This window comes from Sinohyriopsis cumingii, chromosome 16 (assembly GCF_028554795.1).
Source record: "Sinohyriopsis cumingii isolate HCF-2022 chromosome 16, ASM2855479v2, whole genome shotgun sequence".
Taxonomy (NCBI): Eukaryota; Metazoa; Mollusca; class Bivalvia; order Unionida; family Unionidae; genus Sinohyriopsis; species Sinohyriopsis cumingii.
Window position 1 is genome coordinate 32,546,827 of NC_142976.1, and position 144,179 is coordinate 32,691,005.

Genomic DNA, 144,179 nt, shown 5'->3' on the forward strand with positions numbered 1-144,179 from the left:
CCATATATCCAAGTAGCTAAATTCCATGTCTAGGAGTCAAAGTAAAACACTAGACCATGGATACCATATATCCAAGTAGCTAACTTCCATGTCTAGGAGTCAAAGTAAAACACTAGACCATGTATACCATATATCCAAGTAGCTAACTTCCATGTCTAGGAGTCAAAGTAAAACACTAGACCATGGATACCATATATCCAAGTAGCTAACTTCCATGTCTAGGAGTCAAAGTAAAACACTAGACCATGGATACCATATATCCAAGTAGCTAACTTCCATGTCTAGGAGTCAAAGTAAAACACTAGACCATGTATACCATATATCCAAGTAGCTAACTTCCATGTCTAGGAGTCAAAGTAAAACACTAGACCATGGATACCATATATCCAAGTAGCTAACTTCCATGTCTAGGAGTCAAAGTAAAACACTAGACCATGCATACCATATATCCAAGTAGCTAAATTCCATGTCTAGGAGTTAAAGTAAAACACTAGACCATGTATACCATATATCCAAGTAGCTGAATCCATGTCTGGGAGTCAAAGTAAAACACTAGACCATGTATACCATATATCCAAATAGCTGAATTCCATGTCTAGGAGTCAAAGTAAAACACTAGACCATGGATACCATATATCCAAGTAGCTAACTTCCATGTCTAGGAGTCAAAGTAAAACACCAAGGCCTGTATTAATGAAGCATCTAGAGTACAACACGTAGACCCACACTCAAAGTCTATATCAAGCAATCTAACTTGGCACTCCATTTTCTCCTTAACTTATGACCAAAAGACAACACCTATTACCTGGTGTTGATGATTGTACATTATTATAACAGATATCTAAGTAAGCGACTAGCTATGGAATATTCTCCAGATGTAAAAGAAATCTTCTGAGAGAATTCAGTTTGATATAAACTTTGTGATGATATAAATGCATACGATTTATGAGATGTGTAAAAATGTTTGGAAGATATTAATTGTCAGGAGTGCAATGTAGAGACAGATAACATTTTTATTTTAAAATGGGGAAAACTTTTAAAATGCTGACCAGACAGAGTTCATTCTCTTATGAGATGTCAGCTGAAAAGCATAATATTTTTATGAAGACATCTTTAACAGTTAAGGAGATATGAAATATACATACAATTGTAAAACACAGGGAGATAACTCTAACATTTCTTATCTGGACATGGAATATATAACATTTTGTCGTGAGACAAAAGGATATCAAGGCTTGTGATTATAAATGATAATAAGGAATATTAACTCTAAAAGAGAATGACAGATGAATTTATATCGAATACCCATTCTGTATAAGTAATAATGTTAGAAAGTACATGGAATATGGACTATGGAATACCCATTCTGTATAAGTAATAATGTTAGAAATTACAAGGAATATGGAATACCCATTTTGTTTAAGTAATAATCATAGAAAGTACATGGAATATGGACTATGGAATACCTATTCTGTATAAGTAATAATGTTAGAAATTACAAGGAATATGGAATACCCATTTTGTGTAAGTAATAATCATAGAAAGTACATGGAATATGGACTATGGAATACCCATTCTGTATAAGTAATAATCATAGAAAGTCCATGGAATATGGAATAAGAAATACCTATTCTGTATAAATAATAATCATAGAAAGTCCATTCTAACATCTAACATAAATTCTTGTATTGATAGAAATACATAATAATACTGAAAACTCTTAAACTGCCACTAAGGCAGATTCCATTTTGTACAAGACACAATGTCCAGTCAAGGTTGTTTTCTTCTTTTGTTTTTCTTCATTTTGTTGGCATATTTAATACATTATTGTCTCTACCATGCAGAGGAAATTGAAAACTTTGTGTTTTCCCAAAGGGCACACAGAGACAGACAACCTGGGCTGGCCTGGGCATGTATTGAACCAAGGACCTTTATTTACGAGTATAAACTGTGCCAACTGATATACCATAATACCCCATTAATCATGAGAGAAAAGGACCAAGTTTCGCAATGATACTTTGTATTGTATAATGTATACGGAGTACACATTTTAAAATATAGAAAAATAAGTCAGTCTTGTTATACCATTTCCTTTAATGACATCATTTTTATGCAACTTCTCTTCGACATGTTAAATGCAATAATGTAGGGGTGAGGGTTTCATGTAACTAGGCTTAAAATTAACTGGGCTCTAACACAGAGACACTGTAACCTTTCTGTTCCTAAAGAAGTGGAGGAAATACAAAGATAATTTAAAAACTTTTCATAGGTATTCAGATGACATATGACAAGTCTCCTTTATGGAACATTTTTGATTTCATGACTGCATATTAACCCTGATACATACTGACTATTCTATGCAAAAATTACAAATCAAAATACAAGAAAAATATTAAACAATCTACATTTCAGGAAGAAAGTTTAATATGTCTAGTGAAACTGGGACACAGATTTATAATCCAGAAAATCTGTTGAGCATCCTAACTGATGGTGAATTAGATAGTTTGTACAAATTAATATAGTCTGAACTCATGACATTGTGCTCCAAATTAGATCTGGTCACTGTCTGGAATGTTTCTGGAAGTTTTTCTATTTTTAATAATGGTGGCCACATTTTAATGTAGAATATGCCATCTGCACAAAGTCCTTTACACCAGGATGGTTTCCCCCACGTTTTCTAAAATTATGTTCAGTCCTTAATATTCAGAAAAGCCATTGTAAGGTTGTGCTGTCTCTCATGAATCTATAAATAGCCATTTGTTGTCAGACACATAATGGACAATGCTCAGTGGGAACAATGTCTTACCAGACCAGGTGACCTAATAACAAACCTGTACCCTGAGCTTCATTGTGTTCTTCTTTACGATGCCCATGTTGCCTCCTTTTTATCCAGCATGTCCTTTAAGAATGCTTGCTTGGCCATTACCAGACATGTTTTAAACTTCTCATATGTATCCTGATCTTTTTCCTGAATCTGTTTGATGAGCTCCCTTATTTTCTCAGATGTTGTTCTCTGCTCCTATATAATTATACAATGGAAACACTTTTACATTTTCCAATCCATAATTTTAGAAAGGAATATTACATAAATATTCAAATAACAGGTAAGAACATAACAAAATTGAATTTTTTTTTTTAAGTCAGGGGTTGTTGATCCACTTCATTATATGCTGTCATTTGGCATTGGTAATTTGCTGAAACTGTTTTGAAATGCAACCTCTTGCAGATGAGAGGATGTTTGCAGCAATCTGAATCAACTGACCAAATAGAAAAGTCAGTTGTACATGTTCAGTATTCAATGACACCTGCCTTGACTCTAAGGGGAAAAGTTTGTGTCAAAGCTGGAGAAATTGACAATTGCATGTCTTGTCCTTGTCTTCGGAGGATTATTGTTTCCAATAATCTTCTCGGAAAAGACTCACTGAATCAGTTTGTTTCTCCTGCATCCAATCAGACAGCAGCACTGAAAATACTGTTTCAGCTAGCTTAGACACATGCCAAAAGTCGATGTAGAACAAAGGTATAGACAGCCCTTGTACATACAGAACAGCCAAAACTTAAGTCATTCCTTAAACTTATGTCTTAAATCCAAGATTATGATTGACTGAAAAACATCGAACATAAATAAACCAATCTATCATGATGTAAACGTATGTCTCAAATCCAAGATTATGATTGACTGTAAAACATCGAACATAAATAAACCAATCTATCATGCATCTAAATGTATCTCTCAAATCCAAGATTTTGATTGGCTGTAGTACCTCTAAACCAATATGGCATGCATCTGTAACCATAAAATCATGTCAGATCAGAAGTACTACACAGCTCCAAATTTATTAAGGCAATTGCCTTTTTTATCTGGAACATTATAGCACACTCTGATCCATCACAAAATCAATAGAAAGATTCTCCATATATTTTCATCTAATACTTCATTATCATTATTCTTACCGAGATGTCACGCATTGTCACATCATCGAAGAGTTCATTCTGCTGAATATACATGGAGACTCTCTGAAAATCGAGATCCCTTACCAGGTCTGGCAGACACTGATTCAGAACACTTCGATGAAGTTTGCCTGAAACTGATAGAACACCAATCATGTGGAATGATATATCTCTCATTTATACTAATGTAATTACCTATGGCTAATGAGATGCAAGTACAGGTCTAATGTGAATAATTTCATCATGTTACATTGTTTGTCAACATGATGGAAATGTTCAAACAACCTTGACTAAAATATAGATGCTATACAGTTAATTTATACTGGAATATTAGCATCTCATAAAACACTACTTTTTATTTTGTACAGATTCTAAACATGGCATTAGTTCCTGCCATAGGTATGTACAAGTGTTATACTAGTTGCTGCATTTGAAAAGTTGTTTGGGAAAAATAACCTTGGGTGGGGCTTGAAGCAAAGCTTTGACAAATCTTTCATAAAAAGCATACTGGTGTTAATTGTGCATCTCCCATATTATTGAAATTGGCCACATATATGACAACAACATTCATTACTATACTGCTACAACTAAAGACCTTAATATATGAAAAGAAAGGAATTGAAACCAAGAATTTAATTAAAATTCGACAAATAATTCATTTTGTAGAATACAAAGTAAAAGTTCATATGACACCTAAATATTGTGAATTAAATTCCAAATTATCCTATATGTCCTATCACAATGTCCACGTAAATAGAATGTTTTGAAGGAATTAGATTCCACGTTATCTTATATGTCCTATCACAATGTCCTATATGTCCTATCACAAAGTCCTATATGTCCTATCACAAAGTCCTATATGTCCTATCACAATGTCCACATAAATAGAATGTTTTGAAGGAATTAGATTCCACGTTATCTTATATGTCCTATCACAATGTCCTATATGTCCTATCACAAAGTCCTATATGTCCTATATGTCCTATCACAACGTCCACATAAATAGAATGTTTTGAAGGCATTAGATTCCATGTTATCTTATATGTCCTATCACAATGTCCTATATGTCCTATCACAATGTCCTATATGTCCTATCACAAAGTCCTATATGTCCTATCACAATGTTCTATATGTCCTATCACAATGTCCTATATGTCCTATCACAATGTCCACATAAATAGAATGTCTTGAAGGAATTAGATTCCACGTTATCTTTTATGTCCTATCACAATGTCCTATATGTCCTATCACAAAGTCCTATATGTCCTATCACAATGTCCTTTATGTCCTATCACAATGTCCTATATGTCCTATCACAATGTCCTGTATGTCCTATCACAATGTCCTATATGTCCTATCACACTATCCTATATGTCCTATCACAAAGTCCTATATGTCCTATCACAATGTCCTATATGTCCTATCACAATGTCCTATATGTCCTATCACAATGTCCTATATGTCCTATCACAAAGTCCTTTATGTCCTATCACAATGTCCTATATGTCCTATCACAAAGTCCTATATGTCCTATCATAATGTCCTATATGTCCTATCACAATATTGTATATGTCCTATCACAATGTCCTATATGTCCTATCATAATGTCCTATATGTCCTATCACAATGTCCTATATGTCCTATCACAATGTCCACATAAATAGAATGTCTTGAAGGAATTAGATTCCACGTTATCTTATATGTCCTATCACAATGTCCTATATGTCCTATATGTCCTATCACAATGTCCTATATGTCCTATCACAATGTCCACATAAATAGAATGTCTTGAAGGAATTAGATTCCACGTTATCTTATATGTCCTATCACAATGTCCTATATGTCCTATATGTCCTATCACAATGTCCTATATGTCCTATCACAATGTCCACATAAATAGAATGTCTTGAAGGAATTAGATTCCACGTTATCTTATATGTCCTATCACAATGTCCTATATGTCCTATATGTCCTATCACAAAGTCCTATATGTCTTATCACAATGTCCTATATGTCCTATCACAATGTCCTATATGTCCTATCACAAAGTCCTTTATGTCCTATCACAATGTCATATATGTCCTATCACAATTTCCTATATGTCCTATCACAAAGTCCTATATGTCCTATCACAATATTGTATATGTCCTATCACAATGTCCTATATGTCCTATCATAATGTCCTATATGTCCTATCACAATCTCCTATATGTCCTATCACAATGTCCACATAAATAGAATGTCTTGAAGGAATTAGATTCCACGTTATCTTATATGTCCTATCACAATTTCCTATATGTCCTATATGTCCTATCACAAAGTCCTATATGTCTTATCACAATGTCCTATATGTCCTATCACAATGTTCTATATGTCCTATCACAAAGTCCTTTATGTCCTATCACAATGTCCTATATGTCCTATCACAATGTCCTATATGTCCTATCACAAAGTCCTTTATGTCCTATCACAATGTCCTATATGTCCTATCACAATGTCCTATATGTCCTATCATAATGTCCTATATGTCTTATCACAATATAGTATATGTCCTATCACAATGTCCTTTATGTCCTATCACAATGTCCATGAAAATAGAATGTTCTGAAGGAATAAAAAGTCTTGAATGTCATTAAATATCAATAATCTTGAATAGCCTGGTATACCAATGTTGTAATTCCAATGAATAATTTAGATAAATAATGCCACTCAAATAATTTCAGCAGCACAACTGTAAATGCAATAGATTCCAAAAGACTTAGAGACTGATCTGATTATTTCTTGTTTACCAAACTCACTAAATATGCACATCCTCACTAGACCATCAATGCAATAGATATTGTTTGGAAAATTCTAATTTTTCCAATGGAAAATTCCAAATACTCACAATGATAGCCAGACCTTGAATTCATATTCTAGTAAACAACTTATTTATAACTTAAATTATGCACAAAGTCGGGTAGGCAAAACCTCCATTTAAAACAAACAAGTATGAAAATAGTTAGGTAGGCAAAAACATTAACAACCCCCAATCTCGGACAAAGTCAGGCACACAATATAAATTAAATAAAGATAACAATACATGCAAAACAATATATGGTTTCTGCTCTTGTTCAAGACAGCCTGAACTAGAACTAAAGGCAACATACCTTGTGAAAGAGGTATATACGGACCAGTTAACTGTTGTTACAATAATCATGAAATTCAAAGAAAATGCCATTTTCTGTTAGTATGTGGACTTTTGCTATCAGCATTTTCACTTTTTTCAGTATTTAGTTCATGTTATGTATTTCAAACTACCCTGTTAAGAATTGTAGAAGAATGGTGTGAGGTTCTTAAAGAGAATAAAATCCATATCTGCAATCGCAATGGTTCTTAATAAAGCATTTGACAGGTTGCTACTGAAACTCAGAAAGTATGAATGAAAGTGATCTTGTAGAAAGTAATATGTTCAGACCGATATAACAGTCTGAACCCTTAGGGGGATATACAAAGGAGTTGTACAAGGATTGATACTCCATCTAGATTTCTTTATTATAACACTAACATATGGTGGTCATTATAATCATATGGCCAATATGTTGCTAAAAATGTGTTCACAACAATGACAGTATATATCACTTCCTGAATGAAACTAATCATCATGAAATGTAAAATGGGTGCTCAACTTCTACGAATAAGTCTTTTTCAACTCTGATTGATGATTCAAAAATCTAAATTGGGTAATATAGAGTCAAAACAACTCATACCTCTACAAAGAATAAGCAAGTACCTAAATATATTAGGAAAGCTAACAATTTACAACTCATTGGTTGTGTCCAACTTTAACTACTTTACCTTAGAAATGTCTGACATTTTTGTGGGAGACTAATTCATAAAATCTGATTTTGCTAGTAAAATAGGTTTCTTTGCAAATATTTACTCAATCGTAAAACCTTAGAAGAACTGTTACTACTCTGCAAATCCAGCCCTCCCTGATAACAGTTTTAGCTAAAAGAGTTTAAAGTTGTCTGACCACCTAGGTGGCTGTTGAGCAGAGTGATCTCCCCTTGATATAGATATTGGCAGCAAAACCAGTGAATATCTCAGTTACTACTGGAATGTAAGGCATGCTCTCTATATGGATGTAACTACAGGGAGGCTTGGATGGAGTATGTGTATTATGCTTGGATAATTATTTGTGAAGAAACATACTTTACTAGAAAAATTAGTTTGGTCTTTAAACACGTTACCCAATCTTAATACATAACAGGTACGAGGTGGAGGGAGGTACATCCCCTTACCTCAGAGATGCCATTTCCAGTCCCCTAATGTATGTGAGACAGTTTCTAGGTAATTCAACTGGGTGAGCAGCTTCTAAAAGGGAAAAGTTTCCCTCCCACAAATCCAACAAGTAATGAAGCCACATATTATGAAGCTGTTGAATGACCTGGAAATGTGGCCTGTTGTGCCATTGCTATAGGCACCACAAGACTGAGCTAAGCCCTTTGGAATAAAAGATCTCTGAGGTAGAAACCGGAGAATGTGGACTCAGATCTCCATGCCATGACATGGATAATATTAATTAGGAAACAGTTCCTGTTGAAGGTTATGCTTGTGGCAACTGCTCTAAACCTTGCGAGTCGACTGCATAACAAATTCATCAGAGCTAGAAACAGTTATAGATATGCAGACTGAATAACACACTTATGTTATGCATATTTAATTTTTTGTCAGTTATTTGTAAAAATTTTTACTACATGCTATTGTGATGTAACATATGTTGGACATGACCTTGTCCAAAATTGAGTTCATTTCTGCATGACCCAAGTTTACTTTTTTATTTTATTCATTGTAAACAAGTAATACATAGCAAAATCATTCTCTCTGTGTATGGGCTTAATATGGGGATCGTTATCAATAGAAGAAGTAAATATGTTTATTTAGGTCAAAGTTTTGGATTTTCTGAGTGTAATCCAGGTTATGGTTTTGATTTTGCAAACATCAGGATCATTCTAGAAGGTTATTTTCCATTAGGTAATGGTTTCTTTTTAGAAAATGTTAATCATGACCAGAGGTCAACCTGGAATTATATTACTGTGATTCAACAAAGACTGTTCACACATCAACATTCTATAAGCTATAAAAGACACATCATCGCCTTCAGTTTTGGATTTCTTCATTTGTAACACTAATTAGTTTACCCATGACACATGCAGACAGTGACATTATTAATAGTGAACCTGTCTTATAATAATTAGTCTATACATGTAACATGCAGATAACAGCATTATGTATATTTAATGTATATTGTGTGCTTATCCTTTGTCCATAATTGATGATAGTCTTCTGTTTATTTATTCGATATATGTTCGTATGTTATAAATAGGTTCTTTACATATATTAGAGTTGAATGTCTGGCCTTATTTAAGACCTTATGTGTTCAAATCCTGGTCTTTTTTCATTGTGTTTTAGGTTTTTATAAACTACTTCGATGTGCTTAGTGGTTAGAATGCCCACCTCGGAAACGGGAGGTCGCAGGATCAAACCCCAGCCAAGTCATACCAAAAAATTCTAAAAATGGTACTAACAGCTGCCACGCTTGGCTCTCAGAATTAAGAAGTTATTGTTATGACTGGTCGGCCTGGTGTCAGGGTAATGTGACTGGGGCATTATGTCCCAGTGCTAGACATCACTATAAACTGTCACAGTGCAGACATCGTAGCGACATGACTGAAATATTGTTAAAACTATGATACAAATCTAAAACACAGAGGTTTTATAAGGTTATGGTAAACAAAATTATTTATTCTGGTTTTATGATTGGTCTCTGGAATCATTTACAGTTGTTTGCAGATATGATTTAAGAATAATAATTATTTATTTTTTAATTATTAATTAGAATTACTAAAGTGCTCAGTGGCTTTGGATTAATATACTACTTTGAAATTATTTTGAATTCAATCAATGTCATTTTGGAGAGCATCAGTGGTATATAAATAGATTCAATATTCAGTATACCAATACATTCAGGTCCAGTGTGTTACATCTTGATATACAATACTACTTGAATTCATTTGAAACATTCTGTCTCATGAATACTGTGGTAGAACATTTAAGATTATTTAGGATTTAGTTCACAATACTGTAATTATCTTTAAAAATGTTTCTTTGTGTTCTAGGGAAACAAATTATTGAATTTTACAAAACATGCTGGTTTCACTTCTTTCTGTTACTAGTATAAGACCACAGAGATGTAAGAAAAGTATTACTACCATTGCAACTGTTTTATAACAATTAGTCTACCTTGACACATGCAAACAACAACTACAGCACTAGCTTACCTCTCTCATACCAATTAGTCTAACCATGACACTTGAAGACAATGGGAGTATAACCAACATTTCTAACCTTGTACCAACATGTCCACCGTGACACATGCAGTGAAACTGTCACCAGCATACTGGTCTCATTCCAATTAGTTTATCCATGGCATTATCACCATTGTACATGTCTTATAACAATCAGTCCACCCATGTAACATGTAGGTAGTTTACCTGTCTGACGCAAATTAATTAACCCATTGCCCATGCAGATGAAGGTGTTAGCATCAGTGCACCCATCTTAAAACAATTAGCTTACCCATGGAACATGCAAACAAAGGTGTTATCGCTAGCATATCTGTCTCGCTAGCATAGCTGCCTCACATCAATTAGTCTACCTTGGTACACGCAAACAATAGTTTGACACCAGTGCACCTGTCTTAGTGCAAACTGATTACCTGTGTAGCATACATATAATGGTGTTATTACTAGTGTACCTATCTCACACCAATTAGTAGTGTACCTGTCTCACACCAATTAGTAATACACCTGTCTCACACCAATTAGTAGTGTACCTGTCTCACACCAATTAGTAGTGTACCTGTCTCACACCAATTAGTAGTGTACCTGTCTCACACCAATTAGTAGTGTACCTGTCTCACATTAATTAGTAGTGTACCTGTCTCACACCAATGGCATATTGACAATGATATTATCATGCCACATGCAATGGGAAATCGCCAGTGTGCCTGTCCAATAATAGTCTACCCATGGCACATTCAATGGGAAATCCCCAGTATGCCTATCCAATAAAAGTCTACCAATGGCACATTCAGTGGTAAATCCCCAGTGTGCCTGTCCAAAACCAAATAGTGTACCCATGGCACATGCAATGGGAAATACCCAGTGTGCTGGTCTAATACCAGCTAGTCTACCCATGGCACATGCAATGGGAAATACACAGTGTGCTTGTCACATATCAGTTAGTCCATCCAATGCACATACTGACAAAGGTGCTATCAAGTGTATACCTGTCTTGTGCCTACTAGCCTACCTATGGCACATACAGACAATGGTATTATCAATGGGGTACCTGTCTAATACCAATGTGTCTACCAATGGCACATGCAGACAGTTCTGCTATCACCAGTGTTACTTGTCTTATACCAGTTAGTGTACCCATAATTTTGAGTGTGATGTTTTATACTGATTAGTATACCAATTACACATACAGACAATAGTGCTATCACCTGTGTAACCTGTCTAATACCAATTACGCATATAAACAATGGTGTTATCACCAGTGTGACCTGTCTTATACCAATTACACATACAGACAATGGTGTTATCACCAGTGTGACCTGTCTTATACAAATTACACAGACAATGGTGTTATCACCAGTGTGACCTGTCTTATACCAATTACACATACAGACAATGGTGTCATCACCAGTGTTACCTGTCTTATACTAATTACATATACTGACAATGGTGTTATCACCAGTGTGGCCTGTCTTATACCAATTACACATACAGACAATGGTGTTATCACCAGTGTGACCTGTCTTATACCAATTACACATACAGACAATGGTGTTATCACCAGTGTTACCTGTCTTATACTAATTGCACATACAGAACATGGTGTTATCACTAGTGTAACCTGTGTTATACCAAATTTTGTTGAAGTATGTTTCTTATGTTACTGCTAAATCAATACACCATCTTGACATACATTTCTTATCTGCAGAAGAACATGCCTGTTCCTTTGTCCTGGGATTTATTTGTTTCGAAGGCATCAGTAGTGACGGCTGGATGGCTGTAGTCCATTTCATATATGTGGAAGTGGCTGCCTGTATATTTGCCTTGGAGTTTATATGTTTGGAAGCTCGGACAGAGGTGAACCATGACTGTTTTGAAAGGATGGGCTCTGATTTGGTTGTTGATGGGCTCTTTTTTGTTTGGGGCATTTTTGACAGTTTTTGTCCTGCTCTTCTTCCAAACTCCATTTGTTTCTAACAAAAAAGGTAAACACATGTTACCAGAATGGTTGACAATTCAGCTTATAGTAATGTACATGTGCATGCAAATATCAAAGGAATATATTGAAAGTAAGCTCTGTACATGTCAAGTTTGGAGTAATGTAGAAGTACAATGGGTCTGGTGCGAAGGTTATGACTAATATAGATTTGTAATCTAGGTACTGCACAAAAAGTAAACATAAATAGTGCATATAGGTTATTTTTGGCAAAGGGGTCTTCTACGTAACTAACTGATTTTAAGATATTTTGTAATAAAATACTTCCATTTGCTGATTACTCAAAATCAAAACTTTACACCATAAACTAATAAATAAAACAGTAGTATGTGGAATTATGGTTTCTCTCGTTAAAATGTATTACTTTTACTCTTACAGGTTTGGTCACCACTGGACATTCTATTGTAATGTTAGTAACTATTAACAGTACTTGTAGTCTAGTTCCTTACTTGTCTTACCTTTGATGTGTGTTTAATTGAACTATGAATCCATTTTTTGTGTTTTTGATATAAATTTGGCCTTTGTACTTTGTTGTGTTTTTGATATAAATTTGGCCTTTATACTTTGTTGTGTTTTTGATATAAATTTGGCCTTTATACTTTGTTGTGTTTTTGATATAAATTTGGCCTTTATACTTTGTTGTGTTTTTGATATAAATTTGGCCTTTATACTTTGTTGTGTTTTTGATGAAAATTTGGTCTTCACACTTCATACTTTGTTGTGTTTTTTATATAAATTTGGTCTTCTTACTTGATACTATTTTTTGTTTTTTATATAGATCTGGTCTTCATACTTCATACTTTGTTGTGTTTTTGATGTAAATCTGGTCTTCATACTTCATACTTTGTTGTATTTTTGAAGCAAATTTGGTCTTCATACTTCATACTTCATACTTTGTTCTGCATCAGATACGTTCCTTAACTTCCTGTAGTTTTCTGACCTCAATCACTATACCTTAAATTCATGTTTTTTCAAAAAATAAAACATGTATATTATCTATGATTATTTCTCCAGCTTGACTGCTTAATCTATTATCCATGTGTTGCATGTAGGTATTCTATGTCTGTGCTATAATCCATGTAATACATATAGGTATAATTTACATATGCAATTACCCACATATTGCAAGTCTGAATTTTATGTCTATGCTGTATGTATTATCCATGTACTGTATGCAGTTATATTCTATGCAAATATTATCATTATATAGGCATTACAATAATGTTCTCATGTTTGTTTTAAATCTACATTTAATGTAACAGTGTAAGGTAATGCATCCATGTGTAATGTATGGATGTGTAATGTACCAATGTGTAATGTATTGATGTGTAATGTACCCATGTGTAATGTATGGATGTGTAATGTATCCATGTGTAATGTATTGATGTGTAATGTACCCATGTGAAATGTATCCATGTGTAATGTATGGATGTGTAATGTATCCATGTGTAATGTATTGATGTGTAATGTACCCATGTGTAATGCATTGTAAAGAAATCCTGTTGCTCTTCTCTTTCTGTATTTCTTTTTACCCGAGTGTTTGTTTGATTTTATCTGAACTAATGCTGTGTGCTGTCAAATCTGTCAATACATATAATTTCAGTTCTATTGTGCCTAATGTTGTTTAATCATGAAGTTTAATCAATACAATCACGTTTGTCAAACCATAGTTTAGGGACAAAAGTCCCCCACCTATATAGAATGCCCAAAGTATACTGGCTAGTTGTTTCCTTCTATTTTTAGCATAAATGTTTATGTTCACCAAACAGACATTAAGAATAAAATGAAATTTCTGTGTTAATCATTTTCTGTGGGAGAAAAACAAATATTTGGGTTTTATTCAACAAATGTTTAAAATTTAATGATAGGTGGTAATACTTGGCAATTAGTGATCTAAAGTGTATTCAGTACATTTTACTTCATGTAATTTTCTTTATGTCAGTATTTACTTCAAACATTGATATGTGATTCTTTGGTTTCATGGATTCTTTCCTTCTTGTCTCTCTTTATCATTCATATTACATGTCAGCACAATCCACATGGCATAAAATTTATTTATGGAAAAAGATATATCAATGTTAGCTGCGCTGTTGTCAACAGTTAGTGACCTTAAAACATTACAGAAAAACCACCACTTATTATGTGAACAAGGCAATTATTTTCCAAAGATATTAAAAATGGTTCTGATCGGTTAGCTTTAAGAAAATTCTTAAGATCAGTTTATCTCAAATACATTGCCATGACATAGGGTATTTCAGAGAACATGCTTACATTTAATTATCAGAGCACAAAATTATCTGCAACTTTAAGCATGATTTTCTGCATTTAAAAAAAAAACAATTTCCAAAGAAAATATTTGCTTTTTTACTCACCTCTTCCTGAAACCAGAACTTCAGCAAGTCACCAGATATAATCATGTGGCTGTTGTCTTGGCAATGGCAGGGGACATCTATATTGCCTTTAAGGTCAGCAACAGGGATTAGGCAGTTTACACTGTATCCATCAGATAGCGGGCACCGTATAAATAGATCAAATCGCAGACTCTGACCCAGGTCTCCAATGACATTAGTTAAAGTCATGGTGATGAATTCTCTAACTTCAATACACAATTTGGCAGATGGAATTTCTCCTGTGGTTCCCATTCTTGTGACTTTTGCAAATATGACATGTTCCCTGAAGAACACAGTCAATCTGTGATGAAGGTCAAGGTCAAAGACACAACAACCACAGTAGATAAGATTGTCTAAATTCTTGTTCTTGGCAATGGGCCAGTGAGCCACAGAGGCAGCAAGAAGGCGATGGAATATTGCTGATGGTAGAAAGTTTTCAACAAAGGCAAAACAAAGTACAGATGAGCTCTCCATGTATGGCTGTGGCACAGGGGAGATAACTGCCATTGGTGTTGCTTCACTGAGCATGCATGGAGCAAGAAAATAATTTTCCACCTAAAATAAAAGTAAAGATTAGATTTCTGATTATAATCTGTGAAGATATGATGGTGACTGGCAGAGCAAAATCTCTTGTGACTGTCTATTTATCTTTTAATGGGTTTTAAACATAATGCAAATGAATACTGTAATAAAGATTTGTTAAGGTGTCAGAATTTTATCTATACTTATTTTGGACACTAACATTAGTGGCATACTTATTTTAGATGCTAACATTTGTGGCACACTTAGACACTAACATTAGTGGCATACTTATTATAGATGCTAACATTTGTGGCACACTTAGACACTAACATTAGTGGCATACTTATTATAGATGCTAACATTTGTGGCACACTTAGACACTAACATTAGTGGCATACTTATTTTAGATGCTAACGTTTGTGGCACACTTATGGCATACTTATTTTAGATGCTAATGTTTGTGGCACACTTATTATAGACACTAACATTTGTGGCACACTTATTTTAGACACTAACATTTGTGGCACACTTATTTTAAACACTAACATTAGTGGCATACTTATTTTAGATGTTAACATTTGTGGCATACTTATTTTAGACACTAACATTAGTGACATACTTATTTTAGACACGGACATTTGTGGCATACTTATTTTAGACACGGACATTTGTGGCATACTTATTTTAGACACTAACATTAGTGGCATACTTATTTTAGACACGGACATTTGTGGCATACTTATTTTAGACACGGACATTTGTGGCATACTTATTTTAGACACTCACATTAGTGGCATATTTATTTTAGACACTAACATTAGTGGCATATTTATTTTAGACACTAACATTAGTGGCATACTTATTTTAGATGCTAACATTTGTGGAAAACATGCCATTCTATATATAACAGCCTTGTGTACCTATCATGTGATGCTGGCAATAGATGGATCGACCAAAGAAAGTAGCAACACATAAAGGCCAGAAACACCTGTAAAGGAAGCATACAATAATTTTTATACTCCTTCCCCCCCAACTATTACATATTTCCTAACCTAGCCATACCAATAGAAAGCAGTTTTAAATCCCTCTGCATCTATTGTGACATGGCATATCAAGAATCATGTGGCCTATATGATTGACAAACTAATGTTAAATGCAATGGATATGTAGTAAATGCCAAATACTAACAGAATGTCTCAGAGCAATCAGAACTTGCCTGTTACTGTAACAATCAGAACTTGCCTGTTACTGTAACAATCAGAACTTGCCTGTTACTGTAACAATCAGAACTTGCCTGTTACTGTAACAATCAGAACTTGCCTGTTACTGTAACAATCAGAACTTGCCTGTTACTGTAACAAATGTTCACCTCCTACAATATTTCTTGAGTGATATGCCAGCTGCCAAACAACTCATACTGTCCTTGGCAGATTCCCAAAATTTAGTGTTTCAAATTAATTTTTTCTCATCTATTTTATTGCATGAATGTCAATTCTAGATAGCTTCCACCCAAAACAATTGGAAATAAGAGTTCTTGCACTAAAATCTAAAACTGCATTTGTAACCTTAACTGAAACATAAATTAATGACACTGTCACTGTTAAAGTAATTAAAACCATTCCCTTATTAGAAATGATAGGAACAAAAATGGTTCTGATGTTTTTACATACATTAGAAATGACAAAGATTTTACTACCAGGCCAGAGATGTAATATGTGGCCCTTGAAGATGTTTGATTTGTTATTAACCAATTATAAACATACTGAAGAAAAATGGCCACATTTGATTCATAATTATTAGAGGTCTAAACAATGTGGGTAAGACAGAATGCGTACTATCTGCATCAACAAAACAAAGGAGAGAATTCAAAACAACTTGTAACAGTCACATAATCCATTTTTATTACCCTGCTCTGATACAATGTTGTTGTTGTTGTTGTTGTTGTTGGGTTTAATGCCATTTTTCATCACACGATAGGCTATACATGGCAGCCAGTATTAATGGTGGAGGAAGAACCCGGGAAATCCCCTGAAAGAACCACCGACCCTTGAGAAGCTACTGGCAAGCTTTCTCATATACCCACATTAGCTGAATCCGAGACTTGAACTTTGAACCCAGATCAAGAATCAACCACCATGACCTAGTGAGTGTGGGAATGCTACAAGTGGAGGTACAGTAACCCAGTTATGACTAAATCATATTTCTAACATTTTTAATACGAGATGTCCATTTTGTATAAGCCAGAGATTTTGCAAAAATCAGTAATCAGTACCATTTTGCCATAAGGAACAGGAAATTAATTTTGTTAAACTATGTCTTAGCAATAAAAACACAATAACATTATTTAATATTATCATACATGTACAAATGACTTATTACTAAGTTGTATCAAAATCATATCAAACACAGATCTTTTCAAACTGGCTACTAAGTCATATGTTTTGTAATGAAGCAAATCAAGGAAGCATATTTAATGATATTATTCTCTGCATAATTATTTTATAGATACTTTTTAATTCTAAAATCAACTTTTAAATTTAAACACATAATTCTAATTTCTTGGATTAGTTAAATATATAATTTTAATTTAGAAATAGTCCCTGACCCAAAATTTTGATCATTCAGTACCCATTGGAAATAAGTTTTGTAAACATTTATGAGTCATCATTGATGGATCACATTTGATGTTTCTTGTATGTATGTATGTATGTATGTATGTACGTATCAATGTATGTATGTAAGCATTAAAAAAGTTTATCATCTTTGGTCTAGCATACTGGGTCAATGTTGTTTCTTTGTTAAACATGCATGTATTAATTTATTCATACTTGTTATGTGCTGATCCTACCTTATTAATATTATTATTACTATTATTATCATCATCATCATTATTATCATTATAATTAGTATCATCATCATCATTATCATAATTATCATAATTATTATTATTATTATTATTTCAGTTATATAAGAGCAGCCCGATTATCAGATGGAGAAATCTACTCTTCTGAGAACTTATTATTGGATGGAGAAATCTACTCTTCTGAGAACTTATTATTGGATGGAGAAATCTACTCTTCTGAGAACTTATTATCGGATGGAGAAATCTACTCATCTGTGAACTTCATTACTGGATGGAGAAATCTACTCTTCTGAGAACTTATTATTGGATGGAGAAATCTACTCTTCTGAGAACTTATTATCGGATGGAGAAATCTACACATCTGTGAACTTCATTACTGGATGGAGAAATCTACTCTTCTGAGAACTTCATTACTGGATGGAGAAATCTACACATCTGGGAACTTCATTATCGGCTGGAGAAATCTACTCATCTGAGAACTTCATTATTGGATTGAGAAATCTACTCATCTGTTAACTTCATTACTGGATGGAGAAATGTACTCTTCTGAGAACTTATTATTGGATGGAGAAATCTACTCATCTGTGAACTTCATTACTGGATGGAGAAATCTACTCATCTGTGAACATCATTACTGGATGGAGAAATCTACACATCTGGGAACTTCATTATCAGATGGAGTAATCTACTCTTCTGAGAACTTATTATTGGATGGAGAAATCTACACATCTGTGAACTTCATTACTGGATGGAGAAATCTACTCTTCTGAGAACTTCATTACTGGATGGAGAAATCTACACATCTGGGAACTTCATTATCAGATGGAGTAATCTACTCTTCTGAGAACTTATTATTGGATGGATACATCTACTCATATGTGAACTTCATTACTCGGTGGAGAAATCTACTCATATGAGAACTTCATTACTCGCTGGAGAAATCTACTCATATGAGAAATCATTATTGGATGGAGAAATCTACTCATCTGTGAACTTCATTACTCGGTGGAGAAATCTACTCATATGAGAAATTCATTATTGGATGGAGAAATCTACTCATCTGTGAACTTCATTACTGGATGAAGAAATCTACTCATATGTGAACTTCATTACTCGGTGGAGAAATCTACTCATCTGAGAACTTCATTATCAGATGGAGAAATCTAATCATCTGAAAACATCATTATCACATGGAGAAATTTATTCATCTGAAAACATCATTATCAGATGGAGAAATCTACTCATCTGAGAAACTCATTATTGGATTGAGAAATCTACTCATCTGAGAATTTCATTATCAGGTTGAGAAATCTAATGTGAGAAATTCATTATTAGATGGAGAAATCTACTCATCCGGGAACTTCATTATCACATGGAGAAATCTAATCATCTGAGAAATTCATTATTGGATGGAGAAATCTATGCATCTGGGAACTTCATTATCAGATGGTGAAATCTAATCATGTGAGAAATTCATTATTGGATTGAGAAATCTACTCATATGAGAATTTCATTATCAGGTTGAGAAATCTAATCATGTGAGAAATTTATTATTGGATGGAGAAATCTACTCATCTGAGAATTTCATTATCTGGTTGCGAAATCTAATCATGTGAGAAAGTCATTATTGGATGGAGAAATCTACGCATCTGGGAACTTCATTATCAGACGGAGAAATCTAATCATCTGAGAAATTCATTCAATAAGTTTTAATTTATTAAATCATTGCAGTAGGGTAGTTAGTGTTGGATTGTGCTGGTGTTGCAGTACCATGATGGAGGGGTAAATATTTTGTATTTCACCATTATCACAATATGTGCTGTGCAACTGAAACATGGCAGTCTTGGGAGAGGCCAGAGTGATTGACAGTTGAGAAGCCAATGCATGCAGACCTCCCATAGACATATGGAGAGGTCATCAATTCAGAACTGGATAACAACTGAAAAATTGTGCTAAAGTCATTTTTAGCAAATTAAATTCATTTCAAATAAGTATTCAGTGTTCAATACATCTTTGTTTATACAAGGTCCATTGGCATATATGTTTGGTTAGGTTATTTAAATAAATTAACACTACACAAAAAAAACATGTATCTAACACTGCAGTTGCCTCTCACTAACATCAGAATATTGACTATAAAGTTTAATAAGTGTATGTACATGGTGAGCTGACATTTTTGAAACACCTGAATGTTTTCATATGAATGCCCCTGCCAAAAGGACAATACAATGTAACTGAAGAACAAAACAGCAAGTCAAATTGTCACCATAACTCCAATATGACAATATAATTTAACTGAAGGGCAAAATGCTAAGTAAAACAAGGACCAAAACACCAATGTAACAATACAATGCAACAGTGAAAGACAAGTAAAGCAGGGATGATACCTCCAATATAGCAATGTAATACAAATGAAAACCACAATGACAATGAAAACAGGGACCAGTACTCTAGTATAACAATACAATGAAGCTGAAAGACAAAATGCCAAGTGAAAAATGAACCATAAGTCAAATATGACAATACAATGCAACCTAAGTACAACATTTTAATTAAAACAGGATTCGTAACTCTGTTATGACAATAGAATGCAACTGCTTGCCAAAATACCAACTAAATTCCAAAATTAAATGTTACCCAGGCTGTCTTGATCTAACTTTGAATCAATACAGTTCTTAACTTGGTCATAAAACATCAAAAAAATAATTTTGGGCTTCATCTTCTTATTGTGAATTGAAATTTAATTTCAATCCAATGAAGGTTAATGTGCAGAAACAAAGTTAAATGGAAAATTCCTACTCTCTAGCTCTTGCTGAAGGCATACAAATGACATTACTAGAAACAAAGTTAAATGGAAAATTCCTACTCTCTAGCTCTTGCTGAAGGCATACAAATGACATTACTAGAAACAAAGTTAAATGGAAAATTCCTACTCTCTAGCTCTTGCTGAAGGCATACAAATGACATTACTAGAAACAAAGTTAAATGGAAAATTCCTACTCTCTAGCTCTTGCTGAAGGCATACAAATGACATTACTAGAAACAAAGTTAAATGGAAAATTCCTACTCTCTAGCTCTTGCTGAAGGCATACAAATGACATTACTAGAAACAAAGTTAAATGGAAAATTCCTACTCTCTAGCTCTTGCTGAAGGCATACAAATGACATTACTAGAAACAAAGTTAAATGGAAAATTCCTACTCTCTAGCTCTTGCTGAAGGCATACAAATGACATTACTAGAAACAAAGTTAAATGGAAAATTCCTACTCTCTAGCTCTTGCTGAAGGCATACAAATGACATTACTAGAAACAAAGTTAAATGGAAAATTCCTACTCTCTAGCTCTTGCTGAAGGCATACAAATGACATTACTAGAAACAAAGTTAAATGGAAAATTCCTACTCTCTAGCTCTTGCTGAAGGCATACAAATGACATTACTAGAAACAAAGTTAAATGGAAAATTCCTACTCTCTAGCTCTTGCTGAAGGCATACAAATGACATTACTAGAAACAAAGTTAAATGGAAAATTCCTACTCTCTAGCTCTTGCTGAAGGCATACAAATGACATTACTAGAAACAAAGTTAAATGGAAAATTCCTACTCTCTAGCTCTTGCTGAAGGCATACAAATGACATTACTAGAAACAAAGTTAAATGGAAAATTCCTACTCTCTAGCTCTTACTGAAGGCATACAAATGACATTACTAGAAACCAAGTTAAATGGAAAATTCCTACTCTCTAGCTCTTGCTGAAGGCATACAAATGACATTACTAGAAACAAAGTTAAATGGAAAATTCCTACTCTCTAGCTCTTGCTGAAGGCATACAAATGACATTACTAGAAACAAAGTTAAATGGAAAATTCCTACTCTCTAGCTCTTGCTGAAGGCATACAAATGACATTACTAGAAACAAAGTTAAATGGAAAATTCCTACTCTCTAGCTCTTACTGAAGGCATACAAATGACATTACTAGAAACCAAGTTAAATGGAAAATTCCTACTCTCTAGCTCTTGCTGAAGGCATACAAATGACATTACTAGAAACCAAGTTAAATGGAAAATTCCTACTCTCTAGCTCTTGCTGAAGGCATACAAATGACATTACTAGAAACCAAGTTAAATGGAAAATTCCTACTCTCTAGCTCTTACTGAAGGCATACAAATGACATTACTAGAAACAAAGTTAAATGGAAAATTCCTACTCTCTAGCTCTTACTGAAGGCATACAAATGACATTACTAGAAACAAAGTTAAATGGAAAATTCCTACTCTCTAGCTCTTACTGAAGGCATACAAATGACATTACTAGAAACAAAGTTAAATGGAAAATTCCTACTCTCTAGCTCTTACTGAAGGCATACAAATGACATTACTAGAAACCAAGTTAAATGGAAAATTCCTACTCTCTAGCTCTTACTGAAGGCATACAAATGACATTACTAGAAACCAAGTTAAATGGAAAATTCCTACTCTCTAGCTCTTACTGAAGGCATACAAATGACATTACTAGAAACCAAGTTAAATGGAAAATTCCTACTCTCTAGCTCTTGCTGAAGGCATACAAATGACATTACTAGAAACAAAGTTAAATGGAAAATTCCTACTCTCTAGCTCTTACTGAAGGCATACAAATGACATTACTAGAAACCAAGTTAAATGGAAAATTCCTACTCTCTAGCTCTTACTGAAGGCATACAAATGACATTACTAGAAACCAAGTTAAATGGAAAATTCCTACTCTCTAGCTCTTACTGAAGGCATACAAATGACATTACTAGAAACCAAGTTAAATGGAAAATTCCTACTCTCTAGCTCTTACTGAAGGCATACAAATGACATTACTAGAAACCAAGTTAAATGGAAAATTCCTACTCTCTAGCTCTTACTGAAGGCATACAAATGACATTACTAGAAACAAAGTTAAATGGAAAATTCCTACTCTCTAGCTCTTACTGAAGGCATACAAATGACATTACTAGAAACAAAGTTAAATGGAAAATTCCTACTCTCTAGCTCTTACTGAAGGCATACAAATGACATTACTAGAAACAAAGTTAAATGGAAAATTCCTACTCTCTAGCTCTTACTGAAGGCATACAAATGACATTACTAGAAACAAAGTTAAATGGAAAATTCCTACTCTCTAGCTCTTACTGAAGGCATACAAATGACATTACTAGAAACAAAGTTAAATGGAAAATTCCTACTCTCTAGCTCTTACTGAAGGCATACAAATGACATTACTAGAAACAAAGTTAAATGGAAAATTCCTACTCTCTAGCTCTTACTGAAGGCATACAAATGACATTACTAGAAACAAAGTTAAATGGAAAATTCCTACTCTCTAGCTCTTGCTGAAGGCATACAAATGACATTACTAGAAACAAAGTTAAATGGAAAATTCCTACTCTCTAGCTCTTACTGAAGGCATACAAATGACATTACTAGAAACAAAGTTAAATGGAAAATTCCTACTCTCTAGCTCTTACTGAAGGCATACAAATGACATTACTAGAAACAAAGTTAAATGGAAAATTCCTACTCTCTAGCTCTTACTGAAGGCATACAAATGACATTACTAGAAACCAAGTTAAATGGAAAATTCCTACTCTCTAGCTCTTACTGAAGGCATACAAATGACATTACTAGAAACCAAGTTAAATGGAAAATTCCTACTCTCTAGCTCTTACTGAAGGCATACAAATGACATTACTAGAAACCAAGTTAAATGGAAAATTCCTACTCTCTAGCTCTTGCTGAAGGCATACAAATGACATTACTAGAAACAAAGTTAAATGGAAAATTCCTACTCTCTAGCTCTTACTGAAGGCATACAAATGACATTACTAGAAACCAAGTTAAATGGAAAATTCCTACTCTCTAGCTCTTACTGAAGGCATACAAATGACATTACTAGAAACCAAGTTAAATGGAAAATTCCTACTCTCTAGCTCTTACTGAAGGCATACAAATGACATTACTAGAAACCAAGTTAAATGGAAAATTCCTACTCTCTAGCTCTTACTGAAGGCATACAAATGACATTACTAGAAACCAAGTTAAATGGAAAATTCCTACTCTCTAGCTCTTACTGAAGGCATACAAATGACATTACTAGAAACAAAGTTAAATGGAAAATTCCTACTCTCTAGCTCTTGCTGAAGGCATACAAATGACATTACTAGAAACAAAGTTAAATGGAAAATTCCTACTCTCTAGCTCTTGCTGAAGGCATACAAATGACATTACTAGAAACCAAGTTAAATGGAAAATTCCTACTCTCTAGCTCTTGCTGAAGGCATACAAATGACATTACTAGAAACAAAGTTAAATGGAAAATTCCTACTCTCTAGCTCTTGCTGAAGGCATACAAATGACATTACTAGAAACAAAGTTAAATGGAAAATTCCTACTCTCTAGCTCTTACTGAAGGCATACAAATGACATTACTAGAAACCAAGTTAAATGGAAAATTCCTACTCTCTAGCTCTTGCTGAAGGCATACAAATGACATTACTAGAAACAAAGTTAAATGGAAAATTCCTACTCTCTAGCTCTTGCTGAAGGCATACAAATGACATTACTAGAAACAAAGTTAAATGGAAAATTCCTACTCTCTAGCTCTTGCTGAAGGCATACAAATGACATTACTAGAAACAAAGTTAAATGGAAAATTCCTACTCTCTAGCTCTTACTGAAGGCATACAAATGACATTACTAGAAACCAAGTTAAATGGAAAATTCCTACTCTCTAGCTCTTGCTGAAGGCATACAAATGACATTACTAGAAACCAAGTTAAATGGAAAATTCCTACTCTCTAGCTCTTGCTGAAGGCATACAAATGACATTACTAGAAACCAAGTTAAATGGAAAATTCCTACTCTCTAGCTCTTACTGAAGGCATACAAATGACATTACTAGAAACAAAGTTAAATGGAAAATTCCTACTCTCTAGCTCTTACTGAAGGCATACAAATGACATTACTAGAAACAAAGTTAAATGGAAAATTCCTACTCTCTAGCTCTTACTGAAGGCATACAAATGACATTACTAGAAACAAAGTTAAATGGAAAATTCCTACTCTCTAGCTCTTACTGAAGGCATACAAATGACATTACTAGAAACAAAGTTAAATGGAAAATTCCTACTCTCTAGCTCTTGCTGAAGGCATACAAATGACATTACTAGAAACAAAGTTAAATGGAAAATTCCTACTCTCTAGCTCTTACTGAAGGCATACAAATGACATTACTAGAAACCAAGTTAAATGGAAAATTCCTACTCTCTAGCTCTTGCTGAAGGCATACAAATGACATTACTAGAAACCAAGTTAAATGGAAAATTCCTACTCTCTAGCTCTTACTGAAGGCATACAAATGACATTACTAGAAACCAAGTTAAATGGAAAATTCCTACTCTCTAGCTCTTGCTGAAGGCATACAAATGACATTACTAGAAACCAAGTTAAATGGAAAATTCCTACTCTCTAGCTCTTGCTGAAGGCATACAAATGACATTACTAGAAACCAAGTTAAATGGAAAATTCCTACTCTCTAGCTCTTACTGAAGGCATACAAATGACATTACTAGAAACAAAGTTAAATGGAAAATTCCTACTCTCTAGCTCTTACTGAAGGCATACAAATGACATTACTAGAACTTCAACCTTTCCATAAACAGACCTTGACTTCTTTTCCATCCTGACTGTATGACTTTGGCCTGGCAAGAATGTTCAGCTTTTCCATCAAAAGTAGTAGATAGTCCTTGTTATCATGGAATTCTGGACTCTTCTCCTTTGACCAGATGACATCTAAAACAATGGCATCGGACCATCAAAAAGTCAGTAATATCAATGTCAAGCACATATAGTATTGTTTATGTAAATTCTAGTTGATAACAAAACTGCAGCATATATTGGGTACAAATTTGATTATTATGATTTGCATCAAAACAATGAAAGTATAACATTACCAATTGATGCCTTGCTGAGAATTTCCTATATACAAAGTTCACTCAATATCTTTCTATGCTCATTGAGAAAAAGTTGTTTTAAGCTTATCAGATTTTAACAATATTTAAATGTAAAATATCTTTATGGCAGGATGGTTCTCATCAAATTTAACCAAATTCTTCTTCATGGTTGCTTTGAGGAAGCAATTTAAGTTTTGTATATTTTTAGTCATGGTGGCCATTTCTGATTACAGATCAGCACATTCGAACAAACTAATGATACGATAATATATAATAGTTTCTCTAAAATTAACAATGTTTGAGAAGGTATTAAATAATCTCAGCAAACTGAGTCAGTTTTGTTTGCAGTAATGATAGCTATATTTGATGTAAAAATGGCATGACTTGTATCAGTCTAGAAGGTCTTATTTCCAAAATATTGTTTGAATTTTGATTAAAATCTGTTGAGTGTTTTGGTTTTTATTCATGCACTTGTTCAATGATTTTTGTACTTGGAATTATTTAAATAATTGTTACCATATATGATGGCATATCAATATCATCCATAGACACTTGAAAGGCTGATGTTTATACACCAGGATGCTCCCTGCCATGACTGAGTGAAACTAGGGCAGTAGATTTTAAGAAGTTGAAAAGAACAAATTTTGGCCACAATGCATACCAGACGCAGGTGTAAACAATGCAATCATGTGATCCATTGGCCAGAGATGACCAGTATACAATATATTACACCAATTGAAAGGTACAAACCTAGCAACTCATGAGTAAGTTTTCCCTTGTCTCTGAATTCATACCACTTCCTAGCGACAAGAGGTTTCTGCCTGATGAAATCCTCAGCTGTGACGAGGGACTTCAGGGCATCAATAATCCACTGTGGGTCTAACATAATCTTCTCCCTCAATCCTTCCACGCTGAAAATGACTCAAAAATAAAATAACATAGCATAGAATTAACACTATTATTTCCTTTTTTCCACAGAATTAAAAAGTACCAGTAATGATAGGTGAAGTGAATAACTATAAATTTCTTGGACTTGTAATACACAGTTGTAATATAAATATGAAATATCCTTGATTTGTTAGAGGCTAATTTACCATGTGACAAAATTGGTTACCAGTGACTTACACACTTGTGGTATACCCCCACAATTTTTTTAACAAAGGCAGGTTTTCCATTTTCAAGACCATTAAAGAAGAGAATGTTTTGCTTTGAATCATGTCTATCAAAGAGTGCTTTAAAAGTAATATAGTGTAAAAAATAATTTAAATTAAAAGAAGTTTGCCAATTTGTGTAAATTTGAATGAGACATAACACTGAATGCATATTCTATCCAATACAGCAACAGAAGATTTCATTTAAATTATTGTTTATTGTTTAACAATGTGATAAAGTATTAGTACCCTCTGCACAAAATTACAAGGTCTTTACACCATGATTTTTTTTATCAAAAATGTCAAGGTCTTTACACCATGAAAATTTTTTATCAAAAATATCAAGGTCTTTACACCATGAAAATTTGTATAAAAAAATGTCAAGGTCTTTATGCCATGAAAAATTGTATAAAAAAATGTTAAGGTCTTTACACCATGAAAAATTTTGTAAAAAATGTCAAGGTCTTTACACCATGATAAATTTATCAAAAATGTCAAGGTCTTTACACCGTGATAAATTTTATCAAAAATGTCAATGTCTTTACACCATGAAACATTTTATCAAAAATGTCAATGTCTTTACACCATGAAAATTTTTATAAAAAATGTCAAGGTCTTTACACCATGAAATTTTTTATAAAAAAATGTCAAGGTCTTTACACCATTATAAATTTTATCATAAATGTCAAGGTCTTTATACCATGATAAATTTATTTTTGGTAACAGGAGCAATATTTGATGGAGGATCAGAATTATAAAATTCAAAGTCTTTTACACCTTGATGATTTGAGTTTGCTTGAAATTGGCCCAGAAATTGTTCTGCTGGAGAAAATAACAAATGCTGACAGTTTATTACAATACATGATGGAGGCCATGCCATGCTGTGAGTAAGAGGCCCCCTAGACCTGAAATCACTCCTATGGCAAAATACTACACTATGGATTCTAGATGCAACTCTGCCAATACTGCACTCACGTAAATACTAGGAATGCATTCAATATTATCATTAACACATGACTCCAGATAGAAATTATAAAATCATTTTGTTCCATTGTCACACACAAACATATATATATATATATATATATATATATATATATATATATATATATATATATATATATATATGTGTGTGTGTGTGTCAATGGAATATAGATATAAGACCTGCCATTGTATTCTACTATCTTTTACTATCACTGTCTACTTCAAAATGTGACAAAAATATCCATTATATGCATTGGTGTGGAAATACCACCTTTGGGATCAGAATTTGTGGGTAGTAAATTAAAACGGATTTATTTCTACCTACAAATTGTAAAGGTTGGTTGGAATTGACTTTTCAAAGATGATGAATTTTATTATCACCTTCCCAGACGTTCATGATTTTGTTTTCCTGTGTGACCTACATTAGAGTATACATATATCGTTTATTGCATGGCTGATGTGCATCATCAAATCATCTCCTACGCTGGGTATATTGCACACAAAGCATAAAGGAAACAGACTGCTTGGTGGTTAGCAAAAGAGTTTGAATACTGTTCTGGTGTCAGTCTGGTTAGATAGCGTAATGTGTCCCAAGGGTGGAATACTCTACTCAACTGCATCAGAAAACAATAAACTCATTTGTGCTTCTATGCAATGAAACATAAACCATAACAAACCAAATCAATGTGGCAAAACTCCCCATGACAATAACGAAGATCAACATTAACTACAATATATGTATGTACTACTACAATATATGTATGTACTACTACAATATATGTATGTACTACTACAATATATGTATGTACTACTACAATATATGTATGTACTACTACAATATATGTATGTACTACTACAATATATGTATGTACTACTACAAGTAGCAGTTGAAGTTAAGTGTGCCACAAAAATAACATTAAGGACCACCTGACCTAGCTACATTCATGGCTTCTTTAGTCCACTTAGGAGTCTAAAAAGCCACTGTTGTAATTTATATTTTTATTTTCTAGATCAAAGCTTAACAGAGGACTATATCATTACATTTTACCTGTCTCAATCAGTCTTATGGATAAGGGTGGATTTTAAATTGTTACCTGTTCACACCTGTATCAATACTGAAACCATATGCAATACAGTTTGGATGACGTGTATTGCCATTAAATAACTTTCTGATCCACGCTTGATTTGATGTTTCTGAAAGTCATTTAAAGATGACACTGTCTTTACACCATAAACTGTTACACTCCTATCTTAAAGTGAAAACATTTACATGGGTGTTTTGCTGTTTCACTGATACATCAGTATTCACAATATGCCATTTTGCTTTCAACTCTCTTTTTTGTTCAGGGATGTGAGAAAAATAATCCTTCATTATGATTATCTGTTTGGATGAAAACATTCCTCAGGGTCGGAATGTTGCATCAATCAAACACTCAATGAAGCATCATGTCGGATGCAAAATTCTGGCCCTCAGCTGGAATTTCCCTACCTGATACCAAATCATATGAATTATTCCATTGATCCCAACCCTCTATGAGGCATAATAAAATGTTAAGATTAATGAGAATTTAGATGAAATATCTTTTGAAATCACAAAATCTATTTGTATAGGGAACATGATAATTAGTTAAAATGACAATCATTTTGATAAAGAATGTTATGTCGAAGTTAAAGGCCATGTCATTCTTCACTCACTATAAGTAGATGGAAGAATAAAATTATGTACCATTTGCTTATCAAAGTACGTAGATACAGACATTTATAAGCCTACACAAAAGGAAACGTTTTAGTGAACTACAGAATACCTACCTGATCACATAAACATGTTAACAATAAAAACTGTAACTCTACTACACCTAAATCCCTCCCTCCCTGAAAGATGAAAAAAGAACCGAATATATGTGTGTGTGTGTGTGTGTGTGTGTGTGTGTGTGTGTGCAATGAAAGTAACTCTTGGAGATTATCTCCACTTTACACTGCTAGGCTTGCACCCATATTGCAGATGTTTCCCAGTATAAACTTGAGCGGATCTGATAACAGAGTGGATGTAGGTAATGCTAGTTATATGATCTAGTAAATATTTTTGTATGAACATAATTTTTTAAAAACTATTTGTAGTCCAATAAGTTACTCAGTCACATTACCTTGATGGGAACACGTAAAAGGGGGAATAACTACATGAGGAGAAACTTATTTCCCAGGAGCATTAAGACTGCTCAACTGATTGTGTGAACTTCTAAATAATTAAATTACCTTCATAATATGATATTCAAATAGAAATTCAGTTTTCCAACTTTCAGAGAGGACTGGATTCAGCATTAACAGAGTTATATGCTAGAGATAATGTGATCAACTGATATATTTGATAGAGAAACAAGAGTCAGTACTGTATATACTAAGGTCCACTTTCTTCTATACTTTGTATGATACAAACAATTTTAACATAAGGGAATAAGAGAGTAAAGAAACTTCCCTTTTACCTTGTTTATAAGATCTCTCTCTACCATGACAAAAAAAATAATTTGCTTATTTTCCCACACACTCTTTCTTTTTAGAGAGAGAGAGAGAGAATTAATTGTCTTTTTACGTCATTAATAAGGAATATCTTTCTTTCTTTCTATAGTCTGTATCAATATATATCAGATGGTTAATGGAATGGTTACTAGTTTGGTATAGGTATAGATGCATATGAATAAGACAGAGAAGCAGTCAAAAATTTTAAACACAGATCAATGGTTCTTTTGAAGATGGTCACTGTGTCAGCCATAGTGGATGTCAGATTTGTACTTAGTTCACTTAGCACCAAATTATAAAAAGTCTTTAGGTAAAGAAACTCATGCTGATACGACAACTCATGCTGAAATATGACCTTTTATTCAGGTCCAGTAGCTACAATAGAGGTTTCAATAGGGCCACCATGGCAAAATACCGGATGTGAGACTGGCATCATTTTCATTTTTTAACCAGCAAGACAAAATAAAATGTCTCTTAGTGTTTTGGCATGATGATTTATTTACGAGCAGTAATATTCCTGAGATGGTTGCTCTGGTGACAATGCTAGATGTCTGAGCAGAACCATTTTCATTTTGGCCAAATATACATCACAAGAAATCTTAGGAAAAAACTACTTGCCAATGGGACCCTCTTTTCAGAGAAATAGGGATAACAAGATTTTCCAGATGGTTGATATGACGGCCATATTAGGTACCCAACAGGCACCACTTCAGTTAGGACTTTTTAGATGTCAGAAGAAGACTTGCAGTGAAAACATGTCAATGTGACTTAACATTCATCAGAAGGAGCAACAACATGATTTTAAGATGACCACTGAGGCAGTCATACTGAAAGTCCAAGTGGCACAATTTTTATTTAAGAGAAGCCATCACAAACTTATGTTAACAGATGGTCTATTATTGGAAAATAACCAATCCCATAATGTTTTCTGCCCTATACCTAGTGGAGCTAAGAAAATGTCCTCATCTCACCTGAAATAGAGGACTGTGCCCATCTCATGCTGGAATCTAAGGAACAGATCCAATTCCTTGTTGCTGTCAATCCTAACAGATCCAGATCTGTTTATCTCCTGCACAAGACTAAGTGGTGCAACCTGAAAGGAAGGAACAGTACCATATTAAAATGTAACGACTAAGGTGATAGATTCCGGTAATATCAAAACCATTACAAAAGACGATTAACATTTTACATTTTGATACATTGTTTTTACTATTCTGCAAACTATCTGATAATTATACATTTTCACACTAGTCATCTTCTTATGTATTCTGTTCGATTTATTAGATTCAAGAAATGTATTTAAAAATTATGTGTGAGCTTTTTGAAAACATATTTTATGCTAACAGTACCTTGACACCAGAAGCTTTTAATGTCATGATTGCTTGTTCTAAGGGTATCCAACGGGCTGGTCTTTCTTCTCCCCAATGGCGCTGCTCCTTTGCCAGTTCTAAAATCCGTCTCTTCAGCTCCTCCAACCTGAGGTTTGGGTCACACTGGGTGTTATCAATAGCAATGTCGTCCACCAGGTGGAATATGGTTGGCTTATCTTTCAGCATGTAGCGGATTTTTCTAAAGTATTCATCAATTACCTGCTGTCGAGAATTCTGTAAGGAAGATAAAAGAGCAGTTAACCCATAGTACAATCATGAGCCAGTGGTAAAAAATGTGATATGCCGCATTTTAAATTACATACATCAAAAATACATCCATGCATTTGTCATTGGGATAATTCATTTTGGACAGTTTAATTATTTTTGGTGGACAATGTCAATGAACTGGCTATCGCCTCTGTGTCCCGAGCTTTATTCAACATCTAAGAATTTGATTAATTGGTACTGAATTAAAGAAAAGAAAAACCTTTAACATAATGGCTAGCTTTAACTGTTGAATGTACATACATGCACAGAGATGGAAACTGATAACTTTGTTGAGTGAATGTTAAGGCAGGTTTGGCAGAAACCACCTTTAACAAATCATGTACTCTAAACAACTACATGTCAACAAGAACATATTCTTGATGCACTACTGATTTTTGTATGCTTTCCATATATCTGAAAATACACCATTTAAATGAGACCTAAGCATCCTAAATAGTTGCACATCTAAGTATAACATTTTGAAATTAATAGCCAATTTCGTACAATTAATAAATGCTGACCAACAAAATAAATATCTTGTTTTTTTAAATTTATTTAATATAAAACACCTACTGAATACATTGCTGGTTTGATTAGACTATAATAAATATACCTGTAAGCCATCAGGCTGGGAAAAAACATTATGGGCTGAATGGAAGATAGAGATCGGTTCTGGATGTTCAAATGTAATTGAAGATGAAAACCCAGTACATAAATATTACTGTATGCCATAGCATGACCTGCCAGGGTACATAATTTGTTTATTGCAATTTATCAGTAAATCATTATATTGTTACAAAACTGATTTAGAAAGATGATATGTATTATTTTCATGTCCATGATAACCCAACAGTTTTCCATATACCTCTTTGGGGATTCCATCATGAAAGTTAAGGTAATAAATTTGTTTTACAGGCAGTAGCTCTGAAGCTGATTATGATACTGGAAGAAAAGATGTTTACCGACATATGATCAGAAAATTTGCTTGTTGTGGGGTTTAACACCATTTCTCAACACATGATAGGCTATACATCTGGCGGCCTATATTAATGGTGGAGGAAGAACCCAAGAAAACCCCAGAAAGAACCACTGACTTGCGAGAAGCTACAGGCAAGCTTTCTCACATACCCACATTGGCTGAATATGAGACTCAAACCCACGCAGACAGAGGTGAGATGTCAGTGATCCGTAATGGTGAGCACTTTAGACCACTTGGCCAATCGGAGCCCCCAGAATGTTTGCTGTATACAATATTCATGGTCATTGCTATATTCTGAGACACATTTTACTTTTACATAAAGTGATAGCTCCATGATTTATTGCATAATGCAATATATCTTCAAAACTGGTACTATTTTTTCTTCCAAATCTCCTAACTTGCCACCTGATTCACCAATTTCAATGAGTTGCATCAAGAAAAATAATCAAAACTTATTTCAGTATGTTATAATTCAAAGGTAAACACAAATTTGAAATACAATTTACAAACTGGACTAGTCTTGGGTATGAAAGCTGGAATAATCCAATGTTTATTTATGTGTGTAGAATATGTGAATGTGGGTGTAAACTGCAGAAATGGGACGGTAGTGGGAATACATAACATCACTTTGAAATACACATTGCAAACAAGTACCTTTTCAGCATCCAATAATAAATTATTTTTCATAATCTCATTTACAATATTAGTTTGCACTGTATTATGAACTGAATATATTCTATTGAAATCATAGAACATAATGGATTTTTAGATACTTAACAATTGGTTGACAAATAAAAAGATGTTTCAGTGAATGTTGTCATAATTTTGACTTGAGCATACTATCACTCCCTTTTCTGGAAAATAATTCGTTACGGTCTGCACGTATGGAACTATGTTATGACAATTTTCCCATATTGCAGTTTTCTTTCATCAATTTTGTGCGGTGTACATGATTAAAATGAGGTTCACAAACCAACATTGCAGTTGGGGTATATAACCTTCATTTACCAGCCGAAGTACAATGTTATGGGATTCTGATGAAAATGGTTTCACTGATGCCTGTGAGCTGAAACTTGTTTTCAAATTTGGTTGGGATTCTGCAGTCTAACATATTTTAAAGAAAGACTGTATTCATTACTTCGAGATTGAATTATGCTCATGGTTTTTATTTTATTTGATCAACATTTCCACATTGAGCAAGATATTTCAAATGTGGTGGTCATTCTATTAGCCATGTTATAAGGTTTTCGAATAATATCACCAATCATCATGTCAATGAAAACCTATGAAATATTTATAAGGCCAGAAAGTATTGGTATACATTTATCTATCAACAGCTCTATCAAACAGATCTATCAAACAGTGCAAACAAAAAGCTCTACCAAACAGCTCTATCAAACAGTGCAAACAAAAAGCTCTACCGAACAGCTCTATCAAACAGTGCAAACAAAAAGTTCTACCAATCAACTCTATCAAACTGTTGACTTGTACAGTATTACTATATGGAAACAATATCATGCCAAGAGGCACGATGTGCAGAAAGGTGGGGAGCGATTTTAAAATTCTATTTCTTTTAATTTAGCTGTTGCAATCCAAATAATTTGTTTAATTGTATTGACACCATACATACCTCTGGAATCTTATCAATGTGTGTTCCCACCAGAATCACAGCAGGAATGCCAGGAATCAGTGGAAGGTGTGCAGGAATGTATGGAATTGAGCCAAATTTCAATCATGTCTAAAACAGAACAGAAAACTTCTTTGATATATATATGTACACTGCTACTACAACTACCACTAAAACAACAACAACAACTGCTACTACTACTAATATTTCTACTAATACATTTTTGACCACCCCTATAACAATTAATACTACTACAAAAATATTGCTACTACTACTAATGCTACTACTACTACTACGACTACTACTACTACTACTAATCATTAGGAGGTATTTTGCTATGTTCTCTGCCCTGTTATCCTCATTCAATACACTCAGCAGCTCTCAAATGACTTATCTGACATCCAGTGTCTCACCATGTATGCCAACGACACTTAAATATACAAATCAAGCTGCCCCACTGTAGTAAAGGCTACCATCCAAGCCATATAGAGGTGCATTTCCGATATGAACTCATGAATAACATGGACCAAACTGAAGATGAATGATGATAAACTGCAACCATCCTGATCACCATGAAAAGACATTCTCATTCAGATCCTTTACCTCAAACTGCAAGTATCAGCAATATGGACATTTAATTTACAGTCAGTACAAAACCTAACCTTGATGTCACTCGCAACAATATGCTCTTATCACACCAACATATAATGAACATATTTGACAATGTGTTTTTGACGTTTTTACTACTACACAAACAACAGAGAAAGCTGGCCTGAAGCTTTCGTCCTCACACCAAGGACTTCATCAGCAGACTGATTTACTCTCTACTGACTGTTAACATCGCTCAGTGGAATGATGGGCGATGTTAACAGATTGTCCCAGATATGTGACAGGTTGTAACGGCCCCTGTCCCTGTTCAGGTTCAAAATGTGAATATTACTACACAGTTAAGCTTTCACCAAAGTATGCGGAGGAACTATGGATCGGGTATCCTAAAAAAATGAGCGGCAATAGGAAGGAATTGCTAGGAAATATTTTTTGAGCGGGGAGTTAAGGAATCGATCTACACCGTGCGCACAAACCAGTGCTGAACAAGGATGGGGGCCGTTACAACCTGTCGCATATCTGGGACAATCTAAGTATCTTTTGTATATATAGGGTAATTTTATTAGTATACTGATTACTAGCTTTGCCCTAAGTCAATAATATAACAAGTAGTACGCTTTACTCACATTAGAGCTAACATTGCATCTAAATACGTACATGCTTCAAGTTAAACTGTGTCATTCCGTAAGGTAAATTATCATGTCCCCATACTCTACTAAGCCTCTTTCACAGCTAAGAGCTGTACTTACCATGAACTTTACAAAACTTCATCCCCTCTATATCGAGGAAACACTCGTCATCTTTGATAAGATCTGTGACTTGTTGGCTAAAATCTATGACCAAGAGATATATCGCACGACTTGTCAGAAAGGTCTGGTGAGTCGTGTAGAACACATATTGTCCTGCAAAGTCCCATATTGCCAGTGCTGCATATTCCTCAATGTGTTTCTCTAGTTTGTCCGTATTCTTACTGACCAATTTAAGGATTTCTAGCACTGCATCCTTCGTCTCACTCCTATTGGACATTGCCTCATCTGATGGAGTGGAACTGTTGCTTGTCGTTGGGCCTGAATGTTCTACACGTCTCTTGTCCATCTTCGTAATGGATGATCGAGTCTTCTGGCTGGGTGGGAGAAGTTTTGATTTTTTTATCGAGGGCTTAATTTGCATAGGTCGTTTGTTTGTTTGAGAATTTCTGGTTTTATCATGATTTTTACTCCCATTTTCTTTACTGGCAGAATGGTCATCATTTCTGCCCTGGCTTTCCTGTTCACCACTTGCTTTCTGTTTTTGAACATGCTCATTTAGTAGCTTTACAAGGCGCTGAAGCCTAAAGTGTTGATCAGCATCTGAATGGAAGAGCATAACGATTATAAATATAAACAACATTTCAAAGAAAATTTGACAGGGACATTAATATCCGAGTAGATTTAATGAAGGATGTGTAAAAGGAATTGGGACAGAGGCAACTGGGAACATATGTAATAATGAATCCCAAGGTTATCCTTTAATCCTAGATTATCTAACTGAAAGTTAAATGAGAGCTTTTAAGATTGACCTGGATTATGTCAGGGCACTAACACATTGAATGTTCTAAGATTATGAAGCCGTTAAGAGCAGTAATGAATCAATCTCAGTATTTAAAATAATCATCCTCGTACACATTATGACGTAGCACCTAACGTTTGATATATGTAACGTCAACATCGTTTAGGACATCAAGACGGGTAAATAGTATAGTGGGATGATAGGGCAACAATGTTGTTGTTGTTGTTGTTGTTGTTGTGGGGTTTAACGCCATTTTTCAGCACACATTAGGCTATACATGGCAGCCAGTATTAATGGTGGAGGAAGAACCTGGGAAAACCCCGGAAAGAACCACCGACCCAAGAGAAGCTACAGGCAAGCTTTCTCACATACCCACATTGGCTGAATCTTAGACTCAAACTGCCGCAGACAGAGGTGAGATGGCAGTGATCCATAACGAAGAGCGCTTTAGACCACTCGGCCACTCGGGGCCCCTAGGGCGACAATGTGAATTAGCATTACAAACAACCCCGAGACGATATGACGACAAGAGTTATAGCGACAATGGGAATTACCATTACAAGGTCCATTCGGACGATATAGCGATAAGTACTTTGAAGTACAACCCGGGCCTGTATAGCATCAAGGGAAAATTAACATAGGAATATATCGTGGGCCTGCCTAGCATCAAGGGAAAATGAACATGGGAATATGTCGTGGATTACAAATACTGAAACCACATTTAAAAAATAAATTTGTTTTGAGGGTTAGGCATGAAAGTCACCTCTTTTCGAGGCAAATGAGGGGCCCTGAAAAGGGCCTTTGGGTTTATGTTAACATCATTTCGTTAACACAGAAGGCATGGCATTGGTCTCCTTCTTTTCCTAAAATACTTCTTTTCCAAATGCTTGTATATTTCCTCCTGACAATGATCCACTATGCTATGACATACATAAGTAAGTCCGTACGGAACAGCATTGACGATACGAGAATAGAGGATTCTAAGTCGGTCCACATGTTGGTGACGAGTAAAGGTGAAGGAATGCAGCGAACTGCGGTTATTTATAGGGGAAGGGAGGATCGAAACGAATTGAGTTGGTTGACCAATCCAAAGACAAGTTACGAAATTCAGTCACCCCACGTCCAATCCGAAGAGAGCAATCTGTGACATCACATCCCCTATATAGAGGCGCTAGCGTTTGTGTGCAGTCAGTCCATGCGACACCGTTTTCAATCATGAAGCAAACTCAGAAGACAATGAATGGGGGTGTACCAATCATGGAGACGAGAAGCGATGAAATAGCAGCCACTACCCAAGTGAACACGGACCTATTTTCAGAAGAGACTACTTTTAACTGGGATTTTGTGGATTTTCTTACCTCGCAAGAATTTGTTCCGGTACCAGTACCTTCTCCACTGGAGAAATTTATACATCAGCAAAAGGAAGCAGAGCAAGCTTTTCTTCTTCAACAACATTGAGAGGAAGAGGTAAGAAGGAAACAACAGGAAGAAGAAGCAGCGAAGAAACAAAGATGTGAAAGTCAAACGGTCACGGTACTTTTAGACATTTTAGGAGAGTTAAGAAGTCTGACACAAATGTATCAGACTTCTTTATTACGACCGAAGAGAATAAGAACTTCCCGAGCTAAACAACCCAACCCTGTGACTACACCTGCTGTACTACCCTTAGTGATTTCTACCAAAACATCATTGACAGGTGGCAAACCAGAAGTAGGCCTTGGCCGTGGCAAAGGCTTAAAGCAGTTAAAGTTGATTTAAACCAACAATTACCCAAGGCCCTATTCAGGGCCACCCACTTCTCTCGAAAAGAGATAGTTTTTCAATTGACAACATCAATTAAAACTAATAAAGCCCTTTTTTTTTACCCCTATGATATGTGTGTATGTGTGAATATAAGAGTGCGTGAGTGTAGGTTCTTATTCTAAAATAAAAAACTAGGAGCCACTTACGTTTTATGCCTGGTCTATTGTGATCCAATTTTTTACAATTCACATCACAAGTACATAAGCTTCTTCTGTGTTTTTCTTCACTCTCTCTGTTTTTTAAATTTCTTCACTGTCACAGTTTCCCCCCCCCCCCACCACCACCACCACCACTTCTTCCTCATTTACTCCATGTCTTTTCTTCTTCTTATGTTTCTCTTTCTGCACTTGTCTGGGTTCTTCCTTGGGGGAGGGTACCTCTTCTTCTTCCTGTCCATAACTCCTCTCTTCTTCTTTATTTTTTTTCTTCTTCGTCTTGCTTCAGTTGTTTCTTAGGGCTATCTGAAGACCAATGTCCTTTTTCTTGACAATGATAACAGGTATCTTGACTTTTGCCTCTTCTAGCCCCTGTTTTGCTTTTTTGACGGTAAAGACTCTCTGAAAACCAATGTCTATTCTTCTTACAGATATAGCAAGTATCTTGACTTTTATCTCGAAAGTAGGGTGAGTAGTCCGTTGGTTTGTCTGAAGAAAAAATTATAATGGCCTTTCGCAAAGCTCTGATCAAAAGTTCAATCTGGGTAGGCTCTTCCATCGTTCTGCCTTTTTTTGAGAGTGAAATGAATAGTGGAAGGGCAAGACACACACCCTTTATATACGCTGGTCTGTCATGGATATAAAGTGACCGACTTATAGACAATTCGGCCCAAGACAATTCGGCCCAACTTGGACCGTAAATAAGACAATTCGGCCCAACTTTGCGATTTTTCTTCAAACAGCAAGCAGATACTATGTAAGATATATATATATATATATATATATATATATATATATATATAGAGAGAGAGAGAGAGAGAGAGAGAGAGAGAGAGAGAGAGAACACAAACTAACATATATTGCGCTTTCTAATTAAAATGCTTAAATACATTTATTTTTTATGCTAAAAAATATATGCATCTGCACAACGACAATCTCAATTAAAGTCGTCTGGTCAAATTATCTATATCGATTTATCAAATAATAATACTTAACAGATGATATTCTACAGAATGCATTTACATTTCTCTAAGAGTAGCGACACCGTACATGAGATATTATAATAATATATTTGATTTTAGGCTTCAGATTGTAACACGTTATATTTTTGGAGTGACTAAAAAGGCATACACATTGTAAATTTTCGTGCTTATATTTTGAATCGGAAACTGTTATGATTAGAATGGCATTAATTTGACAACTTAAAATGTTTTTGGTGTTTTGAATATTCATTATTATCAATTTAAATGATAATTATCAATTTCGTAACTCATAATAGCAAAATGCAATAATGTTCTGAATTAAATTTATGTGAAATTATCGCAAAATACCTAGCTATGCAATTTTCAACCATTTTCCCGGTATCATTTTATTTGTAAATCATAACAAATACGTTCAAATACGAGAAGATCTCTTGTAACGTATGTATTTTGCTTGAGAATTAAGGTTTTGAGACCAAGTGGGCAAGTGCCTAACAAAATTGACCTTCTTCCACAGGAGATATGATGCATCTCATTATTGTCTACGTAACTCCCAAAGCATCACGTCCATCTCTACTATACTTCTTTTCAACAGACTTCTTTTCTCCACAGTAACATTTGTCTTCGGGACTGTTTTCCTAAAGATATCAGAAAGCTCCTAACCCTTATAACTTCGGAAAACATTTATCTAGTTCACCAAATGTTTCAAATTTTATTCTCAACCTATTCTATTTTACAAACTAATTAAAATGAGAATGAATAATTAAGTTACCTAATCCAAGGATTTTGAACTATACGGTAAAAACATAGTATATAAGAATAGTCAAAATATATGTTAAAAATAAATACTTGTTAAAACTATTGTCAGTTGTATTATACAACTGGGCCTAATTGTCTTTCGAGTTGGGCCGAATTGTCTTTTAAGTTGGGCCGAATTGTCTTATTTTCGGTCCAAGTTGGGCCGAATTGTCTTGGGCCGAATTGTCTTTGGGCCGAATTGTCCAATAGCCAAGAGACCCATAGTGTTTAACAAGTAGTCATTTGACGTTTGGCAGTCAAGATGAAATGATCGCATCCATTCGTGAAGAAACGTGATGTATCGCCTCGCACAATCGCTGAAAGTGACATGAGTGAACAAGATTTCAAGTCCGACGTACCGTTGGAGAAAGCAGAAGAGTTCATCACCGAGATGTGGGTTTCTTTGATAACCACACATAAGCGACAATGTCAAGCCAAAGAAGACGATCGCTCAAGACTTTCCATACATCACGACAGCTTGAAATCCCCTGTTTGGATCGAATTTCGCAGCCCAGCAGAACTGACACCTTCTAAAGTCATGGAGAAGATTCAACACATGCAACAATCTAATGACCAGTTTCACATCACCGATAGAAAAGCGACACTGCTTATGACCCATATCTCGCCTCCTCAAGGGACCGGACAACGCAGAAAAGTGTCATTGGTGAAGCAGAACTCCTGTTACAACAAGCCGGCCTGTCCAAAGACACACCCTGTGGCATTCCTGAAATGCAAAAATTGGAAGATGTTCTAGCTCCACGCTACACCTTGAAAGTACACCCTCAAGAAGTGCGTGGGCCTCTGTTGTTCCGAGGCCAAGATTTCAAAGATGGAAAATATATTAACGTCTATCATCACGATGACCATTTCGATACCATTACCAGTATCACCGGATTCGTGGGATACAGTTATTGCTGTGAGAAATGTGACTATGGCTATAACAATCAAGAGCAACATAAAGATTTTGGATCGAAATGCTCAGGATTTTTGGCCTCTCAACCCTATCTGGGCAAAGGACAAGAACGAGTGCATTGCCTTGCTTGTCTGCGCACTTTTGTCAGCCCTGCCTGGTACCAACCAGATCTAAAGACGCAAGGTTCACAGCAGTAAAGTGCATGTCAACTGCTAAGATTGTGCCCCACTTGTGGACAAGGCATACGTACCAATAATGCCAAGGCACACGTATGTTCAGGAAAGAAAAATGTCACATTTGTCACCAAATCGTGGACTTGGAACATCAATGCTACATTAAAAAATACCGACCCCAACAAGAGGAGGAAGATGACCACAAGAAGAAAGGGAATGTCATCTTTATTGATTTGGAATGCATGCAAGAGACGGGCATTCACATTCCAAATTTCTGTGTGACTCATTGAGTGTGCGAGAAGTGCATCCAAGAACCTATCCTTAGTCATTGCCCTCTCTGCAGCAAGATTCCTGGAGGACGTGAAAATAAATCTTTCGATGACCAAACACGCTGGCCGAATTCGCTCAATGGATCTTACATCCCATCGACAAGACGTGGAGCCAAGAGGACATCGAACGTTACGGATATTGTCATCGCCACGCCATAGTGATGGCCCACAATTTCTCGGGATACGATGGACAGTTTCTTCTCAGACACTATGCGGAACAAGGCACCGAACGTCCTAAAGTGACGTTGAACGGAGACAAAATCATTTCCATGCAAGTGGGACAAGTACAGTTTAAAGATTCGATGAGTTACTTGGCCATGCCTTTGAGTCGAATGCCTAAAACGTTTGGAATGACAGAAATGGTTAAAGGTTATTTTCCTCCCTTTTTCAATACTTCAGCCAGTCAACATGCGTTCCACCCCATTTGCCTGAGCTAAAGACTACGACCCCGACAACATGCGTACCAGACAACGAGAAGCTTTCTACGCTTGGTACCAAGCTCATGCTTCTGCCCTTTCGACTTTCAGGAAGAAATTTTAAAGTATTGTCGTTCCGACGTGGACATTTTTTTGGCGTTACTGTGGAAAATTTCGAGAACTGTTCATGGAACACGGAGGGGTTGATCCTTTGAAAGAAGCTTTCACCATTGCCAAAGCGTGTTCCTTAGTGTACCGCCAACGATTCATGCCTGAAAACAACCTCGTTGTCATCAGTCCTCAAACGACCAACTTTGTCAAACGTCAATAATCGGTCAAAGCTTGTGTGACAAGGAAGACAAATGGATTCAGCACGCCCACAACGGTGAAGTCGAAAATACCATCGGAACGTATTCGGTAGTTGGCTGAGACTTAGAAAACCCCAAGATCGTGTACGAGTTTAACGGTTGCTTATTTCACGGATGTCTCTTACCCTGAACGTGACACTAAAAATCAGTTTTTAAAACGAACCATGGAAGACTTGTACCAGGCCACTTGTCAGCGACGTTTGAAGTTAGAACAGAAAGTATACCATGTGGTAGAAATGTTGGAACACGAGTACGATCACCGTTTGAAAACCGATCCCGAGCTTAAACGCATCGTAGAAAGTTACAAGTTGATGGACCCCCTGAACCCGAGGGACAGTTTGTACGGAGGACGGACAAATGCCACCTGTTTACTGTACCAAGCCGACGAAGAGAAAGGAGAAAAAATACCATCGTTGGCAAGAGCAGCGGACCCCCGCGTTTGCCTCCCAATCCCAATTTGAGCGAGATGTCCCAGTTACAACACGAATTGCAGTCATTGATGGATCGCCACGATTTGTCCGAAACAGAAAAATCGTAAAAGTACGGTCAACTCTTGCAACGACTGCAACTCTATCAACAGAAAGCTTTAGACGAAACAGCTTTACCCACTCTAAAAGATTTCAAGACCTTGATGAAATGTCCATCCACCACATGACCACCAATACCATCCCAAGTGGTCATGAGAGACGCCACCCCACGAAGGCCCGAGAAAGAAGAGATAGAGAAGACTTTCAAACACCGTCAGCAGCTCCCGTTTCTAGTAAGATTTCAGCGTCCTTTTTGACCCCCTTCCCCCACATCCCAACGAGAAGAAATGAAAGCCTGGGTTAAAAAGATGATGTCCACTCCCCCTTCGACAGAAGTGAAAAAGAAAGAAGCGATACCAGAAGTGAAAAAAGAAAAGAAGACCAAAGCCATTCCCTTACCACCTGTACCACTAGCTTCGACTTCTACTCCCGTGGCCCATCGGACACGTAAATCCGTTTCCAGCCCACCCTTTCGCCCCGTCCAAAGTAGCATCAACGAAGAGTGGGTGACTTATTAACACACAAAAAATGGAGAAGGTATTAAACAGCATTTACTACAACCCATCCCATCCTGCAGATTACGGAGGAGTTCAGAAATTGCATCGTGCTGCCAAAACTGGACTGAAAAGCCTCCGTTTACCTCAAGTGCAACGATGGTTACAAGAACAAACTACCTACACTTTGCACAAACCCACTCTACGAAAGTGTTGCAGAAATCGCGCCCAAGTGGAAGGCATCGATCATCAAAGGCAAGCTGATTTAGCTGATGTCTCTCATTTGGCCAGCTACAATGGGGCTACAAATATTTGTTTTGTGTCATCGACTTCCAAATCGAGCAGCGAGTTAGTGCGAGCCCTGCAACGGATGTTGAAAAAGTGGCCGTCACCCTCTTCGATGGCAAACGGACAAAAGTACCGAATTTCTGAACCAAGCTTTCCAAAAAGAATTAAAGAAACTTAACATTCATTTTTCACCACCGAGAATCCCGAAACCAAAGCCAGCATCGTGGAAATTTTTCAACGCACTTTGAAAGAACGCATGTGGAAATATTTTACGCATCACCACACTCTCAAGTACATCGACATCTTGTCGTACCTGGTGCAAGCGTACAACCAATCTTACCATCGAGGCATCGGACGTGCCCCGCAAGAAGTGACTCCCGACAAAGAAGTGCTGGTTTCTGATCGCTTGTTTGGTAAGTCCCCGACGGTGGCTGTCCACAAGAAAGGTGATGTGTTGGCTGTGGGAGATTGAGTGAGCATTGGCAAAACCAAACGCAATTTCGACAAATGTTACTTACCTAACTGGACCACCGAATTGTTTCGTGCCACTGGACGAGTGCATGGTCGTCATCCTACCGTCTATAAATTGGAAAACATGAACGGAGGAACGGAGAAGTGTTAAAAGGAACGTTTTACTTGCCCGAGTTACAACGTGTCACCAAACAAGAAGACGACGTGTACGACATCAAAAGCATTCTCGAACGCAGAACCCGAAAAGTGGGCTAAAGACGTGTCAAAGAAGTCAAAGTACGTTGGAAAAGATATCCACCCAGTTCTGATTCTTGGATCGACCTTCGCAAGTCATCGACTATAACAAGAAGTGATCATCATGCCCTTTCACACAGACTCAGTAACCGCTACCACTGCAGCGACCACTCCTTCACCCAGTTCTTCTCTGCAAGATTTATAGAAACACCCCTTGTGGGTGTGGTGTGGAGAACGTGTGCCTAAAACGCATATCGTCTTTTTCTGCCAAATCTTTGTGGTGTATTGTATTATCGATGCAGCCATTACCAATCTGAGTTTGCAGCAAGGAGACAAACAATTGTGGACCATTTTAATAAGCAGTTGCATCGGTTACCTGCTTCCCAATCCATCCCTGAAATTCTCCTCGAACGGGAACAACGGGAATCGTGTGTCCAGTGCTGTCACCACTCCAACAACAAAAACAACCCCATTTTGGGCGGAGACACGCCTCTGACTTCCAGTAACCCCTAGGACAGCCACAAAACTCTGGAATGATGAACAATAGCAACCAATTTTACTTAACCATACCCAGCGACAGGACCATGGACGTGTTTCCCATCAACACTTTGTGCTGATGCACGGCCAAATTACCTCAGGTCATCCAATTAAACCACGAAGCCCATTGGGAAGTGGCTTTGGTAGAGATAATTCACCCGACACAAATCAAAAACATCACCGAAAAACAAAACACTTTCCAGGTGGAAATCCTGAATTCCCAATTGCAAAAGAAATAAATAAAATCGGGTTTTTTGGGGACACAAGACCAGTCAGCAATCCATCCTTCAGTACACATTGAAAATTACTTCAGGGTTTTATTTTAGTGGTGAATATTTGGTGGACACTATTGCGGACACGTTCGACTTAGCCTTTGGCAAAGCCCTGAACAGAGCCAAAAGAAGTGTGAAGATTGAGTACGATAAAGTGGCTCATCGCCTCATGATCAAATTTCAATGTACGGACACATTGTCCCTCAGGTTTAATGGTGGTTTGTTTGAAATTTTGGGCGGACATGCACAGATGGTAGCAAACAATTTGAGCCCCATGATCAACAGTAGTATGGATTTTTACAGGGCATTTGGAAACCCGGTAGAACTGAACGAACGACTGAATTTGATCTTTGTGTACTCCGATGTGGTGGAGTACAACGTGGTGGGACACACCTCCGTACCGTTATTGCGTGTCATTCCTTTCAAAGTGGATAGTACCACGGTCAATGACCAGGAAGGCGCAAACACCTATCACGTACACGGTGAATTTATACATCTTCACTATTTGCCTGTAAGTAAGTCGTATTTTGACATTGTCAACATTGCTATAAAACAAGATCTGGGACAAAATATTCCATTCTCCAAAGGGAAAGTCACGGTGAAACTCCATTTTCGAAAACGGTTCTCTAACGAATTGTAAGTCATGTACCCTGTGTACCGAGGTGTTGCTCGACAGCGAGGACACGGTTTAGGAGATATGTTAAAATCAGCCTTTCGTTTAGTGGCTTCAGTGTCGAAACCGATGGTGACACGCGGATTGCATGCCTTGAAAGATGCGGCATTGGCGCAAGGCAAAGAATTTCTCCAAAATATCAAAATTGACAAACAAAACCCAAAAGAAGCATTCTTGAGGGCAAGCAAAAATGTCCTGCTGCAAACAGTTATCCAGTGAGAAAGTCTGTCACCAGACGAGGCCACAATCTTAGACCCTAAAAGATTACCATCACTTCGTTCACATAAATAAAACCACAGCCGTTTCCAGGGCTACCCCATACTCTCGAAAAGAAATAATCATTTCATTGCCTATGCTATGTTAGTCAGTTAGAAAAAAAATAGAAGTGCGTCTATAAGCACATGATTTCTTTGTCTTGATTAGAAAGTGTGACTCTAAGTCCTTCGTTTCCTACGCTAGTCAAAAATGTTGAATAAGTAATTATTAGTAGAAAAAAGTGAGTGAGTGTTTCTTTTAGGTCCGCTCGTTTTTTGTTTGTTTTTGGTAATCATATAGGTAAGGTAAGATTTGGGTCTTAGGGGATGTTTTCCTTCACGTTCGTGCTTCAAGTATATATACGGAAACACTCGTCAGTCTGGCTACCCATTGTCGACGAGACATCAGTGAAGAATGAGTAGCAGAATAAGCAAACTGTTGGAACTCCAGATGCACCTGTAATATGCCAGGCGCCTCGTGAATGAGCTGGCAGCGGAGGCCATTGTAGAAGAAGGAAGAATGAAAGGAGGAGGAGGAGCAGAGAAGAAAGAAAGAGGAGGAAAGGAAGAGAGGGATCAGATCTCACCCTATGATGAGACCTAAGTGTGAGGTGAAACCTGAGGCGAGGACGCCTCCACAAACAACAGTAACAGTACCACAACGTCAACCACAGCCACAGTCTCTTCCACCAGTAGTACAATTACCTGTGGTTCGCCCAACTGAAACCTGGGAAGAAGAAATAAGGAGGCCACAACATCCTAGACTGCGACATAGAAGAAGAGAGATGGAAATTAATATTATCCCAGAGACAGAAGATTGGGGTGCTGAGGCTAATCATCAAACCTCTGCACTCCCATCTACTACAGTCAGCTGGGATAATGACTGGAGCAGAAGATGTGTTTGTGGGGCAAGATCTGAAATGTGCCATCACTAACAGGTGTATGTGGAGTTCCAAAAAACAGCCCTTTTCATGGATAACCAAAACTCTAGAAAAGAAACACTATTCAATTTGCCAATGTGAAAATGTGGAATTGTGTATATAAACACTCCCTCCTTTCCTGGTGTAATTGTGTGTGTGTGTGTGTGTGTGTGTGTGTTTATGTGTTTGTAAGCGCTCACGTACGTTTGTGTGGACGGTAGATTATTGGGATGTGTAAGCGCTGAAGTACGTTTGTGTAGATAATAGAGAGTATGGTTATTTAAACCTTCCCGTGTGTGGATATTATATTATGGTTATGTTTCTGCTTTTCCGTATGTGGATAGTAGATTGTGGTTATGTTTTTGCTTCTCCCGTGTGTGGATGGTATATTTTGGGATTTGATTTGGCATCTATGCGTGTGTGGATAATAAACGGTGGGTTTGTTTCTGCTTCTTAGCGTGTGTGGGTGGTATATTTTGGGGTTTGATTTGGCATCTCTGCGTGTGTATATAATGTGATTAGTTTTTTGTCTCATTACCTTTGTGTGAATAGTAGATAATATGAGAAGACAAAATTAGAGGATGTTTTCCTTTACGTCCGTGCTTTAGGTATACAGTAATAAAGGGTCCGCCATTCTACGGAATAAGCGAAAAGAAGACGGTAGCAGTATCTGATTTGTTTAACCAGTTGAAGGAGAGTTGGTATTGGATGATAGATGCGGAGTATGTAGTGGAAAGACTTGAAAGAGAATGGAAGTTCCCAGGCAGCTTGGACTAGCAGAAGAAATTATGAAAAGGGTCTTGGAAGAAGAAGTCAAGAACATTAAAGACACATGGGCAAAAGATAGGAAAGAACAAGAGAACAGAAAGAAAATTGAAGCATTTGAGAGACTGAACAAAACCTGGATGAATGTCCAGGAGAAATTTAGTGCGATAGGTCATCCAGACTGGATTCCTGAGTCGGAACACAAAAAGAAAGGAATATTGGGAAAATTTAGGAGATGGATAAAGAAATGGAAAAAGTAGAAGACGAAAAAGCAGAAGAACACAAAGGCCCTTTTCACGGCCCCTCTTTCGCCTCGAAAAGAAATGACTTTCATGCTTAACCCTCAACAAAAAAAATATTTTTTAAATGTGGTATCAGTGTTTATAATCCACGATATATTCCTATGTCAATTTTCCCTTGATGCTATACAGGCCCAGGTTGTACTTCAAAGTACTTGTCGCTATATCGTCCGAAGGGACCTTGTAATGTTAATTCCCACTGTCGCTATAAATCTTGTCGCCATATTGTCCCAGTGTGGTTTGTAATGTTAATTACCATTGTCGCCCTATCATCCCACTCTACTACTCTGGTAGTATTGCAGAAAAGGTGAAAGATGCTCTGCAATGATAACATACAATGTAGACTGTCTATTTACGTTAGAAAATAGAGCAGAGAAAAACAAAACTTTTGGAACCCGATTATTTTAGAACAATAATAATCTTGTATACTATAAAGAAGCGTCAAGGACACGAGAATGTTCAAAAAATATGACGTGACGACACCGTCAGCTCAGTTGACCATGCAGTCTTCATCTGACCTTTAGACCCTGATTGTCTACTGGTAGATGACCAGAGATGCACATGACTTTGTAATCCTAAGGGAAAAACTAATTTTCGGAACAGTGAGGCACTTTAGAGAGAGCATTCGTAATTATTCTTAGATGAAGGGTATTTAGAAATTATGGATATATGTGTAGGAGAAAGGGGGGGGGGGGGAGGGGGTCGTCTGAAAAAAAAGATGATTTACCTTTCTCTTGTTTTGTCCACTCTCCAGTTGCCAAGGAAACTTTACAACACTCGATATGAACATCTATCCCTTCAGTGCTCTTCTTGTCAAGTATATTAACATCTTTTCCCAAAAGGCGCTTGGTTAGCGTTGTTTTTCCCACCCCATACTGACCAACAACCATAACCCTGATGTTGTAGACTTTGTCCTTGCCAGCTCTAAGGGCCTCCTTATACATATGAAGAGATATTTTATCCATCTTCAGGACTGCTGCAGGGATGACTGGACCTTGTATCAAATGATGATAGTGGTGTACATGAAGGCATTGTATGAATGTTATACATGTAACGTCTCAGATCGGTCAAATCAATAGATTTGCAAAATGCGATCGGGTAAAATTATTTAGCATGCAAACAGTATTAAAACAGCAATGATCCAAAAATGTCAGCATATTTATAAATGAATAAGTTGTATGCAGCCATACCCAATCATATTTCAAGAGCATAGTAAAGTAATTAATATGTGCATGTGCACAGTAATGTATGCAACATCGTTACTTTCTACCTGGGACTTGGCATGTACATGTAATCTTGCTTCCAATTTGTACGTAAATATGTTAAAATCACATACGAAATGTGGTATCTTCCTTGTATAATTGAGCATTAAAGTTGTTTTACTCCTCTTCCTTACTTCCATATTTGATTTGGGACTTATTATAAAAAGCATCATTTGACAACGGGTTATAAACCTATGGACTAGACTGTTCAGCACCTGTGGCATGAGCGACGTATCATGAACCGATGCAAAGACGAAAATATATATACAGCATGTTGTCAAATAATAGGGATTTATTCCATGTGTCTAAGTGCTAACATTGTTACTGGTTATGAATTCAACCATATACCTATGATGTGCATTATTTAGATGAGCTTTTGTCTTGCTTAGACAAGTGGCTCCAATGGACTGGTTGCACGGCATTATATCAACAAATTCAAATACAAAATAGTGACTAATAATAGCCATTGACAAAATATGCAAACAGAACGATTCAAAAAAGATCAGCTGAAGCAAATGTATTTTAAAAACATCGCAGAACATTGCATCCGTAAATCAAAGTGATAACATTTATCCAGCTGAAATTATCAAAAGGCACTTTACTCTTTATACCCAGTCAGGAACAAAATCAAATACAATTTGTGACAATTTTTTAAAGTGTTTATAACATCAACTGTATATATATATTGTAGTAAATTTAGAGTATGTGCACTTGGTTGTAGTGCCCCGTTTTAAGCAATTCTTAGATTTGTGTGATTACTTGTTTGATTATTGGAATTCGGCGCCATGGAAATATTCCTGGCCGGAACTAATGAGGTAATTAATAGGAGCAAACGTCACGGAGTGAAGTGTTATTGTGTTTCCATGATGTCCTGGTTCACTAGTAGTGAATTCCGACCAAAACCGAATGAATGTCCCTGTCGTAAAATAGTACATATTAAAATCTAGTGGTATACATTGGTAGCGTGACTGCAAGGACAGTACTTACGGTATTAAACCGGTAAATTACACAAAGGCATAAATAAAAAGGGACTTGGCAGACACCGTTTATGTCGCCATGCGGGCGAATATGGTGCAGTTATATCGGCGAAATGTGCCTGGAAAGCATACATTGACTGGCCTAAGGTGGCGGAGTTAAAATAGTTCCCATTGTTAGGGAGTACTCATATATGTTCTAAGGCGTGAACGGTTGGTGGTACGGAAACATAATGAAGCCAAAACACGCAGATGTACGGTTGATAGATAGTTGGCAGTTTGGTTTATCTGTGGTCTTGCATTAATTAGAGGAAAATTTAGGTATAGAATGGACACGTCGGGCTTTCTGATTTACAACTGAGGTTGTATGGAAGTCTTTGGAAAGTCGGGGTAAACTTATGACTTCTAGCGAGAATCGCGCCAGGGTTTGACAACCGCTCGGTCAAGTAAATACCCGTGTGCGTGTAACAATATGATGTCTAATTACGAACACGGTAATAATGCGTCATAGCTGAAGAATAAATTCAGGATACTGTTTCAAACCTTTTTGTAAATAAAATAACATTACTTTCGTGTGACAGTTTAAGCCAATACAATAAGAACTATGGATTACCTTGATACTCGGGTCTGTAGCTAGTAATAACATTACTGAACCGGCTTGCGACATACAAGTGTCCCTGATGCTGATCCCAGAATATGGCTTCCACACTATGTGGTATCCCCTCTCTGTATATGGACACAAGTTCACATTTATCTGTAAGATGATGCATACTGGCAGGGTCTCCATAGTTACACACGAATACAAATCCCTTGCTATCAACTGCTATAGCTGCGGGACAGTACAGTTCCTCTTGTTTGTATATGTATGGATGTTTACTGTTACTCTGTATATCATATCCATATACACCATTCTCAGCGGAGGGAATACTACCACTATTACACGAGACATAAAGCATGCTGTCTTTTGTTGTCATATACATGTAGTCCCCTTTACATATTTGGTGAACTGTGTCGGCAACATGCCCATCAATAAGGGACACAGTACACCAGCATATCATGCACTCTTTCACACCGCATACAATAAGATTATCCTTGAAGTTCGATACTCCATGATAGAAATCCAATCCCTCTTGTACAAGTAAAGTCCTGTCTCGTCTTATGGTGTATGTGTCGTCTGTACACTGTATAGAGAGGATTACAATCTGACCGCCAGACAAAATCACATATATTTCCGTATCATTAATAGCACAGGTATCATGTGGCAGTGATTCTAGTTCGTGTGTTGCCAGTAATTTTCCGTCCTTACGTCTGTGTAGCTGGACGTTAGACGCGTCATAGTTCACCGTCATTATTACTTCTCCAGACACCACAATACCACAGTACCAGGTGTCATGGCCAGCTGTAGAAATAACGTGATACGAAAATCAATACACATGTAGACAAAATACAAACATGTATACTTATATTAGAATGATAAAAAACTTATATACATTTATACATGGCGAATTTAGCTGTATTTCTGTCCTTAACAATTACAACAGTTGTTACTCTAAACAACTCTCCATTACAACCATCTTAGTGGTGTCGTCGTCGTCATCATCATGATCATCTATTTTATTGCTCTTATTATTATTAATTCTACTACGATAGGGTTTTCAGCAGATATATAGTCTACTGTCATAACTTTAACAAACACCGCAACTATCGTATTCATCATTATAATCATTATTATTATTATAATTATTATTACCAGAAGGTACTTACAGAAGACATAACATGGAACCAGTAAAGATCAATGCATGTACACGTATATGAAAATCCAAAATAACATCCTTCCATTAACAATAGTCTACTACCATAACTTTAATCACCAATATCGTCGCCCTAACATCATAAAAATGTCATCTATAATTATTATTTTATAAACTAGGGTGTGGCAAGCTACACTATCTCCATTTTACAAGAACAATGCTAATACAATAGAGAAGCGATATATTTATGCAACATATTTTACAAAATTCAAATATAAAGAAATAAATAATTCGTCATTCAAGTTTTGCTCCCCTGCCATGCTCAACATTTCGTCGCAATCCGTAACCTGAGTGTTTAATTTAAAATCATTGTTTTTAAGCTTCTTAAATCTTCGCTTTATCGTCTGCTGCATGTTCCTCAAAATATGCTACCTCCCTTGCGTCATGATATCAGCACTTAAAAGAACGCTGGTGGTAACATGCCACATGGAGACTTATGTACTCTTCAATATCTACATCACATTCATCAAGATTATATTGATTTGCTGTGATGTTTTTTACAATGATTTTAGTGACGATTTGCCTAATACGTACGAGACAAAGGTAAGAATGTCTTTGCTTGCTATGCTGAATTATAAAGCTGATGATGTTACAAGGTATCACAAGACAAGCGACACAATACACTTACGATATCACGATGAAGTGCCTTTGAGTTCGATTCTTAAAACTAATTATGAATTTGAGTTTGAATCTCTTGAAAGAAGTTGGGACCAATGAAAGTGCCATTGTACAAATGCGCGAAGCCCACGTCCTATGGTTTAGATTACACAGTGATCCAAACAGATTATGGTAGCATTATATGTTTGCAGGTTATTGTTATCAGTTACGGTATGCCTGTCGGGTTAACATCTGTACAAGACAATATATCAAACAAACGAAATGAAAAACAGATTATATACAATGCTCTGTTTTTTTATTTGGTAAATGATGCTAATGCACAGCATGAAAGAAAACTACATCGTCAGCGTTGGAGGTCAAAACAAGCTTGGACTTTGGTTCTATTGGTGCATACTTTGTTTACACTTCCAAAAATTTATTTTTATGAATACTATCTCACACCAATGTGAAGGCCATATGATTGTGGAACATTTTAAGAAGTCATTACCATCATCATCTAATTATATATCAACAGCAGCAGTACCTACATCGTTGCCACCAAAATAGTTATCATCATCATCATCATCATCGTTGTCGTAAATGTTGCTATATACAAGCTCTAGGCCAACATCGTAAAAGCACATGTAATAACATCTCTCCGGACTAAGGATTTAAATACAGGATTTCAATGTGGGTATAGTAATCGAATTTCAGTATCTACACATCATTGTTTTGTACAATGAGTTTTTCTTCTTAGCACAAAAGGCAGAACAAAATATAAAAACACATTATATCCGCATCTTCTTTTGTTCATTATCAACATATCTTCCGTGTGAATATTTTTACAAGCTTGAAGTCACAAACTCTAGCTATAAAAATATGCGAGTGAAGTATGAAGTTTTATTTCTCTCTAAAGGAAAGTCTTCCACCATTTTGTAATGTCAGTCCATATAATCGAACATAGCATTGTCATTCATGTCATGATCAGTTTCGACGGATAAACAAGTGTAGAAAAGAACTTTACCAACACCTTGCAATGGTTTTAGTTTAAATGTTTCTAAAATAAATTGCCTTAGGAAATCTTGTGGACAAACACATTATCGTCAACAAGAATGATTGCCTGATCTGGCCATAGGTAAATGACCGGTACAGTCTACCATTATTCAAAATGGATCGTAAAAATCAGGAATAGGTTGCAGATGAGTATTTGGTATTTTCTATTTGGGTTTTGTACCATTTAACAATTATGACAAGATCTACAGTATTTAGATATATCAAGTTTATTTTTCTGCCAATTAAAATGATTAACGATCCTGTGATGAGTCTTATTAACTATTAAATGACCATGCAAGAGAGATTCAATGAATAAACTAAGAATATCTTTTAGTCATGACCTCAGAACGACCTATAGCTGACTGACCACTGGTCACCAACTAATACCTCAGGTGATCCACATTTTCTGATTATACCTAATTTTTCACAAAGCGCAGACTGGTACATGCGTGGTTTCAGTATCACTAATAACCTTCTAATTCAAGCATGATATCTCGGGATCTTCTTCCTGTTCGACAATGATTATATTTTGTTACCCTGTTGAAACCAACGAGAATTGCTATTAAAAAGAGGATCACTGTAATACATATCTATCATCTGAGTAGTAAAAGGGACTCCATCAAAACATTGATCAATAAATGTGTCAGCTATTAAGTAGAATATTGCACTGATCAGTACAATTCACAAGAGCTCTCCGTGTTACTACTCGAGTCAAGCAGCATACAAGTCAGCGATTTCAAAATCAATAGGATCCACTTTCTGATAAAAATAGGGCTTGTCAATTATAAGTGGATTAACCACAACAATATTTTCGGTTAAAGTGTTGCCTATTAAGATATAAATACCAGCTCTATTTAAAAATACACTGCTCCAACAGTCAAGGATCCCGAAATTACGTCTGACGGAAAATTGCCAATATGGGAGGAATAATTACAAAGCCGCACCCTGCTCCATGAATAAGAATACTTTCATCATCAGAAGACTTGACGTATCCGAAAAAGGCAATGTACCTGACAGCAAAAGACTTTGAAGCTCCTGTATCCCTTTATATTTTAATAGGGATAGGCTTGGCAGAATAAATAATTAATGCTGTAGAACCTTTCGGCATGAATGTTTTATTATTCTCTAGAATAAAATCAGACTGGGATTTAGTTTACCCAACAATTGTATTGCTTTCAATACAAGAGTGTTTGAACTCTTGGTAACACAAGCACTTGGAGTTCCTATATCTTTATCCTTTTGCCTATTTCTCAGCCGGTATCAATGCGAACTAATGGGTTCTTTCCTTTTACAATAAGTGCGTATATGAAGAGACAAAGGTTTCGGGTCCGTCTTATCAAAAGTTTGATTCCTAAAGGTTATGCCAGATTCAGATCTGGAAGTACTGTTGTGAGACTGATATGACTGGTTTTCTACCGAAACATCCTACTGAGATGAAAATATAATGACAAATGAAACTCTGTAAGACAAGGAATAATTATCATCTATTTCTTAAGATGAGTCTTGACATCAATTTGGATGACATTGTTTAACTCTTCAGCTAATTTAGACTGGACGCTGCTTATAAACGTGTTGTTCTTTTTCCTTTGCAAATTCGAGATGGACTTGTTCAGTGTCCGTTCGACAATCCCTTCGCCCTTGTCGAGAGGCCTCATGCACCAACTCAAAACCCTTCAGGATACATTTCCTTTACCAATTCGTACTCAGCACCTTGTTGTATCTCCACTATAGTGTAGACCCTCCGAGCTTTGCCAACAAGGCACTTTGTATTAATAAAGTCTGATGCTTTCAAGTTTTCAGCCCTTTTCCCAAAATATAGAAATTATTTATTTATCAACTTGCTTTTCCTGAAATTGGGGTACCAGCCTTATATTTCTGGTAACATCGAAACCTGAACTTGTGTGTAAAGGTCCGTGTGCTGCACATGCTAGTTCTACTTTTAATTTCATTTATATTTTGTCTTTCTTTTCTATCTCCCTCTTCCTCACATTTTCTTTTCATCTTCCGTTACTCTCCTTCACTCTGCATTTGCCTTCTCTCTCTTTTTTTCTCTCATATGTTTTACTCTCCTCTCTCCATCTAGGTTTTATAGCACTGTCTGAATTTGTACACTCTATCTCTGTCTTTACATATGTATTTCCCTCTCCATTTCGTCTCTGTGAAATTCCATCATTTCCATTTCAAGCAGAAGCTTTCTACATTTTGAATATATCTGGGGGTTTATATATAATTACATTAGTTCCGTATCGACACCAGATACAGATTTACGAATCAAACATAATTTTTTTTTTATCCAACATATTAGTTTCCACTAAATACTGAATCAAAATAGTCTTTATATTTTGCTATTTTGTAAACGATTTCGCTTTATAGAGATAATAATGTCTGGCAAACCCATGTAGCTCATCCCTTTTCATAGACTTTAACCCTTCCTGGGCAGGATTCAAGATGAAGTCCTCGGCTTTTGATAACATTGTGAATAATTTCTTATATCACCATAGAGCAAAGGTAATTTTACTTCCTTTGATACGTTTTAAAGACAATCCGAGCGCATAAAAGCCCCAAAGTTCTTTTATACTTTAGATCTTAAAATGTAACAGTGAGAAGTGAGAAAGCAATTCAAGTAAAAATTCAACACATATTGTATCTCCATAAAATATAACAATGTAAATTACCAAACCATTTAAAGTGTTTTTGTCAATTGAATCCTAAATATCCATATATGTCCTGCCACAACTTTCAAAACAAATAAAATATTCCGAATGAATTCCAACAGTTTTGAATGTCCTGATATGCCAGTAGACTCGAATGTACAGATATAAAAGTAGACTCGAATGTACAGATATAAAAGTAGACTCGAATGTACAGATATAAAAGTAGACTCGAATGTACAGATATAAAAGTAGACTCGAATGTGCAGATATAAAAATAGACTCGAATGTACAGATATAAAGTAGACTCGAATGTACAGATATAAAAGTAGACTCCAATGTACAGATATAAAAGTAGTCTTGCATATGATAATCTGCCAATGATGCAGTTTAAATCCTGAAGTGGTCTTGTACTTCAAAGGTCTATAGGCACCTTGCTATTCCGGTTAATAATAACTAACTCATCTCAAAATTGTATGTGAACACAACCAAAAGTTTAACACATTCTAAGAGACTTACCATAAGACAGTGGTAACAATATTTGTTTACCACTCAATATATATATTATGTACACCGTATTAGTGATATACCACGAGATGTTAAGATTTACTACAGGCAACTGTGCATTGACCGAGTGACTGAACTTTTCACATCCCCGAGTGTGTCCCATATAAAAGGTAGTTCTATGTCCTTTGTGGCTATTCACTATCGCCTTTGCATATTAATAAGTTGGTTGTTTTCTTTTTCTTGTCTATTTTTCTTCACATCGATTAAATCATTATAATACACACTTATGATTTAAACATGAAAGATGGTTTTAATGAAGAAAGTAGGGCACTAGCAACACTTGGCTAGCTACGCCGTTCAAATGAACGCTAAGCCATTCAAGCACCGGCCTATGGAAATGTATGTGGGATAGAACCTAAGCTAAATGACGAACCAACAAGAAGTAAGTAAAATAGTTTAATATATTTACCGTTGATCTAAGACATTTTTCTGCTTAAATAACAGTACTAACAATCATAACCCCCCTCCTCTCTCTCTCTCTCTCTCTCTCTCTCTCTCTCTCTTATCATTTGGTGACTTCCAAAATTGGTACTAACAGCTTCTTCTCTTGGCGTTCAGCATTAAGAGATTAGTGTTAGGGCTGGTCGGCCTGGTGTCAGGATAATGTGACTGGGTGGGACATCATGCTACATGTCAACGGCATGATGACCCAGTGCTAGGCATCACTATAAACTGTCACACTGCAGATATCGTAGCGATATGACTGAAAAAGTGTTAAAACTACGTTAAAAATCCAAATCTCACACACACTCTCACCCTTTGGTTAGTTTAACCTAACTTTTACCATTATTCATATGTCCAGAGAGAACTTGGGATGACACAAGCTAATATCCTCAACGCTATTCTTTTCAAAGATTTTCGCCCGTATCTTGCTACGGTGGTCCAGAGAGAGAGAGAGAGAGAGAGAGAGAGAGAGAGAGAGAGAGAGGTGGCCTTTGTACACTTGCATATATAAATACTTTTTAAGACATTATAATAGGTTTAAGAAACAACAACAACACAAATACATTAAATACATGACAGTATGTGTACCCTGTAACCGACAGATTTGCCCTTCAGTGTCAACAGGATTTGCAACTTTGCATCGTTGGTTATAGAAACACTGTAGATAAATCCCAAGGAAAGTGCACACATACAATTACGATGAACCATATTCTTGTAGGTTACTTGTTGTAAATTCACTTTCAAGGTTTTCGTCAAACCGAAAAACATTTTCTTACTACAGATTTCTGCGTAGTTTTCTTCCGTTATGCATGAGAGGGGAGGGGGGAACAGAAAGCAGAAAGGATTGCGATGAAATTGTGTACCATACTAAATTTATTTAGAAAACTGGGATTATTAACACTTGTTATCGTTATTTTCATATGTCACTAATGATTAATGTGTGGAAATTCATCATTGATCTAAAATCAGTAGCACACGGTTTTACTAACGCGAGAATGTTTATATATTCGTATCATTACGCAATCGGTGGATCACAACTTCATATGCCAGTAGTAAGTATTGGTATATCAATTTGTTATTTTTAATGTATGTACTATATATATATATATAATATTATATTCATTTGACATAAAACGCATTCCAGCGGGAATTCCACTTTTTCTTCAAAATAAGTTCGCTTCTACAGTATTCTAAGTTTGTAAACATGGCTATATCTTTAAGTAAACTTTTTATAAATACTTTGTTTACGTCTTCCAGGTCAAGTTGGCCACAACTCTCTATTAAGGACAAAAATCAAGCTCACTTTATAAATTAAATAGACACAGTTGTCTATTAAGATTCAAGTCAGTATGGCCACCGTTCATAAGTGCCAATGCCTATGTTGTGGTTATTAACATGCACTTCATATTATTGTGATTTAACAGCTTTTTGATATCCTCACACCATTGCTCAATTATCTTAAGATCATTGTTAGGTTATTTCTGATAATATTTAAGGATGGAACCGGTGCATGTAATGTAATTTAAATACTCATGGATAGATACACGTTAGGACTTTGTGGTTCCTCTTTCCAATTAGATACTGCCAAAATTACATCTCTCCAAAAACTGTTTTTAATGAACTTAATAAATTCTTCTAATTTCCTTCTCCCTAAATTCCAAATATCCTTTTAATTTCTGAGTATAGTTGTATTGACTAAGTTCTACCACGTTCCAGTTTCCTTTTCCAACAATCTTTTAACCCATCTTATCTTAATATACCTAATGAATGAAAATATGTGTATCATATTTAGTCATCCCTCATTTTCTTGGGAAACTAGTATATCACGTTTTATTCTCTCTACTTCTCCACCCCATACAAACTTAAATAATGTGCGATTTAGTTCTGCTTCCACTTTTGCTGATATGTTTGGAAGTGCTGAAAAAAGATATATGACTATAAGCGGAACAAGAGTTTTTACAACAGTTACTTTGCCAACATTTGACAGATGGCTTTGACTCCAGCTTGCCAGTATTCGTTTTGCCTTTGTTAGTTTCTTCATATAATATCCACCACGTGTTGTAAATCTGGAGAAAATTCTATGTCAAGAAGTGTAAAGTTAAAAAAGGACCAAATTAGGCCCATTTCCTGACATATTCTTTCATTAGAAAATATTCTGTTTCCAATCCAAATAGCTTTTGTTTTTGTTATGTTACATTTAAGTCCAGATAACAGAAAAACGTTGCAAGATATTCATAGTTGCTTCAAGAGAAAATTGAGATCCATGAAGAAGGATAAAAGCGTGATCGTAATGCTGACCCAGTTTATATTCACTGGCGCCAAAGATTAGTCCCCGTACATCCACACTTTGCTTTAAAGTTATAGCTAAACTCTCAACCCCAATGATAAATAAATAATGTGCAAGGGGATCTCCTTGACGACATCCTCTTTTAAGTCTAAAAAAGATGATATAAGCCCATTATCTATAACACAACTTTTAGAGTCATTACAAAACAGTTTAAACCACTTACCAACGGAATCCCCAAAATTAAAAGATTGTAAAACTTCTTCCACAAAGATCCAGTTAACTGAGTCAAAGGCTTTTTCAAAGTCTATTAACAATAAGAAGCCATATCTGTGTTTATTCTCAAGTTGGTCCACGATATCATATAATAGTCTGGTGTTTTCTCCAATGAATCTTCCTTTCATATATCCTTTTTGAGTATCACTGATTATTGATGGAAGAACCATTTTAATCCTAACTGCAATGGCTCCCGAAGCAATCTATAGTCAGTATTTAAAAGTGATATAGGTCTCCAGTTTTTAAAAGATCTTTTGTCTTTTTCTTAATTTGGTAGACATGTGATGACTCCTTGAGTCTGAAAATCTGAAATTTTTCCACAGGATATCCATAATTTATTGATTGATCTACATATAAATCCCCCAAGCGACTTCCAAAAGAATTTATAGAACTCTACAGTGAATCCATCCGAGCCTGGACTTTTTCCATTTTCCATCCGTTTTAGAGACATACCGAATTCATTGATTGTAAGCAGACCCCCACATGATTCTGTTTCCATTTGGCTAAGTTTAATATTGTGATTAAACAATCTATTTCGAGTTTCTTGAGTAACCTCATCATCAAGCTGAGCAATTCTACTGTTGTACAATTCCATATAAAACTGTTTTTGAGCTTCTAAATTATCTATCTGGTCAGATATATTTGTCCCATCATCTAAAATACTTTCCTTTAATGTCTTTTTGACATAATTTCACTTTTCAAGATTGAAAAAGCACTTTGTGATTTTTTCCCCAAATTCATACCATCTAGCTATAGATCTTAATATAACACCTTCTGTATATATTTTTCCCTAGATTCCTCTAATTCTGTTTTTGTTCTCTCGAAATTTTCCAGAATTTCCCCATCTAAATTATTCGACAGTCCCCCTTGAGATTCTATTATTTCCTGCTCAATTTTCTTTAATTATTTCCCGTTCCTCTTTTGTTTTCCTAACAGAATAACATATAGTTTCAGATCTTATTTTCATTTTCAAAATTTCAAAGAACATTTGTTCATTACATGAAAGAGAAACATGGAAAGAGTCAGATTTATTTCCCCCGCCCCCCCCCCCCATATTCATTTAAAGTATCAGATATACACTTTTTGACCAAATTCGGTATCCTCAATGTTCCTCAACAGTTGGGCATTAAATTTCCAATATCCTTTTCGCCACACTCAAAACAATAGATGAATGATCAGTTGTATACACTGGTAGGATACATGCATCAGCTGTGTTCATATGAATGTCATCCGATACAAGAAAGTAATCTAATCTACTTTGTTCAAGGGAGATTTTTGCCTCCAGTAATATATCTTTAAGTATTGATTGGAATTTCGCCAGGGATGAATTAATTCCAATTCGTTTTTCAGGTTTTGAATCGCTGCCCTAGAGTGTTGGTGTTTGTCATGTAAAATATTATAAGTATCCAAATCTAAGTCTTGAACAGTATTCCAGTCTCCGCACATTATAATTGATGAGTTCTCAAAAAATAAAATCTCATTTAACTTTCTAAAAAAGCTAGGATTATCATCATTATAACCATACAAATTCACGAGGGTTATTCTGTTGTCATTAATTGTAATATCTAAAATAATAAATCTCCCTTGACTATCACACCTTTCTCTATGAATTATAAATTCAAAAGTATTTCTAAAAAATATTGCAACCTCAGCATTATTACATGAGCAATGTCTAAATATACTTCTGTATCCGCATTCAGCTGCCTAATATATTTCATCGTTCTTTGCACTATTGTTTTCTTGCAAGCATACTATATATACATTCGTTTATTTTACCCAGTGGAAAATGTCCCTTCGTTTAAAGACTGAACATTGCAGGCCTCTAACATTAATATATATAATTTTTATGTTATTATCAATAAAAATAGCAGACATTTTACATATACATGTTCTTGTACAGGAATGTATGAAGTCATTATCACCTTGAGTTTATCATGTGCATGGCTTTCACACTCACACTCACACATAATACAAACATTCATAATACAATCACACATGGTATTACAGTACATGCTGTAGATTTGGCTGCATTTAATATTGATACAGTATACGATGGACAGCAAGTGAAGCAACTCCATTTGCGATAACTCGTATGCACCTCTGACAGACCTTTCCGGAGCTAAGACAGTTTTGTAAACCAAAAGGCACAGATTAAAAAGAATATAAATTGCAAATTAATGAACGAAAGAAGGGGTAAAAGAGAAGAAAAAGAAAGTATGAATGAACGCATACATGGAAGTGGTGGGTGATTGAATGAATGAGCAAGAATGGGAGATTGAAAAATTGAACGTGGAAGAGTAATGTTGAAAAAGGTGAGAAAACGACTGAGTAAATGTGTATATGACTGCATATGACTGAAAGGTGATTTATGAACTAGTGGGTGAATTGATATGGGAGAGATTTGACACAGTGGAAGAACGAATAAACAAATCTGTTAATTAAGGACAAAACTGCTAAGGGAAAGAAGTGTCTTTTAAAAAATATTAAAACAAATTAGAGTAGAAAAAGGAGTATCAAATCGAAAGTTCACCTATTTGGTCAATTTCATAAGTTGACAGAGTTGCATATTACACTTATATTCTAATTTGCTCATCAATTTCATCATAGATGTCATTTTTATCATTTTTCCTGATTTGGTTTTACCATACACAGATCCATTAAAGTACCATGCACTGTCAATTTCTTGATGCCTGGATAATTTATTGATAAGTTCAGTATTCATCCTGGTTACATCCTATACAAGACTAATTCATTTGTACTGTTTAAAATCCTTCCGCTTCTTGATAATTGGAAGTTTACAATCCAGACTCCAAAATTTGACAATCACTGGCATTACTTGTCCCTGTCGGGCTGGGATCCTACGCACAGCTGGTGACAGTAATGGCGGCTATAGGTGGAAGCTAGTAAAGTGGGCTCTGTAGAATTTGGCGGTTATAAGTTGTTATCTTTACAGTGAAATGGTTCATACTTGTTGGGATGATGTGTGAATATTCAAGGAATGCAGGGTACAGAACATTACTGGTAGATCATAATCAAATTTGAAAAAATTGTGTTTTCCCACTCAAACTTCGAACATGATGGAGTAGAGACGGAAGTTTAGGGTGCAGTTTTGAGATATTCCCTATCTGATTTGTTTGACTCATTTACTTATTTCAGTGTAGGTACCTGTCCATTTGTTGCCTTCAATTGTCAGAACTGTTTGGCACATGGTGAGTAGTACATATCACAGTCACAACTGAGTAGTGAGAAAAAATTAGTCCAAACAAGATTATCTACAAGCATGAGTGGAAAGAAAGATCAAGACAAGCAACAAATAAAAACCAGATTATAGAGTGGCGCCCTAATGGAGACATCTGACACAAGTATGAGGGAATCAAGCTTGAGTACAATTCGGCTGGACTTGGGTGAAATAAAGCAAAATCTCACAAGGAGCATTTCAAAAGCAGATTTCACATCTGCTATTGCTGACTTGGTGAAAAAAGATGACCTAACAGAAACTGTCTCAACTATTGTGAGGAAATTATTAGAGAATGTTAAGGAAGATCTGAGAAAGGAGATAGTTGTAGAAAATGAAAGGGTAGTATAGGAGGGGACGGGAAAGTTTATGGATAGGGTGGATTCACTGGAATTCGAAAACCACCAATTGCGAGAAAAATTAGAAGAGGCAATAAAGGAAAACGACAAAATGATGAGTGACGTGAAAGATTCTGACAAGAGATCGAAGCAAACAAGTGCGGCTTCAAACCAAATCGAAGAATATTTAAGGAAAGTAGTGAATGGGGATCTTATAGGGTCTATGGGACTTATCATTAAAAATACCCTTGGGAACATATAGGGTCTATGTAAATTTAACATGGAGAAAAATCGTGGGAACATATAGGGTTTATGGGAATTAACATGGCCAAAAACCCTGGGACAATATAGGGTCTATGGGAATTAACATGGCCAAAACCCCTGGGACAATATAGGGTCTATGTAAATTTAACATGGCCAAAAACCCTTGGGACTGTATAGGGTCTATGTAAAATTGAAACAGGGAGGGTCTCTATTTTTAAAAAAATAAAAACAAAATAAAAAAGGGGTAGGCAATGGAAAGGCTATCTCTTTTCGAGAAATATGGGGGCCCTGAAAAGGGCCTTTGGGTTTTCTTCTTCTTCTTCTAATTTCTTCTTTTTCTCCACCAAGTTCTTATTTTATCTCCTACACTCTTTTTCTTCTTTTTTTCTCCTCCTCTTCTTTCTTCTCTTCCTCTTATTTCTTCTCTTCCTCCACCTCTTCTTTCTTCCTCTTCTCATTTTCTTCTTCTTTTTCAATTTTTTCGTTCCATTTTGTGACGATCGTCGATAAATACCTATGTATCTATAATCAGCTGAAATTCCTATGAAATCCCACTATCTATTTATAGCTCCAACTTGTGGGTTTTTCCTTTGGAAAATCCCACTATCTTTTTATAGCCTCAGCTTGAGTGACGTTCCTGTTTATGAATTCTAGTATATATGTATAGCTACAAAATGTGGAAATCCCCAAGTCGATATTTATAGTCTCGAAATTTCCAGCGTCAGTGACGTCACTGTACTGAACACTAGGGATAAAATATCAACGGTGTTGCAAGTGGCTGACCTGAATACGCGCTACTGCAGGTAGGTAGGTAGAGTGTATCTGATAGGGATAAAGTGAGTTTTATACGGACAAACAGAGACCAATAGACACACACAACGTAAACGCGCAGACACACACACACACACACAAACACACACACACACACACAACGTACGCGCGCCGACATACTCACACACACACACACACATACTCACACACACACACACACACACACACACACACAGAAACACACAACGTACGCGCGCAGACATACTCACACACACACACATAAACACACACACACTATAAAATAGATAAAATTAGTAACTACTTACAATATCAACTTCTGTGACGATCGTCGATAAATACCTATGTATCTATAATCAGCTGAAATTCCTATGAAATCCCACTATCTATTTATAGCTCCAACTTGTGGGTTTTTCCTTTGGAAAATCCCACTATCTTTTTATAGCCTCAGCTTGAGTGACGTTCCTGTTTATGAATTCTAGTATATATGTAGAGCTACAAAATGTGGAAATCCCCAAGTCGATATTTATAGTCTCGAAATTTCCAGCGTCAGTGACGTCACTGTACTGAACACTAGGGATAAAATATCAACGGTGTTGCAAGTGGCTGACCTGAATACGCGCTACTGCAGGTAGGTAGGTAGAGTGTATCTGATAGGGATAAAGTGAGTTTTATACGGACAAACAGAGACCAATAGACACACACAACGTAAACGCGCAGACACACACACACACACAAACACACAAACACACACACACACACACAACGTACGCGCGCCGACATACTCACACACACACACACATACTCACACACACACACACACACACACACACACACAGAGAAACACACAACGTACGCGCGCAGACATACTCACACACACACACATAAACACACACACTATAAAATAGATAAAATTAGTAACTACTTACAATATCAACTTCTGTGACGATCGTCGATAAATACCTATGTATCTATAATCAGCTGAAATTCCTATGAAATCCCACTATCTATTTATAGCTCCAACTTGTGGGTTTTTCCTTTGGAAAATCCCACTATCTTTTTATAGCCTCAGCTTGAGTGACGTTCCTGTTTATGAATTCTAGTATATATGTATAGCTACAAAATGTGGAAATCCCCAAGTCGATATTTATAGTCTCGAAATTTCCAGTGTCAGTGACGTCACTGTACTGAACACTAGGGATAAATATCAACAGTGTTGCAAGTGGCTGACCTGAATGCACGCTACTGCAGGTAGGTAGGTAGAGTGTATCTGATAGGGATAAAGTGAGTTTTATACGGACAAACAGAGACCAATACACACACCCACACAACGTACGCGCGCACACACACACACACACACACACATACACACATACACACACACACACACACATACAGAGGGAAGAGGAAAAAACAAACCCCAAATATACTATCAACACAGAAGGGAGATGATACAAACCCCAAATAAACTATCCACACAAACGTACGCGAACGCATACAAACCCCAAATATACTATCAACACAGAAGGGAGATGATACAAACCCCAAATAAACTATCCACACAAACGTACGCGAACGCATACAAACCCCAAATATACTATCAACACAGAGTGAAGAAGTAAAAGTTTTTTGAAAGCACCTAAGCCCTCACCTGCAATGACCAACTCTGCCAAACACCTACACCCCACCCCACCCCACCCCCCACTTCTAACACTACAAAACCCATTTAACCCGTTATTTTATGGCATCAGTGTGTGATTTAGGAAACATCAAGACACAAAATAATGGAGGAATAGACTGACTATTGTTTACCGACTTGCATGCCTAAAGAGCGTGCGTGAAGGAAAACATCCTTCCATTTCAATTCTAACTAAAACATGATCCAGAGGGATAGAGATAGGTGAAAGGGCACAATTTCATAAAGTGTGAGTAGAAAACAAAACACGCCATCCTTATTATACAATGTCAAGACCAAGAGACACGTACGTGTTCTTTCTGGTCTATTCTCTTTTAGAAGGTAGTATGAAATTTCACATCAGGGCCAACGCATCGGCTCACATTGTCAATTTTTCCATTTCCATGTCTTTACTGGCACAAGTTCTTCATCATCTTCAATTTCTTCTTCTTCTGAATCCCTCTTCTCTGTTTCGTCTTGTTTTTGTTTCTTCTCTTTTCTCGTAGGGCACTCTGAATTCCAGTGTCCTTTCTCCTGACAACGATATTAGGTATCTTGACTTTTGTCTCTCTTTCTTAGACGAAGCAGGTATTCTGGAGACAAATACCCATTTACCTTTGCAGATATAGCAAACTTCATTAGCACTTACACACTTTCGTATGACTCTCATCAAATCAACGATCAAAAGAGTAAGTTTTGTTGCCACTTTCGCATGTGAATTATGCTTTCGTATGACTTTTAGCAAATATTTGACCAGCAGGTCGATCTGTGCTGACTCTTCCATCTTCTTGATCGTTTGAGAGCGGAATGAATACTCTGACGCTAAGACACTCTCCTTATATACAGGGACCTGCTGCGTATGAAACCTAGTCAAATGTAATTTTGCAATAAGATGAAACGATTTCATTGAGGAAGTAAAAAGCAATGATGTACCGTATCGCCTCACACAAAACCTGAAGTGTTAGTTCAAATCCGTGTCAGCGATTTCGAAGACGACATAACTGAGCTTTAATCAATGCTCTCCAATTATGCCACAAAACCACGAGTCCTGATTCACGCCAAAAGAAATTTCGTTCGGTCCATAAAAAATAGTATCATATCTGAGAAACGCAAAAAGGAACTTCCAGAAAACTGAGAAAGACGGCTTACACCTACAACGTAAATGTATGAGTTCAAGTAGTGCGTAAAACTTAGTTAAATTAAATTTTTATAGTCAAGACGAAACGATCTCTTTTCGAACAAGAAAGCAGACACCAAGCGACAATGGCAATCCGTGTCACACAACACTTTTCAAAATGTATATTATCAGAGGTTTGTTCTAGCGATCTGCACGGTTAAATTAAATGTTGATGTATTTTGCAATAAGACGGACACAATTTCCATGGGATCGCCCATGGTACGAATGTTCGTGCATTAGTTTAATTTTTAAAAATATTTTTTTTATATAAATCGCCTATAGGATAGACCCAGTAAAGCATGGCCATTCTCGTCACTGTCTGAATAGCTACTCAAGTCAATTCGAAGCGAACGCGGTAAGAAAATAAGTATAGCCAATGAAATGGCTTACAACGGGTGATGCATTGTTTTGTTCTAGGACTGTGTGGCATAATAATCCCTATGTTCTTGCGTTGTTACCATTACAGTGCAGACAGACTGAAATGTGAACTTACAAGCCCTCTTTGTGTGTGTTGTACCATTTCCTCTTACCACATCAAAATACTGAGCGTCACAGTATTGGTTCGCGTTTTCAAACTGACCATTTTTTTTATATCTCACTTAAACATTTCGACATAAACACTCACACTCACATCGGTAGAGTCAGAACAGACGTGTTACAGTATTGAGGGGCATGTTATCTTTTCGTTTTCAAACTAATAAATTTGGGGCTTGTATGAAGTAAAGAACCGAAAGTACAGTGAAACTCAAGGATGATGACCCAATCTGTCTGTCTATTGATGCGTGTATTTACTTAAGAAGAAATATGACCTCTAAAACACAAAGAGATACGGCAAGCATGATTAGATCAAACACAACGATGTTTTCCTTCACGCCCGTGTAATTTAGAGTTTCAATCGTCTTTGAAGACAAACTTGGTCTCCTTTTGTAGGGCTTGAAATAATAAAAGAAACTGAAAAATCTTAAGCACTTTGCTATAGATAATTTCATCAACAGACTAAACAACATAAATACCGTTACAACAATAGAAAGCCTTAAATCTTCTATCAAAAAGAAATGCATGAAAAAAATTAAAGATTAACGATAACTAACCAATGAAACCGAATTTAACAAAGGCAATGACATGTGAACAAATGCCTCTCACTTTGGAAAGGTAGGCGAATGTACTCTGTCATGCACCATCAACTTGAAAAAAATTATAAACAGAGAGAAACCTGAATTCAAAATTCAGTTGTTTCTTTTTCTTCAAAATTGTTTCGTTTCTTTTTTCTTTTTTTTTTTGGAACAAATCTAAGCACTAATATAGAGTGGAAAAGGGAAAATGCACATACAAGCTTTGATATTTCTGAAAAAATGAGGGGATATTCCTAACGTTCATAACCACCTATATATGCTTGGACTTGTCTGTGACTTATCCACAAAACAAGATGTACATATTTCTGGTCAAGCTGCAAGTGTGTGCGTGTTTTTGAAAATGGTAAAAATGGGATATACAATTTTCTCGTGACACTTATAAAGTGAAGAGTCTGTGCAAGTGTCAAAAGCCAAAGTCATATAAGTTTTGTATTTTGTACGGCTTGTAAAGATTTCCACTTTAGAAAATGTGAAGTATCACAAGTTATTATCACAAACAGAAGTGGAACATAGGGGCTTGCAAGAAAGAAAATAACCCAGACAGTTGGTGTCATCAAGAGTGCTAGAGACGGTACCCGAACTTGCTTGCTTGCTTACTTGAATTAAAGTGATTTTCGCTCTAATGGAGCATGTATCACTGGTTTAATAACGCACCGCGTGATTTTTAATTACTCCTGGGGAAGGAAAGAGAGCCTCATCCCCCAAGGCTTTTATGTACTCACAGACTACTTTTAAATTTAGCCAATCAGGTGTAGGACTAACTAGTCCTTAACAACCTGACTGAAAGGCTTTAAACATGAGTGGGAATTGTCTCACCACACACTCATTTTTCTGTCCGAGCGTGGTAAAGGAGGAAAAAGGTGCTCAGCAAGACAGCCATGGATGTTAAGTACTCACCAAAACGCTAGCCCGTACTTATTTCAAATCAAGTCGTGTCACCAAAAAAGACGACGTGTACGACATCAAAGGCATTGTCAAATGCAGAATACCTCAGTGCTAACTGGCTAGGTCTGCATTTCTTGCTCCCGCTGCTGTTGCGTATATTTCTTCCCTCCACACCGAGTTCTGGGCCTAATTCTTTAAATTTCGTTGTACCCGAACTTATATTATCCATATTATCACCAACAAAAAAAAAAAACAAAAAAAAAAAACGCACAGACCTAAAAGAAACACTCACTCACTTTTTACAGAACATTACTATTTTTAAAATTTTGATAAGCGACGGAAACGAACAACTTAGAGTCACACTTTCTAACCAAGATAAAGAAATCATGTGCTGATAGACTCACTTCTGTATTTTTTCTTCTAACTGACTAACATATCATAGGCAATGGAATGTTATTTCTTTTCGAGAGTACGGGGTAGCCCTAAAATTTTTTTGGGGAACTTGAAGCGATCGCCATAGCCATAGTTTCAAGTTCCCCCAAAAATTTTTAGGGCTACCCCATACTCTCGAAAAGAAATAACATTCCATTGCCTATGATATGTTAGTCAGTTAGAAGAAAAAATACAGAAGTGAGTCTATCAGCACATGATTTCTTTATCTTGGTTAGAAAGTGTGACTCTAAGTTGTTCGTTTCCGTCGCTTATCAAAATTTTAAAAATAGTAATGTTCTGTAAAAAGTGAGTGAGTGTTTCTTTTAGGTCTGTGCGTTTTTTTTTTTTTTGTTTTTTTTTTTTGTTGGTGATAATATGGATAATATAAGTTCGGGTACAACGAAATTTAAAGAATTAGGCCCAGAACTCGGTGTGGAGGGAAGAAATATACGCAACAGCAGCGGGAGCAAGAAATGCAGACCTAGCCAGTTAGCACTGAGGTATTCTGCGTTTGACAATGCCTTTGATGTCGTACACGTCGTCTTTTTTGGTGACACGACTTGATTTGAAATAAGTACGGGCTAGCGTTTTGGTGAGTACTTAACATCCATGGCTGTCTTGCTGAGCACCTTTTTCCTCCTTTACCACGCTCGGACAGAAAAATGAGTGTGTGGTGAGACAATTCCCACTCATGTTTAAAGCCTTTCAGTCAGGTTGTTAAGGACTAGTTAGTCCTACACCTGATTGGCTAAATTTAAAAGTAGTCTGTGAGTACATAAAAGCCTTGGGGGATGAGGCTCTCTTTCCTTCCCCAGGAGTAATTAAAAATCACGCGGTGCGTTATTAAACCAGTGATACATGCTCCATTAGAGCGAAAATCACTTTAATTCAAGTAAGCAAGCAAGCAAGTTCGGGTACCGTCTCTAGCACTCTTGATGACACCAACTGTCTGGGTTATTTTCTTTCTTGCAAGCCCCTATGTTCCACTTCTGTTTGTGATAATAACTTGTGATACTTCACATTTTCTAAAGTGGAAATCTTTACAAGCCGTACAAAATACAAAACTTATATGACTTTGGCTTTTGACACTTGCACAGACTCTTCACTTTATAAGTGTCACGAGAAAATTGTATATCCCATTTTTACCATTTTCAAAAACACGCACACACTTGCAGCTTGACCAGAAATATGTACATCTTGTTTTGTGGATAAGTCACAGACAAGTCCAAGCATATATAGGTGGTTATGAACGTTAGGAATATCCCCTCATTTTTTCAGAAATATCAAAGCTTGTATGTGCATTTTCCCTTTTCCACTCTATATTAGTGCTTAGATTTGTTCCAAAAAAAAAGAAAAAAGAAACGAAACAATTTTGAAGAAAAAGAAACAACTGAATTTTGAATTCAGGTTTCTCTCTGTTTATAATTTTTTTCAAGTTGATGGTGCATGACAGAGTACATTCGCCTACCTTTCCAAAGTGAGAGGCATTTGTTCACATGTCATTGCCTTTGTTAAATTCGGTTTCATTGGTTAGTTATCGTTAATCTTTAATTTTTTTCATGCATTTCTTTTTGATAGAAGATTTAAGGCTTTCTATTGTTGTAACGGTATTTATGTTGTTTAGTCTGTTGATGAAATTATCTATAGCAAAGTGCTTAAGATTTTTCAGTTTCTTTTATTATTTCAAGCCCTACAAAAGGAGACCAAGTTTGTCTTCAAAGACGATTGAAACTCTAAATTACACGGGCGTGAAGGAAAACATCGTTGTGTTTGATCTAATCATGCTTGCCGTATCTCTTTGTGTTTTAGAGGTCATATTTCTTCTTAAGTAAATACACGCATCAATAGACAGACAGATTGGGTCATCATCCTTGAGTTTCACTGTACTTTCGGTTCTTTACTTCATACAAGCCCCAAATTTATTAGTTTGAAAACGAAAAGATAACATGCCCCTCAATACTGTAACACGTCTGTTCTGACTCTACCGATGTGAGTGTGAGTGTTTATGTCGAAATGTTTAAGTGAGATATAAAAAAAATGGTCAGTTTGAAAACGCGAACCAATACTGTGACGCTCAGTATTTTGATGTGGTAAGAGGAAATGGTACAACACACACAAAGAGGGCTTGTAAGTTCACATTTCAGTCTGTCTGCACTGTAATGGTAACAACGCAAGAACATAGGGATTATTATGCCACACAGTCCTAGAACAAAACAATGCATCACCCGTTGTAAGCCATTTCATTGGCTATACTTATTTTCTTACCGCGTTCGCTTCGAATTGACTTGAGTAGCTATTCAGACAGTGACGAGAATGGCCATGCTTTACTGGGTCTATCCTATAGGCGATTTATATAAAAAAAATATTTTTAAAAATTAAACTAATGCACGAACATTCGTACCATGGGCGATCCCATGGAAATTGTGTCCGTCTTATTGCAAAATACATCAACATTTAATTTAACCGTGCAGATCGCTAGAACAAACCTCTGATAATATACATTTTGAAAAGTGTTGTGTGACACGGATTGCCATTGTCGCTTGGTGTCTGCTTTCTTGTTCGAAAAGAGATCGTTTCGTCTTGACTATAAAAATTTAATTTAACTAAGTTTTACGCACTACTTGAACTCATACATTTACGTTGTAGGTGTAAGCCGTCTTTCTCAGTTTTCTGGAAGTTCCTTTTTGCGTTTCTCAGATATGATACTATTTTTTATGGACCGAACGAAATTTCTTTTGGCGTGAATCAGGACTCGTGGTTTTGTGGCATAATTGGAGAGCATTGATTAAAGCTCAGTTATGTCGTCTTCGAAATCGCTGACACGGATTTGAACTAACACTTCAGGTTTTGTGTGAGGCGATACGGTACATCATTGCTTTTTACTTCCTCAATGAAATCGTTTCATCTTATTGCAAAATTACATTTGACTAGGTTTCATACGCAGCAGGTCCCTGTATATAAGGAGAGTGTCTTAGCGTCAGAGTATTCATTCCGCTCTCAAACGATCAAGAAGATGGAAGAGTCAGCACAGATCGACCTGCTGGTCAAATATTTGCTAAAAGTCATACGAAAGCATAATTCACATGCGAAAGTGGCAACAAAACTTACTCTTTTGATCGTTGATTTGATGAGAGTCATACGAAAGTGTGTAAGTGCTAATGAAGTTTGCTATATCTGCAAAGGTAAATGGGTATTTGTCTCCAGAATACCTGCTTCGTCTAAGAAAGAGAGACAAAAGTCAAGATACCTAATATCGTTGTCAGGAGAAAGGACACTGGAATTCAGAGTGCCCTACGAGAAAAGAGAAGAAACAAAAACAAGACGAAACAGAGAAGAGGGATTCAGAAGAAGAAGAAATTGAAGATGATGAAGAACTTGTGCCAGTAAAGACATGGAAATGGAAAAATTGACAATGTGAGCCGATGCGTTGGCCCTGATGTGAAATTTCATACTACCTTCTAAAAGAGAATAGACCAGAAAGAACACGTACGTGTCTCTTGGTCTTGACATTGTATAATAAGGATGGCGTGTTTTGTTTTCTACTCACACTTTATGAAATTGTGCCCTTTCACCTATCTCTATCCCTCTGGATCATGTTTTAGTTAGAATTGAAATGGAAGGATGTTTTCCTTCACGCACGCTCTTTAGGCATGCAAGTCGGTAAACAATAGTCAGTCTATTCCTCCATTATTTTGTGTCTTGATGTTTCCTAAATCACACACTGATGCCATAAAATAACGGGTTAAATGGGTTTTGTAGTGTTAGAAGTGGGGGGTGGGGTGGGGTGGGGTGTAGGTGTTTGGCAGAGTTGGTCATTGCAGGTGAGGGCTTAGGTGCTTTCAAAAAACTTTTACTTCTTCACTCTGTGTTGATAGTATATTTGGGGTTTGTATGCGTTCGCGTACGTTTGTGTGGATAGTTTATTTGGGGTTTGTATCATCTCCCTTCTGTGTTGATAGTATATTTGGGGTTTGTATGCGTTCGCGTACGTTTGTGTGGATAGTTTATTTGGGGTTTGTATCATCTCCCTTCTGTGTTGATAGTATATTTGGGGTTTGTTTTTTCCTCTTCCCTCTGTATGTGTGTGTGTGTGTGTGTATGTGTGTATGTGTGTGTGTGTGTGTGTGTGTGTGCGCGTACGTTGTGTGGGTGTGTGTATTGGTCTCTGTTTGTCCGTATAAAACTCACTTTATCCCTATCAGATACACTCTACCTACCTACCTGCAGTAGCGTGCATTCAGGTCAGCCACTTGCAACACTGTTGATATTTATCCCTAGTGTTCAGTACAGTGACGTCACTGACGCTGGAAATTTCGAGACTATAAATATCGACTTGGGGATTTCCACATTTTGTAGCTATACATATATACTAGAATTCATAAACAGGAACGTCACTCAAGCTGAGGCTATAAAAAGATAGTGGGATTTTCCAAAGGAAAAACCCACAAGTTGGAGCTATAAATAGATAGTGGGATTTCATAGGAATTTCAGCTGATTATAGATACATAGGTATTTATCGACGATCGTCACAGAAGTTGATATTGTAAGTAGTTACTAATTTTATCTATTTTATAGTGTGTGTGTTTATGTGTGTGTGTGTGAGTATGTCTGCGCGCGTACGTTGTGTGTTTCTGTGTGTGTGTGTGTGTGTGAGAGTATGTGTGTGTGTGTGAGTATGTCGGCGCGCGTACGTTGTGTGTGTGTGTGTGTGTTTGTGTGTGTGTGTGTGTGTGTGTGTCTGCGCGCGTACGTTGTGTGTGTCTATTGGTCTCTGTTTGTCCGTATAAAACTCACTTTATCCCTATCAGATACACTCTACCTACCTACCTGCAGTAGCGCGTATTCAGGTCAGCCACTTGCAACACCGTTGATATTTTATCCCTAGTGTTCAGTACAGTGACGTCACTGACGCTGGAAATTTCGAGACTATAAATATCGACTTGGGGATTTCCACATTTTGTAGCTATACATATATACTAGAATTCATAAACAGGAACGTCACTCAAGCTGAGGCTATAAAAAGATAGTGGGATTTTCCAAAGGAAAAACCCACAAGTTGGAGCTATAAATAGATAGTGGGATTTCATAGGAATTTCAGCTGATTATAGATACATAGGTATTTATCGACGATCGTCACAAAATGGAACGAAAAAATTGAAAAAGAAGAAGAAAATGAGAAGAGGAAGAAAGAAGAGGAGGAGGAAGAGAAGAAAGAAGAGGAAGAGAAGAAAGAAGAGGAAGAGAAGAAAGAAGAGGAGGAGAAAAAAAGAAGAAAAAGAGTGTAGGAGATAAAATAAGAACTTGGTGGAGAAAAAGAAGAAATTAGAAGAAGAAGAAGAAAACCCAAAGGCCCTTTTCAGGGCCCCCATATTTCTCGAAAAGAGATAGCCTTTCCATTGCCTACCCCTTTTTTATTTTGTTTTTATTTTTTTAAAAATAGAGACCCTCCCTGTTTCAATTTTACATAGACCCTATACAGTCCCAAGGGTTTTTGGCCATGTTAAATTTACATAGACCCTATATTGTCCCAGGGGTTTTGGCCATGTTAATTCCCATAGACCCTATATTGTCCCAGGGTTTTTGGCCATGTTAATTCCCATAGACCCTATATGTTCCCACGATTTTTCTCCATGTTAAATTTACATAGACCCTATATGTTCCCAAGGGTATTTTTAATGATAAGTCCCATAGACCCTATAAGATCCCCATTCACTACTAAGGAAGCTGCACGTTGAAGTTTTAGGGCTGGAGGAGGAGGAAAATGAAAGTGTGAGAGAGAGAGAATTCCGAAATTGGTGAAGAAAGTCACAAAGATTAATTTGGACAACATGGTCATCTACAAAAGTGCATGTATCAGAATTTCCTTTTCCTACACACGAAGTCATTGAAAAGTAACAAGGGACGCAGTACTAACCATCGCTGAGCAGAAATCGTAACAAGTACAGAAGAAGATTTACAGCAACGTGTTAAAATTATTATATCGCTGTATCGCTCAGTAAAATCGTATTTTTACTATTTAAATTTGCCCGTGTTGTTCATATGTATTGATGGTATGAGACGGTAAAGTTAATTACCGTTTTACATTGCTGTGCACATCAATTATTACTACATGATATCTAAAGGAGTGGCGGTATCATTATGCAAATGATCAGAATTTTCGTGATCTTGTGTGCGGGAATTATTGTGATTATTTCTTATGTCAACCCGATTTCATTTAGGTTTAGATGCTTATATCTTTATTGTCAAAGATGTGATCTTAAAGTCAACATCCATACCACTAAACAATTTATTTTATTGAAAGAGGAATGCATAGTATTTTGAATTTAAATAGGGGAATGTGTATTTGAAGATCGAAAAACAAATTTTAAGAATTTAGGCATATCTTCATATGTTGTTGACCTTTTATCGTAGCGCAACTGGTTAAAACAAAAAGTTATAGAAATTTTACTTTTTATAATGGATCAGTGCCAACATTGATTAAAGCCTCTACAAGATCAATGGACGTGAATGTCACTTCTTCCAAAGTAATCTAAGCAATTGCTTGATGACATATTATATTTTAAGAAAGTTGTAGCGTTAGGTTGTTCTGAAACTGAATTTCCCTTCATATATACAGTCATCTAGTCGAAACTACCACACACATGCATGAGGAAGATATATTTTTAAACCTGAGATTACGAAGTTCAAGGTTGCAGATGACATGCCCGCAATGACTAATACAGTTATATATTGACATCACATTGACATATCGGCTATGGAGTCTTCTTTTTATCTTGAGCTGTAGTAATAACTTTATTTTATTCATTTATTTCACTACGATGTTTCTTTTTTTGTACTTTCACAAAAGCAACTTTTCTGAAAATGGAAATGGATTATCCGAGTAGCAACGTATTCATTATGTTATTTCCGGAATGAAGGTAATCCGGTGAAAACCCCTACGATTAAAAACAATACTGGAAAGTTTTATTTTCTACGCACATGATTTATGTACATATAGTTGTTTCGGAAATGGGTGGTACTAGAAAAATATTAAATTGTTTTCAAGGTCTAATAATTCTAGGTTGGGGTTCGCACCAGTGCCGTCTTAAGGCATGGGCACATTGGGCAGTTGCCCAGGGCCTCACGCTTCTAGGGGCATCACGAAGCCAACATTGTTAATGAATATTGGCCAGTAGGGGACCCCAGTGCATTGCTTTGCCCAGAGCCTATTATGTTGTTACTACGGCCCTGGTTCGCACCGGGATATAGAAATTTTAGTCATGTGGTTACATTTAATTTCTGCGAGACACTATTGAGTGGAAGAAAAATAATATATTCCTTTGAAAGGGATTTCCTTATTTCAGCGCAAAATCCACGATATATTCGTTTTTTCACCCCATACCTTCCTTTCAAATTAAAACATTAATTTATTTTTGTAGTATAGTTTACCACCTTCAACACAGACAGTATTCATCAGGTACTAATATTTCATTTCCTATTTTAGAGTTCATTCGGTCCTAAAACAATTGGCAGTTTCATCTCAGTTCAATCGCACTGCATCTTCCATTCCTACAAAACAATAATGATTTAAATTTCTTTTAATGTTTTGCATGCATTGTACCAAAACAGTCACGAGCCACGTGCTATTGCTTGGTAAAAACAGCGTATTAATACGAAAACATTAATGAAAACAGTAGCATGGTCGGTGATTCGAAATACGCACGTTACACAAGTCAGAAAATCATAAGGAAAGGAACATTTAATTCATATAGTCAAAACAGTTGAAAGCTTTCCTCTTATCTTGGTGTTAAAAAGTTGAATGACTGCATTTACTCTCTCACTCTTTTGAACAAACGAACGAACAAACGAGCAAAAATGCACTTCACGATGTCTAAAGGTTTGTATAAAACGACGGTAACGCAAAACTTGGGCAGTAACGTATATTAAGGACTGGAGCCAAAACCCAGACATTAAGCGCAACCATTTTAAGGTATGATTAATTTTTGGGGCGTTTTGAATAATATCGGAAAAAGTGTAACTGCATACAGTTTTGAATTATATTTTTGGGAGGAAAAGACTTTTTCTTGTTGATACAGAATATGATTTGTTCTTCTCGTTTATTCTATTTTATTTATTACAATTCATTCTAGTTGAATATATTGTCAATACTTACTTATTTACTCTACATAAACCATTTGTATACCCTATAAAATATTTTGTTTATCAAACATATTCATCATTATTTATATTCAAGTAGGTAATGGTAGTATGTGGAATATTCAATGATGTTATGTTGTAACTAATTCGTATAAATCAGCTGAAATGTAAATATTTCATATTGTCATTGTTTTTTTATTCATACCATGTATAAACAGAGCACGAAGGAACTGTAAGTAAAATGTCTTTCGGCACACATACAACGAATTTTTATCCTTTGTAGTATGACTCAAAACTACTTTCGTTTTGTAGCCGCTTCCATCCCTGGAGAGCTAAGGTCGAGCTGAGAGACTGCTAAAGGGAGATTGTGCTACCCATGAAATCGTGCCACAACAGCGGTCAAAACCGGGACGTCTTAAGAACGTCGAGACATGGTATCCCTAGCCTCACAAAGTACCCTATAATTCACTATGCAGTGAAGATCGTTTTGGAGGGCGTAAATTTACAGTGAATAAGCCAACATAGGTCATATATTTACAGTGAGGAAGCAATTAGAGGGAAATCTAGAGTGCTGGAGCCATTTGAGAGAAAATAATTAAGTGCAAGATGTATCAGTGAACCATTCAATGCTTTTAAGAACGTAAAGAGCAGTTAATAACATTTTATAACAGTTAATAATATTTTATAACAGTTAATATCATTTTATAACAGTTAATAATATTTTATAACAGTTAATAATATTTTATAACAGTTTATAACAGTTAATAATATTTTATAGCAGTTTAACTGCTGAGTTTTTGTACTATTATGCAATAGTTGTTAATACATCACATTTGTTTAGTTAAATCATAATTTGTACAAGTGTTGTGTCCTTCTTGTTCATACGTAGCATTCCAACCATTCATGCGTCTATTTTGTGACAGACGATGCCAACGTGATAAATTAAGACTATTGGAAATTCAGCATATCCAAGGATATATTAGCGTGATAAATCAAGACTATTGGCAATTCAGCATATCCAATGATATGTTAGTGTGATAAATGAAGACTATTGACAATTCAGCATATCTAAGGATATATTAGCGTGATAAAGCAAGACTGTTGGCAGTTCAGCATATCCAAGGATATATTAGCGTGATAAATCAAGATTGTGGGCAATTCAGCATATCCAAGGATATATTAGCGTGATAAATCAAGACTGTTGGCAATTCAGCATATCCAAGGATATATTAGCATGATAAATCAAGACTGTCGGCAATTCAGCATATCCAAGGATATATTAGAACATTCGAAACCTTTTGAAGATTAGAAAACACGACATTTTAAACATAGTACAATGTACTGTTTATTCTTATGCTGAAATACACAATATATATGTTGTGGTTAACAACATTGATGTTATGGATACAATACTGGAACTTTTAAAGAGCCTTTGAAAGAAATTGCGTTATGATTCCTAATAAACCTATACATATGTGCTAATTGTATTTATGCCTTACTCTATAGCTTTGGTAGATTTTAGTGATTATTTGGAGTCGATATTTCTCAGTCAGGGTAATTAGGTAATTACGAGGAACGAGGTCATAGTGCACTGTATTCATGTACGGTATTCATGTACGGTATTCATGTACGGAATTCACAAAACTTAATCACAGTATGGATTAGTTTCGTAAACTGGACACTCGCTAATATACTAACCTCGGTAATTATCTGGATATTTTCAGGTATACGTGATTAGTAATTTAAAATGGAAATGATTCTTTGAATTGGGCGTTTGGGGTATGTTTTTTAAATGCATATTGGCTCGAAAAAGCTTACTTATAAGTCATTAGGTGACATTTGAAAAAATGCAAACCACATTGGTCAAGACTGTTCCGAATATTCAAATTTTATAGAGCAAGGGTATACACACTCCTTATCACTCTTACGGTTGAAACATTATTAGTAGGCAACACTATTTTAACTGTTGAAAACAACACACAAATATTTTAGTTGCGCAAAATTATATTAGGATGACTAAGAGATTTAATTAATTGACTGAACTCACAACCATTTGATCGCAATTAATTAGTTCTTATTCATCGTTATATTTTTTATGTAAGTGTAACCATATTTTCTGTAAAAACATTGGTACTGGCATCGAGATCTTTGATGTTAAATTGTCTTTCTAGTTACTATTGGGAAGGCTAATAAGCTTATGCTTTCTATTAAATCCCCCATATAATATTTTTGGAATTGCATTTGACAATGCTTCTCTAATTAATATGGTTTAAACTAATATAATAAATAAGTATCACACCTGTTTAACGCATTGTAAAAAGAATAGATATGTACATAAAAATACATATAAAATCAATGATCTCCTTGGGTGCAAAACAACCGAAAATCTTTCATCCTTTGTTTCCTGAATGCTAAATGATGAGCATGCGCACCATTGCATTTAGTGAGCCGAAGTGCTTCGTTCTCTGTGAAAGTAAAGTTATACCGGCCAACGGCAGCAGTATTGGTACTTATAGGTACTTTAATTTACTGGTAGCTTGTGTCCTCTATTGGTAATTTTATATTACCCAATTTATTTTTGTTTATTAGGTAAGTTAGGTCTTGGACATCAGGCAATGCATTGTTCCATCATATCACCTCTGGTGCAGCTAAGCCGGATCTGTCAAGTACACTGTTCCGTTAAGACATTTACTGCCGGTACGGTCCACCGGAAATATGAAGACGGCAGGGGGAGGGGGATGTAGGTGGGGAATCAGTACCATGCCATTTAAGAGTTAAACTCTTCTTGCAACACCGTATATTACTTAAAGTCTTTCCAAGGGAAATCCCTCGTAAGATGCCCCAAGACGTAGGTTTTCATGCGGCTGCAGAAAATTTGTATACACAGAAGGTCTGCGATTCTTTCACAAACATGGGTTGTGATGATGCAGCGTGAGTGATGTAACTGATAATAATGTTGTGAATATTTGACATAGTATAGTCAGAATAAAATTGTAAATTCCTGAATAGAAACACAGCAGGTGAGGTTTTCACATGCAGTAAATTTACTTAAATAGGAATGAGATGCGAAATTTATGTTACTTTCTCCAACATCGTGTCATTAGTAGACAAGAGAAATGAAAATGTTGATGAAAGTCCGACTCAATAGACAGAACATGCATAGTTATTGCGCAGTATTTCCGTTTAAAGAAGTTTAGTAGCTACAAATATTCCTTTTTATAATGATTTTCAATATAGACATCTCAAACAATAAAACAGAGCTGTTCTTGGCATTATACTGAATACAATTTTGACTTATCTCAAACTGAATAGTAGGTACACACAGTCGAACACCTGTTATGTACAGCCATTACTGTCAGCATACTCCTCTTCACCCGCCAGAATGTAGCAGGCCTAATGGAAATTCGATGACAGATTTTTTTATATATGCTAAGTAGTAAGACAAGTAGAACTATGCCATCTGGATTCCAACCTGTTGAAATTTTGACCTTTTAATATATCTTCCCCCTACTGCCTTTAGTACATTTTGAAACACCATGTAAATGTACAGGTGTGTTAGCGAAAAAGCAATTAGGTCAAACCATTACATACCTTCTAATTCCACGGTTCCATCTTTGACCAGATTGCAAACACCTTCTTGCATTCCTGCTGTGGCCATGTTGTTGTTTTAATTGACTGTACTGACTTCTGTACTGACTTTTTTAATTGACTGTACTGACTTTTAAGTGAAACGAGTTGTCGATCTCAGACTGCTGATGTCGGGACTGCACTGCAAAAGACAAGCAATCTTCCGTGTCACAATCCATGTCTACGTATATAACTGTTATTTAATGTATACACTGATGTACATATATTATCTTCTTTTTACAACAAAATGTCTTAAATGTCGCAAGTGAATATGTCCCTTTAAGAACTTATACAATAAGTATTGACTGTTTGCTGCTTGACTGTAAATACTGATTTGCATATAAACGGGGAAGAGTATTCAATTAGTATAAAGAATATAATAATCTTGCCTGCTAACTTCCGGTATAATTTATCCAGAATCAGTTACTGAGACGGATGAATGTGAAGATACGTATCATGAGGTAAATGCACTGTTTACAGCAAAAATAGCACAAATCATATGCTGGCAAAGGGGGCACTACGACGCACTAGCTCACGCCATAAATGTACATAGTAACGAGGATGACTCAACGAGAAATCCCTGTTGAATTTGTTTTAGTGACAATCGTTTTTCCGTGTTGAAACATTGATAAGCACAACGGCTAATTAATATTAGGATGCCACTTGGGGACAACGGAAATTTAACATGCTAACGGGGGGGGGGGGGCGAGATCCCTATACCATCCGATGAAAAAGGTATGAGTGTTGATATACGCTTTATACATATAAACATATACCACAATATTACGTAAGAGGAGAATGAGTGTAAAAGGAGAAATAAATACACACATATACTCACACAAACGTACAAACGTAAAATGAAAGTCTTGCCTATTATAGGAATATCCTGTTCTATCCGCTATTTTCCCGGTTAAGCTCCAAGAGCACACACACACGCACATACATACATACATACATACATACATACATACATACATACCTATATATACATGCATACATACATATATATATATATATATATATATATATATATATATATATATATATATATATATATATATATATATTCAAGCATATGAATAAATGAAGTATAAACGTATAATGTAAAGTACAATAAAGACAAACGTATATATATATAAATGAAGTATAAACGTATAATGTAAAGTACAATAAAGACAAACGTATATATATATAAATGAAGTATAAACGTATAATGTAAAGTACAATAAAGACAGGCACACATGTATAAAATGTGGTATAAACGTAGAATGTAACGTGCAATAAAGAGAGACACATATGTATAAATGAAGTATAAACGTAGAATGTAAAGTACAATAAAGACAAACGTATATATATAAATGATTGTTGTTGTTGTTGTTTTGGGGCTTAACGCCATTTTTCAGCAAACGATAGGCTATACATGGCGGCCAGTATTAATGGTGGAGGAAGAACCCGGGAAAACCCCGGAAAGAACCACCGACCCACGAGAAGCTACTGGCAAGCTTTCTCACATACCCACATTGGCTGAATCCTAGACTCGAACCGCCGCAGACAGAGGTGAGATGGCAGTGATTCGTAACGGAGAGCGCTTTAGACCACTCGGCCACTCGGGGCCCCTATATATAAATGAAGTATAAACGTAGAATGTAAAGTACAATAAAGACACACGTATATGTATAAACGAAGTATAAACGTATAATGTAAAGTACAATAAAGACAAACGTATATATATATATATATATATATATATATATATATATATATATATATATATATATATATATATATATATAAATGAAGTATAAACGTAGAATGTAAAGTACAATAAAGACAGGCACACATGTATAAAATGTGGTATAAACGTAGAATGTAACGTGCAATAAAGAGAGACACATATGAATAAATGAAATATAAACGTAGAATGTAAAGTGCAATAAAGACAGACACATATGTATAAATGAAGTATAAACGTAGAATGTAAAGTACAATAAAGACAGACATATGTATAAATGAAGTATTAACGTAGAAAGTAGAGTACAATAAAGACAGACACATATGTATAAATGAAGTATAAACGTAGAATGTAAAGCACAATAAAAACAGACACACATACAAATAAGGAAACACATAAGCACAATGGGTCAAATAGATCATATAAATATCAAAAACATGTATTTTCATTTACAACTTTATTTGTCCTTTTCATGTCAGATTTGTCAAAACCAAATATTCTTAAGGCTAGAATATTCCAAGTTATCTCCATTTGTGATGACATGTCATCTATTACTTGGACTGATCCTCTTATGTATTTGTGTCGTCCACCTCTTAGTCAAGGGAGGACCAAAATAAAAAGTTTTTATTTTTCCATTTTTCATCTGCGCTTTACGACATTACTCAGGCCTTCATTAAGCACATTAGTCCATATGTCCGTCCATGAACAGATCTGAAACCCTTCAACCTCTGTTTGGTTTCTATTTATCAAGCACTTTATGTTCTGAGCCCAAACGAAGAACTCGAAAGCAAACTGACCACATGTTTCCTATGGTTACGCCACATCCTAAGCATCAAACCGAAAGCAAACTGGCCATATATTGATCATGGTTATGTCACATTCTCAGCGTCAAATCAAATGCAAACTGTCCATATGTTTGCAACGGTTACTACACTTCATCAACATTAAATCGAAAGCAAACTGACAGTATGTTTGCAACGGTAACGGCATTTAATCAGCATCAAATCGAAAGCAAACTTGATATGCAAAGGCCTCCAAAATTCATTCATTCTTTATTGTTTGATTACACCAAAATCGATGTAAAGCTTTAACCAATCATACGTTTAGATGAATTCAATAATCAATCCTGTTTTTGCGAGTTATGACCTACGTCAAGAATATATGCTCTTCAAATAAGTAACAGAAATGAGTGAAAAGCAATAAGATTTGTCTAATTCAACCAATAATTTATTTTTCTAGAATACAAAATGAAAATGAAAACAATCTCACGGTATTGCGAATTAAATCCTAAAAAAAACTCTGGATTCTAGAGGTGGGCTTTCATGCGGCCCGCCAAGCGTTTTCATGCGGCCTAGGAACAAGTCATCATTCGCACTGACTCTGTTTATGTTACTCTGTTTATCAAATAAATGTGCTTCTGTTGAAGTTTAAGTTTAAGTTTTCAAATATTAACAACATATTAACAACTGAAAATTAATTAGATGTTATTTAGAAAAACCTTTCGTTTTTGCTATTTCAAATATTATTTATTTTACTTAATGAACTATGCGGCCCGCGACAAGGTGTAAATTTGTGTATGCGGCACTTGCACTGGAAAGTTTGCCCAAGTCCACAAGTCCTAATAATAAACGTTCTGAATAGGTTTAGCATAAGAAATCCAAATAAAATTCCGATATTCTTACAACATAACATTCAAATATCAAAGGCGTGATATTAATTAGAGTGCAGTTTTAAGTAATGGCTCATGATTGACCTATAATTAGCTTACTTATAAAATATTCCCGAATTTCCAAGTTGTATTTGATTTTATAACATTTATTATGAAGTCTTATTCTATACGATGTCAGATTAACGACCAATTGTTATCATTTTATACAAAGATATTGCTATTCGTCTATCTAAAATGCCTCAATGGCTTGCGAATACATTTTCAATAATACCAACCAAATTTAGTATGATTTTGCATGTTAAAAAGATCTTGGATGAATTGCAATATAACACACACTTTTTGACATAGTTTCCAGAGTTAATGGTCGTGATAATTTAAGTGTTGAAAGCACTTTACTATTAACCTAGGGGAGACAGGGACTATATAAATATATTCCTGAAATAAAGTGTGATTACAAAGCTAAATTGCATATGAGGATACAGATAATGTAATGTTAGTGGCGATTGCTATTGCACATGGAAATGCCGGTAAAGTAATGCTACTGGCAATTACTATTGCACATGGAAATACAGGTAAAGTAATACTACTGGCAATTGTTAATGCACACGGAAATACAGGTAAAGTAATACTACTGGCAATTGCTTTTGCACATGGAAATACAAGTAAAGTAATGCTACTGGCAATCACTATTGCACATGGAAATACAAGTAAAGTAATGCTACTGGCAATTGCTATTGCACATGGAAATACAGGTAAAGTAATGCTACTGGCAATTTCTATTGCACATGGAAATGCAGGCAAAGTAATGTAACTAGCAATTGCTATTGCACATGGAAATACAGGTAAAGTAATGCTACTGGCAATTGTTAATGCACACGGAAATACAGGTAAAGTAATGATACTGGCAGTTGATATTACTATTTTAACGTGCACATGGAAATTAGATAAAGTAATGCTGCCGGCCATTTCGTATTAATGATAGTCACGAATGCAGGCAATTGCGCAATACAGAGTAAAGCATAACATATCAAGGCACTTACTTTGAGAATTAGTTATTTATTTTGTTTGGCTGTGACATTGCATCCTAGCATGATCTAACTTTATTGTACTGTAATCTCTTTTTTTATTCGCATTTGTTTCCACTGATGAGAGGCTTTGGAATAAATCAAATTCGTTCGACCAATTTTCGCAGTTTTGATTTATGAGATTTTGTTTCGTACCCTCTAAAAATCACCTATCGACTTGAGAAATAATTATTTTGAAGAGGCCTTTATCTCCTGTTATAAAGTGTGCTGTATTTGTCTGGAGTTTGTCACACCAAGGAAAATAATGAGGGTTTCAGTTTTCTTTCCTGTTTGCACTTATTGTATTCAGCGATAAAGTCGGTATGATGCATTTGACAAATCACGGAAACACGAGGTCTGTACGCCAAGTACACCTGATACTGTCTACTGCGCTAAAGAGGCACGATGTCGACACAATAACCCTTATACGTTTGCATACATTCATATTTTACATTTCATGTGAAGCGAGTTTCCGTCTTCGTGTATAATTAATTGTTAAAATGAAAGCAAGTACATTTGTAAAACCAACATCAATTCACTATTTAAATTCATACTATTTAAATTCATACTATTTGAAATTATTTATTAGTGATTAGAGAAGACCCATAAGGACTATTAGAGATTTGCTTCATTAAAACTTGGGAATTTTCCCTTGTTTTCTTCTAGTAGACAGAGATTTTTTTATGAAACATGCTTTCAATGCAGTTTTTTTATATGAAAGTCGTCATTCTCGTTTATTTTCAAGAGTGTTGATAAACTTGTTCTGTTTGTTTATTTAGATTGAAGAGTATGCATGTTTAAAGATACTTCGTGATGTAATCTTCCCCTGTCTAATATAAAATGACTATGTGCAAAACGTAGTTTGCACATTCTGCATATGTATTGTGGAATATCATTGCCAATAATACTAAGCAAACAACGACACTATTCATTTAAGTACGCTCTTCATAAATCTCTTCTTTCTCAATGTGTCAAATCTCGAACATTAAGTAATCTCATGGAAAATTCCACTCTAGTTTTAAATAAGACTGGCCTTGAACTCAAATGTTAACTATCTTGTTTACAACGGAACATAATCTGAACTTAAAAAGTACATCCTACATTCTTTGACAAAGGTTAGCAATGTCGTCTTGCTACATTTGCAACTTACAATCATGGACAAAATATTAAGCACACGATATAAATTATATATACATAACAATTGACTCATCATTAATTGATTTATTGACTTATTAATTGTATGCGAGAACGATGGGAAATGTAATAGAGTGAAATAAATGTCACCAAATAACAAATAGTGTCCTGTATTTAGTTCGTCTTTATATTTTGCCTACCAGAAGATTGTTTTATTTGATTTATTCAATTTTGGAGGACATACTCGACAGGAAACATAGATTTATATTGAGTCATGTGTCCTTCGTACTTTATTTTTGAAAGAAATAATCAGATTGAAAAATGACTTAGCGTACCATGTATTTGGGTAATATCGATGTTCTACTTTCGTAAAATCTATTTAGAGTAATTAGTGACTGGAATGCTTTTCATATGGAATGATGATTTTTAGATATATATGTTGTACGTCTCTATATAAATGTGGCACTTATTAGTTTAGTAGATAGAGTATGCGGGATATTTATGTACCAGTTAAAGTCTTTATGCGGATCCTTCATTCAGAATCCAGTGACTGGTGGCTTTGACTGCTTTATCTCGCATCAACATTAGTATCTGTGTGACTGGAAAGCCAAAAGTACAGAATACTCTTGCCACATAGGATAAGCAGAGTATGAACTCTGGACGATCTGCAAACACTTTAGAAGTTTTCAAATTGTGCAGTGTTTGAAATATGACAGTAATTTCAGTAACGCAATGTTTTAAAATTAATTCAACCAGTTCTTTATCAATAAATCGCATAATGTAATATGATTTCGCTATATTTAATATCTGCCTCTCGGATGCATCTGTTATAATATATAAAGCACAGGTTTAATGAAGATATGTGTTTCTATTTCAAATTTCTTCTCTCTATGGAAATGGAAGACTTGGCAACTGGAGAGTGGACAAAGCAAGAGAAAATTAAGTCGTATTTCTGTCAGACAATCCACTCTCTCTTGCTGTCTGTCCCTCCCCATTCTGTAAATGCTATGTCTTCATGGCTATTTCCAATGTTCGGTCATATGCTATATTAATTGGAAAAATCTACACTACAGCCTCACTGACTCAAAATACCTGTTGGCCGTTGTTTTTACAACACTTTTATGATTTCCAGTTCGCAAATAAGACATGTTGCTGTTGGAAAGCTAAAGTCAGCAGAGTGGTTCTTCCTCGTATAAGCTTTGTTATAATGTATTGGTACGGTTTTACAGTTGTATCGTAATTCACTATTGATGCAGGGCCAGGATAACATCTTTATACACTATTGATACTGACCCAGTATAGCATCTTAATGCACTGTTGATACTGACCCAGTATAGCATCTTAATGCACTATTGATACTGACCCAGTATAGCATCTTAATGCACTGTTGATACTGACCCAGTATAGCATCTTAATGCACTGTTGATACTGACCCAGTATAGCATCTTAATGTACTGTTGATACTGACCCAGTATAGCATCTTAATGCACTGTTGATACTGACCCAGTATAGCATCTTAATGCACTGTTGATACTGACCCAGTATAGCATCTTAATGTACTGTTGATACTGACCCAGTATAGCATCTTTATGCACTATTGACACTGACCCAGTATAACATCTTAATGCACTATTGATGCAGACCTAGTATAACATCTTAATGCACTATTGATACTGACCCAGTATAACATCTTAATGCACTATTGATACTGACCCAGGATAACATCTTAATGCACTGTTGATACTGACCCAGGATAACATCTTAATGCACTGTTGATACTGACCCAGTATAATATCTTAATGCACTGTTGATGCTGACCCAGGATAACATCTTAATGCACTGTTGATACTGACCCAGGATAACATCTTAATGCACTGTTGATACTGACCCAGTATAGCATCTTAATGCACTGTTGATACTGACCCAGTATAGCATCTTAATGCACTGTTGATACTGACCCAGTATAGCATCTTAATGCACTGTTGATACTGACCCAGTATAGCATCTTTATGCACTATTGATACTGACCCAGTATAACATCTTAATGCACTATTGATGCAGACCTAGTATAACATCTTAATGCACTATTGATACTGACCCAGTATAACATCTTAATGCACTATTGATACTGACCCAGGATAACATCTTAATGCACTGTTGATACTGACCCAGGATAACATCTTAATGCACTGTTGATACTGACCCAGCATAATATCTTAATGCACTGTTGATGCTGACCCAGGATAACATCTTAATGCACTGTTGATACTGACCCAGGATAACATCTTAATGCACCGTTGATACTGACCCAGTATAATATCTTAATGCCCTGTTGATGCTGACCCAGGATAACATCTTAATGCACTGTTGATACTGACCCAGGATAACATCTTAATGCACTGTTGATACTGACCCAGTATAATATCTTAATGCACTGTTGATGCTGACCCAGGATAACATCTTAATGCACTGTTGATGCTGACCCAGGATAACATCTTAATGCACTGCTGATACTGACCCAGTATAATATCTTAATGCACTGTTGATGCTGACCCAGTATAACATCTTAAGACATTATTTATACTGACCCAGTATAAAATCTTGCATTATTTACGCAGACCCAGGATAACATCGTAATTCACTATTGATGCAGACCCAATATAACATCTTAATGTACTATTGATACTGACCCAGTACAGCATCTTAATGCACTATTGATGCAGGCCCGGTGTAATATCTTAAGACATTATCTGGTGCAGATCCAGTATAACATCTTAAGACACTATTGATGCAGACCCAGTATAATATTTTAATACACTATTGATGCTGACCCAGTATAACATGTTAAGACTATGTTGATGCTGACCCAGGATAACATCGTTATTCACTATTGATACTGACCCAGTATAACATCTTAATGCATTATTGATGTTGACCCATTATGTCATTAAAACACAAGCCATTATATTCATGATTCATTTTTATATTGATGAATCAATATATTTTTCATTTAATACACATGCACATGGAAGGTAATGATATAAACTGTTCCACACCCATTTATACTCAGAATCACTAAGTCAGTGAATTTCAGCACAGTGCAACGGTTGTATAAGGGCTGTAGTAGTCTTTGTATTATTCTGAATAACAAACGATACATTATTATCTGTGCAACTCCACTGGTAAACGAGCAAAGTTGATATAGTTCTACTCAACATCTAATAATGACAGAATGTACATGAAAATGAAGAAAAAATAGTGATAACATTTTCTTACAAGTTTGCAGAATGGCAGGAAACGGGCTGTTATATGATGTTTGTTTCCACATGATTTGCAACTGCAGTCGATGATGTTGTTGTATGATGTATAGATGAAGGGTGTTTATCTTAATTCGGTTTTATAGTACCAGATTCGTTTTAGCATTTCTACCCATTTTCGTTACGTGTATATGATTCATCTCAGCGGGACTTTCTTTCTTCTTTCTAAACATAAAATATTCTTAAACTGATAATTAAGCAGAACAACGAAATATGAAAATCATGTCTATAAGTGATATTCAGTTCATGAATTTAACGTACAACAGAGAGAGAGAGAGAGAGTTTTCAAACCCCATAGTGCAGTATATCGTTGTTCAATCTGCAGCTCCCATGTCATTGCTGTGAACGTTCAGTACCGATAAATTCTGCTTAGGATATCAATGGTTAAACTAGAAATCATGGTAAAAAGTGATGGAATCCAAACAAAGCGTAATTGTTACACCCTTATTTGAGTCATACTAGTCGGCAATAGCAATACTTAATATGCAAGTGAAATCCCGCAGAATGGAATAACGTCTTATTGGTTAAAAGTAAACGATGTCATGCATTTATTTGTAACTTATTTTCAGTTGGCCAATGAAAAGGCTGTATTCCATTCAACATGTTGTTCTTGCATATTAAGGGCGCGATCATGGCCATGTCGAGCAGCTGCGTGGGAAAGTGGTCTCGCGTCCCTGAAATATATGATACTAAGCCGAACTTCAGATACGCATACAAAGTAGAATGCCTGAGCTAAACATCGGTACCAAATTTGTTACGCTATGTGAAATGTAGCTTGAAATATCAGGGTTTATTCTTAAATAGGTTGCGCGAGAACGGACTGAAGTGTACTCCCTTGTAGATATTGTATAGTACATGTATTACAAGTAAATTGCAGACAACGATACGAGCCCCTGTACAGTCAACCACTAATCGCTGTAAATAATGAAATACAATCTTGTACTTTATTTACAGACTACTCCATCACAACGATCAGAAAGAAGAACGCTGTCAGATGACTTGTGCTTACAGCCCAAGTAAAATATAAATATATCCGTTTACATTTGGATAAAATATAGTCACATGCCATTCTTTGTACAAATTAGCGACGAAGATCAGGACTATATTCAAAATACAAGCACCAAAATCCTCTGACAGCAATCGTGAGACCCTCTCCATAATGATACTAATTAGATCGAAATGATAGTCATATGGTTTGCGGCATACGCAAAACGGGAAAAATGTTTATTGCTGTGCCTACGGAAGATACAAATCAGATTTTGCCTAAACAAGTAAGAATGGCCCCATGGGGTTTTTTTTGTTGTTGTCCACTATACAAAAAAGAAAGAAAAAAAAAGAACGGAAAGCACAGACAATTTTATAAAAATGCAGTTCTCTATCTCGTAGATAATATTGCATCGCAAGATTCAAAATAATAAGGGTTTATAGATTCAAAAGTGTTATGGGGTCAAAAGTGTTAGTAGTGAATGGGGCCACTTTAGCGACAATGGGAATTAGCATTAAAAACACCCCTGGGCCACTTTGGCGACAATGGGAAATTTAACATTACGAAAACCCTTGGGTCACTCTACGGACAATGGGAAATTAACATGGGGAATAGAGTTTGGGCCTGTTGAGCGACAAGGGAAATTTAACATGGGAGAAAAAAAAGCAATTCTAGGGACAAGGGGAATTTAACATGGGAATAGAGTTTGGGCCTGTATAGGGACTAGGGGAAATGGAACAGGGTCGGAACCCTATTTTAATACGGTCCCGACCTGATGGGTCTCTATTTTTTTTTTATTTTTTTAAAAATAAAAAAAATAAAAAAATGGGGTAGGCAATTGAAAGTCGATCTCTTTTCGAGAAATGTGGGTGGCCCTGAAAAGGGCCTTTGGTTTTCTTCTTCTTCTAACTCCTTAACTTCTTTATCCATCCCCTTATCTTTGCCAAAATTCCCTTCTTCTTTCTCTTTTCATTTTCCGGTATCCAGTCCGGGTGACCCATGGCTCGGAACTTGTTTTGGATTTTCATCCAATTGTTGTTAAGCCGCTCAATCTTCCTTTTTCTATTTGTTTTCTTTTTCTTTTCTTTCTACAGTCCAAATGTCTTTTATTATCTTGACTTGTTCTCTCATCACTTTCCTCATCATCTCCTCTGCTTTCATCATTTGGTTTAAACCCCATTTCACATAGGACCACTCAGTCCACTCCAAAATATCTGTTAAAAACACCTCACTTCAATAGCATAATCAAGGGCCTCTTTCAGTTTACCTACTTTCACATAGTCAAGTTGTATGAAGCCTCTTAACTTTTTAACCTCCTCTTCAATCATGTCCCCAATCAGATCCCTGGCAAGTTTTAGACCCGTCACTTGACTTTTGACAAAGTCCTTAGTAACTTCATGCATCCACTCCTTCTCTAGCCTTTCCACCACATAGGCTGCATCTGTCATCCAGTACCAACTATCCTTTAGCTCATGAAATAGTTCAATACTCATTTTCTTGGGTTCTTCCGTAGAATGGTGCGAACGACGAACCTTGTGGGTTCTTATAGTTAAAGTAAGGACGTGAAGGAAAACATCCCCACAAAGACACAAAAATTTATATTACCTAGATCATTACTTAAAACGCGCGGACGTGAAGGAAAACATCCACTACTTTTCTCATTTCATATGATCTACTATCCACATACGTGAAGCAGCAATAAACAAACCCCAAATCTACTATCCACACACGCAAAGCATTTAAATGAAGCCCTAATCTACTATCCGCACAAACCAACTTTAGCTCTTACATAACCCAATAATCTACTATCCACACAAACGTACGTGAGCGCTTACAAACACACACACACACACACACACACACACACACACTTTTAAAAAAAGAGTCAATGTTTATATTCACACTACTCTACATACACACACATTGGCAAATCGATTACTATTTCTTTTCTAAAGGTTTGGGTAGCCCTGAAAAGGGCTGTTTGTTTTTGAACCTGGTTAATGATGGCACCTTCCAGGCCTGGCACCACACACACATCTTCTTCCCCAGTCTCTTTTCACTCTTTTTTGGGGGAGAGCAGAGGCGGGATAAGTGGCTTTAGAACCCCAATCTTCTGCCTCTGGGATTCTGAAATTTCCTCTCTCCTTTTCTTCCTCTTCTTTGTTTCTTCTCTCCTCCTCTTTCATCCTTCCCTCTTCTACGATGGCCTCTGCAGCCAGCTCATTCACTATACGCCTGGCATATTCCAGGTGTACATGAAGTTCAAGCAGTTTAGCTAGTCTGGTGTTCATTCTGGTGGTGTTGATCAATCAACAAGGGTAGCTAGACTGCCGAACGATTTTTAATTTATACTGAAAGCGCGGACGTGATGGAAAACATCCCCTAAAACAAAATTGATCTTACCTAGATCATAACCAAACAAACGCGCGGACCTAAAAGAAACACTCACTCACTTTTTATACTACCCATCACTATTCTAAAAAATTTTATTAAACAAATAATATACTATCCACATACGCAAAGCAAACCCCAAATCTACTCTCCCCGCACGTCAAACAGCAAAAAAAAAAACAAAACAACAAATCATCATAATCTGCTATCCACACAAACGTACGTGAGCACTTACAAACACACAATCATATACACAAACACATACACTCACACTATAAAAAAAGAGTCAGTGTTTATATTCACACTACTCTACCTACACACATTGGCAAATGGATTACTATTTATTTTCTAGAGTATGGGTAGCCCTGAAAAGGGCTGTTCTTTTTGTTTGCTATGGCAATCTTTTAGTTTCTAAGAATGCGATGTCCTCTGACGATAGACTCTGACGATAGGTCTGCTTCTTCGGAAAGAGAAGAAGAACTCTTTGGTGTCGATACGACAGTCGACAAAGCCTCTGTCAGGTTCAGGTTGCTGCTACTGCTGTTGCTGCTCTCTCTGCTGTTTCTGAAGTCTGTACTTCTCTGTCCATTCTTCTTACTCCCTGTTCACATCTTCTCTGAAGAGCTCTTCTATCAGGTCTTCAGTGACTTTTAGCATTCTCACATTCTCTATCTCTTCTGGCTTCGGTATCAGACTGTGTCTGACCCTATGCAAATTCACATAGGCTTCGTTTAGCTTAGCTAGTTTGGAGCACATCTTCGTAGGAGGATGAGTCGACAATGGATGGTTAGACTGGAGGCTACCCCGGCTTTAAAGTCAAAGCGCGGACGTGAAGGAAAACATCCCTACATGGTTTTCGAGTCGGAACGTTCAATGAGTGCCATGAGAGGGATAGTAAGAAGTCAAAAAGCATGAATCAAGATTTCTATAGTCAAACAAACCACAAAGGCATTTCTTTCAAAACACAACATTTTTTATTCAAAATCACTTAACACTAACAAACAACTCTAACATTTTTAACAATAATCCAACAATATAACATCAAACATTTTGTTTCAAATGACAAACATTTTTTTCCATTAGGCCATTGATGGACACTACGTTTCCTAGCTTGAGACAAAAGATAAGCATAATGGTCACAAAACCATTGATCTACTTTCACATCGTTTCTAGAAGAAGAACGAGGATCAAAATGAGTCACTAAATGTTCTAAGGAATAACCCAGACTGAGATGATGCAGAAAATACACACAGTACTGTCCACACACCAAGTAATCTGTGCCTTGTAATTTCACATTATTGAATCGGGTGGTCTGAGCATTTCTTCTCATAAAGTCGATGATATCGACTTCTAAAGGGGGCAATCATTACGAATCAAAATATTCCATACATCCTTCTTGAAGAAAGTAGACGGCTACCCAGTGGGTTCCTGGGAGATGACTGTCATCCGTGTTGATGACATAAGCTAGATGGTCTCGAGGTTTGCGATGAGGGAGTTCATCTTTAGCACATACGACAGGATTCCAAGAAGCCGTGTACGAACTGTGGTTCAAAAGGTAATAAAGTTCCCAGGTATCCATGTTTTGTGTGTTTTTTTTTCTCTTCTTCTTCACAGGGAATAATAAGTCATCAATTCGATCCTGACTTTTTGCTTGAAAATGTCTGACAAATAACCGTTTCTTCGCTTCGTCTCCTCACTCTGATTCAGGAGAGCTTCGATACGATCGATCTTTTGAGTGGTTAATGGTGGACAAGAATGTTCACGCAAGTCTTTATACCACTGATGCAACACGACTTCGTCCGAGATGAGACTCCAAGCTTCGTCCAGATACTCGTTCAATTTTTCTTCTTGACTCAGCATTAGGCATTTATCGTGTTAAATTTGATTGGGATGATCGTTGTGACATCCATAGCAATCTTTCTTGATCAATTCCGTCATTTTTTCGACCAAGTGTTTGGCAAAACAGGAGACTAAATGGGCTTCTTGTTCTGGCCATCTTGACTTCATCATGATAACTTCTTCGTCTTTGTCTTGAGATTCTTCTTCCCCGGTCTCCTCACATTCCATCTTCAAAGTTTCTCCACTAGGTAAAGAGGGATAACAGTCTTCCATGGCTTCTAATAGTCTAGAATGACTTCTCTCAGACTGTTGATTTCTATGGTATTGTCAAATTCTGCATACAGGAGGACGTTCACTGTGTGATCTGAAGGTGGATTTGCAAACTGAAGTTCCACACGAATCTGACCCGATTTTATAGGGTGGAAATGTCCCTCGTCGCTGCCTTGGTCTGGAGTGAAATCAAAACCCCACAAAGCGTAGCCTCCTGCATAATCGTCGTACGAAATACCGTGACTGGTGTTGGTTCCTAACTGTCCCGTGGCTTCGTACATGGACAAGTACGATCTCAAATAATTCTTCGCGACACCAAAGTTGGGCTCAAAGGGTCGGGTACACAAGGTCTTGCCGTCGCGATTGACTTCGATCTTGGACACATTGTAATGTTGAAACTCAAAAGGATTTTGGTCGTGGGTTCCGTTGAAGGCTGAATTCCTGACGATACCAACAATCAAACGCTTGGGTAACTGTCCTTGGAACAGATGATCTTCGATCATAGATCGCTGTCCAGCGGGAATGGTGAACGTTTTCACTTCTACGCGTCGTATCGGATACTTGGCGGTCGTTCTGCTCAACGTCTGACTGACGTCGTTTCCCACTTTAGGTAACACTTACACACGACGCACGTAAAGTCGGGCTTCTTGAATGATAGTTTTGTATTCATTGGCATGGGCCATCAAATGGAAAGCGGCACTGCTACGATTCAGTCAAGGACGGATATCCACCCCGTTCAGCAAATACTTTTCTTGTAACCACATGTCCAAATGCAAACGATCCATCAGTTCTAAACTTCGCCCTTGCAGAATTTTCTTACGACGGTCGTTAAACCCCACATTGTGAGGATTTTCTTCTTCTGTTAGGACTGTGTCGTTAAACGTGCCTACACCTGCCGTGTCAGGTTTCCATACTACGCAAGCATCCAGATGAGTATTCTTGGCTTCTTTTCCGTACGTCAAGAGATTTTCCAGGTAGGCACGATATGGGTAAGTATCCATGATGCTGCTGACCAGTTTGTTATTCAAGTACACGTCCACTTCGCTGAACAAGGAATGCATGAAATTGTTCACAGGAGCTACTCTAGCATCGCCTCCTGGATTGGTGTTGTCCGTTTTGATCACTTTCACTTTCAAGTACAGGCAACTGCTATTCAGATCGATGTAATCTTCGGGCTGTCCTTTGATTTCAAACTCGATGGGAGCGGAATCCGTCAAAGAGGAGACAGGATGAAATTCAACCCACTGGGATTCTTGCATGGTCATCATGGTGGGGGGGGGGCATGGCAAACAGATCCAGTTCCGACTTGGAACAGGCGCAAGACTCTCGATGCATCATTTTTTTTGTCTCTTTCTCAATAATCGAAAATGTCCAAGTCTCTAACGGTTCTTCTTTTCTTTGTCTTTCTCGCTTTAGACGTGTGAAGGCTGGTGAAAGGGTGTTTTCTTCGTCGTCTCTTTCTGCCTTGTCCTTGCTGAATGCTTGACTCGGTAGCGTGCAGGGCATTTATAGGTGTGTCTCGTCGGTCTAAAAGGTCTTTGCCCGTTTGCAGCAAGACATTTGCTACCCTCATGAAGGCTTCTTTAGGATTTTGTTTGTCGATGATGACATTTGGAGAAATTCTTTGCCTTGTGTCAGAGCCGCATCTTTCAAGGCGTGCAATCCGCGTGTCACCATCGGTTTCAACACCGGGGCCACCGAACGAAAGGCCGATTTTAACATATCTCCTAAACCGTGTCCTCGCTGTCGAGCAACCCCTCGTTACAGTGGATACATGACTTACGAATCGTGAGAGAACCGTTTTCGAAAATGGAGTTTCACCGTGACTTTTCCTTTGGTGAATGGAATATTTTGTCCCAGATCTCCTTTATAGCAATGTTGACCGTGTCCAAATACGACTTGCTGACAGGCAAAAGTGAGGATGTACAAATTCGCGGTGAACGTGGTAAGTGTTTCCACCTTCCTCGTCAGTGACCGTGACAGAATCCACTTTGAAAGGAATGACACGCAGTAACGGCACGGAGGTGTGTCCCACCACGTTGTACTCCACCACATTGGAGTACACAAACATCAAATTCAGTCCTTGGTTTAGTTATACGGGGGTACGAAATAACTTGCTCAAAGACTCGTTGTCGTAAATGATTGGTAATTCGTTTTTCTTGAACATGGCCTTTCTCATGTCCATGTCTCCGTCCAACATGTCAAACAATTCAGGACAAAATAAAATGGACACGATTTTACCCCCGTCAAATTTCATCAAGAAGCGACGAGCTGCTTTGTGGTATTCCATGGTGACACTTTTTTTGACACTTTCCAAAGCCTTCAGAAACACGACATTAAACCTGGAGGTTATGGTGCTCACCAAATGTTGACCACTAAAATAATAGCCTGGGGGAATGAACAAGTGATAGGTGATGTACTTTTGATTTTTTTATGCCAGTGGTTTTCTTGTCATATTTGCCATAGGTATCCAAGTACTGTTGCAATTGTTTGTCATGAACTTCCACATCAAAAAAATTTTGATTGGGAAGGACATTGAGGACTTGAGTCGGGTGAATGATTTCTACTAAAGCCACTTCCCAATGGGCTTCGAGGTCTAATGGGATGGTCAGAGGTAATTTGGCCGTGTAACAGCACAATGTGTTCTTGGGAAACACCTCCATGGAACTGTCACTGGGTAAGGTTAAGTAAAATTGGTTTTGGTGACTCATAATTCCAGAGTTCTGTGGCTGTCCGAGGGGTTACTGGACGTCAGAGGCGTGTCTCCGCCCAAAATAGGGTTGTTGTCGTTGTTATTGGAGTGGTGACTGACACTGGCACTGGACACAAGGTTCCCGTGTTTCCCGTTGGAAGAGAATTTCAGGGAGGGATTGTGATGCAGGTAACCGATGCAGCTGCTCAATAAAATGGTCCACAATTGTTTGTCTCCTTGTTGCAAACTTAAATTGGCGATGGCTGCCCCGATGACACAATACACCACGAAGATTTGGCAGAAAAAGACGATTTGTGTTTTAGGCACACGTTCTCCACACCACACCCACAAGGGTTGTTTTTGCAAATCTTGCAGAGAAGAACTGGGTGAAGGAGTGGTAGCAATTGTAGCTGCGTCTGTGTGAAAGGGCATGATGGTCACTTCTTTTTATAGTCGATGACTTGCGAAGCGTCGATCCAAGAATCAAAACTGGGTGGATATCCTTTCCAACGTACCTTTACTTCTTTGACACGTCGTTTGCCTACTTTACGGGTTCTGCGTTCGAGAATGCTTTCGATGTCGTACACGTCGTCTTCTTTTTTGGTCACACGTTGTAACTCGGGTAAGTAAAACGTTCCTTTGAACACTTCTCCGTTCATGTCTTCCAATTTATAGACGGCAGGATGACGGCCATGCACTCGTCCAGTGACACGAAACAATTCGGTCGTCCAGTTAGGTAAGTAACCTTTGTCGAAAGTGCGTTTGGTTTTGCCAATGCGCACCCAATCTCCTACGGTCAACACTCCACTTTTCTTGGGTGCAGCCCTCGTCGGGGACGTACCAAACAGGCGCTCAAACACCAACACTTCGTTCTCGGGAGTCACTTCTTGCGGGGCACGTCCGATGCTTCGATGGTAAGATTGGTTGTACGCTTGCACCAGGTGCGGTAAGATGTCGATGTACTTCAGAGTGTGGTGATGCGTAAAATATTTCCACATGCGTTCTTTCAAAGTGCGTTGAAAACGTTACACGATGCTGGCTTTGGTTTCGGGATTCTCGGTTGTAAAAAAATGAATGTCACGTTTCTTTAATTCTTTTTGGAAAGCTTGGTTCAGAAATTCGGTGACTTTGTCCGTTTGCCATCGAAGAGGGTGACGACCGCTTTGTTTCAACACTCGTTGCAGGGCTCGCACTAACTCGCTGCTCGATTTGGAAGTCAAGGGTACGATAAAGGCAAATTTGGAAAAGACGTCGATGACACAAAACAAATATTTGTAGCCACGATTGTAGCTGGCCAAATGAGAGACATCGGCTAAATCGGCTTGCCATTGATGATCGATGCCTTCCACTTGAGTGCGACTTCTGGAAAACTTGCGTCGAATGGGTTTGTGTAAAGTGTAGGTAGCTTGTTCTTGTAAACATCGTTGCACTTGAGGTAAACGGAGACTTTTCAGTCGCGTTTTGGCAGCACGATACAATTTTTGAACTCCTGCGTAACCTGCAGGATGGGACGGATCGTAATAAATGCTGGCTAAGACTTTTTCCATTTGTTGGTTTGTGTGTTAATAAGACACCCACTCTTGGAGGATGCTACTCTTTTTCTCTTGGGGTACTTTCTTGGATTGCAATGCTTTGCGTGTGCGACCGGCAATAGGTGTCGCTGAGGAGGATGTCGGAACAGGGGATATCGGTTCTTGTTTCACTTCTGTCTTCACCTTTTTCTCTTGAGATGAAGAAGGGGTGGTCATCATCTTTTTAATCCATCCAATTCTGGAGGTAGGTGGTGTTGTTAACTTGCGTACTTTTTCTGGTGTAGTTTGAAACCCTTCTTCTTCTTCTTTTTCTGTCTTGGTCACTGGTAGTGGTGGTACTGGTGATGGTGCTGGACTTTTCATCAAGGTCTTAAAATCTTTCAGAGTGGGTAGAGCTGTTTCGTCTAAAGCTTTCTGGTGAAAGAGTTGCAGTCGTTGCAAGAGTTGACCGTACTTTTGCGATTTTTCTGTTTCGGACAAGTCTTGGCGATCCATCAAGGACTGCAATTCGTGTTGTAACTGGGACATCTCGCTCAAATGGGGATTGGGAGGTAAATGCGGGGTGCGTTGTTCTTGCCAACGATGGTATTCCATCCATCGTTTGTAAGGCACTAAAGCTAGTTTTCGTCCTTCCATGGGGTTGTCAAGGGTCGATTCTGAGATCTTGGGACTTCAGAGGGCCTTTGCTCCCACCAGTCCTCCCAACATGGTTCCCAAGACTCCTTTCAGCAATGCCTCCACGTTGGACCAACATCTTCTTCTTTTGACGAATGGGAATTTTCTTTTGAACCATTTGGCGAAGAACGTGACGATGTTTACCTAAGCATTGTTTCTGGTGTTTGGACAAAGGGATCGTACCTTTCAAGACGTTCAAACAACATTCGCACACGGTATCGATGACCTCTTTGGAAGCTGATTGAATGAGTTTTTTTCGTAAGGGTGGAGAAGCTTTGGACAGGACAGATAACATGTCCCCATGTTTGACTAAACGTGGTGGCAGTCCTTTCCTTTTCTTTCCTTGGGGTTGTTTAGAAGAGGGATGTTTTCTGGAGGGTGACATCTCCAGGAGCACCACAACACTGATACCCTACTTGGTCACACACCTTTTTTATACTGGAACGCGTCGCCACTGATTGTCTTTACGTCGTATCAACTTGAGGACAGGCATGACACGTCGTGCAGGGGTACGTAACGGACTAAATCGAGCCAGTTCTTGCTTAGACAAATCCAGTAAACTTTGTAACATGCCCGATCTTTCTTGGACTTTGATTTTGGGAGAAGGTACTTTGTGAGCAGCAGCCACTGCCACTAAATTGGAGGGTCCTGCCACTGGGGAAGTTCTTGGGGTCATCAACGGAGAAGTTCTTGGTGTGATCAACGTCTCCAAGTACTCTTCAGTTCTTGGTGTCATCAACGGAGAAGTGGATGAACTTGAGGCTGCCGGAGACGCAGTCACCGCCGTGGCAGGTCGTGGTTTGCGAGTGTAAGGTTGCGTCCTGGCCAAAGTGCCTCTCTTGCGACTAGTTTTCTTCTGTGGACTTTTCTTTTTCTGGGGGCTTTTTCTCTGTTTCTTTTTCTGGGGGCTTCTTTTCTTTTTCCGGGGTGGTGTCTGGTAAGAGGAGGGACCCGGCACTGGAGAAGTTCTTGGAGACAAGGGTCTCCTTGGGGACCTGGTCTTTTTCTTCTTGTTGGAGCTTCGTTTGACTTTTTTCTTGGGGAGAACTTTGGGGGCATTAGGATCCCATCTTAAGAGAGAGCGAATGATGACCCCTCCTAGAGTACCGCTCCCTCCAGGTTTCAAAATGATTTGTTTTTTGGTTTGAGTGTCAATACGGGGATCGGCCAGTTGGGTGAAAGCGACTTTGTTTCGATCAAAAAAGCGTTTGGTTTGATGAGGAATCTGAATGATCCCTTGTAGTAATTGACGTGCCGTCACCGTGAACCATCGTAAGACTTCTTTGAGACTAGCTTCTAAGACACGAGCTCGTGTTTGTGGATTTTTTTCTCGACTGATACCATAAAAGGCACGAATCAATTTGACGGGAAGATGCGACTGAAGGGACGTCATGTTCAAAATGTGTGTGAGACAGACGAAAAGGGTCTGAGGTTTTTATAGATTTTTTTTGTTTAATGAAGTTAAGTCGAGGACGGAGACGTGTACAGGACAGGCCCTCCGTCCTGGCGCCAGTGGTGAAACAAGTGGGTGCGAAATCGCAAATGATCGGGGGTCGTAGGTTTCAAATCAACAAGTAAATAGGCGTGTGGAGTTTGAGTGGCATCGTCGTACGCCTGAGTCATCCAAGGTGTCCCTAACTGTTTGGTTAAGACTTGCACTTGCGATTTATCTCGAGGGCTTTTAAACAAGACCACGTAATGCGCATTGAGAGACTGATGGTGCGATGGGCTTTACTTTGTTGAAACAAATTTTGAGTGATGTAAACGACACTGGCATTACGATGATACCCTTTGCGCGTGAACCACAGTTTAATTTCTTCTTCGTCTTCTCCTAACATGTCGTCAAAAATGACCAAATGGGTTTGACGGGAGTCAGAGACGATGCCGTCGTCTTCTTTAGGAATGAATTCCAAATACACGATGGAATCGCCTTGACTTTCTCGCAAGAGGCTGAACACCGATTGCCACTCTTTGTAACACCACACGATCCGTTGAGGTGGGCGATCGATCAAATGATGTTTATGTTCGATCAAACGTTTGACGAATTCGGTTTTGCCTGAACCACTAGGTCCAGCAATGAGCATGTTAAAGGGATGGCGAAGATACAAAGCCTCCCAACTGGCACGATCTAAGTGTTCGTCGATGACTTTGACAGTGGAGGAAGAGGGAGCAGAGACAGCAGAGGTAGCCATAGTGTGAGGAATGTCACTTGTGACACGAAAACAAACAAGACGAAAGTTTATATACTTTTTTCAGGACACGTTTATTGAATGTTTTAAACATGAATACGAAAGACAAAAATACATAAAAGCCAAAGGCTTAAGTACAAGGATAAAAGGCACATGATAACCATCAACGTGGAATAAAAACAAGCGTCTGTAAAACATGTTTTTGGTAATGTTCTGACCAGTTCTATGGGGGTAAGGTCACACAAGTGTCCTCCCGAAAGGGTCTTTCAGGGATGTCCACGACAGTCCTGTCCTGGGTGACGGGTTCTTCTGGTACTGTCACTAACACAGGTTGAAAAGTCGCAAGGCTCACAATCGCATTCCACTTCAGAAGCCCCACACTTGAATTGTGCCTTTCTAAACTTGTTTTGTGTTTCTCTGAAAGTATTCATCTTGTTCACTTGGTCTTGGTAGTCACAATGAACTATCGATCTTGCCTAGGGTTCCTTTTTATATACAGACCAATACCGGCGTGTCCATACGGCAAGGTGAAATGATTGGGAAGTCGCACTCGCTTCTGGTACACGATTTGATGGACTTTTTCCAAGGGTCGACTGACGATGCGGTGAGTGGGTAATCGTACAATCTTGTTGGGTTGACAGGTGGTCACTTTAAAGTGTTCATCCTCTCCAGATTGCAAGGCTTCTTTCAATACCCCAAAGTTGACCACACGACTGGTACGATAATTCAGAGTCAATCCTTTCACTTTACACTTCGTGTGCACTTCTCCTTGTGGGTCCTGGTATTCGTAGCCGTAATTTTTAGGACCACCACTGACGAAACTTAGAATCTTGTCGTCGGGATGCTCGTCTGTCCAGGCTCCTAAACGGTCTCCTTCGATGTCAGGGTGCTGTTGACTCGGGTGATGGATGTAAATGCAACTGTCCGTGTCAAAGTACAGGACGCGTTCCCCTAACAGTTCTAAAGCTTCGTACAATTTTAAGCGAGCATGAGCTGTCACGTAAGCCGCAATGATGACATTTCCAAAAGGGTCGTCTTGTACAAAGTCCAGATCTTCTTCGTAATTGACCAAGATCAAATCCTCGCGAACGACGTCCACGTGTTTCATGTATTTGGTTTTGTCGTGAATCATCCGAAAGTAGCGGGAAGGTTCTGTCAAATACTCCGTCTTAGGTAAACACGGACGTTGCGCCATATTACCCCACAAGCAATTTAACATCACTTTGGCAAACGATCGCCTGCCTTCGTTTTTCTCGATGTGATCTAAAGTAATGCCTTCTTGTGCCCAGTATTTCTCTTTGAATGTCTTTTGGTCTTCGGGAGTGTGACTCCAGGAAGGATAGCCACTGGCTTCTTGTTTCAGTTTCAAAAAGGCATCCACGTAGTCGGCGAAAATGCCTTTCTGCGTGGGGTCACCCTTGTGGTATTGTTCTGTCTTGGGAAAGTGACACATTTCGTACACTTCTAACAGTTGATATCCCATGTCCAGAGCTTTGAACAATTCTACGCTGACCCAGGTTCCCGTCAAAGCCCGTTCTTCCTGGGTGTGCTGACAAGGCTGATCTTGGTTGCACGTTTCGGCACAAGTACGGCACAAAGGAAACATCAGTTTGCCTTTGGAATGGTGAGGTAAGACGGGATGGTACAAGTCCTTGGGAGGCAAAACTTTGCACTTGATCAAGCCTTCGTATTGTCGAATGTTTTTCAGGTCGATGTGTTCCGTGAACAAATGTGGGTGCCCTACAGGAAAGCGACAATATTTGCATACGTAGGGATACAACGAACACACGTCCAAGTATTTGATTTCTTCTCCTTTCTCTTCGTCGGCTTGGTACAGCAAACATGTGGCATTGGTCCTTCCTCCGTACAAATTATCCCTTGGGTTCAGGGGGTCCATGAACTGGTAACTTTCCACGAGGCGTTTAAATTCGGGATCGGTTTTCAAACGGTGATCGTATTCGTGTTCCCACATTTCCACCACTTGGTATCCTTCCTGTTCTAACTTTAGGCGTCGCTGACAAGTGGCCTGGTACAAGTCTTCCATGGTTCGTTGTAAAAACTGATTTTTAGTGCCGCGGTCAGGGTAGCAGACGGGGCATCCGTGAAATAAGCAACCGTTAACCTCGTACACGATCTTGTGGTTTTCTAAGTCCCAGCCATCGACCGAATGCGTTCCGATGGTCTTTTCGCCCCCTCCGTTGCGGGCATGCTGAATCCATTTGTCTTCCTTGTCGCACACGTAATGTAACCAGTATAGGGCTTTGACCGAGTATTGACGTTGGACATAGTTGGTCGTTTGAGGACTGATGACAGCCACAGTGTTTTCAGGCATGAATCGTTGCCGGTACACTAAGGAACACGCTTTGGCAATGGTGCAAGCTTCTTTCAAAGGATCGACCCCTCCGTGTTCCATGAACAGTTCTCGAAATTTTCCACAGCAACGTCGTAAAATGTCCACGTCGGAACGACAATACTTTAACATTTCTTCCTGAAAGTCGAAAGGGTCCGAGGTGTGAACCTGGTACCAAGTGTAGAAAGCTTCTCGTTGTTCGGTACGCATGTTGCCAGGGTCGTAATAGTGAGCTTCAGGTAAATGGGGTAGAACGGCGTATTGATTGGCTTCCGTACTGAAAAAGTGTGGAAAGTACCCTTTAGCCATTTCTGTCATTCCAAATGTTTTAGGCATTCGGCTCAAAGGCATGGCCAAGTAACTCATCGAATCTTTAAACTGTACTTGTCCCACTTGCATGAAAATGATTTTGGCTCCGTTCAAGGTGACTTGAGGACGCTCGATGCCTTGTTCCTTATAGTATCTCAAAAGAAACTGTCCATCGTATCCGGAGCAATTGTGAGCCATCACCGTGGCATGACGATGACAATCACCGTAACGTTCGATGTCCTCTTGGCTCCATGTCTTGTCGATGGGGTCTAAGACCCACTGGGCAAAATCGGCTAGCGTGTTCGGTCCCGGAAAGATTTTTTCACGTCCTCCAGGAATCTTGCTGCAGTGAGGGCAATGACGGAAGATAGGTTCTTGAATGCGCTTCTCGCACGCTCGATGAGCCACGCAGAAATTAGGAATGTGAATGCCAGTCTCTTGCATGCATTCGAAATCGAAAAAGATGAAATTGCCTTTCTTCTTGTGACCATCCTCTCTCTCTGGTTGGGGTTGGTATTTTTGCACGTAGCATTGGTGTTCCAAGTCCACGATGTGGTGACAAATGTGACATTTTTTTCTTTCCTCGACATACGTGTGCCTTGGCACTGTTGGTACGTATGCCTTGTCCACACGTAGGGCACAATCTCAGGAGTTGACAAGCACATTTCTGCTGTGAACCTTGCGTCTTCAGATGTTGTTGGTAACAGGCAGGGCTGACAAACGTGCGCAGACAAGCTGGACAATGCACTCGTCCTTCGTTCAGACAGGGTGGAGAGGCCAAACATCCTGAGCATTTCGATCCGCAATGCTTGTGTTGCTCAGATTGTTATAGCCACAGTCACATTTCTCACAGTAATATCTTTATCCCAGGAATCCGGTGATACTGGTAATGGTATCGAAATTGTCATCGTGATAATATACATGAATGTATTTTCCATCCTTAAAGTCTTTCCCTCGAAACAACAGAGGCCCACGCATTTCTTGAGGGTGCACTTTCAAGGTGTAGCGTGGAGCTAGGATATCTTGCAATGTTTGCATTTCAGGAATGCCACAGGGTGTGTCTTTGGACAGGCCGGCTTGTTGCAACAGGAGTTCTGCTTCACTTCGTTGTTTGGCTCGGTCGGATCGTTGAATAGTTTTCCAGGCTCTTTTCCATTCTAACGTGTCATTCTTGTTAGCATAGGTTCGTCCCACCACGATAGCCCTGGCTAAACACATCTGGTCTTGAGGGTTGTGAATTCGGACGAGACTCTTTTTGGTGCTGCGAAGATCGTTCACCAATAAGACTTTTTTGCGGCCAGTCCCTTGAGGAGGAGGAGAGACGTGGGTCATGTCCAGTGTGGCTTTTCCATCGGTGATGTCAAACTGGTCATTGGATTGTTGTACGTGTTGAATCTTGTCCATGACTTTGGAAGCAGTCAATTATGCAGGGCTGCTAAACTCGATCCAAACAGGGGATTTCAAACCGTCGTGTTGTATGGAAAGTCTCAAGCGTACGTCTTCTTTGGGTTGACATTGTCGCTTGAGTGTGGTGAGCAAAGAATCCCACACCCCGGTGATGAACCCTTCAGCTTTCTCTAACGGTACTTCAGCCTTGAAATCTTTAAACTTCACCGTGTATTTGTAAGCCGTGGTTCTAAATTTTCTAGAGGAGCTCTTTTCCGTCTCTCGAATGGAATAGTATTTTTCAGGGTTGACTAAGGGTGGTGAACTTTGTTTAGAGGGTTCGGATTCTGGTTCACTCATGTCCTTTTCAAAATCACTGGCATGAATTTGTGCCAAGACTTCAGCCTTGGTACGAGGCGATAGATCACGTTTCTGCCTCTTACTTTCTTCGTCTTTCTTCTCAAATGAATTGGATCTTTTCATCTTGAGTGCAAAACGTCAAATAACTAAAGTTTAAACAGCATGGTCTAATTTATAGTCATGGCAGACCAGCGTATATAAAAGGGTGTGTGTCTTGTCCTTTCACTGTTCATTTCACTCTCAAACCAAGCACAACGATGGAAGAGACTAGCCAAATCGAACGTTTCATCAGAGCTGTACGAGGGGTCATCCGAAAATTTTCTTCAGACCAGCCTTCGGACTACTCTCCTTCTTTTTGAGATAAAAGTGAAGATACTTGCTATATCTGTCAGAAGAAAGGGCATTGGTCTTCAGAGTGTCCAGACCGTCAAAAAAGAAAAGTAGGGGTTAAAAGAGACAAAAGTCAAGATAACTGTTATTATTGTCAAGAAAAAGGACATTGGTCTCCAGATTGCCCAAAAAAGAAACAAGAGGAGTCAGAAGAAGAGAGGGATTCATCAGAGGAAGAAGAGGAGGAAGATAGCAGACAGGCGAAGAAAAAGAAACAGGAGAAGAAAAGAAGAAGGGAAGAAAGTGAGGAGGAAGAGGAGGAAAAGAATGTGACAGTGAAGAAATTTAAAAAACAGAGAGACTAAACAGTGAGACAGAAGAAGTGAATGTACTTTTTAAAGTGCTCTGTTGTGAATTGTGAATTGGATTGTAACTATTGATAAAAGAACAAATTAGGTATAAAAAGGTAAGTGTCTTTGAGTTTTGATTTTAAATAAGAAGCTACACTCACGCACTTATATACACGTACTATAGGGGTAAAATGTTTTTTTTTTTTTTGTTTTTTTAGAGTTATTGGCAATTGAAAGTCTATCTCTTTTCGAGAGAAGTGGGTGGCCCTGAAAAGGGCCTTTGGTTATTGGTGTAGGGGTGAGTTTAAGCAATCAACTTTAACTGCCTTAAGCCTTTGCCACGGCCAAGGCCTACTTCTGATGATGATGATTTGGTTGAAATCACTAAGGGTGGTACGGTAGGCTTAGTCACAGGGTTGGCGTGTTTAGCTCGGGAAGGTCGTATTCTCTTCGGTCGTGATAAAGAAGTCTGATACATTTGTTTCAGACTTCTTAACTCCGCTAAAATGTCTAACAGTACCGTGACCGTTTGATTTTCACCCTCTTGTTTCTTTGCTGCTGCTTCTTGTTGTTGTTGTTGTTGTTGTTTTCTTATCTCTTCTTGCTGTTGTTGCTGTAAAAGAAAAGCTTGTTCCGCTTCCTTTTGTCGTTGTATAAATTTCTCCAATTCTTCTTTCTGTCTCTGTCTAAAATTTTCCACGTGCGGTAATGAAGATGACGAAGGTTCCGGAACAAATTCTTGCGAGGTAAGAAAATCCACAAAATCCCAGTTTACCTCTTCTGAAAGTAAGTCCGGGTTCCCTTGTGTAGTCTCCACTGCTGGTGCACCCCAATGGATCGTTTTCTGAGTTTCCGTCATGTTGAATCACTGTCTCGCATCGATTGACTGCACACAGGCGGTAGCGAATCTATATAGACCACGTGACGTCACAGACTGTTCTCTTCGGATTGGATGCGAGCTGACTGAATTTTGTAACGCGTGTTTGGATTGGTCAATGAACTCAATCTGTTTCAATCCTTCCTCTACCTATAAATAAGCGCAGTTCACTGCATTGATTTACCTGTTCTCGTCACCTCAGCATCTGGACTGACGTTGAATCTTCCACCCTTGTGTCAACAATGATGTTCAGGACGGACACACCGATGTATGTCCGATCCGAATGGACCGTTATCCATAGGACGGCCAGCAACCTATGGATACGTAGGATTTACGTGGAGAGGCAAGGATGCCTCAAAAGAGTCCTGATTTACGGTCCTACAGTGAGACGAAGCCTAAGGACAAGAAGAAGTCACAGATGCCCGTCACGTTAATGGCATATATAAACCCAAAGGCCCTTTTCAGGGCCACCCACATTTCTAGAAAAGAGATCGACGTTCAATTGCCTACCCCATTCTTTTATTTTTTTTATTTTTAAAAAAAAATAAAATAAAACAGAAACCCATCAGGTCGGGACCATATTAAAATAGGGTCCCCACCCTGTTCCATTTCCCCTAGACCCTAGACAGGCCCAAACTCTATTCCCATGTTAAATTTCCCTTGTCCCTAGAATTTCTTTTTTTTCTCCCATGTTAAATTTCCCTTGTCGCTCAACAGGCCCACAATCTATTCCCCCCATGTTAATTTCCCATTGTCGCTCAACAGGCCCAAACTCTATTCCCCATGTTAATTTCCCATTGTCCGTAGAGTGACCCAGGGGTTTTCGTAATGTTAAATTTCCCATTGTCGCCAAAGTGGCCCAGGGGTGTTTTTAATGCTAATTCCCATTGTCGCTAAAGTGGCCCCATTCACTACTAGTGTTATAGGTTCAAAAGTGTTATGGGGTCAAAAGTGTTATAGGTTCAAAAGGGTTATGGGGTCGAAAGTGTTATAGGTTTAAAAGTGTTATGGGATCAAAAGTGTTACAGGTTCAAAAGTGTTATGGGGTCAAAAGTGTTATAGGGTCAAAAGTGTTAATAGGTTCAAAAGTGTTGATATGTTCAAAAAGCGTTTATAGGGTCAAAACTGTTTATAGGGTCAAAACTGTTTATAGGGTCAAAACGTGTTTATGAGGTCAAAATTGTCTATGAGGTCGAACGAGAAGGGTAATGTCAGTAGGACAAAGAAACACAAATACACCACTTAGACAATCCAACACCCGCATTTTGATTACTATCCAAGCACATCACATATACTATACAACATCTATGTTTTATTACTATCCAAGATGTATAGTAGTCTACAAGATAATTGTTACTGAAATTTAACACAGGGATAAAGAGTCAAAAGTGTATAGCTTCAAAGTGTCTAAACTTTATTAAGACCTACGAGAAATTAACATACAATACCTATCTACTATCTAACCCCATACACATTATCCAAGACTCCTTGCGTAGGGTCTACAAAACCCCACACCAACGATAGAGACAGGTGTTTTGTGTAAAAGACGATGACATCGCACAGATATACTATCCATCACACAACCTTTACCATTCAAGACTCCATGCGCACATTTCAAAATGCATTGTGTAGGGTCTAAAAACCCACACCCACTCTCTGAATATATGGTTATTGTTGAAAAGAAGATGACATCGCACAAATATACTATCCATCACATCACATCTACCATCCAATATCCCATACACACTATTCAAAAAGTCTAGTTTTTGATAAGAGTTTAAAATAAGATGAATTCCAACAAATGTACATTCCAACACATAACTTCTACCATCCAGCACCCCATACACATCATGCAAAACGTCTAGTTTTAGCGTTAAGCTTAAAAAATGGAAATAAAACCTCGCACAACATACTATCCAACAATCCATACACACTATCCGAAATTTTTTTCCGCATAATTAAGTGGTGCGTGTGTGAGTGCATGCTTTAGTCACTGAGTATAAAAAAGACAAGACAAAGCGACACGTGTTCGTTTTGATATATTCCATTTTTGAAATCACAATGGAAATTTCGCAACACATCACAAAAGTCCATTTTCTTTTTTAAGTGACTCTTTTTATTTTGATTTATTCAGCGGTAGAGGTTGTCCCTCTTCTTCACGTTCTTCTCGTAATCTGGATTTCTTGCATTTTCTGACGGTGATTGGCTCTTCACCTTTTGAAGACCTCTCCTTCCTCTTCCAGTTTTTCGTGTGCACTTTTTTTCTTAGAACACTCTAAGAACCAATGTACTTTCTCCTAGCAATGATAACAGGTATCTTGACTTTGTCTCACTTTTCTCCTGTCCTTTCTTTGCTTTGACGCTATGGGCATTCTGGGTTCCAATGTCATACTCCTGACAAATATATTAATTATCTTGACTTTTATCTCGATAGCAGAAGGAGTCCGCCGCTTTTCTCTCTCAGCGATCACTAATGACAAGATGATTTAGCCGGTGTCTCATTTGGCAACGTACAACCATGGTTACAAATATTTGCTTTGTGTCATCGACGCATTTTTCAAATGCGCTTAGTTCGTTATTTTAGCTTCCAAAACTAGCTCCGCGTTAATACGAGCGTTACAACTGGTTTCGAAACAAAACTGCCATCACCCACCCCGATGGCAAACGTACAAAGGCACCGAGTTTCTGAACCAGGCTTTCCAAAAAGAGTTTTAGAAGAAAATGGACAACCATTTTTCACCAACGAGAATCCCCTTAAAAAATGTATTTGCTTCAAGTTGGCTAAGACCTTTCTATTCGCCTAGAGATCCCTATAAATGCGCTTCACGCTTCTCCCAAGGCATTCCTTCTTATTTAATGCCACAGGAAGGAGAAAGCAGAAAGAGATGTCGAAACCCTTTTAGAGCTCATAAACACGTTCAGAGATAGAATAAGAAAAGAAAAGCAGTAACGTATTTGATTATTAAGAAAACGATGCCCCGAGATTGTTGCGAATGCTCTATGTCAGAACTCGTTCTGTGTGCCTTGCCACCTACCATGATGACGATGCAAAACTCCCAATCGATAAAATTTCATCCCGTTTTTGACACTCTCTGCCCGTATCGAATTTTAAATGAAAGGCCAGGCCAAAGATTACACCGATCTGAATAACAGTCACTTTTATCTTTAAGTAAAATTTAATGAACATCCCGTCAACAATTTCATTCATTCGTCATTCACCAAAGCGGATTTGTACTTGAATAACAAACTGGTCAGCAGCAGCATCATTTCGTACCTAACAAATCATGTGACGTACGGAGAGGAAGCCAAGAACACTCTCCTGGTATGGAAACTTGACAGTTCAGTGACACGGGTATACATACAGGTGACAATCCTCACAATGATGGATTTAACAACCATCGAAACAAAATCAAGCAGGGGCGCAGTTTAAAACTTATGGATCGTTTGCATTAGGACATGTTTTTGCGAGACAATTATCTACTGAACGGAATAGATGTTTGCCGGAGACTGAATCGAAGTAGTACCGGTTCCATTTGATGGGCAATGCTAACAGGTACAAAACCATCATCCAATAAGCCAGACTCCACTTTATCCTAACTGGGATCGAACACCATTCACACTTTGAGCAGAACGACAGCCAATTATCTGATACGAAGGGCGCAAGTTAAACCTTCATCATTGCCTCTTGCCTCCAATCCAAGATCAAAGACCATCTTGGCCAAGTACAGCTTAATCATCGGCATCGCAATGCAGCCCGGAACGGTGCCATCGATCAAATTTCTTGAGAGTTTTAGCACTTGAAGGTGTTCAATATAGAAGTTACTCAAGATGGCCAACCCTTGTGTACCAGGCTCTTCGAACGTAATTCTACCCAGAAAAAACATTTCTTCAGATCTTCCTTGGCCTTATATGAAGCTACCGAACACTTAGGCACCAATGTCAATCACATTTTTTTTTTGTATGACGGTTATATATATTGTTATGCTTTGTGGGCTTTTAATTTAACTCTTGACCAAGGCACCGACATGGGACATTTTCATCCTGTAAAATCCGACCTACTTCGTGTGGAACTTCAATTTGCGCTCGCCAACACGGTGAACATCATCTCATATGCATAATTTGAGAATGCTCTGGAAACCATCAGCTTGAGAGAAGTGATTCTACCCTATTAGAAGTATCTAACGCTAGCCATCACTGGAGATGGTCGACGAGGATGTTTTGAAGCCAGAAACCAAAACTACATTCAGAAAGGCAAGGAGATGTCCATGATGTCGAAATGACCAGAACAATGATGGATATTATGTTTATTGGATTTCATCTCCTTTATCTAACACTCCATTTCGTCTGATAGTATGTATGGGAATTTCAGGCCCTTCACTAGGCGTTTTTAGATGGTGAATTTAGAGTATCGGAAAATGGAGTTATTGTGATGATAGTATGTTTGTGCGATTTCATATTCTTCATTTACATCACACCCGTTTCTTCTGATCGTTGGTGCTCATTGATAGGCACTAGCAAAGGCTTGTTGAATTGTGCGTATGCATATTGGATGGTATAGATCATGTGCTGGATTATACTGTTTGTGAGACTTCATCTTCGTTTACACGATACCCTTTTATTATGATAGTATATGTGGGATTTAAGAGACAACGCAAGACGTTTCGGATAGTGTGTATGGAGTGTTAGATAGTAGATATCTATTCCATGTTAACTATTCGTAGACCCTAATGAATGTTCGACTCCCTGAAGCTAACACTTTCGACCCCCTTCTCCTGTGTTAAATTCGATAAACAATTCTTTTGTGTTAATTTCATGTTGACCCCTATAAATTGTGGTTAGCATTCAAAAAGTGAGTGCTTGATTGTGTTGTAGTTGGATAGGAATCAAAATGCGGTTCTTGGATTGTCTATGAAGCGTATTTGTGTTTGTTTGTCTGTCCTACTGACATTATCCTTCTCGTTTGACCCCATACACAGTTTTGACCTCATAAACACTTTTCGAACCTTTAAACACTTTTGATGCCCAAGTGCCCCCCACATATTAAGCCTAAGGACACATTTAACATAGTATTTCAGATACCAACACATAATGAAGTGAACTCGAACACGGAACCGTGTCAACCACTTGGAGACTAGTCACTGGTAACACTGTTACAATTTGACCCAATAAACACTTTTGACCCCCAAGTGCCTTCTGCATAGTAAACCTATGGACAAATTTATGCCCCCAAAAAGTGCCTATGTTGACCCCAAATCGTATCATATAATACTCACCGTGACTAAGTAACTCGTGAAATCTGAGTGCCATAGTGTCCGATCTGGAATGTAAACGTTTTGCCATAGTTCTGAAGCATTCTTAAGGCACTTCTTCGGATGATTTACCTATTAGTTTAATTACATTTTCCACGATTGCTGCTATAATAAAGTAGAATGGGGTGAAAATATTTTTGAAATATATTTTTCTGGGCAGGAAATTTATAAAATTTACATCCATCACCATAATCATCATTAATATTTCGACCGTTGGATCGTGAACAAGTCTTCTTCCTCTTCTTATTATTATTTGGAAATCTAGTCTTATTTCTGAACGTTTTCAACTATATACATAAGTTTAACATTTCTAATTGGTAATTGTCGGTTGTACAGAGAAAAAGAGAGAGAGAGAAATAGAGACAGACAGACAGAGATACACAGAGAAAGGAGCTATTAGTCTACGAATAAACTAATTTTAACTTAATTTTGAAGGACACGGCTGAAGGATAGTGTTTTAGCTTTTAATATGCAAAAGGTATCTAGACAATTCGGCCCGACTTGGACCGAAAATAAAACCATTCGGTCCATTTGAAAAGACAATTTGGCACGACTTGGACCGAAAATAAAACCATTCGGTCCAGTTGAAAAGACAATTTGGCACGACTTGGACCGAAAATAAAACCATTCGGTCCAGTTGAAAAGACAATTTGGCCCGACTTGGACCGAAAATAAAACCATTCGGTCCAGTTGAAAAGACAATTTGGCCCGACTTGGACCGAAAATAAAACCATTCGGTCCAGTTGAAAAGACAATTTGGCCCGACTTGGACCGAAAATAAAACCATTCGGTCCAGTTGAAAAGACAATTTGGCACGACTTGGACCGAAAATAAAACCATTCGGTCCAGTTGAAAAGACAATTTGGCACAACTTGGACCGAAAATAAGACCATTCGGTCCAGTTGAAAAGACAATTTGGCACGACTTGGACCGAAAATAAAACCATTCGGTCCAGTTGAAAAGACAATTTGGCACAACTTGGACCGAAAATAAGACCATTCGGTCCAGTTGAAAAGACAATTTGGCACAACTTGGACCGAAAATAAAACCATTCGGTCCAGTTGAAAAGACAATTTGGCCCGACTTGGACCGAAAATAAAACCATTCGGTCCAGTTGAAAAGACAATTTGGCCCTACTTGGACCGAAAATAAAACCATTCGGTCCAGTTGAAAAGAAAATTTGGCCCGACTTGGACCGAAAATAAAACCATTCGGTCCAGTTGAAAAGACAATTTGGCACGACTTGGACCGAAAATAAAACCATTCGGTCCAGTTGAAAAGACAATTTGGCACAACTTAAATTTATGTTTTTAAATGCTAATATTCCGTAATATAAATATATGTGTGAGATAAATAAAAAGACAAATTATTTGCATGGTAAATTTTGAATTGCCATTTTCGGAGAAAATAATTCACAATTATGATTTATTTGTGCTTTTGGATAGAATAAGTGTGATGAATAGAATAGTGGGAAATAAATATGTATGTATACACATGCTCTTGAAAATTCGAATTAAGAGTTTATTACAAATTTATTTTTAAGCATAAGACAATTGATTGTACATGGCTTCATAACGTACAGGAAAACAAGAGCAAAGAAATAATACTAAGAAGAGGAAACGATTAGCAACCCTCCAAGCCGTGAAGAAAGGAAGTGCACAGAACAAAGGAACTCTCAAACAAAGGAACGATAGTAACACGCAGTAAGATAGTAATATAGTAATGTAATTTAAGCCTGCGGGCAAATGCATTCTCTGTGCAGTATTTAAGTATTAGGAAAGAAACCTTACATTGTAGCCAACAACCCGGCCCCTCTGGGATTAATGAAAACAACCCAATAACTGACTCACAAAACCCAATACATAAAAACAATGAGTAAATCATAACAAACTTAAAAACCAAACCACATAACAACCCAGATACGCCTACCTACCTAGGCAAAGGAAAAGGACCTTAGAAAACTAAATCAACCCCACCCACCCCCACCACAAACATCCATAAAACAGGATCAATCAAGCAATGTAGGACCAAAACCAAACAAAAAAAAAAACACAAGTATAATTCAATTGACCACACAATCTATCTCAGCAGTAAGAATAAACAAATATTCAACCTTAATACATCTAACATCAAGTCAACTCTCACCAGAACACACCAGTGTCAATGCAGAATAATTAGACCCAAAACAAACTACATAGTAATCCAATGTAGCATTCTAGCACAAACACAAAAATATCTCGAAATTGAAAACATTGGACAACTCAAGGTTAAAATGGACCGACATTATCAAACCCTAAACAGGAACACAAACCCAACCCCACCAAAGGTAAAAACAATAAATATAAAAAGACACAATTAGGCCTAAGTGCAGGACAACTAATAACAAACTCAACTACAACATACAAAAAGTTTCAACACTCAAGGGACATAATAAATACTTCCCAAATGAAACCTTATTCCAACAATCCAGGAAAACAGCAACCTAATCATCAAAAACGTATAGAAGTAAAAACTATACAGGACAGGAAACAACCAAAGCTGTTATTGAATCAACGGAGCCACTGCCCACTTTAATCAAACTTGGCCGATGAGGAACTAGGCACCGTTTAGTACCCTTCAGAAACAATCCTCGTTTGTGCACGAAATGCCAACACTGGGGACACTTCGTCCTTAGATGTAGATTTGGACATAGATGCCACCGATGTGGTGGTAAACACCAGGGCAAGTGCCATGCACATAAACAAAAATGCCCAAATTGCAGGGAAGAACACCACCCAAGATCACCAGAATGCAGATATACCATCAAAGAACAACTAGCCATTGAGATCATGGACGCACAACACATACCCTATCAAGACGCAAAAACAATTGCAAATAAAACAAATCAACCACCCAAACAACCTAATGTAAATTTAACCAAAGAAAAGAGAAAAAAAGAAACCTACTTCCCCTTTTAAAATAAACACCTCAGTTAAGAAATCAATAGCCATACAAATAGAAGTCACATAAAGAAATATCATAAACCCTAAACCACCCGATAGGAAAGAAAAATCAAAGCATACAACTCAAGTAAATACCCAATTATTAAAAAACCCTTTAGAAGGAACAATAGCTACATGACATATACACTAAATGACATCATTAGGTCACTAAAAGGACAGTCTAACTCACTTAGAACAATGGAAAACTACTTTCCCTGAAAAATTTAACAACAACCGTGAATAATACAACTAAAGACAAACTAACCATCTGGCAATGGAACAGTAGAGGATTATTCAAACACCTACCGAATTACAACACAAAATCAACCGGGCAACCAATAAATCAGATATAATATCTATCCAGGAAACACACCTTACCAACAAACAAAATGAATTACCCAAAATAATAGGATACTCACCTGGAATCTTTAAACACCGACACAATTGACAAAAGGGAGGAGGTCTAGCAATCTTTACTTTCGACACAATAACATATGTCGAAACATTACCAACTCCAATTACCACAAACAATATAAACAGCACTGAACATCAAACAATAATGATTAGCACATGTAACACCGATATTCCAGATTATTAATCTATATGACCCAGGGGGCAATAATCCTACAATTAGCGCATATATCTACCATCAAATTACCAAATCCAAAACCAGCAACTTAATCATATGTGGGGACATTAATGCCCATAATGAACTATGGGGAGAGGATAACGATGATATAAGGGTAAAAAATATCGAAGGGTGGATAACCAATCACAATCTAGTCATCCTCAACGACAGATCCAAAACTAGACTAAATCCTGAGAATGGGTCCCTCTCAGCCATAGATCTTATAATAAGCACCCCCAAATTAGCGCAAATCACTGACTGGCGTGTAGATCAAGAAGATTCACTATGAAGCGATCACTTCCCGATCATTATCACTATTCAAACTAAAACCCAACACATACCCATTGAAACCCCTCCCAGACGGAAGTATAGTCAAGCTAACTGGAATCAATTCCAAATACTGCTTGAGCAAGAAGATATTGACAACCTAGAACATCCAAATATTGACAACCATCTTGACAATATAATAACTACCATTTTAAAAGCAGCTAATCAGAGTATCCCAAAAGTAACAAACAACAACCAACAAAAGCCGAAAGTACCATGGTGGGATGAACTATGCGCAATAGCGCATACGGCCAAAAAGAGAGCTCTAAATAAGTTCCAAAAAACTAAAACCACATTAGACTACATTAACTATAAAGAAAAAGAAAAGTTACTAAAGAATACAATCAAAACAGCAAAAAATAGCACATAGCATGCCTTCTGCTCTAAACTCAACCTAAATACTAATTCAAAGCAAGTCTGGGACAAAATTAAAGCAATTAGAGGAAAAACAACATATACAACTCACAAACTTAAAGGTTCTAATAGCAATAAAGACAAGGCAAACATACTAGTAAAACATTTCTCAGATATGAGTAGCAATATCAACTATTCCAAAAATTTCCAAGACCATAGACAAGAGATAGAGCTAACACATACTCATATATTCCATGACCTAGGAAATCCTGATTCGGACTTAAACTGTGAGATTACACTGAGTGAATGGAACAAGGCACTTGCTTCCAAAAAAAAACCATCCCAAGGTAAGGATCAAATAGGTTATATAATACACAAAAATTTAACCAATAATATTACCAAAGCAATCCTCAAATTATTAAATAGAATCTGGGACACAGGACAACTACCACAAAGTTGAAGCAAGCCATAGTAATACCCATCCCCAAACCAGGCAAAGACCCCAATGATATAAACTCATACTGACCAATTTCCCCCACAAACAATTTATGTAAACTAATGCAAACCATAATATCAAACATACTGAAACACCACCTCGAAAGCAACTCCTTACTAGCTGAAAACCAGTGTGGCTTTCGAAACAAACGCTCCACCATTGACCAATTATTCCGACTAGAAGCGGATATAAAAATAGCATTCAACTCAACGAAGAAAACGGAAAACAGATAGAAACCTTGTAGCAGTTTTCTTGACTTTGAAAAAGCCTTTGACATGATCTGGGCCAAAGGTCTGATTGCTAAACTTACCCGATTGGAAATAACGGCGCAACTTTTTAACTGGATAAATAACTTCCTAACAGGTCGCAAAATTATAGCAAGAATAGGAAACACTCCCTCAGACGAATTTGCCTTAGAAAACGGCACCCCTCAAAGGAGTGTCCTCAGCCCAAAACTCTTCAACATAATGATAAACGACCTAGACCATAGCCTGGCCTCCAACAAGGTCAATCTATCTTTAGCGGCATCTGGACAGCCGAATACCCCGCTTGTAAAGCATATGAGCCTAGACAACATAGGAAAATGGGCTGACAATTAGGTGTTCAAAATCTCGCATCAAAAAACAGTAGCAATAATATTCTCCCCAAAACGCAACTATAAACTAGTATACCCAAACTTATATATCCAGGGAAAATTAATTAAATATGTTAAAGTGCCCAAATTCCTAGTTATGTATTTTGATAATAACCTAACTTGGAAACAACACATAGAATACATCATTAAAAACTGTAATAATGATCTAAATGTATTACGAAACCTAAAAGGAACATCTTGGGGAACAAACCATGACACTCTACTCAAGAGTCATTAATTAGATCAAAGCTGGACTATGGCTACCAAGTCTATAACTCTGCTAAACTAACATGGTTAAAAAAGCTAGACGCACTACAACCTAAAGCACTACTCGTGCGTACTAGACCACTCCCGTCAACTTCCCTTGACGTGCTCCAGATCCTAACCGGGCAATTACCATTATACCTGAGAAGGTAAGAAATGACACTCAGGTACACCATTATGATAAATAACCACCCCAACACTCATCCTACCAAAATCGCAATTAATAAATGTAACATCACATTTTAAAACAAACTAGTACCAAATATACCAGGCTGAAACCTGGCCCTGGAGCTCAGAGAGAAATTACCTATCCTTAAGCAACAAGAAGAATACGTAAAACCACCCAACCTAACCATCTGGATGCAAACTGCCACGAGGGTTAACACCAAGGCAACTGAATATGGGAACAAACACGAACAAGAAAACAAACCTAAAACAATAACAGCAAATGACATCCGACAGTCATATGAAGGATTCACTAAAGTCTATACAGACGGATCCAAAACAGCTGAACCACCAAGAACGGCGGCTGCAATAGTTATCCCAGAATATAACATTCAAATGGGATCCCGATTGCCAGATTATTGCTCAATCTTCACCACTGAATTCTGGGCAATCGCTGAAACGCTGAAATGGATAAAAGATAATAACATACCAAATACGGCCATAATAAGCGATTCTCTTAGTGTAATCACATCAATTAAAATTTGCCATACTAGGACCAGAGAACATTTCTTTGACAGGGCCTTCTGTATGCTCAAAGAACTATCCACAAGAAATCAGATAGTTGACTTCATGTGGATACCATCGCATATAGGTATCCCTGGAAACGAACAAGCCGACAAAATCTCAAAAACCAAATTAGGAGACCCCAACCCTATTCCATTAAAATATAGCACAACCGAAGCACAGAGCTTCACTGTAAACTACATAAACCAAAAATGGCAGGAGCATTGGAATACCTCCACCAAAGGTAGGAAACTATACACTCTCCTATCAGAAGTTGACCGATCCATCAGACTACCTAAGGGCTCCAGTGTAGACCAAAAACTCATTAACAGAATTATGACAGGAAAAACTAGGTTAGCAGGAAGCTTTGGCAGATTTATCGGACCCAACCCAGCTAACATAAACTGATCTATCTGTCACACTGTAGAAAACCTAAACCATATTTTCAATGATTGCACAAAATACAGGAAAGCAAGGAACAACTTCCAGAAAGCTCAAAAGGAAATCAGATCACTTTATAAATACCCAGACTTCCTATATACATCTAATCCAAATAAGCACTTAACTACTCTAAATATATTAAGATTTCTAGGAATGACAGGACTCAAAAATAAGATATAGTCAATAATTAACAGCTTAATTAAACAATCATTCAAACCCCATATCAAACTCAGGTAAATAATTATGACGGCCGACTAGGTCTCGTGGGTTCACAGACCAACACAGCCGTTCACATCACACGGACACTGCTCTTCACATGGGTTCACTGAAGAGCACTCCACTTCATATGGGTTCATTGAAATCGCCCACTCAAAACAATCTAGTAAAAAAAAGACAGAGATAAAATTCAAATTTAGGAAGAAAAAAATAAATAAATAAATAAACAAATAAATAAATAAATAAATAAAATAAATAAATAACAATAAATAAACAACAATTTTTAAAATAATAATAATACAAAATTCTCTAATTCAAACTCTCTTAACCGGATTATGTATCTCTTCTAATTATTAATTGAAAAAGCACAGGATATTATCCTTTCCATCTCTGGCAACAATAATTATCTAAATTCAAAATTCGACGCAGTCCTCAACCTGGATCCAGTGGACACCGCCAAGAACAGCAGATGATAGCCTCCTTGAGCTTTTCCTTCCTTGCCAGGTCCGGACACCAAAAATTAATTTCCGATATATTAACATAAAACTGAGTGAGTGCAGGTAAATTCCCACTCAACCAAACAGGTAAGCATAAATATTTTAGTAGTATCATGAGTGCGTGGGTCCATTCCCTCTCATGAATCAGCCCTCCGGTCAGACCGTAATGGGTCAAAAAAAAAAAGGTGCCGCGGCTGAAGGCTAAAATTATCAGTGCACCGTGTGCACATAAACGCCTGGGGGATGAGGCTCTCATTCCTTCTCACAGGAACGATTATCAGGTCACCGTGGAAGAAGGCAGCAGCAGAGGGAGCGTAATACATATATACAGACCCAGCCAGCTAGCACCCAACCCACAAAACTCACTAAAGTAAATAAACTACAGCAGCCGGATAGACCACCACTACCAGCAACTACCAGCAACAAGGGAAAGGACTAAATCTAAGGCTGCCTAGGAGAAGACGGACCACGCTCCAGCCCCACAAACATAAATAAAAAGAAAATAAAATGAAAAGAGACATTTGCCAACATTGTCTCTAAACCTCCACTACCACAACCACAATCACCTCCGCCAGTGAAGAGCAGGACCACTCCTAGAACAAGCACTCCAATGGCAGTTTCTAGAATGCAACAGGTGCTACAAGAACAAATTCTAGCTGATATCAGAGAAATCCTGCTATCACCACAGGTCACATTAGACCCACCACCGGACAAAACCTTCAAAGTCACTGTACAGAAAGCAGAGGTATCAACGACACAGGATAAAAGCGACCCAAACATAAAGCGACTAAATGCACTGGGACTTCAAATGGATCCAGCTGACATCAGGTTAGCGCACGATTTTATGAAAGCAACTATATTTATAGGCTGGAGGTCAATTAAGGACAGACAACCCACGTCGCAGCAGTGGCACACAGGACGTCACATCCTCAAGAAAAGGTTCAACGTTACCTACACTCAACATCCCGTGAATACACTGATAGAAGCAGCCGAACTTTTAAGCGGGTTCCATAGTTTCGAAGGTTTTCCAGCCAGAAAGGGAAGGGAAACACGGACAGAGGAAGCAATATGCAGGGAAGAAGTTAGCCAAGGCATCTTCCCGCCTGGGGAGAAATAACAGCCCTTCTTAGGGCTACAAATTGCCATTTATCTAAAGGGAACAGTTTGGCTTGGTTTCCCAATTCGATAAAACCACACAAAACTGAATTGATCGTTTCGGTTGCCTGCATCAAAATTTAAACCCTAACAGTGACTAAACTTTTATTTTCGCTTAGGCAATTAGAAAAGCAAAATTGTTAGGGCATCTCACTATGTACACTATGTACTAGTACTATTTCAGTTGTTAGCAGTTAGGAAAATTATCACACTCATTTGAATTTGACTCAGTTGCACAGGTGGCTCACACAATATTGGTTGTTAGGGTCAATTTACAAACAACTGGATATAATTTGGCTAAGTACGGGCGGGTTGTCTGATGCCGGAACTCCCCTACACTTCCCACGTCTGGGCATAAGTACAAAGGGCGGAGATGTGGAACGATTGCCACCCGCCTAAAATTGGTGTCCCAGTGTGACGTCATTGTCACCAACCAATCGCGACTGACGTTACAAATGCATTGGTCGACACCACAGTGATTGGTAAACAGAAAATTTATTTTAGTATCATTAGTGTGTGGGTCTATCCCTACTCATGAAACAGCCCTCGAATCAGACCGCAATGGGAACCAAAAGGACCCGCGGCTGAAGGTTATAATTACCAGTGTACCTTGTACACACAAATGCCTGGGAGACGAGGCTCTTTTTCCTTCCCCTAGGATCAATTATCAGGTCGCTATGCGACCATTAACAGTGGTACATGCGCAACGTGCGCACACCACTATAATCCAACTAATCAGTCAACCAATCAATCAACGTACCTTTAGCACACTAATCCGATTTTTTTAAAGGGATACTTCAGAAAGCTTTCTTTGAATAACGTTTGATGAAAATTTACTTTTTTAGTTTTTTTCAGCATTCAAGGCATTAATTAGGCGTAAGATTATATAACCCTAAAACAAAGCGAATGAATGTTTGTTATTTTTTATTCAGTTCTTGCACGCAAATCCTACTTTTGCACATACTTAATGCTTGCATGTTTTTTCGATTACTCGTAACTTATTTCGTTTAATAATTTCAGACTTTGTGTGTGCCTCTTCCAAGTCAAACAATGAAATATCCGTGTTCAGTGCAGTAAGGAGGTGACAAATCAGCAACGGACCGCGACTGGTGTCATCGATGGCAACACAGGACATATGGCACAGGTGAGAATAGCTAAACATTTTATTCCTGGATACTTGTTTTTAGTCTCTCCTGAAAATAGCACATACTATCAGAGACACATAAATCAAACAAAAATAAGTGTTATATTCTATATGGATCTGTTTCCAGAACTAGAGTTTTGAACTATACGGCAATATACAAATTACATTAAAATTGCATTAAAAATGTCAAGAAATATTTCGTCCGAGTGTATATATATATATATATATATATATATATATATATATATATATATATATATATATATATATATATATAGATAGATAGATAGATAGATAGATATAGTGAGGAGTATTTATTTAGCTTCGGGAAACATAATACTTTCTAAAACTATTGTCACAGTTATCATGTTAAGTTGGGCCGAATGTTCTTTTAAATTGGGCCGAATGGTCTTATTTTCGGTCGAAGATAGTCCGAATGGTCTTATGGTCGGTCCAAGTTGGGCCGAATGGTCTTATTTTCGGTCTAAGATAGTCCGAATGGTCTTATGGTCGGTCCAAGTTGGGCCGAATGGTCTTATTTTCGGTCTAAGATGGGCCAAATGGTCTTATGGTCGGTTCAAGTTGGGCCGAATGGTCTTATGGTCGGTTCAAGTTGGGCCGAATGGTCTTATTGTCGGTCCAAGTTGGGCTGAATGGTCTTATTTTCGGTTCAAGTTGGGTTGAGTTGTCTTGGGTCGAATTGTCTATACACCAATCAAAATGGTTATATAATCACTTCACTATAGTTATCTATATTTATTTCATAAAATTTATGGTGAACTTGAAGTCCTCATCACGTCATTTCCAAATACAACCTAGCAGAGTCCACCATTAAAGACGCGAAGGTAAATATGACATTTCATGCAATTATTTGTGTCAGCTATAACCTTCTGAACTTTTTTTATATTCATTCCAATAATAAGCATATAATTTCCGTTGGGTTTTAATTTCACTTTTACTTCATTTATTTGCATTGTAAGACGAAAATTTGAAGAAAAAATTAATCCGTGCCTTAACACCCCTCTCTTTGTATAGACTCTACAAACTTTGTGATAAAATTACTTTTTAAACAGTGTGACGTGATGAAGATCCATTTTGTAAAATCGAGGGATCACCTCAAAATGTTTTTCTTCTTCTTCTTCTTCTCTCTCTCTCTCTCTCTCTCTCTCTCTCAGGCATACATACATACGCACTTGATAAATTCTCTCAGCATATGATTAAGTAAAAATTCGACAGCCTATTAGGTTTATGTCTCTAATTGTTAATTTGAGATCCATATCAACAGTGATTAATTTTATTTTCCTGTCCACTCGCCATCAAATTCGATCCAAGTAGACAAGCTTCGATGCGACAGAGAAGTTTCGCGTAAAACAGTTATTGATCATAAAATGAGCAGTAAACCATAAATAAGGAACACATGTGAAATGTCTTCTTTATGTTAGTATATGTTATCAGTAGCTAACCTTGCCGACAGGATAAAAAATTAGCATGGCTGAGCGTATGTGCAGATTTCATACCACGTGGGTTAGTCGCGTTATTTTAATTTTGTAGAAGGCGAGTGGGCGTTGTCAAGAGATTTCCGTTTTACTGAGAGGAAGAGTGTATGTGTCTGTGCTTTGGCTCTCCCATATGAATAATTAATTTAGAGAATAAAACGGGGAATAATTATTCACAACTGTTGAAGATCAAAGTAGCATTATCGTTTTCTGTTGATGCATTATCGCCTGTATCGATTAGGGTATCAAAATGGAAAAAGTATCGATACATAGATATATCGATCAATCATTTCACCCTAGTAAAGTGGTTTCCATATTTTGGTTCTGTCCTATAGCCATTAAGTACTTCTTGAGGACGGTCGGATATATGTACAAGTTGTTTGCATATGCAACAAGCACAAATAGAATGTTGGCACACCTCAACGTTACTTTCATATACTATTACAAAATTTCTTTACAAGAGCTATTAGGGGAAAACAATGCTAACGAATCAGTAACCTTGGTAGAGAAGTGACTTTGATGAGAGCATATCCTCTTAAAGATTCCTATCAAGTGTGATAGCAACTGTCCCATCCATTCTGGGGAAGCTAAAAAACCAGTGTTAAGTACATAATTGGTATGAAAAGCAAGCTATTGATAAGGGAGCTAATCCAGGAAAACTTTTGATAGAAAAAGTAATGCTGGAATATCTGAAAGATATTCAAAGCACTGTTAAGTTAAACAATGTATTTATTGACTCCGTATATCCCTTGTAATATTCTTAGCAAACGGCATCAGAGTTTTTGAAAAGCTTTGATTGGGATTGTTTCATATTAAATTGAGAAAATAGATTAATTAGAGCAATTCGTGATGGCCGTATCACACCAAGTCTTGCTCAATAAAAACTGGAAAACAATTAGATAGTTTTAAGTGATAGATGTATGACACAGGGTCCCACTCGTTACAATTTGATTTTAACAAAATTGAAGTTATCGTGATGGGTGTATTACATAGGCTCCATCTCAACACAATTTGACTTTAACAATAGCAGCAGAGAGGGTGAACAGACCTTTTGCTGAAACATCATTTTTGAAAAAATAAAGCTTCCTACGAAAACGAAAAAATAAGGTCAATAACGTCAAACCGAAGCTTCTAACTTACCGAGAAATTCTCTAATTGGGTTAGTTTTTGGGAGGGTTACCTAATCGTTGAAGTTCGTGTTTTTTCTTAATTTGTATGTGCGTTCGTTGAACCACGGGACGTTTCACTGAGGTCGCACCCTCTCTGATGCTATAAATATATGAGTAATTAAATTATTATTAAATCAATAATGACACCGAGTACGGAGTCTCACACAGCTAGATTGGCTAGAAAAAGATTAGAAGCAATCAAAACGTTTCTGTCTGTTCGTGACACTCTCAAACAAAAACTACAAGAACGTCAAGAATCTAAGGTTAAGTATGCAGAAGGTACAGAAAAATTATTTAAACATATTACAGAAGTTACTGAAAGAGTTGAAGAAGCTACAGAAGGCCTCAGCTTCCATCTGTAGGTGAAGAAATACTTGAAGATATTAGTGAAATAAAAAAGATCTTGCACCTAAACCTAAAGTAAAAAAGAAGATATTGAATTGATTATAAAATTTAGAGATGACTTTATTGAAGAACTAAAAAATATTGAAGAAAACGTTTTGCCAATGAAGACACTAGAGGGTATTTTTTAATAAGTCCAAATATTTAAAGCCTGGTCATGATAGTGTAAATGATGATGATTTCATCAAGTGGGTATATTGTACATATTACAACAAAAAACAATCTAGATATAATGATCTAAAATAGAGAAGTTTTGTTAGTGAAAAATAAAGACTTTATGATGAAACACTGGAACAAGAACCTTTCCTGCCGCAACCTTCATATCAGCTTCCTTCACCTCAGCTACAAATAGAACGGCAGCAACGAAAATCACAACCCTCCAGTCTCCTAAACCTGAACTTGAAATAGAAAAGCAAAAACCAGAAACTGAAGTTGCTCTTAAAGATAAATTTACGACTGAATGTTTTAATGCTTTCGCGAATGCAAGAGCAGAACAAGTTTATGATATTGCTGCAAATTATGATAATATAGAAAAATATGCAAGAACAAAACAAACTAAATCTTTGAAAAAAGATGATTGGGTTAGAGAAGTTTATCTCATCTTTACTAATCAAAGTTCTCTCAGAATTTATGACACTAATGTTCAAATATTTAAAAATGAAGTAAGAAAAATAGAAGAACAGCGATTACAAGAAGAAGATAATGAAGATTTTCTTACCAAACTGTTGGGAATACCTGAACCAAAAGCCGGAAGTGGATTGGGATTCTGTCCTGACAGTGTTCTTGCCATCGTAAATTCTGATTGGAGGAAAACGCACAGGGTATAATTCTTCAGAAATTTTTATTGAAATCTCGGATATTTGTCGAAGATTATTTACAGGAGATGTTATGGATTGTAACATTTATTATTCTCTCATTAATGAAATTGTCGATGATTATTACAGCGACTAAAAACAATTAATTAATCAGTATGTAATTTACAAAAATGATTATACACACTACTTAACGTGGGCATGTAGTTGTCAGAGTAGTAAACTCACGATTACCAACTTACAAAGAGATTTACAGAGATGGACCCGGTGATGCTGTTGATTTTTTTTTTAAGAACGGCTCAAAAAGTAATAACATTTATAAAAGAACACGGTATGAAGGCTATTGATGTTATTCTGGATAAAGGTATCATTACTGCTGGTAATCTTGCTAGCAAAGCATTTTCGACAATCAAAGAAAGATTAGCTCGATTAATACGAAGAAAACCTCAACCGCCAGTAAAATTACCCAGCTCTGAAATTATGCATGCATAAAATAATAAATCAAGCTGTAAATTAAAAACTAGCAGAGTTGGCTGTTAGTGAAGTCGTTCCTACAAAATTGACTAATGTAATGATACCGACAGATACAAGTTTTATTTCAGGAAGTGGTCTTCGTGTTAGACGAAGATAGTTATAATAAGATGTTTAAACGTATATCCGATCCAGCGTTCGATATGGATGCACCAATTCTCAAAGATGAATCTATACGCTATTATCAATTTTATTCTTATGACGCACGTGTACCTAACGCATGGGGAAGAATCGAACTACAAGTTCAAGATACAAGCAGATATTGCTTACCCGCTGAACCATTTATTGAAGTAAAAGGAGAGCTTGCAACATATGTCCCTCTTAATACAGCATATGGAGCTGATGCCCTAGTTGGTTTTGTTAACAACTGTAATATGGCATTGTTTGATATCGCCACATACATGATTGATGGAAGAAATATTCAAACAGTTCAAAAAGACGTTGATGTTGCTACAACGATAATAAATTTAGCAAGATATTCAGATGATTATACAAAATCAGCTGGTCCGTCAATAATGTTTGCCAATAATAACGCTGATCATCCTGATCCCAGACAAAATGTAAGAGTACAAGTACCACGAACTACTGTGACTAATCCAGAACCAGCTGGAATGATAGGCAGACCCAGCACTGGTTTTTTGATGTTACAGAATATCAACGACAATTACAATTTAGGGTTTGCTATACGTACATCAATGTTGAAAGCTGGTCGTAGTTGATTTTCATGCGCAATTCCATTATCACACATATCTGGATTTTGTAGAAATGTCAGGGTAGTTATCTTTGGAGCAAAACATACAGTTTACTTGTGAGAAAGGGTAATGATAATGATGCTATCTGGCGACCAGCCGCTGCTGCTGCTGGTAAAGTAATATTATTCAAACTTTCACTGTGGATGCCAGTAATGACTCCATCAATTTCTGAAGAAGAAAGATTAATTAATTTTATAAATTCAGGCGGAAAATCATTGTTATCGTGGTTAACAGTAACCACGGACTGTATTCAATATAATTTTGCTGGGTTATTTACATGGCAGATAGCATCACAGCAAGTTTCTGCACCACGAATTATATTCATCGCTTTACAAAATGCTGATCGACTAGATAATCAAGAATGCTGTCATATGATATTTGACAATCTTGCAGTTAGTGAAGATATAACTTTAAATTTTGAAAATAACTACATAGCACGTGCTTATCATCGTTTGATGACATTTATGGGGCGTGATCAAAATTTTGATACTAGTTTACAAATAACACAGTTAGATTTTATAAATATGTATCCAAGCTATTACTTTTCGTTGGAACATTTAGATTTATTCAGACAATCTGTTGTTGATATTCACATTCGAGCTCGTGTAAATCCAGCTGATAGTGTTAATTACAGAGCAATACTCAGCGAAAAAGCAATGGTACATGAAGGTGTTGGTGGACGAATGAGTTATTGATGCTCCAGTATAAAACATGTAATTAAATCGCTCACAATGTTTATAATGTCATATAGTCACGTTAATGTCACTCTGACATCCGGTGAAGTAAACAAATTACAATCAAAACTTGCAAGTAAATGCGGAACAAAAAAAGCGTTAAAAAAGATCATATTTCTAGGGGTGGTCCAAACAAATTGTCATTAACCAAGACTCAAACATTTTGATAAGGTTTAGGAATCAAGAACTTGAGTTCAACTTCATCTTTCTTAGAGGTATATTACATTAGGCATTATATTGCTACTTCTTGCAGGTATACCAGCGTTAATAGCCGCTGCAGCTCCATCTGTTGCAAAAGCAGCTGCACTTGTTGGATTTGCTGGTCATAAGTTAGCAGAAAAGGTAATAGGTAAAGGATTTAAAAAAGAGGCAAAGATCTAAGACTTACAGGAATTCCATATCGGTACGGAAGAGGTCTGAGACTTCCATGAACACTCAGTTAATTCTTCCAATGTCAAATTTTGATTTACTTAATGCTGCTAAAAAATTAAATATAAAATTTTTTAGAGGTGTTTTTATGCGTGATCAATTACCTTTCAACGAAGGAATAAGTTTGACAAATTCCACGTCTGATTAAGAAAATCAGAATTTAATCAAGAACGTCAACTCCGAACGAGCTTTTTCAGCAGAATGTTGTTAACACAACTCCGTCAGAAACAACCATGATATCAGTGAGCTCAGCTAATCCAGAATTTAGTGTTAACTTTCCAACTGCAATTTCAGCGAAAGAACTAGCGCTAGCATAATGACGAGTATATTACAGCTGGCCAAATATCAGATCAAAATCATTTGGTGGATTACCAGCAAATAATTCACTGGTATTTGCAAATAAAAATAAAGATGATGGAACTCCTAAATGGCAAGTTGTCAGAATTCCCACGGGTAATTATCAAATCGAACAAATCAATGATGAATTCCTGTGCAGATTCAAATCTGTAACAGGAAAAGAACCCAAAATAGCTATAACAGTGCACGAACCAACGGTATTAGCTGCAATTGAAATGAACTCTCTAGATTATGTTGTAGATATTTATCAATCAACAATCAGAAATGTGTTAGGATAACACCTTTTATCAAGGACATCCAGAACCTCAACAAGATGATTTCGCTATTAACGAAGAAAAATTTATAAATGAACCACAATATCAAAATAATGTGGCCTTGATATCCTGATCTTAATTATATCCCTCCTACGGTACGTAAACGTGATCCAATAAGCTATATAGATTATGTTCATAATGAAGAAGAAATAGATCACTGGTAAATAGAATTAAAATTGAACATATAACTATGTCAACGACATTGGTAAAATCATTTAAAAATTATATTTTGGAGTATCCTAATAGCGATGTAAAATGTAAATCATTTAAACAATACATTTAAATCAAATTGTATCAGATCTTGAATATGCTAACCAAGCTCTTATTAAATATAGTAGTATTTAGTAGTATTTTGATAGCACATGTGGGAAAATATATTTTAAACAATTATTTTTTGATCATTATAAAATAACCGAAGCGGAATTATTAACCTATGTACTACCAGGATTTAATACCGACGAATTAATAATAAGGGTCAATGATATTATCAATGAACATTTTCTACAAATCGTTGATGCATAAAAAAATAACCCCATCATCAAATATTCCTCAAAAATAATAATGATCCGTACGGTGGCGGCAGACATATTTTACCAGGAATTGTAAATATAACATCAACAACCGCAGTCAATCTTGTATGTGATGCAATTGATAGCAGCTATCAAATGGATCTTGAAAAATCCAGTCAGGCTTAACAGGATATATTTGATATAGATTTACACATCAAGTAGCACCTGGATGTTTGATTGTGCAAGAGCCTATTAATCATGTTTGTCTATGTTGTCATAATCCGTTATTGTCAAGAACACATTTTAAACTTATTGACCAATCCGGACAAATACTTGATTTACGAAATAAAATTCTGAATATAAATGTATGTGTCAGAACATAGATCTTCACGTTCGTGATTGATTCTTAATCAGGAGAAATAAGCTATATTTTAACATAATTTGTTTTTTTTATATAATTACTTTTTGTTCAGATTTCAGATAAATAATACAAAAAATAATGAAAATCAGTCAGATTTTTTAATTTGATGGGGTATATGTTACTAAAAAGAAAGAAAATCAGTCAGATTTTATAATTTGACGGGGAATATGATATAATTTTTTTTTTAAATCCTACTGAAAACAGAAACAAAAATTACATAATAATAATTTTACCCTTGAAGGTCAAGGAACAAATAAATATGTTATAACCTACTCTTTTTTACGATCATTAGTTAGAGTTTATAATTTTGATGGGGTAAATAGTAATAAAAATAGTGAAAATCTCATTAAAACAGATTCTTTAAGATATTAATCCTAGACAAAGTCATAACAAATAACAAACAAATATATTTATAACGGATTTTTAAAAAAATTTCTCAGGTCGAATAAAAGTTAGAGGATAATTGACCACGACACTGGAGTAACTTTCATTTTCATCAGTGAGGTCAATAATTTCAAAACCCACTTTATTATTTTCACGTTCGTCACTACATTCACTAATAACTTTGTCATTGTTTTGATTTTTCACGATCTGACATAAACTTTGTTAAGTGCCTCACGCGCGTGTTAATAATTTCTTTCATTTCGTATTCGTGAGCTAATTCTGATTTAATGTTTTCGATCACGCTCGAGAGAGTCACGACTTTTTTAACTTCCGTATCTTTCACAGCAGCCAGAGATTGGAACATAGATTGTTGGATGAGCTTTATGAAACTGTATTATGCTGGTAGTGTATATCTATTCTCAAATTTACGTGTTTGCAATGATTCAAAATCGCAAATAATTTTTTCTGGATCAAGTTGAATTTTTATGACATTAGTATATTTTAAAATATTTTTTATTGCAGAAATAATATATTTTATATTATAACACCTACACCCGAGAACCGTAGTCGGAACATATATTGTTTAGCATACAAAACAGACGTGGAGACCGCTGTTTCATCACAGACACCAGTTTTGAGGATTATAGGTGAGATATTGAATCAATCCATTACAAACTATATCTGGAGTTTATGATTGGCAATCACTATAGAAAATGATATGAACTGCAAGTATTTCAAGAATGTCGATATTGGTAATTATTTAACGCAGAACCGATGTAACTAGAAATGGAAAGATATAGTCTAACATAGCCCTAGATAGACTGACTGCCTTTCATTGGCATGCATGCTAAATGGAATGGAAATTATTCAGATACTTTTATTGAAAAAAAAAGACTTACCCTCTTTCATTATGAGTTCTGCAAACCAAGCTAGCCTAAGTAAAGGGTTTAAACAAGAAATGTATCAGTAAGACACAAAAGTGTCTGTGTGCATGTGTGTGTGATTTGGATTTTTAACTTAATTTTTTTTCTCCCTGTGTCTTATACGACAGTCAGTTTCATTCCTATGTCTTGATATGACTGTTATTTTCCTTCATGTGTCTATATATATCTGTAATTTTATTTATGTGTCTCTATATGGCTGTCAGTTTCCTTCTTTGTCTCTATATGACTGAAAAAGATTCCTTCTGTATTTCTGTGTGAATGGAAATTTCATTTCTTTGTCTCCATATCGTGATTGAGTCAGAAACAATTTGTTTGCTTAAAAAACGACATAAGTTTAAACAAGATGTCTGACAGAATGTAATGGAATGTCTCAATATTGTAATTGTGTCAGATTGCTAGCTGTAATATATCACTTCGTATCAAGCTGAATTCTCTGAATTTTTTAACTCACTTTAAATGATTGTAAAATTCCGCGCCACGCAGTAATAGTGCAAAGATGAGATTTTTTTATTAGTTAGGAGTTTGTTACAAAAAGGTTTTGCATTTAAGAATTCAAGTTATTTATTCTTTAGTTCAGGATCGAAATGGTAAAGTCTTTTCTATTCAATTTTGACTATTACGATGTGATAGAGATTTAATGTAAATATTACAAGTCGTATTTGCTCTTGTTTTGCATAAGATAAATACTCTATGATTAGGGATTATCGTGGCAAGAACAATTTACATCCAGAGAACACCTCGCTAGAAGCAACATTATTTTCAACAACAACGATAACAACAACCCAAAATGACGTACATCTATTCAATCTCTCTCTCTCTCTCTCTCTTATATATATATATATATATATATATATATATATATATATATATATATATATATATATATATATATATATATATATATATATATATGAGAGAGAGATTTGCGTTGATTTAATCAAATAGACCAGAAAGTAAAGCATAAATCCAAACAGGGCTCAACAAATGGCGTTTTTGCTAATATATTAATGACTCCGATGCCTAATATGGACTCCGAGGATACGAGCTATTCTCTTTCTTGAGTATATATATCATAATAATTTAAAGCACTGAAAAAAAATCCGAGGCTACACGACATAATAGCATAGATAATTGGCTCTTGCAACTTTTTCGGTGAAACTGTTATTCATTGTGGTTTGTTCAAAGTAGCATAATACACCTAAAGCAGATTAAACTTATGATTTGTTGTGATGTTAGTATATATAGCTAGGTTTGCTTTGTTGTTTTATGGTGTTTACAGCCTAGCCGATTAGAGTAAAGTGTCTTGCTCAAAGGCATACCAATGTAACCAACTTTGGCTGACTTGCTGTAAGGATTCTTATCCCATATCTTTTTCAGCCGTGAGTCCTGTGCACTAATAACCGAGTCAATGCGGCTCCTTCTTCCAGTATGTTACCTCTTAAAACATGCATGAAAGCGCATTTAAGTATCGGACTTCGCTGATAATCGGGTGACACTATGATGCTGGTGAGACTGTACATATCTAATGTGTATCTTAATGTGGTTATATCGTCGCATTTACTCAAACTAAATGAAAAATTGATTTTTATTTTAAAATTGACTATTAAAATTGTTTAACCAAAGTCTTTGTGATCCATATTGTTGAATGTTCTACGCCTTCAATATCTTCAAACAGTTTCCAACTAAAATTATTCATTGCCATGGACTTTTACAATGGTGGCAAGGTATTAAATTGGGTCAAAAAAGAAGGCGTCGAATCTATCATAACAAATGACGGGGTACTATGAATTTATGTTCAGCATGTGCTGTTTTCATCGTGACATCACAGCGCGTATAATTCAATTCGGCTTGTTCTAGATCACTCGTATAGGTTGACCTAGTCCAAATGTGTCCACATAATTTAAGATAGATATTGCCATATTAATGCAACATATAGCACTTTTATATTTGTATTAAAGCTTCAGATACAAGAGACGTTATCCATGCCACAACCGAAGTCGGTCCTATTGTAGGGGCAGGAATTGGTGGAGTTGTCTTTGGTGCAAAAGCTACTGTCTAATATTGGTGCTCAGACGTAAATGTGAGCATATTAGAAACAGAAGCTGGCTGAGGTGTGTAAAAATGTATTTCATTTTGTCACATGATACTCATAAAATGGTAGATTGGATAAATACAGTTATCATTATACTCAGCTTTCAGAGCTCTATTGATACGACTCTATGGTTACAAACTAAGCGACAGCAAAATCAACAAGTTGTGTAAAACTTCACAATAAATTTAGTTAATCAACGTTATAAATGAAAGTGTGAGAGGAACTTACAGCATTATTAAGCGAATCCACACTAGGCCTAATAAAGGTTTATGAAAGCCCTAAATGAATGGAACGTTCCTTACAAATTTCAATAACAGAAGTGGACTGTTTCTCCAATAAATATGACGTTGTTAAGATGGCATTGTCCAGAATTCCACTGAATAATTTATAACAGATCGAACATAATATTTAGTCCAAATAATGAGCACTATCTATTTCCATTGAACAGTCCAAACAAATGTATTTCCTCTCAAATAATTTCAAAGAACAACACAAAACCCATCCGCAGACTTACAACAGGAACACAAAACATGTAAATAACTCCAAAAATCGGAATGAACTTAATTCCTTAATTTTCTCGTTGTGTTCACAATATATTGCGAAAATACTTCGCAATAGACCCCACGTGACATCACACTACTCATTTTGCGTTTAATTGGGCCTATTCATTTGACCCATCGCAAGCAATGGAAATTTACAGAATTATTCTCGAAACGTTGAAATCCCACCAGTTACTAAGAAATCACACCATAGGAGCCAGTTTGTCTTATTAAAAAGATTATTATTAATAATTGTTAACACACATGTACACATCTATTTATAGATCCTATGCAATATGATACGCTTACAAGATACAAGTCACGTAGGACAAACTTAACTAAATATATTCTGTATAAATTATAGTCATCTATAAAAATTATAAATATTAGATAAAATCATGTACCAGGAGTTACGAATAATATAGGTAATACATTACACTATATAAGACAATTATTAGATGTTCAAATATATGAAAGTACGATAAATCATGAGATTTTGGTGTAGATATAATTTTGCTACAATTCCGAAAATCAGATTTTTGGGATCAGTTTTAGAGTGTTTTTAATGTTCAAGTTTTCAAAGTTAAACATCTCAGTTGCAAAGATGATAACGACAAATTTAGTTCTTTTGTTAGTTCAAAATAATTATTACAAAATGATGCATGGATAGAGATTATTTTTTTTAGTTTTAATTTTTTTAAATTGACGAACTAAAATTATCTTGGTAGTGAACACAGAATTAACTCGTATGTCAGTCTGAGTCGTCTTGTAACTTTAATGATTTTCAAAAACTACGCAGAACTAAATGGTCTAATAATTCTCAGATTTGATATTTAATATTCTTGTACGGGATTTTAAAAAAAATACAAACGATAGCACTGGTCCAGTTCTGTCATATTTATACTAAGCCCATATAAACACAAGACTAAGTAATTCTAGATTTCAAGTGCGATTTCGCTTCGTAAACGAAGTGTTTATGTGAGAGTAGTATAGCTATGAAAGAGCTAGAGAATACATGCTAGTAGCTTCCCTTGGGTTCGTGGTTCTTCTTGGTGTCTTCAGGACCTTTTCCTCCAGCAGATATACTGACCACCAGATAAAGCCTACCATGTACTGAACAATGGTGTTAACACACAAAATCAAGTCGTAATATATCACGATTTAATTAGTCAGAATAAGCCATGACATTTCACGATGTACTTAGTCAACACGTATATCCTAATATCCCCTCTTTTTATTAGTTGAATGATATGCTACTTTGGGAATATTCTTGCCCCTCCATAATTTAAAAGCCACTCAACCTTATGCTTACTAAATGTTTATTAGTAAACTAAACAAAATTCCTACTCGAAATGTACAATTGCTGCGGAGGATGCGTGCGTGTGTGAAATAACTATAGGTTAAAGACAAATGGAACTGATCACATGAAACTTATTGTATGAAACCGTAAGCATACAGATATCCAGAAATTGTGATAAATCTTGCTTGTTTGGAATCACGTGAACACAATGTGTGTGTATGTTTACACACATATATATATATATATATATATATATATATATATATATATATATATATATATATATATACATATACACACATTATGTAAAGATAGAGGTCGACTTGTATGCTCCCTGCTTCCAGAATAAAGAGTGAATATGTAGAAAATTCTTAAACAAATAAAACGACACACAACGTTTTCATTGCGTAACCTAACAAACGCATTGCTGTTTCTTTCAGAAAAGCAGCATTGGTCGAACCAAGAATGAAAATGCATGCTATAATACAGCAGTCACTGAAACGGATTCGAAAGAAAAAGGTGACTACATAGTTATAATTTACATGAAAACGGATTCGAAAGAAAGAGGTGAATACATAGTTACATGTTACATGAAAACGGATTCAAAAGATATTTCGACAGTTATGTTGGAATATACGATCAAAGCGTAGTTCCTTCTGGCAACATGGAATCTGCTGAACCACCCAGTAACGAAACAGTGAATCATTTTAAACACGGCATATGAAAACTAGGTGACATTTTATCAATACCTGCCTGCCTTATATGAATAAGTAATGTATTTTAGAACATAACAGTTTTTACAATAGAAATTATATAAATAAGTTACAAATCACATGGAAATAACATTCTTTTCAAAGACACTGGATCCCAAAAGATCGTGTTGGTCAGGGAAATAATACATATGACAGACAAACTGACAAACATCACTGCAAAACTGGTGCGAAACCAACCCAAGTGCTTTCTAAATCTACCGATTCCAAAACTCGAAATGAAGCACAGATAATAGGAAATCAGAATAATATTATTGCATTCGCCAGCTATGTACAATCAAACCCAGCAGCTTAAATCGGGCATAATCCAAACGGGTATTTGTCAATGCATAGATAACAAGGAACATATAGGTTACCAACACACATTTGCTGACTTTTAAGACATGGTCTTAACTATCATTTTTATGTAACAATATCAGAAAACATTTATTAATAGTTGCTCTAGAACTTAAATGCATGCAGTTTTTAACGTACAGCCAGCTCTCGGATGGAAATATTACATCCGGGATGTACCATTTTGTAGATGGCGCAAACGTTTAATTGCAGAGATACTAAGGCCTTCGATTGGGGTTAGCTGTTGTAACACTCGACATAGTTCAACCTATATTTTGTAATTAATTGTACTTATCTACAGCAAACACAATTTAGACGTTGTATAGTACATGCTTTTCTGTGCTTTATTTTTTTAAAAATATTTTGTTATGTTTTCGTTTGTATAATTGTCTTTGTGGCTCTGTGCTCTTGAAAAAGGAATCTTTAGAGTTCGAAAGCGCTTAGCCTGGTTTCGCACCAGCTGCTGCTTGCACTGTTGTTTGTCAGGTTTTTCACACACACACACACACATATATATATATATATATATATATATATATATATATATATATATATATATATATATCACAGATTAACACCAATGTTAAATGATTTAAGATTAAGATAAACCCAAACGCTTTTTATTTTACTTTCGAGCTTCAAAACGTCGGGCTCAGCAAAAGGGGGTCTCGTTTTTTTAAATATAACATGAATCAAAATTATCGCAATGAAATTACTGCATTGTGAAATTGAATGATTTAATCAGTAAGTCATTTATAATATAGATGTAAAGATATCATTTTCGTCGCCAGTATTTGATGTAAAAACTAAAGCATCACTTTGTCATTTATTAATTAGACATAGATTTATTAATTAGACATAGAGTATCATAGATTAAAACCAGCATGTGGTAGTGTTTATAACATTGATTTTAAAAGCAGTGTAATATTTGTACTTTAAAGGTCATAAGTGACGAATATGACTATCTTGTGACTGCAGACTTTAACAGTAAGTTCATGACCTAATATAGAAACAATGCTGAATTGATCAGATCAACGTAAACAGAAAATCTCAAATAGGTAATGGTTTAACATTGAATTCATGAAACGACCTGAATAATGTCCAGTATTTGCGATCCTTGGCGAGCTAAGATGGACGTTATTCAACGAGTTTCATACAGTTTATATTACGTTATATATATTTAATTTAATTGTTTGTTAGTTCTAATCTTTTTATTTCATAACATGTTATTGTAATGTAACATTATATGCTAGACTTGACTTTGCCCAAAACTGAGTTTATTTCTGCTTGACCTGATTGACTTTTTTAATTTGTTTTATTTATTTGATTTATGTAAACAACTAATAAAAGCTTTATTATTCTCTGTGTGTATGTGCTTATTATCAGGATTATTATTCTGGTAAATAAGGAGTATATATGTTGATCAGAGTCAGCGTTTTGGAGAGTCCTAAGTGAATTTTGTAGGCCATTGTTTTGTTTAAAAAAACAAGGCTCATTAGATCTTTCTAGAAGGTTAAGTTCCATTATGTAACGGTTATTTTTAGAAAGTGATAATTGTGACCTGATATCAAACAGAGCTATATTATCTTTGGACTGTGAGGATTTTACCAGTCGTGCTTTAACATCTAGCACTTAAAGTTGTATTATTTTGTGACCCGTTTGGGTGGAAATTTATGTTGTTCAAATTCTTGAATTCATGTGATAATTTTCTCTGGAAATACAAACGTGCTCTGACGAAATTCTTGCATAAAGACATTCATTGGAATTTATACTGAATTCAATCCTGGAATAATATTTATGTGATTCAACAAGAGAAAGTTGACACATCAGAATTTCGCGGGCCATAAAAGACATGTTGTCGCCTTCATTGTTGGATCTCTTCGGGACTTGAACTGAGTTTAATTCAGGATCTTTTATTACTAGGAGTTGTGTCTTTAATTCCTGGATTATTTTTTAATTTAATTCGAAATACCGTAAACTCTTTTTTTCTCGCTTCACTCTGTATTCTAGAGAAATAAATTATTTGTTAAATTTTACAAAGCTTGTTGTCTTCACTCTTTTGTGTTACTTACTGTAAGAGCATAGACTCAAACAATTAAATTGTTACCCGTTTGATATTCTCTTTATCACATAGTTTTTATTGTAATGGAAATAGTTTCGAGAGAAAGAATAAATAATTTCCTTCATCCTGATTTAAATCATGCACCTTTTATTTGGTGAGCATACAAAATGTCCCACAGGCTAGTTGAATTAATAAGGCTTAGTTTTATAACCAATGACATTTAAAAAGTAGATTTTATTTAGTAAATAATAATTCAAAGAATAACTGCCTCTCAAAATCAACTCAGATCATCATTTTAACTATGGATTTCCGCTGAAATCTCCTGTACAGTATGATGTCAGATCATTCACTCGTGTTAGGTTAGACGAGCCATACAGTATACATGGATGTGGAATGTTTACACTGCTTCCACTTAAAATGCGTCAATTCTACTACTAAGCATTCCAGTTGCTGGATATAAATGTGAAGGGATGATTAATGCAAACAGTAATTCCAGATTTAAAGTGACCGAATATTTGCATTATTTGATTTGGAACAGTACTGTAGACACAGACATGTACAATTTTTTTTAAAAGTTAGAATTGTATCACATAATGAGAAATAAATATCACGCAAAACATGCAGTGGTTGGATAACGTTCTGTCAGTTTGGAAACTTGCACATATTCACATTCCTCTCTAAACAGGATTCAGTTTATTTACTCCTATAAAGTTAACATTTTAATCACGATCGTCATAGACCTAAATTCATGTTACAGCTCCCTCGTCCCACCCCTGTCCACTGACCGATATCCTTAATTTTATCTGTTCCGAGCCACAGTGGTGTGAACTGGTGATATTCCGATAAACTTTACCTTTTTCCATTTACACTTGGGCAATCGTTTCGAAAAATGGCATCTAAAATGTTGATAGTAAAATTTTACATAAAGTTCAAGAAGGTTGGGTATTCGATTGGTTTATTTTTTTTTTCCATTCCTGAATACGTTATGCAAACATATCAAGCTTAAATAATCTTTAAATGTTAGTATGATACACCAAGAGTGTCCTGACTTAGGAAACACAAAATCGTGCTTACGGGCAATGATTGGTTCCGTCTCGTATTTCCTTCGTTCACTTGTTAACTCGCCGACTTTCGTAAGACATATGCATTCATCAAAATGAATCTCGTATTGAACTGTGTCATAAAGCTATTAGCATTATAAAATTGAGACGTTTTACTCTGTACATTTGTGACTAATGTTATTGTGTCCTTGTTTCATTTAGCTGGCCTGTGCTACAAAAACTTCGTAAAGAAATACAAATGGAAAAGCGGAACAAAATGCAAAATGGAAGACAACAACAGCTACAAAATTATTTTTGCACTAAATATGTAACTTTTGTATATAATAACGTGCATATATATCCGTGATATTTGAAGTCATGGATTCTTATGTACACTTTTTCAATGTTACTTGACTGTTCGATATTATCTTTATTTGTCTTGTCCTCCACCTTCTTCTTTTCTTCACATATTTAATAAGTTTATTTTAGATTGGCCCGTCAATCCGAACTGTCAAATTCTCACGAGACTTCTAAAATAATTTTCATCAGCTATTCGATATACAAGTAGGAATGATGAAACTTGGTAAGCAGTTTCAACACAATTGCCAAATAAATAATGTTGCCACTTGTAAAACGAATGGAATAGTAATCATAGCATCTAAAGCAACATTACCAATGGTGCTCTAGAGGTAAACGTATTGTAATAGTCTTTTGATACACGTAGACCTGTATAAGGAATCTTTTCGTATGGGTAAAATTAATCGTTTTCCCATAAACATACTGAATTACATGTTACTCCAGACTTGCATGGATCAATACTAACCAAATGTAGCATAATCAAAGGCGTTCATGGAACGTGCTTGCACTTATCAAATCAGTTATGACTTTGTATCCTTCTTAAGATATGTGTATAATTTGTGCAGCAAGGATACAACTTATATTGACCAAAAACCATGATACAATGTGTATTGTGGTATTGATCAAAAGCCATGATAAAACGTGTATTATGATATGGAACAGAAGCCACGATAAAATGTGCAATGTCATGTACCGGAAGCTATCATACCATGTATATTGTGTTATGGACCAGAAGCCATAATAAAACATATTTTACACAATGATCGGATCTTGCACAGAATGACTGAAAAACGAAACCACCAATTTATTCAATACCCATGTGAAGCTAGGTGGACTGACGGACAGGCGAACTCTACATCATATACCTTGAAGCCTAAGAAGAAATAATAGAGAAGTAGTCTATACAAAACGCTTAATTCAAACACTATTATACAAGTATTAAACAGTGCATATTTATATATCTTTGAAATTTCTTGGGTTTCACCCTCCATTGCATGAGGTTAGCTGGTAGAGAAGCTTGCCGTATATGTGAAGTGGAATCGTCAGTGCCACTGTTTGAGATTTTTCAAGGCCGAATACCCGACATGCACTAGTGGTTGAATCGCCACTACTACTGCATTGTCAAGGCCGAATAGCCGGAATGCGCTACAGGCGGAATCACCAGTATGCCAGAATTGTCATCGCCGAATAGTCTATATGCACTATTTGTAGACAGAATCGCCAGTATGACCGAATGCCATATTAGCCAAGGCAAAATTGCCGTTGTTCGAGCCAGTATGACTGACTAAAATAACTGTTAATGCAGAATTTCCGCTGTAGTGAGGCAGAATCGCCGTTACGTATTTTATCTGTAAGTTGAGTGAATTGGGGACAGAATATACCATAGCGCAATAGCGGCGATTACCGCTTGGAGAAGATACGGCTGTTGTAGCCAGTT

The 144,179-nt window shown here is 36.8% G+C and overlaps 2 protein-coding genes and 1 long non-coding RNA gene across 3 annotated transcripts; 1 reads left to right on the forward strand and 2 right to left on the reverse strand.

Moving 5' to 3' along the window:
• Window positions 1-2,094: 2,094 nt before the first annotated feature.
• Window positions 2,095-91,768, reverse strand: LOC149780166 (uncharacterized). Its single transcript, XM_089936180.1, has 14 exons — window positions 91,576-91,768; window positions 82,333-82,510; window positions 51,608-52,393; window positions 49,486-49,752; window positions 36,291-36,890; window positions 32,943-33,001; window positions 32,042-32,296; window positions 31,664-31,785; window positions 26,794-26,954; window positions 25,755-25,882; window positions 14,664-15,236; window positions 11,989-12,268; window positions 3,955-4,088; window positions 2,095-3,019 (listed from the first exon to the last, which is right to left on the reverse strand). The coding sequence occupies exons 2-14, from the start codon at window positions 82,397-82,399 to the stop codon at window positions 2,861-2,863; spliced, it is 3,591 nt and encodes a 1,196-aa protein (XP_089792306.1). The 5' UTR covers window positions 82,400-82,510; window positions 91,576-91,768; the 3' UTR covers window positions 2,095-2,860.
• A 29,404-nt stretch (window positions 91,769-121,172) lies between these two features.
• Window positions 121,173-121,949, forward strand: LOC149780167 (uncharacterized). Its single transcript, XM_089936181.1, has one exon. It carries the CDS (start codon window positions 121,173-121,175, stop codon window positions 121,947-121,949), a length of 777 nt encoding a protein of 258 aa, XP_089792307.1.
• Window positions 121,950-128,122: 6,173 nt separating this feature from the next.
• LOC149780168 (uncharacterized) lies at window positions 128,123-130,317 on the reverse strand. The gene is made up of 3 exons (XR_016414883.1): window positions 130,096-130,317; window positions 128,780-128,859; window positions 128,123-128,459 (listed from the first exon to the last, which is right to left on the reverse strand). It is a non-coding gene; the product is annotated as an uncharacterized LOC149780168 (long non-coding RNA).
• Between the last annotated feature and the right edge of the window lie 13,862 nt (window positions 130,318-144,179).

Coding starts and splice junctions, on each gene's coding strand:
- LOC149780166 (XM_089936180.1), bottom strand. CDS start 82,399: ATGGCCACAGCAGGAATGCAAGAAGGTGTTTGCAATCTGGTCAAAGAT. Junction 52,394..82,332: donor TGGAACCGTGGAATTAGAAG/GTATGTAATGGT, acceptor TTATTTCTACAG/CTGGCCATGACACCTGGTAC. Junction 49,753..51,607: donor CTACAGACCCGAGTATCAAG/GTAATCCATAGT, acceptor ATTTGATACAAG/GTCCAGTCATCCCTGCAGCA.
- LOC149780167 (XM_089936181.1), top strand. CDS start 121,173: ATGCAAACTGCCACGAGGGTTAACACCAAGGCAACTGAATATGGGAAC.